General features: G+C 38.9%; 2 protein-coding genes and 2 non-coding genes across 4 annotated transcripts; 2 read left to right on the top strand and 2 right to left on the bottom strand.

The window, feature by feature from the left end:
* Positions 1-67391: 67391 nt before the first annotated feature.
* On the bottom strand, positions 67392-123646 carry LOC148564791 (uncharacterized). Its single transcript, XM_088487091.1, has 2 exons — positions 123436-123646; positions 67392-67768 (listed from the first exon to the last, which is right to left on the bottom strand). Exons 1-2 carry the CDS (start codon positions 123644-123646, stop codon positions 67392-67394), a joined length of 588 nt encoding a protein of 195 aa, XP_088343217.1.
* On the top strand, positions 76290-76397 carry LOC148564793 (small nucleolar RNA R71). Its single transcript, XR_015885084.1, has one exon. It is a non-coding gene; the product is annotated as a small nucleolar RNA R71 (small nucleolar RNA).
* LOC148564792 (small nucleolar RNA R71) lies at positions 102064-102171 on the top strand. Its single transcript, XR_015884792.1, has one exon. It is a non-coding gene; the product is annotated as a small nucleolar RNA R71 (small nucleolar RNA).
* A 1747-nt stretch (positions 123647-125393) lies between the features above and the next one.
* LOC148564790 (uncharacterized) lies at positions 125394-125993 on the bottom strand. Its single transcript, XM_088487090.1, has one exon. The coding sequence runs from the start codon at positions 125991-125993 to the stop codon at positions 125394-125396; it is 600 nt and encodes a 199-aa protein (XP_088343216.1).
* Between the last annotated feature and the right edge of the window lie 18186 nt (positions 125994-144179).

Below are 144179 nucleotides of genomic sequence, written 5' to 3'. Positions count from 1 at the left end.
CTTTAAAGCTTGAATTTCATCAAATTTCATCAAAATTTCACCAAAATTTCAACAAGATCACTCATATAAATCATCAATTTCAAGCACAGCCAAACCATATCATAATCACACAACTCAAACACAATCAATCAAGATTAAATTCGTCAATCCCTACCTGGTTTTGCTGCTCCTAATTCGGTTAAACTTTCAGGTGGTCCTTAAGCACTTTTTCCTCCTAAATCACATCAAGAACAACTTTAAATCCAAAAACTCTCAACTGACCAAATCTCACTCAGTATGTTAGGAAGAGATATCTCACCTTAGAATTGCTGGAAATTCACGTTTCTTGGCCCTTAAGTCAAGTTAAGCATGATTCCTAAGGAAGAACATCAAGAAAACACATGTTTTGCATGGTTTTCCTTGAAAACCAAATTGAAATGGGAAAGGAACAGCCATCTTACCTTATTTCCATCCTTGATAAGTTACATGGTTATGTAGAGGAAGAAGAGAGGATCATTTTGGTGAAATCGGAGTTTTGATTTGAGTTTTAGTTCAGAAGAAATCAAGCTTTGAAGATTAAGTGTTCATGAAAGTTTCTCTCTTTTCTCTCTTGTTATTTTCGGCCGAAATAATGAAATGAGACAGCCTTGGAGGTCTTGGGGGTGTAAGGTGAGTTGTGATTGGTTGGCTTGGAGGTGGATTAAAATAATATTAAAATATCTCTGGTGTACAACTACTAAAACTAGGTGTATCGGAACCTTGGTAAAAACATCTCTAAAAATTATTTTCTGAGCTACTAGAATAAATGACACTAGTAACATATTTATTATGAGAATAGTACATGTATAATGAGGCCTTAGCATTGCTAAATTCATCAGAGAGTGTTGGTGCTAAGCTGCACCAGTAAACCGTAAACTCGGTTAAACCGATTTTCTGTTTTTAACTAAAACTGACTAGGTAACCTTATAATATTATTCAAGAAGCTTCTAATACTAATATAATGATAATATCATCCTATTATCTCTCTTCTCTCATAAATCGAGTCCAGTTCATCAAACTGAGACTATTTACAAAAAACCAAATCAAAACTTCTAACCGATACGGTTCAAAAACCAGGTTCTTCGTGACCGCGTTATCGAGCTTGTCTCGGAAAAGGTTCTAACTTAAAGATGACATAATGACAATGAGGATTGAGATACTTGATGATATATCAAAGGTTTTCCCTTTACTGATCTTCCGGAGAAATCCGTACTTTCAGAAAAGATTTCGCGTTCTCGAAAACCGGGGTTGTTACATTCTACCCTCCTAAAAGAAAATTTTGCCCTCAAAATTTCAGTTACCTGAGAATAGATGCGAGTAATCAGCTCTCATCTTATCTTCCAATTCCCAAGTGTGCTCTTCTTCTCCTTTTGGTTCCCATGCTACTTTGACTAAGCGAACAGTCTTTCCTCTTAGCTGCTTATCACTTCTTTCTACGATCTGAACTGGTGATGCTTGATATGTCAAATCATTTTATAACTGTACTGTTTCTGGTTGTGAAACGTGACTATCATCGGGAACATATTTCTTAAGTTGTGAGACATAAAAAAAAACATCATGAAGGTTTGATAAATAAGGAGGAAGGGCTATTTGATAAGCTACTAGACCGACTCTTTTAAGTATTTGGAAAGGTTCCATGTATCGTGGGTTAAACTTCTTAGTCTTAAGGGCTCTACCTATTCCAGTAATTGAAGTTACTTTTAGAAAGACATGATCTCCCTCACTAAACTCTAAGGGTCTACGTCTATTATCGGCATAGCTCTTTTGACGGCTCTGTGCGGTCTGGATCTTCTGGCGAATCTCCTTTATCTTCTCAGTAGTTTCTTGCACTAAGTCTGGACCTAAGACACTAACTTCTCCGTCATCATTCCAACACAATGGTGTCTGACATCTCCTTCAGTAGAGAGCTTCATATGGTGCCATCTGTAACACCCTAACTACCAAAGCTCACGCTTCCGGCTGCGCGACTCTGATAGCTTAGACATTACGACGACACTTATACTATTTAATACTAAAATATGAGCCTGTTTAAAACTTTAAACCGTAATACCGCTCCAAAAAAATACTTTCGTTCGATAACGTACATCCATAGATACCATACAACTTACAAAGGCTCATAAAGAGTACATCCATATATATATACATAAAAATATATATAAATAATATTACAAACAATAATCAATACAATTCCTATCCCTCTTACAGATTATATCAAGATAAAGGCGAGGGTACAATAAACCATAACTAAAACAATACAGAGTATCACAACAACAATTAAATAAGCTCTTCGTAACTTCTGCGCCCATATCCTGAAAAGGGAAAAATGTAGGGGGGTGAGAACATCATCCTCGAAAGGGTTCTCAGTAGAGGGTTTTTGGGAATTACTGTAATAGGATACATGAAGATAAACCGTACCAGTGATTAATAACCATCTTATGCCTCTTTTCAAAAACAACGGTTTACAATAAAAGTAAAGTTGGAAATCTTTTCTGAAAGAGGAACCATTCTATTCTCAAAACATCAAAGCCTTTCAAAAAGGTTTATCTATACTGTACCAAAATAGATTTTCATATTTTATTCTAAACCAGAAACACGAAACCAAAATCAACCATCGGTTCATCTCATTCCAACCACGGCCCTAGGCCCAAACAATCCAACCATCAACCAATCACCACAATCCAACAGAGTCCCAGTAGCAAAAACAAATAGGAAGATGCAAGCTCCAGCAAATAGTTATTGCAAGTAGAACAATTAGCAATTAATCACATAGGCAAACCAAGTATAATATGCACACCCAAACAATGTCACATAAATGCATATGATGCATGCCTGTCCCTAGTGGCTGATGATATCATCTGTCGGTTATATAGCCAACCCGACACGTCCTGGTAGCTAACCATGGACAGAAACACCCCTCTCGGAGCAAGTAGGTTTGAGCTACAACCCCATTGCTACTACCCGCTCAACCCAGAGCCAGTGGAACAACCACTACTGCGGCTACTACCCAGGCGGGTGTTTAAAAGCTCAACATGGAGCGAGTGGAATCACCACTACTACCGCTACTACCCAGGCGTCACAATCTCTGACCTGGAGCTAGTGGGACGAACCACAACCCTTGCTACTGCCCAGGCATTTCAAGCATATATTCATTCAGTCCCAACCATGGACCAACATCCATCTCAGCCATCCGGCTTAAATTCATAATTCATAGTCAGCCATACCGCCCATAACTCATTCGGCAATCAGCCATAAATTAATATCATACACATCCATTCCGGCTCACGGCTTAATCAAGAACCAGCCAATATTCATAATCATACACAGCCATTCCGGCTCACAACAAAACAACACTTCCACCATTCAACGTCATCAAATTCATAAAACCGGCATTTAAACCATAAATCACTTTTCTCAAGCCAGTTCACTTTGAAATCAAATTTCAACTCTTTTTAGCCTTGGCTTTAAAGATCTTATTTCTCAAATTATCTCAGGCTCATAAGCCAAATTTACTCAAAGCGAGTTCCCTTTTTAAAACAAAGCCACTCTCGGCATTCTATTTCCAAAACTTCCAAAACCATGGAAAGTTAAAGATTCATTTTGGGAACACTCAAAATCACCCATCCAACAATGAGATTTTATAACAAAAGTTCCTCGGTAGAGTCCCAAGTCTTTAGGGAAGGTCAACTTATATCAATTCCTTAAAATTCATTGAAACTCTTAAAATCATAGATTCTCGGTTCAAGTAAATAAAACTGAATTTACTATAAAACCGGCCATTCAAAATCACAAGTTCCAACCCGGTCCAAAAATCAACTCATTTGAAACGGAACCGGTTCATTTGAATCAAATCACCTTCAGGTTTCTTTTTGGAATCCATTTTTCTAACTCTTCCAAAAAGCCTCAAACTTAATTACTCAATCAAAAGTCTAGATTCTTTTAAAATCACTAAAAGCTCATTTTTATATTGAAATCAATATTAGAGCATCATTCTTTCCTTCAGTGATTCAAACTGTACAAATAGTTCATTTCTAACTAAGCCGAACTCAACGCATAAAGTTCATTAAACAAATTAAGCTTGAAAACATAAATATTCAAATAATATAATTCCTCAAATCCAACCCTTTTTAAACATCTTTTCAAACAAGACTAGGATTTTGTAGAAATTTCGGTAGCACCTCCCCTAAAACTTGGACTTTTGCCACCCGGTTTGGGTCCCAACTAAACCGTTTCTCATTCCTTTTCAACAGCACAAAACCAGAAATCAATTCAAAAGCAAGCTAAATCCAACAGTCGCCTCAATGGCATATCTCAAGAAAACCATTTCAAAATCAACTCAATATCAACCGATTTAACTCATTCCCAAAGCTTTAAAGAATCGGTTCAGCAATAAATCATTTATCAAAACTAAATCAATTACAGCAACCCAGGCTGAATTTCAAGAGTATTCTATCTTTCACATCGTCAAAATAATTGACTCAATTCAAACCAATCCTCAACGGATTAAACTCATATTTCAAATCTTTAAAGAATCAACTTTAAAACATTACATTTCACAAAGCCGCACAACAATTCAGCCAAGCAAACATTCATAAGCTTTCGAAATAATCAAATAATACATAAGGCCGATACAATCACCAAATACACATTTTCTCACATCAGTATCCATATGTCATAATTCCAATACATAAAGTATAGGTTTGGAAAGCACCCCTACCTCAAAACGCAATTCCATAACCCAAACGCCTCATCAAGTCCTTTTCGCCTCAACCCGAACTGACGGCAACCAAAACCTCAGCTCCCAGCCACTTCGCAATAACCATAGCAACACTAATCGCAACATATAGTAATCAGGACTCGACCTCACGTTACCAAAACTCATATTCATTAACCAACACAACCGAATACTAACGCAAGGCTTTTCGAAACATAATTCCTTACCAGAATAACAACACGAAGCAACCGCGATTTCGAACCGGCGGCAGCAACAGCTCCGGCGGCGGCCAGAAACTCCGGTGGATCAACTAGAAAAACTGCACAGCATCAAAACCATCTCAAAAACCAAAAAGGCAGAAACCTCAAATAAAATCCTTACCGTAAGAGTTTTTCGACGACGGCAGCGGGATTTTTGGGCGGCAGGAGCGGCGGCTTGAACAACATCTAGGAGCTGGCAGCAGCGGCGATAGCTCCCTGCCTGCTCTTCCGGTTGCACTTCCTTTTCCTCAGATCGGACCGGTGGCAGACCTCCCCCCACTCAATGGCGTTTCTCTCCCTCGATTGGCCTTCTTCCACCCATGAGCTCCTCCCTCAACAGACCAGAGAAGCAGAAACGAAGCTCCATCAATGGTGGCTTGGACCACAAGGACCCAGGCAGCGGCGACGGCAACCTCCAAAACGGCGGTCATGGCCTAGCAGCGGCGGAGAAAGTCCACTCCTTCGTAGCTCTCTCTCTCTCACCTCAGTCCTGACTCGCAGCAAGGTGGCTTCTCGGACGGCAGTAGCGGATCTTCCCTGAACGGCAGTGGCGGCGCGACAGCCCCAAGCAATGCGGCAAGGGATGGCGTCGCTCTTCCTTCTCCTCTGGCTTCGTGCTCGCCGACAGTAGCACAAGTGGCGGCGACAAAACCCTAGTGGTGGCGGCGGCTCAGCAGGGACTGCGGCGAGGCGACGCTCATCCTCGCGACGACGTCCTCCATTAACGGCGATGGTGAGGACCTCAACGGTGGTGACGAAGCGGCTCCGACGGTGCATGAACCTTCTCCCTCTCGCCCTCCACTTCTCCCTCACTCGGACCTCTGTCCTTCGCGCGGTTCTGGCAGCGAGGCGCGGCGGGGCACGCAGCGGGCCGAGAACGGTGTGACCGCGGCGAGCCTTGGCTGTGGCGTCGTCCCTTCCTTCTCTTCCCCTGACGCGGCTTTTTCTTCCCCCTTCCCCCTTCCGTTCCTTCCTTCCATGTTTTTGTGAATGAGGGTGAAAGGGAAGCAACTGGGGTGCGGCTGGTGGGTTAGGGATTAGGGTTTCATTTTGAAAAATTAGGGTTAAGGGCATTATGGTAATTTCAAATAAAATTGGGAATAATATAATAATTGGGAATAATTTCTAATCCAACAATAATAATGTATAGAAATAGTACTTGCTCATATTTCACATTTTATTCCCAATAAAATGTCCAAATCCAATAATTAGAAATAATATAATTAAACCATTTATTTTCCAAAGTAACAGTATTAATATTTTATTTAATCCGAGTCATATAAAAATCCTTATTATTTCATAACTATCAACTTTATACTTTGAATATAGAAAATAATCCAATAATTATAAAATTGGATAATAATCATAACTTATCTCAAATCCAATAAATCAAAACTTGCCATAATTATCTTTAATAAAATAATCTCTGAAATTAAGGCTATAAATAACTGTAGTATTTGAGACTTGATCATAATAAGACTTTTCAAAGATTCTGGGTCTTACATTCTTCCCACCTTATAAAAATTTTTGCCCTCGAAAATTGATACAAAATAAAAAAAATTCCATAACAGTTCACCCTTGAACACATTTAAGGAAGAAGCAAAAATATCTCAAAATACAATCATATATACGATTTCCAAATACTTTGATTGTCATAAGCATAAGGATGTAAAGGTAGGAGTGTGATTGCAAAGCAAACGTTACAAGGTAGGCTCAATGCAAAAGATAACATGGGTCAATCATGTGATAGAAGGGCAAGGCATCAAAGGCTATCAAACAGGATGGAGTTAAAACGACGTGCTCAACCTCCGCATACTAATCTCATATCAACCTCAAAGTTTCAACTTTCCAACTCCATCAAGCACTTTACAAACCCCAAATTTGATCACAAGCCTGACAACCACAAACCCGTTCGCAAGGAACAAAACGCCCACAACTCATATGTTGCACACTTACTGCTTCAACTTCCGTATACACATCACGTCTTAAAGAACTAACGTATCGCGTTACTACGTCTACAAGTCGCACGTGATATCAAAACAATTCTCGAGTCTACTCAGAAGGATACAAGATTTAGGAATGAGAGATAAATGTCAACAATAATACTCATAGATTTGAGAGAGTGTATCCAATTTCCAGATAAACAAAGACGCTCAAGCAATGAAGTTTGCTAGAAATAAATCAATTGACAACTTCAAAGATAACCCTTGGATAAAAGAAATTCAATAGGTCCAATAAGAAGAATCAGCACATTAATTTGAACCAAATTCAAATTGGGTCGAAGAAGTATGAGGTTTACAGAAGAGAATATTTCAGACCCAAGACAAAGCTCACAGAACTCAAGAGCACAATTAAAGGTACTTCCGAATACATTGTTCATAAAGGAACCAAAACTTGCGGAAAAACCACTTCGTAGTCTAAAAGAAAGGTTAAGTAATAACATCCTCCAAGAGAGTAACAAAAGCATAATCGTGGCTTTACTCCAATACAATTTCAGGTTGAAGTAAATCATGTAGAGTTTTAAAAACAAAATGCACACAAGTTTTGCTAGGAGCTAAAATATTTCCTCAAATATTTTAGAAAGATAATTAGGTGCACAACTTAACCAAAAGTAATTCATAAAACTCGAAAGAGAAATCAAATGCTTGTTCAAAAATTCCCAAAGCCCATATTCAAACAAGCTTGTATAACATTTATAGCGGGGACAAAAGAGGAAGTTAAACTCTCTTTAGAAAAGAAATTCCGAGGTAAAATTTTTGCTTACAATCTAGTAAGGAGACAAGTGGTGCGTTACAAACGAACAGGTTTCCATTAAATAAGGAAACTTTTCAAAACCTCATTTAAAATAGCGCTTGTCAACTTTGAATTAACTTCGTCAAAATTGAACAATGGTTTCAATCTCAATCAAGCAACAGAAAATAAATTCCGTTAAAAACTTCTTACAAGAGAATTCAATACTTCTTTAAAAGATTCAAAGCAAGACTCCAAAAGTGTTCTTGAAATCACCTTCTCAGAAAGATATTCAAAAAAATTAGGAGGTACTTAAAAAAGGAATCAAGCCATACTAGAAAGGATCTTAAATTAAAGTAGTTCAAACAAGAGCCACTAGACATGAAACATCAAACAAGTTTTAAATTGATCCCAAAGAATACAAAAGTCATAGAAAAAGACAACTCAATCATTTGTAATTTCTCAATGATAAATCTTTGACTAAAAACTCTTGTAGAGATAATGGGAGAATAAACAATGCACTAACTTGAAACGAATCAAACTGACTCATATACGAATGAGTTTCACAAAAAGAAAAAACCAAGATCAATGGCAATATTCACAAGATGTAAAAGATCAGTCAAAAACAAGGTCAAACATGACATTCATGGAGATGGAAGATTTAATAGAGAATTTAGTCCGTTCATAGGAAGAAAGCTATGAGTCCAACATTTTCAAAAGAACAACAATGGCATAAGCCATGTAGTATGCTAAATCAAACTCAAATCAAAATGAATTGAGTAAAGTTTATCAAACGAAATTCAACCGAGACAAAAGTGGTAAATCCTTTCTTTTCAAAATTTTGAAAAATATCCAAATACATAATCAAATGAAGATGTGCACTGGAGCTATAGTAGAATTACTAGAAAGTCAATTTACCTTTAAAATAAGTGCAGTTTCGTAAACCAGTAAAAGTACATGCGAGGTATTAGAGATAAATAGTTATTAAACTGTATAAGAAATCTTCAAAGATTCATATATAGATAAGTACATATCTAATCAACAGCAACTTTATAAAAATCTCAAAATTGGCTTTAATTCACTGTCAAATAAGAGGAACACTGAATTAACAATTTCTCTAAGAATGAACTCGGAACCCGGAGCTAAAATGCACAGTGCAGTAGGACAAGTTCAAAGTCATCTCAAAGGATACATGAATTAAGAAGAACTCAAACAGAGAAAGATAGATACAACAGGGAGTTCAACCAAGCATATGCACTTAAGATCAAACAAGAATGCATATGAACAGAGGAATAGAGTTGAAAAGTCAAACTATTTTTCAAAGGATTAGCAAACAAGAACTTCAAATTAGGACATGAAAGAACAGGTCGACTCGAATAGAATTCAAGACACACAACTGAATATCCTCGAGAAATAGTATTTAACGCTCCCAAAACCCGCGATTCACTTTACTCAAAACTCGTATTTCATCTATGATAACCCATGAGTGCTTTCATATACATAATTCACTAGTATTAAGCTGGCCAAACTTAATACCAAGAATTATGCAATGCAAGACTAACAGCGTTAAATCAATAGATCGTCATGTGCATAAAGCTCTAATTCTCGTCGTTCGACAAGACCTAATATATGACAAACACTCAGAGTATGCAATTGAAGCATAGTCAGTCCATTCCTCAGGCTCTACAGGAAGAACTGCTCTGATACCATAATGTAACACCCTAACTACCAAAGCTCACGCTTCCGGTTGTGCGACTCTGATAGCTCAGACATTACGACGACACTTATACTATTTAATACTAAAATATGAGCCTGTTTAAAACTTTAAACCGCAATACCGCTCCAAAAAAATACTTTCGTTCGATAATGTACATCCATAGATACCATACAACTTACAAAGGCTCATAAAGAGTACATCCATATATATACATAAAAATATATATAAATAATATTACAAACAATAATCAATACAATTCCTATCCCTCTTACAGATTATATCAAGATAAAGGCGAGGGTACAATAAACCATAAATAAAATAATACAGAGTATCACAACAACAATTAAATAAGCTCTTCGTAACTTCTGCACCCATATCCTGAAAGGGGAAAAATGTAAGGGGGTGAGAAAATCATCCTCGAAAGGGTTCTCAGTAGAGGGTTTTTGGGAATTACTGCAATAGGATACATGAAGATAAACCGTACCAGTGATTAATAACCGTCTTATGCCTCTTTTCAAAAACAACGGTTTACAATAAAAGTAAAGTCGAAAATCTTTTCTGAAAGAGGAACCATTCTATTCTCAAAACATCAAAGCCTTTCAAAAAGGTTTATCTATACTGTATCGAAATAGCTTTTCATATTTTATTCCAAACCAGAAACACGAAACCAAAATCAACCATCGGTTCATCTCATTCCAACCACGGCCCTAGGCCCAAACAATCCAACCATCAACCAATCACCACAATCCAACAGAGTCCCAGTAGCAAACACAAATAGGAAGATGCAAGCTCAAGCAAACAGTTATTGCAAGTAGAACAATTAGCAATTAATCACATAAGCAAACCAAGTATAATATGCACACCCAAACAATGTCGCATAAATGCATATGATGCATGCCTGTCCCTAGTGGCTGATGATATCATCTGTCGGTTATATAGCCAACCCGACACGTCCTGGTAGCTAACCATGGACAGAAACACCCCTCGCGGAGCAAGTAGGTTTGAGCTACAACCCCATTGCTACTACCCGCTCAACCCAGAGCTAGTGGAACAACCACTACTGCGGCTACTACCCAGGCGGGTGTTTAAAAGCTCAACCTGGAGCGAGTGGAATCACCACTACTACCGCTACTACCCAGGCGTCACAATCTCTGACCTGGAGCAAGTGGGACGAACCACAACCCTTGCTACTGCCCAGTCATTTCAAGCATATATTCATTCAGTCCCAACCATGGATCAACATCCATCTCAGCCATCCGGCTTAAATTCATAATTCATAGTCAGCCATACGGCCCATAACTCATTCGGCAATCAGCCATAAATTAATATCATACATAGCCATTCCGGCTAACGGCTTAATCAAGAACCAGCCAATATTCATAATCATACACAGCCATTCTGGCTCACAACAAAACAACACTTCCACCATTCAACATCATCAAATTCATAAAACCGGCATTTAAACCATAAATCACTTTTCTCAAGCCAGTTCACTTTGAAATCAAATTTCAACTCTTTTTAGCCTTGGCTTTAAAGATCTTATTTCTCAAATCATCTCAGGCTCATAAGCCAAATTTACTCAAAGCGAGTTTCCTTTTTAAAACAAAGCCACTCTCGGCATTCTATTTCCAAAACTTCCAAAACCATGGAAAGTTAAAGATTCATTTTGGGAACATTCAAAATCACCCATCCAACAATGAGATTTTATAACAAAAGTTCCTCGGCATAGTCCCAAGTCTTTAGGGAAGGTCAACTTATATCAATTCCTTAAAATTCATTGAAACTCTTAAAATCATAGATTCTCGGTTCAAGTAAATAAAACTGAATTTACTATAAAACCGGCCATTCAAAATCACAAGTTCCAACCCGGTCCAAAAATCAACTCATTTGAAACGGAACCGGTTCATTTGAATCAAATCACCTTCAGGTTTCTTTTTGGAATCCATTTTTCTAACTCTTCCAAAATGCCTCAAACTTAATTACTCAATCAAAAGTCTAGATTCTTTTAAAATCACTAAAAGCTCATTTTTATATTGAAATCAATATTAGAGCATCATTCTTTCCTTCAGTGATTCAAACTGTACAAATAGTTCATTTCTAACTAAGCCGAACTCAACGCATGAAGTTCATTAAACAAATTAAGCTTGAAAACATAAATATTCAAATAATATAATTCCTCAAATCCAACCCTTTTTAAACATCTTTTCAAACAAGACAAGGATTTTGTAGAAATTTCGGCAGCACCTCCCCTAAAACTTGGACTTTTGCCACCCGGTTCGGGTCCTAACTAAACCGTTTCTCATTCCTTTTCAACAGCACAAAACCAGAAATCAATTCAAAAGCAAGCTAAATCAAACAGTCGCCTCAGTGGCATATCTCAATAAAACCATTTCAAAATCAACTCAATATCAACCGATTTAACTCATTCCCAAAGCTTTAAAGAATCGGTTCAGTAATAAATCATTTATCAAAACTAAATCAATTAAAGCAACCCAGACTGAATTTCAAGAGTATTCTATCTTTCACATCGTCAAAATAATTGACTCAATTCAAACAAATCCTCAACGGATTAAACTCATATTTCAAATCTTTAAAGAATCAACTTTAAAACATTACATTTCACAAAGCCGCACAACAATTCAGCCAAGCAAACATTCATAAGCTTTCAAAACAATCAAATAATACATAAGGCCGATACAATCACCAAATACACATTTTCTCACATCAGTATCCATATGTCATAATTCCAATACATAAAGTATAGTTTTGGAAAGCGCCCCTACCTCAAAACGCAATTCCATAACCCAAACGCCTCATCAAGTCCTTTTCGCCTCAACCCGAACTGACGGCAACCAAAACCTCAGCTCCCAGCCACTTCGTAATAACCATAGCAACACTAATCGCAACATATAGTAATCAGGACTCGACCTCACGTTACCAAAACTCATATTCATTAACCAACACAACCGAATACTAACGCAAGGCTTTTCAAAACATAATTTCGTACCGGAATAATAACACGAAGCAGCCGCGATTTCGAACCGGCGGCAGCAACAGCTACGGCGGCGGCCAGAAACTCCGGTAGATCAACTAGAAAAACCGCACAGCATCAAAACCATCTCAAAAACCAAAAAGGCAGACACCTCAAATAAAACCCTTACCGTAAGAGTTTTTTGGCGACGGCAGCGAGATTTTTGGGCGGCAGGAGCGGCGGCTTGATCAGCATCCAGGAGCTGGCAGCAGCGGCGATAGCTCCCTGCTTGCTCTTCCGGTTGCACTTCCTCTTCCTCAGATCGGACCAGTGGCAGACCTCCCCCCACTCAATGGCGTTTCTCTCCCTCGATTGGCCTTCTTCCACCCATGAGCTCCTCCCTCAACAGACCAGAGAAGCAGAAACGAAGCTCCATCAATGGTGGCTTGGACCACAGGGACCCAGGCAGCGGCGATGGCAACCTCTAAACGGCGGTCATGGGCTAGCAGCGGAGGAGAAAGTCCACTCCTTCGCAGCTCTCTCTCTCTCTCTCTCACCTCAGCCCTAACTCGCAGCAAGGTGGCTTCTCGGACGGCAGCAGCGGATCTTCCCTGGATGGCAGTGGCGGTGCGACAGCCCCGAGCAATGCGGCAAGGGACGCGTCGCTCTTCCTTCTCCTCTGGCTTCGTGCTCGCCGACAGTGGCACAAGTGGGTGCGATAAAACCCTAGTGGTGGCGGCGGCTCAGCAGGGACTGCGGCGAGGCGACGCTCATCCTCGCGACGATGTCCTCCATTAACGGCGATGGTGAGGACCTCAATGGTGGTGACGAAGCGGCTCTGACGGCGCACGAACCTTCTCCCTCTCGCCCTCCACTTCTCCCTCACTCGGACCTCTGTCCTTCGCGCGGTTCTGGCGGCGAGGCACGGCGGGGCACGCAACGGGCCGAGAACAGTGTGACAGCGGCGAGCCTTGGCTGTGGCGTCGTCCCTTCCTTCTCTTCCCCTGTCGCGGCTTTTTCTTCCCCCTTCCCCCTTCCGTTCCTTCCTTCCATGTTTATGTGAATGAGGGTGAAGGGGAAGCAACTGGGGTGCGGCTGGTGGGTTAGAGATTAGGGTTTCATTTTGAAAAATTAGGGTTAAGGGCATTATGGTAATTTCAAATAAAATTGGGAATAATATAATAATTGGGAATAATTTCTAATCCAACAATAATAATGTATAGAAATACTACTTGCTCATATTTCACATTTTATTCCCAATAAAATGTCCAAATCCAATAATTAGAAATAATATAATTAAACCATTTATTTTCCAAAGTAACAGTATTAATATTTTATTTAATCCGAGTCATATAAAAATCCTTATTATTTTATAACTATCAACTTTATAATTTGAATATAGAAAATAATCCAATAATTATAAAATTGGATAATAATCATAACTTATCTCAAATCCAATAAATCAAAACTTGCCATAATTATCTTTACTAAAATAATCTCTGAAATTAAGGCTATAAATAACTGTAGGATTTGAGACTTGATCATAATAAGACTCGCATATTAAGATCCTTTTGGTCCAAGATATACTTTAAACATTTGTGGTCAGAGAAAACTTCTAGTTGAGTGCCATACAAATAGTGTCTCCAGATCTTCAGAGCAAACACTACTGCAGCCAACTCCAAGTCATGCGTTGGATAATTTCGTTCATGAGGTCTCAGTTGCCGGGAAGCATAAGCCACCACATTTTTGTCTTGGATCAGCACACATCCAAGTCCTTTATGAGAGGCGTCACAGTATACTTCAAAAGGTTTCTGCGGGTCGGGTAGTACTAATACAGGTGCAGTTGTTAACTTCTCCTTAAGCATCTTGAAACTTCTATCACGCTCAGCCGTCCAAACGAACGGAACTTCCTTTTGTGTAAGGTAAGTCAGAGGTAAGGCTATCTGTGAAAACCCTTTAATAAACCTCCGATAATATCCAGCAAGTCCAAGAAAACTCCGAACTTCTGTAATGGTCGTAGGTGGTTCCCATTGCACTACTGCTTCAATTTTTGAAGGATCCACTGCAATTCCTCCCTGTAATATAACATGTCCCAAAAATGCCACCTTCTCTGCCCAGAACTCGCACTTTGATAGTTTAGCATATAACTTCCGAGTCCTTAGTATCTGCAATACAGTCCTTAGATGCTCTTCATGCTCTCTTTCTGTCTTCGAATAGATGAGAATATCGTCTATGAAGACTACTATAAACTGATCAAGGTACGGATGGAAAATACGATTCATGTAATCCATGAAAATCGCAGGAGCATTAGTTAGTCCAAACGACATAACCGTATACTCATAGTGACCATATCGAGTTCTAAATGCAGTCTTCAGTATATCTGACTCTTTCACTCGAATCTAGTGATAGCCCGATCGCAAATCAATCTTTGAAAACACAGTTGCACCTTTTAACTGATCCATCAAATCATCTATTCATGGAAGTGGGTACTTGTTCTTGATAGTGACTTTATTTATCTGTCGGTAATCTACACAAAGTCACATTCCACCATCCTTCTTCTTTACTAGCAACACCGGAGCTCCTCAAGGTAATGCGCTGGGACGAATAAATTTTTTTCCAAGTAGCTCATCCAATTGCTTCTTCAACTCTGCAAGTTCCAGTGGTGACATCCGGTACGGTGCTATGGAAATCGGTCCGGTTCCAGGTACAAGTTCAATGCTGAATTCTATTTCTCGCTGAGGAGGAAACTCAGGTATGTCATCCAGGAAAATATCAGGAAATTCCTTTACCACTTGGATTCGTTCTAAGCTTAGTTCACTACCATTCGAGCTAGCCACTAACAGAACGTACCCCTCACAATCACTCCCGTCTAATGCAACTCTTACAGAATTCCGATAGAATGTATGAGACAGAAATGGTTTAATATCTAAACTATCAGACGGAATAACAGCAGTTCTTTCATAGCAATCAAGGAAAACATGATACTTAGATAACCAATCTAACCCTAGAATAACTTCTAAACCACATAGAGGTAAACATATTAGATCATGTATAAAAGTTCTGTTCCTAATAGTGAATGGTACTTGCAGGCACACTAAACTGGTCAAAGCATTTTGGGATGCAGGTGTATGGACAATCAGATCAAAGTTCAACTCAGAGAAATCTAGTCCCAACTCACGAGCAACAGTTTATGAAACAAAGGAATGCGATGCACCCGAGTCATACAGTACAGTTAGAAATCGATCTTTGACAATACACTGACCTTGGATCAGGGCGTCTGATTGCATAGCATCATCAGCAGTCATGGCGAACACTCGACCTTGTTGCTGGGTTCGTACTAGATTCCGAAAAAACTTTCTTGGGTACATCCTAGCTGTGTGTCCAGATTCCTCACAAGTAAAATAAGCGTTCGTTCCTTACAGCATCCAAATATAACATAACCATAACCATGGAGATCATAATAGCTATGAGGATAGCTGTGCCTCGCATCGATTCGTCATTCGGAACTCGATTAAACTATGTCTATTCGCAGTCATTAAGGTCCTATTCGCACCAAACAATCAACATTAAGGTGATCAGTCTTAATATTTCAAGCAAGGCACGAACATTCCCAAAATGAGCACTCATAGACATTCATGCCAAATGTATCTTAAAGATACCCTAATGGCGTGAGACACACAAGCAGAATATGCAATGAAGCATAGTCAGTCCACTCCCCAGGCTCTATTGGGAACAAACTGTTCTGATACCAAATTGTAACGACCCAATTTTCAGTACGCCTAGGACATACCAGAAACTGAGTGCTACCAATTTGTCATCCTATATATTATCTATTATTTATTATATGAGCCTGATTTGTTGTTAAAAGCGTAGTTAATTAGCGAGGTACTTTTTTTTTTGAAAACATTTGGATTAATAGACGAAATCATTCATAATCAACTCAAGCTGATAACAGATAAAATAGTTATAACCAACCACACATAAATACATAACAAGTAGCTAGCAACATTCAGTTATCCAGCCTTTATTAGAGTATAGACCTTTAGTTAGAACACCCCTTGATATAGCTAGATAATAACTATATACATATACATACATACAACATCCCAGGTCCTGACCTGTTCAAGAGGTCCCTAAGCTGGTACCTAGGCTAGCCTAGACTCTATACTCACCTAGTCCCTCTAAACTACTAAAGCGAGAGAAAGTACGTTCTAAGTCTTCACAACTCAAGTCAGGTAGAACGTCATCAAAACATAGAACATCATCTGCTACTCCTCTGCACGATCAGACTTTTCCACAGGACGTCTCTCTGGTACCTCATGAAGTATCCACAAAATAGGAATCTCGTACACAGGATTTAGGTTAAAGTGCGCATACGAAGGGGTGCAGACGTTGGCTGGTCTCACAGTATTTACATATAATCAGAGAACCATATTCACCCTAGACTCAGAAGACTATCTAGAGCAGAATCCTCTTCTTGCGAACGGTCATCAGCGAACTATGGTAAGGTACTCTTACTTCCATTTGAAGGGGGAAGAGAGAGAGAAGGGGTAAGAACTGGGGAGTTCTTAGTAGGGTCGGGGTTATTAGTTACGTTCATTAATTCTATGTTGTTTGGCAGACTATTAGAAGAATACAAGGAAGCAGTAATTAGAAAACACAGATAAGTAGAGAAGATAGAGAAAACAGATAGCAGAACACAAACAGAAGAATACAAAAAAATATTACTAGCGCAGAGAATGGAATACAAACAAGAAAAGCATACATTCATACCACAAACATAACAAAGGAAATGCGCAACCAAGTATGATGCATGTCTAGCCCTAGTGCAGGTAATGAGCTCATCTGTCGGTTACTAACCCGCTCCCGACGTTATCCAGCAAGCTCTGTCTGGATAAGGCTTTCCTATTGGCTATACCCCTGTGTACAGGAAATAACCCCTCTGCCACCACAGGGTCCACTGCACGCAGGAAATAACACATCTACCACTGCAGGGATGTACGCCGACACACCTTCTGTATACAGGAAATAACCCCTCTGCCACTACAAAAATGGAACAGGTGGTCACGGTACTTCTATAGCAGGAAATAACCCCTCTGCCTTACAGAAATAAAATATGGATCTGTACCGTAGGAAAGCATTCTCAGTGATCACACCATTATCTATCTGACTGCCTCACTGCAGTAGATGATCATACAAGTATATCTGGAGTTGCCTTAACGCAACAAATGAATAAACACATCTCTTGGGTTGCCTCAAGCAATAAATAAATATCTCTTGGGTTGCCTCAAGCAACAAATCATCACATAATCATTCTCATTATCATCATTCATCATCATTCTCATTATTCATCATCATTTTCACATTTTTATGCAGTACCTCTTTCTTTCTCTGTTCAATCATACTGTACAAACTTTACATATTTCACTTTTACAACATCTTAATTCAAACCATTTCTCTTTATCACATTACTCTTTTCTCTTTGTCTTTTTACTTTGCTCTGATTACTCTTTTCTCTGTATCCCTTTATTCTGCTCTGGTTACTCTATTCTCTGTGTTTCTTTACTCTGCTCTGATTTCTCTGTTTAACGTATGTATTTAAAGCTTATGTAAATTTCGGTATGAATATTTAGTCTGTCCCAAGTATAGGTTCATTAAGTCTATACTGAAACAGTTTAACTTTTCATATAATACCTAACCCTATTCGCAATTCCAGGACTAACTATGTTTCCTTAGTTCGTTCACTAGTCTCTGTCTGTTTTTCTGTCATTAAAACTTTATAGACTTTTTCTTCGATTTTTATCTTTTCTTCAACTTTTTATTGAGAAAAAGATAAATAAAAGATAAAAAGTTGAAGAAAAGATAAAAATCGAAGAAAAAGTATGTAAAATTTTAATGACAGAAAAACAGACAGAGACTAGTGAACGAACTAGGGCAACATAGTTAGTCCTGAAATTGCGAATAGGGTTAGGTATTATATGAAAAGTTAAACTGTTTCAGTATAGACTTAATGAAGCTATACTTGGGACAGACTAACTATTCATACCGAAATTTACATAAGCTTTAAATATGTACGTTAAACAGAGAAATCAGAGTAGAGTAAAGAAACACAGAGAACAGAGTAACCAGAGCAGAATAAAGGGATACAGAGAAAAGAGTAATCGGAGCAAAGTAAAAATACAAAGAGAAAAGAGTAATGTGATAAAGAAAATAGTTTGAATTAAGATGTTGTAAAAGTGAAAGATGTAAAGTTTGTAGAGTATGATTGAACAGAGAAAGAAAGAGGTACTGCATAAGAATGTGAAAATGATGATGAATAATGAGAATGATGATGAATGATGATAATGAGAATGATTATGTGATGATTTGTTGCTTGAGGCAACCCAAGAGATATTTATTTGTTGCTTGAGGCAACCCAAGAGATGTGTTTATTCATTTGTTGCGTTAAGGCAACTCCAGATATACTTGTATGATCATCTGCTGCAGTAAGGCAGTCAGATATATAATGGTGTAATCACTGAGAACGCTTTCCTACGGTACAGATCCATATTTTATTTCTGTAAGGCAGAGTGGTTATTTCCTGCTACAGATGTACCGTGACCACCTGTTCTATTTCTGTAGTGGCAGAGGGGTTATTTCATGTATACAGAAAGTGTGTCGGCGTACATCCTTGCAGTGGCAGATGTGCTATTTACTGCGTGTAGTGGACCCTGTGGTGGCAGAGGGGTTATTTCCTCTACACAGGGGTATAGCCAATAGGAAAGCCTTATCCAGACAGAGGTTGCTGGATAACGTCGGGAGCCGGTTAGTAACCGACAGATGAGCTCATTACCTGCACTAGGGCTAGACATGCATCATACTTGGTTGTGCATTTCCTTTGTTATGTTTGTGGTATGAATGTATGCTTTCCTTGTTTGTATTCCATTCTTTGCGCTTGTGATATTTTCTTGTATTCTTCTGTTTGTGTTCTGCTATCTGCTTTCTCTATCTTCTTTACTTATCTGTATTTTCTAATTACTGCTTCCTTGTATTCTGCTAATAGTCTGCTAAACAACATAGAATTAATGAACGTAACTAATAACCCCGACCCTACTAAGAACTCCCCAGTTCTTACCCCTTCTCTCTCCCTTCCCCCTTCAGATGGAAGTAAGAGTACCTTACCATAGTTCGCTGATGACCGTTCGCAAGAAGAGGATTCTGCTCTAGATAGTCTTCTGAGTCTAGGGTGAATATCGTTCTCTGATTATATGTAAATACTGTGAGACCAGCCAACGTCTGCACCCCTTCATATGCGCACTTTAACCTAAATCCTGTGCACGAGATTCCTATTTTGTGGATACTTCATGAGGTACCAGAGAGACGTCCTGTGGAAAAGTCTGATCGTGCAGAGGAGTAGCAGATGATGTTCTATCTATTGATGATGTTCCACCTGACTTGAGTTGTGAAGACTTAGAACGTACTTTCCCTCGCTTTAGTAGTTTAGAGGGACTAGGTGAGTATAGAGTCTAGGCTAGCCTAGGTGCCAGCTTAGGGACCTCTTGAATAGGTCAGGACATGGGATGTTGTATGTATGTATATGTATATAGTTATTGTCTAGCTATACCTAGGGGTGTTCTAACTAAAGGTCTATACTCTAATAAAGGCTGGATAACTGAATGTTGCTAGCTACTTGTGATGTATTTATGTGTGGTTGCTTATAACTATTTTATCTGTTATCAGCTGTGAGTTGATTATGTATGATTCCGTGTATTAATCCAAATGTTTTCAAAAAAAAAATTACCTCGCTAACTAACTACGCTTTTAACAACGAATCAGGCTCATATAATAAATAATAGATAATATATAGTATGACAAATTGGTAGCACTCAGTTTCTGGTATGTCCTAGGCGTACTGAAAATTGGGTCGTTACAAATTTGGTATCAGAGCAGTTCGTTCCCAGTAGAGCCTGGGGAGTGGACTGACTATGCTTCATTGCATACTCTGCTTATCTGGCTCACGCCATTAGGGTATCTTTAAGATACATTTTGGCATGAATGTCTATGAGTACTCATTTTGGGAATGTTCGTGCCTTACTTGAAATATTAAGACTGATCACCTTAATGTTGATTGTTTGGTGCGGATAGGACCTTAATGACTGTGAATAGACATAGTTTAATCGAGTTCCGAATGACGAATCGATGCGAGGCACAACTATCCTCAAAGCTGTTATGATCTCCATGGTTATGGTTATGTTATATTTGGATGCTGTAAGGAACGAACGCTTATTTTACTTGTGAGGAATCTGGACACACAGCTAGGATGTACCCAAGGAAGTTTTTTTGGAATCTAGTGCGAACCCAGGAATAAGGTCGAGTGTTTGCCATGACTGCTGATGATGCTATGCAATCAGACGCCCTGATCCAAGGTTAGTGTATTGTCAAAGATCGATTTCTAACTGTACTGTATGACCCGGGTGCATCGCATTCCTTTGTTTCTTTAACTGTTGCTCGTGAGTTGGGACTAGATTTCTCTGAGTTGAACTTTGATCTGATTGTCCATACACCTGCATCCCAAAATGCTTTGACCAGTTTAGTGTGCCTGCAAGTACCATTTACTATTAGGAACAGAACTTTTATACATGATCTAATATGTTTGCCTCTATGTGGTTTAGAACTTATTCTAGGGTTAGATTGGTTATCTAAGTATCATGTTTTCCTTGATTACTATGAAAGAACTGCTATTATTCCGTCTGATAGTTTAGATATTAAACCATTTCTGTCTCATACTTTATATCGGAATTCTGTAAGAGTTGCATTAGACGGGAGTGATTGTGAGAGGTCCGTTCTGTTAGCGGCTAGCTCGAATGATAGTGAACTAAGCTTAGAACGAATCCAAGTGGTGAAGGAATTTCCTGATATTTTTCCGGACGACATACCTGAGTTTCCTCCTCAGCAAGAAATAGAATTCAACATTGAACTTGTACCTGGAATCGGACCGATTTCCATAGCACCGTACCGGATGTCACCACTGGAACTTGCAGAGTTGAAGAAGCAGTTGGATGAGCTACTCGGAAAAAAAAAATTATTCGTCCTAGCGCATCACCTTGGGGAGCTCCGGTGTTGCTAGTAATGAAGAAAGATGGTGGAATGTGACTTTGTGTAGATTACCGACAGTTAAATAAAGTCACTATCAAGAACAAGTACCCACTTCCACGAATAGATGATTTGATGGATCAGTTAAAAGGTGCAACTGTGTTTTCGAAGATTGATTTGCGATCGGGCTATTACTAGATTCGAGTGAAAGAGTCAAATATACCGAAGACTGCATTTAGAACTCGATATGGTCACTATGAGTATACGGTTATGTCATTTGGACTAACTAATGCTCCTGCGATTTTCATGGATTACATGAATCGTATTTTCCGTTCGTACCTTGATCAGTTCATAGTAGTCTTCATAGACGATATTCTCATCTATTCGAAGACAGAAAGAGAGCATGAAGAGCATCTAAGGACTGTATTGCAGATACTAAGGACTCGGAAGTTATATGATAAACTATCAAAGTGCGAGTTTTGGACAGAGAAGGTGGCATTTTTGGGACATGTTATATCACAGGGAGGAATTGCAGTGGATCCTTCAAAAATTGAAGCAGTAGTGTAATGGGAACCACCTACGACCGTTACAGAAGTTCGGAGTTTTCTCGGACTTGCTGGATATTTCCGGAGGTTTATTAAAGGGTTTTCACAGATAGCCTTACCTCTGACTTACCTTACATGAAAGGAAGTTCCGTTCGTTTGGACGGCTGAGTGTGATAGAAGTTTCAAGATGCTTAAGGAGAAGTTAACAACTGCACCTGTATTAGTACTACCCGACCCGCAGAAACCTTTTGAAGTATACTGTGACGCCTCTCATAAAGGACTTGGATGTGTGCTGATCCAAGACAAAAATGTGGTGGCTTATGCTTCCCAGCAGCTGAGACCTCATGAACGAAATTATCCGACGCATGACTTGGAGTTGGCTGCAGTAGTGTTTGCTCTGAAGATCTAGAGACACTATTTGTATGGCGCTCAACTAGAAGTTTTCTCTGACCACCAAAGTTTAAAGTATATCTTTGACCAGAAGGATCTTAATATGCGACAGCGAAGGTGGATGGAGTTCCTGAAAGACTATGATTTTAAGTTAAGTTATCACCCAGGAAAAGCGAACGTGGTGGCAGACGCTTTGAGCAGGAAGAATTTGAATATCTCTTGGATGACGATAAAGGAAGAAAAGTTACTCGCGGAATTTGAGGACCTTAAGTTGGCTATGACTGATACGTCAAGTGGAGTCCGTTTGACCCAGTTGCAGATAACACCAAATTTTAAGATTATGATTCAGCAAGCACAAGCACAGGATTCAGAAATGATGACGATGCTGAGATGGATGAAAGTAGAGGAACCAGAAGCTGTAAGACTATATCATAGCAGCCTCTGGAGATATAAGAACAGAATTTATGTGCCTAGCTCTGGAGATTTGCAGCAAAGGATTCTTGCAGAAGCTCATCAAAGTATATTTTCTATGCATCCTGGAGTAACAAAGATGTATCAAGGATTTGAAACAAATGTTCTGGTAGTCGGGCTTGAAGAAAGAGGTAGCTGATTATGTCTCAAAATGTTTAACCTGCCAGAAGGTGAAGGTGGAACACCAGAAACCATCAGGAACCCTGCAACCCTTGGAAATACCATAATGGAAATAGGAGCATATCACTATGGATTTTGTCACGGGATTGCCAAGGACCTTAACAGGACACGATGCTATTTGGGTGATTGTGGACAGGTTAACAGAATCAACACATTTTCTTCCGATTCGAGTTGACTATACTTTAGAAAGGCTAGCACGGCTATATATTCAAGAAATTGTACAATTGCATAAGATACCTTCGTCAATTGTTTCAGATCGAGATCCGAGGTTTACTTCCAGATTCTGGGGAGCTTTCCAGAAAGCTTTAGGAACAGAATTGCATATGAGTACAGCATACCATCCTCAGATAGACGGACAATCAGAGTGAACAATCCAGACATTGGAAGACATGTTAAGATCTTGTGTGATGGATAACCAGGGCAGTTGGGATAGGTATTTGCCATTGGTCGAGTTTGTCTACAACAACAGTTACCAACAAAGTATCGGGATGGCACCATATGAAGCTCTCTACAGAAGGAGATGTCAGACACCATTGTGTTGGAATGATGACGGAGAAGCTAGTGTCTTAGGTCCAGACTTAGTGCAAGAAACTACTGAGAAGATAAAGGGGATTCGCCAGAAGATCTAGACTGCACAGAGCCGTCATAAGAGCTATGCCGATAATAGACGTAGACCCTTAGAGTTTAGTGAGGGAGATCATGTCTTTCTAGAAGTAACTTCGATTACTGGAATAGGTAGAGCCCTTAAGACTAAGAAGCTTAACCCACGATACATAGAACCTTTCCAAATACTTAAAAGAGTCGGTCTAGTAGCTTATCAAATAGCCCTTCCTCCTTATTTATCAAACCTTCATGATGTTTTTTTTTATGTCTCGCAACTTAAGAAATATGTTCCCGATGATAGTCACGTTTCACAACCAGAAATAGTACAGTTATAAAATGATTTGACATATCAAGCATCACCAGTTCAGATCGTAGAAAGAAGTGATAAGCAGCTAAGAGGCAAGACTATTCGCTTAGTCAAAGTAGCATGGGAACCAAGAGGAGAAGAAGAGCACACTTGAGAATTGGAAGATAAGATGAGAGCTGATTACTCGCATCTATTCTCAGGTAACTGAAAATTTGAGGGCAAAATTTTCTTTTAGGAGGGTAGAATGTAACAACCCCGGTTTTCGAGAACACGAAATCTTTTCTGAAAGTACGGATTTCTCCGGAAGATCAGTAAGGGGAAAACCTTTGATATATCATCAAGTATCTCAATCCTCATTGTCATTATGTCATCTTTAAGTTAGAACCTTTTCCGAGACAAGCTCGATAACGCGGTCACGAAGAACCTGATTTTTGAACCGTAACGGTTAGAAGTTTTGATTTGGTTTTTTTGTAAATAGTCTCAGTTTGACGAACTGGACTTGATTTATGAGAGAAGAGAGATAATAGGATGATATTATCATTATATTAGTATTAGAAGCTTCTTGAATAATATTATAAGGTTACCTGGTCAGTTTTAGTTAAAAACAGAAAATCGGTTTAACCGGGTTTACAGTTTACTGGTGCAGCTTAGCACCAACACTCTCTGATAAATTTAGCAATACTAAGGCCTCATTATACATGTACTATTCTCATAATAAATATGTTACTAGTATCATTTATGCTAGTAGCTCAGAAAATAATTTTTAGAGATGTTTTTACGAGTGTTCTGATACACCTAGTTTTAGTAGTTGTACACCAGAGATATTTTAATATTATTTTAATCCACCTCCAAGCCAACCAATCACAACTCACCTTACACCCCCAAGACCTCCAAGGCTGTCTCATTTCATCATTTTGGCCGAAAATAACAAGAGAGAAAAGAGAGAAACTTTCATGAACACTTAATCTTCAAAGCTTGATTTCTTCTGAACTAAAACTCAAATCAAAACTCCGATTTTACCAAAATGATCCTCTCTTCTTCCTCTACATAACCATATAACTTATCAAGGATGGAAATAAGGTGAGATGGTTTTGTGACTTGCAGAATTAAATTGCATTGAAGTAAAGAGAACAAGAAATAAATTGCTGAAACTTAAAGAACAAGAAATTAAATGGCAGAAACTTAAAGTGCAAGAAATGTAAATTACAGAATCTTAAAGTGCAAGGAATGTAAATTACTTGAAATGTAAAGGGGATTGGGATGTGGATTTGCAGGAATTAAACAAGGAAAAACTAAATTGCATCAAACAGAAGAGGGAAAGGGAATTGGGATTGAACCGGATCTTGAAGCAGTAAAGTGAATGAACAGAAAAAGCAATAAACAGGGAATTGAAATGAGAAATTCAGATCTCAGGACCCAGAGACTAGAAAACCAAGTCTAGATCTCAATGCCTTCCTAGATCCAACAAGAACAATAGCAAGGAAATTGTAAATTGCAAAGAAAAGAGATGAAGAACAATGAACCGGAAATGGAATTTAATTAACAGTAAAGAAACAGAGAGATCCAAGATTGAGATTGAAACAGAATTTCTTCAATTCTCCAATCCAAGATCCAAGACAAATGTAAAATAAAATTGAAAGCAATGAAAACAAGAAATTAAAGTTCACTCAAGTTCAAAAGCTCTCTGAAACTATTATGAAAATTCTAAAAAGAAAGCTCCCCGAAGAACTTGAATTCTATCCTATTTATACACTTTCCAAAATGATCTTCAAGCCTTGAGTTGGGCCTTTGTTCTTGGTGGAATTGGGTTGAAAGAGGCCTTGGTTGATTGCTCTTGAAGTTTGAAGAAGAACCAAAGTGAACCAATTGAACCGGTTTTGAAGTTAGCAAAAGTTGGACCAAAAGTTTGGCTCCAACTTTTCATATCAGTTGGCACATTTTTCTGGTATGAACGTTGGTGCCAACGTTAGGGGTCTAACTTTGACCCTAACGTTGGCCTCCCTTATGCACATTTATGGGGCCAACTTTGTCCTCTTGTCATGTTGCCAATTTTATGCCCAATATAGACTATCATATATGGTTGGAAAGCTCTGAATGTGAGCTTTCTAACCCACTTGGAATCACTTCAATTGGACATCTACAACTCAAGTTATGATCATTTGAAGAGGGCATGGCCGCTGGCTTTGGTGTGCAGCGTTTGAGGTAACGTTAGCCCTCAAACGTTGGCGAAAACGCCAGTTCTGGAGGCTCAAATGTATTGTCCACCCCATACTATTATACATTGTTGGAAAGCCCTGGATGTCTACTTTCCAATGCCGTTGGGAGCACATTATTTGGAGCTCTACAGCTCGAGTTATACTCCTTTGAAGGTGCAGAGGTCAGTTGGCCTCACTGCAGGTTGCCACCATGTTCGTTTATGCACATTGCGGGGCAGTTTTCTCCCTCAATTTTAGTGTCCACCATGCAGTGCCATATATGCTTGGAAAGCTCTTGATTCCTACTTTCCAATGCTTCTTGAATCACCTCATGTGGAGCTCTGTAGCTCAAGTTATTCTTGTCGGAAGTATACCCCTTGTATGCCTTGTGGTGTGTGGCGCCAACGTTAGCCTCCAAGTTAGGGGGCTAACGTTGGCGCAAACGTTGGTCCCTCTCCCTTGTGTTTTCATGTGCCAACGTTAGCCTCCAAGTTAGGGGGCTAACGTTGGCGCAAACGTTGGATGGCCAGGGAGGAATTCATGTGCCAACGTTAGCCTCCAAGTTAGGGGGCTAACGTTGGCGCAAACGTGGGATGGCCAGGGAGGAAATTTCAAGTTCCAACGTTAGCCTCCAAGTTAGGGGGCTAACGTTGGGGCTAACTTCTTGCTTCCTGGTTCAATTTCACTTATTCCATTGTCCTCTCTTCACTCCTAGCCATTCCTCTTTGCTTCAACCTTTCTCCAAGCTTTCTTCACCTATCATTAATCAACCAAACTCATCAAAGCTATGCTCAAAATCATGAGATATTCATTCTTTCATAATATGCAACAAATATAGCATAAAACCTCATGAAATGGCATAAATGCATATATGGTTGGTTCAATCAAGGGAAACATGAAAATCTACTCAATTAGCTTGCTTGTAGCTCAAGAAAGTGCATAATTCTAATGAAAACAAAAGAAAAAGACTAGTTAAAATAGGCTAGTTAAAAAAAAACTACCTCAGGTTGGGCTGCCTCCCAACAAGCGCTCTTTTAATGTCACTAGCTTGACATCCTTCATTCTTTGATCATGGGGGCTGAAAATCATAGTGCCTCAACTTTTCTCCTCTTACTGTGGACCTCCTTCCGGTCTCCTCTTTGATGATCTCTAGGTGTTCAAGTGAAAGAACCCGGTTTACAGTGTAGTATTCGGATGATTGTGGGGACACCTTCATTGGTTGGGTGTTTAACACTACTTTATCCCTTGGTGAAAAGCCTTCAGTAGGGATCTTCTTGTTTCTCCACCTTCTTGGCCTCTTCTTCTTTTCTTTCTCAAAAGATGCCCCCTGCCTTGGTGGTTCCTTATCTGAGATGTTGAATTTCTCATCTGGAGGTTTTGGATCTAGTTCCTCCTTGATTTCTTTGGTCTGTTACACCATCTCTACTTTTTTTAAGCATGGATTCGGAAGTCTTGGAGCTAACTCATTGACTACCTCCTTCAAACTTTGATCTCTGGCCTTATCCTCCATACACTCTTCTTCTTGAGTGGGCTCATGTGGGGTTTTAAAAACATGGAATGCTAGGTGCTCGTCATGTACTCTCAGCAACAATTCCCCTTTTTCAACATCTATCAGTGCTCTGCCCGTAGCAAGAAAAGGCCTCCCTAGGATGATGGGGGTGTTAGGATCCTCCTCCATATCTAGGATGACAAAATCAACTGGGAGAAAGAATTTTCCCACTTTTACCAACACATTCTCCACAACTCCCAGTGCTTGCTTAATGGATTTGTCAGCCATTTGGAGAACTATTCGTGTGGACTTCAGCTCAGAAATTTGAAGTTTCCTCATTAGAGACAAAGGCATCAAGTTTATACCTGAACCGAGGTCACAAAATGACTTCTCAATTGTTATGTTTCCTATGGTGCAAGGTATGTAAAAACTCCCAGGATCATTTTTCTTTGAGCTTTTTGCATTCTTGGTCTTTCTCTCCTCTTCACTTTTCTCTTCTGTCTCTTCTTGTGGAACTTCTCTGTTGTGTTCTTCTTGATTTATGGCTTCCTTCTCCTTAGTCTTTTCACTTCCTACTATGATTGCTTTGCACTCCTCCCACTTTGTAGCTTTTCCTTTGTCCTTTGGATTGGAGATTGTATCACTTGGGAGAACATTGGTTGGCCGTTCAGCTTGTTTGGCCAATTGTCCCACTTGTCGTTCAAGGTTCTTCATGGTAGCTTCATTTCTCTCTTGCATTTTGACCAAGCTCTGAGTGGACTGAGCAATTGCTTGTATGGCTGCCTCAAGACTTGAAATTCTACTTTCATGATGGTCATTTGGTGGTATGATGGGGGTGGAATGTGGTTGCTGGAAGTTATTTGTAGGAGTAGTGTGGTAGTTTTGGGGGTTAGATGTTGGTGTAGAAATGCTATTTTGATGAGTTTGTGGATTGTGGTGGGGTGGTTGATATGTATTCTGTGGTTTCTTGTATTGATTATTATTAGCGTTTTGCTGGTCGTGGTTTGAGTAAGTTGTGTTTCTTGAGTTGTTTTGGTTTGAGTTTTTCTGCCACGGTTGCTGGCTGTGGGTGTGGTTATCTCCCCATCTTAGATTTGGATGGTTCTTCCAGGATAGATTGTAGGTGTCACCATAAACCTCATTTTGGCATGAGCCTTGGTTGTGCACATATTGAGGTTGTTCCTGCTGCTGATTTTCTTGGTTTTCTTCATTTTATCCCCATGTGGTTGATGGTTGGCTTGTATTCACTGCTGCAACTTGTAAACTATCAATCTTTTTAGCCATATGCTCAAATTGTTCTTGAATCTGCTGCTGCATTATCTTGTTTTGAGCTAGGAGGGTGTCAACCCCTTCCATTTCTAACACTCCTTTCCTTAGTGATGGTTGGTGTTGTCTCTGATGGCCAAAGAAATATTGGTTGTTAGCCACCATGTCAATGAGGTTCTGAGCTTCTTCAGCTGTCTTCATGAGTTGCATTGAGCCTCCTGCTGAATAGTCAAGTGCCTCTTGAGCTTTCATTGTCAGTCCTTCATAGAAATTTTGGAGTTTATCCCATTCATTAAACATCTCAGGAGGGCACTTCCTGATTAGAGCTTTATATCGTTCCCATGCCTCATACAAGGATTCAGCATCCATTTGTGTGAATGTTTGCACTTCAGTCTTCAATCTAATAACTCTTTGAGGTGGGTAAAACTTGGCAAGAAACTTGGTTACTAGATCATCCCAGTTGTTGATGCTATCTCTTGGAAATGACTCCAACCATTGAGTGGCTTTGTCTTTGAGGGAAAATGGAAATAGCAGCAATTTGTAACTGTCAGGATGCACACCATTGGTCTTCACTGTGTTACATATCCTCAAGAAGGTGGATAGGTGCTGGTTTGGATCTTCCAAGGGGCCTCCTCCATAGGAACAGTTGTTCTGCACCAAGGTGATGAGTTGGGGCTTCAATTCAAAGTTATTTGCATCGACATTTGGGTTAAGGATGCTACTCCCACAATGCCTTGGATTAGCAAGTGTATATGAAGCCAAGACTCTCCTCTGGGGTTGACCATTGTTGTTGGCCATTCTCACTGGTGGATTTGTTGGATCTGTTGAGTGTTCCTCCAATTCATGATATTCTTCATCTGATTCTTCCTCTCCAGCAACATTTTTTTCTCTTGCTTCTCTTCTTAGCCTTCGGAGAGTTCTCTGGTCAGTTTCAGATAAAACAGGAATGGATCTCCCTGTACCTGACATACAAGCAGAACATAAGAAACGCACAGAATCAGTGGCACTTCAATCTATTGCTAGAATGAAGTTCCAGTTAGCTTAAGCAAAAATTCAAACAGTTAGTGGGTTAGTCAAAATTAGAGAAAAATAAAGAAAAAGTGCTTGATCTAGACCACCACCTCACTTAATCATTGTCAATCTAATCAATCCCCGGCAACGGCGCCAAAAACTTGATGAGATATTTTGGTGAAAAATAAATTTCTTCCAAAACATCACAATCTAACCGGCAAGTGCACCGGGTCGCATCAAGTAATAAAAACTCACGGGAGTGAGGTCGATCCCACAGGGATTGAAGGATTGAGCAATTTTAGTTTAGTGGTTGATTTAGTCAAGCGAATCAAGATTTGGTTGATGGTTTTGTGACTTGCAGAATTAAATTGCATTGAAGTAAAGAGAACAAGAAATAAATTGCTGAAACTTAAAGAACAAGAAATTAAATGGCAGAAACTTAAAGTGCAAGAAATGTAAATTGCAGAATCTTAAAGTGCAAGGAATGTAAATTACTTGAAATGTAAAGGGGATTGGGATGTGGATTTGCAGGAATTAAACAAGGAAAAACTAAATTGCATCAAACAGAAGAGGGAAAGGGAATTGGGATTGAACCGGATCTTGAAGCAGTAAAGTGAATGAACAGAAAAAGCAATAAACAGGGAATTGAAATGAGAAATTCAGATCTCAGGACCCAGAGACTAGAAAACCAAGTCTAGATCTCAATGCCTTCCTAGATCCAACAAGAACAATAGCAAGGAAATTGTAAATTGCAAAGAAAAGAGATGAAGAACAATGAACCGGAAATGGAATTTAATTAACAGTAAAGAAACAGAGAGATCCAAGATTGAGATTGAAACAGAATTTCTTCAATTCTCCAATCCAAGATCCAAGACAAATGTAAAATAAAATTGAAAGCAATGAAAACAAGAAATTAAAGTTCACTCAAGTTCAAAAGCTCTCTGAAACTATTATGAAAATTCTAAAAAGAAAGCTCCCCGAAGAACTTGAATTCTATCCTATTTATACACTTTCCAAAATGATCTTCAAGCCTTGAGTTGGGCCTTTGTTCTTGGTGGAATTGGGTTGAAAGAGGCCTTGGTTGATTGCTCTTGAAGTTTGAACAAGAACCAAAGTGAACCAATTGAACCGGTTTTGAAGTTAGCAAAAGTTGGACCAAAAGTTTGAGCCAAAGTTAGGGGCTAACTTTGGCTCCAACTTTTCATATCAGTTGGCACATTTTTCTGGTATGAACGTTGGTGCCAACGTTAGGGGTCTAACTTTGACCCTAACGTTGGCCTCCCTTATGCACATTTATGGGGCCAACTTTGTCCTCTTGTCATGTTGCCAATTTTATGCCCAATATAGACTATCATACATGGTTGGAAAGCTCTGAATGTCTTCTTTCTAACCCACTTGGAATCACTTCAATTGGACATCTACAACTCAAATTATGATCATTTGAAGAGGGCATGGTCGCTGGCTTTGGTGTGCAGCGTTTGAGGTAACGTTAGCCCTCAAACGTTGGCGAAAACGCCAGTTCTGGAGGCTCAAATGTATTGCCCACCCCATACTATTATACATTGCTGGAAAGCCCTGGATGTCTACTTTCCAATGCCGTTGGGAGCACATTATTTGGAGCTCTACAGCTCGAGTTATACTCCTTTGAAGGTGCAGAGGTCAGTTGGCCTCACTGCAGGTTGCCACCATGTTCGTTTATGCACATTGCGGGGCAGTTTTCTCCCTCAATTTTAGTGTCCACCATGCAGTGCCATATATGCTTGGAAAGCTCTTGATTCTTACTTTCCAATGCTTCTTGAATCACCTCATTTGGAGCTCTGTAGCTCAAGTTATTCTTGTTGGAAGTATACCCCTTGTATGCCTTGTGGTGTGTGGCGCCAACGTTAGCCTCCAAGTTAGGGGGCTAACGTTGGCGCAAACGTTGGTCCCTCTCCCTTGTGTTTTCATGTGCCAACGTTAGCCTCCAAGTTAGGGGGCTAACGTTGGCGCAAACGTTGGATGGCCAGGGAGGAATTCATGTGCCAACGTTAGCCTCCAAGTTAGGGGGCTAACGTTGGCGCAAACGTGAGATGGCCAGGGAGGAAATTTCAAGTTCCAACGTTAGCCTCCAAGTTAGGGGGTTAACGTTGGGGCTAACTTCTTGCTTCCTGGTTCAATTTCACTTATTCCATTGTCCTCTCTTCACTCCTAGCCATTCCTCTTTGCTTCAACCTTTCTCCAAGCTTTCTTCACCTATCATTAATCAACCAAACTCATCAAAGCTATGCTCAAAATCATGAGATATTCATTCTTTCATAATATGCAACAAATATAGCATAAAACCTCATGAAATGGCATAAATTCATATATGGTTGGTTCAATCAAGGGAAACATGAAAATCTACTCAATTAGCTTGCTTGTAGCTCAAGAAAGTGCATAATTCTAATGAAAACAAAAGAAAAAGACTAGTTAAAATAGGCTAGGATGACTTGTCATCACAACACCAAACTTAAAGCTTGCTTGTCCCCAAGCAAGAAATGAATTATTGAGAAGAAAGAATGAAATGGAAGAGGAAGTTCATGCTAGCAGAGTATTATTGATAGTTCATGGGGTTTTGTGTGGATATGCAAATACTCATTTCTTATTGACTCCTAGGCCTAGAAAGTCTCCTTCAAGCTTCAAGTGACATACTGCTATGACTTCTCATTATTCCTTTATCCTTGGCTATTACTTTGTTCATAAGCTTTATTTGAGTGTCATGTGTAGCAAGTTCATTTTCTTTTCTTTATACTTGACACATTATTCACCATAGACACTTGGCTCACATTCCTTCTTAAAACATTGATGCCCAGCACCTCTTTGGGCTACTAAATGCCTTGTAGTTAGGTTGCTCTTGATAGTGGACTTTCAGCTGATGATCCCGGGTTAGTTAACCCAAGTCACCAAGTGTTGATGCACTCCTAAGAGCTTACTAATCCAAGCAGATCCTAGTACAAAGACATCACAGGCATATATTTTAAAGTTCAAGCTATTGGTGTCCAGCTTTGTTTCTTTTTGTTTTTCTTTTGTTTTGCCACTTTTTGGCTATCTTTTTCTTCTTTCCTTCTTTTTGTTTTTCTTTCTAACCAAGGAATTTAATTCAATTGAGATTCCTAGACAGTAGGCCACTCTTTACTTAGAAGGAGATATCCTAGCTCTTTATTCACTAAAAGTGAGCCATTATACAATCACACACATACCACCATTTACTTTTATTCCACTTCTATCTAACAGAGAACATCTTGCTTCACATTCAAACTGTTCTTTTATTGAATTGAAAGATGCAGGGGACAACACATGCTTCTTGTCAAGTGAAAGTGCACACACAAGCACACACATAAGCTAGTTTACTAATTTTAAAAGAAACAAACATAAATGATGCACAGACTACTACACTAACAGTTACTGTTAAAATGGGCATATTCACACTTCCAATTTAGAGCAATTCAATGCTAATGGAGTTAAGTGACAATACAACCTCTTGGTGGCTTCTTCTTCTTTCTCTCAGCTAATGGTGTGTAGTCCTCCCAAGAGAGTGATTGACTTTCTGCAGTGTTAATGGAAGTTGCTTGTTTCTCAAGCCCTTAGATGACTGGTTAGTGTGCAAGACTTTCTTGTAGGCGTTTGAACTTACTTTGGTGTGTGAACACCAAACTTAGTCTCTTGCCATGTTTCTTATGCATAACCATATGTGAAAGCCTAAGTCTTTGCTAAAGGTAATAAAACTAAAAACTAGAAACAGACAATGATTAAATGATTCATCTGATTGCTTGGAGCTAGCAACCCTTTATGCAGAAGGTGAGAATGTGTTTGTAAATGAGATTTCGGTAGAACACCAAACTTAGAATCCTTCATTCTCCCTTAAATTGTTTTGGTGTGCAACACTAAACTTAGCTTCTTACAATACAGGTGAATCTACTTAACCTTTTTATTGAACTAGCTATATAAAAAAAAACTACCTCAGGTTGGGCTGCCTCCCAACAAGCGCTCTTTTAATGTCACTAGCTTGACATCCTTCATTCTTTGATCATGGGGGCTGAAAATCATAGTGCCTCAACTTTTCTCCTCTTACTGTGGACCTCCTTCCGGTCTCCTCTTTGACGATCTCTAGGTGTTCAAGTGAAAGAACCCGGTTTACAGTGTAGTATTCGGATGATTGTGGGGACACCTTCATTGGTTGGGTGTTTAACACTACTTTATCCCTTGGTGAAAAGCCTTCAGTAGGGATCTTCTTGTTTCTCCACCCTCTTGGCCTCTTCTTCTTTTCTTTCTCAAAAGATGCCCCCTGCCTTGGTGGTTCCTTATCTGAGATGTTGAATTTCTCATCTGGAGGTTTTGGATCTAGTTCCTCCTTGATTTCTTTGGTCTGTTGCACCATCTCTACTTTTTTTAAGCATGGATTCGGAAGTCTTGGAGCTAACTCATTGACTACCTCCTTCAAACTTTGATCTCTGGCCTTATCCTCCATACACTCTTCTTCTTGAGTGGGCTCATGTGGGGTTTTAAAAACATGGAATGCTAGGTGCTCGTCATGTACTCTCAGTAACAATTCCCCTTTTTCAACATCTATCAGTGCTCTGCCCGTAGCAAGAAAAGGCCTCCCTAGGATGATGGGGGTGTTAGGATCCTCCTCCATATCTAGGATGACAAAATCAACTGGGAGAAAGAATTTTCCCACTTTTACCAACACATTCTCCACAACTCCCAGTGCTTGCTTAATGGATTTGTCAGCCATTTGGAGAACTATTCGTGTGGACTTCAGCTCAGAAATTTGAAGTTTCCTCATTAGAGACAAAGGCATCAAGTTTATACCTGCACCGAGGTCACAAAATGACTTCTCAATTGTTATGTTTCCTATGGTGCAAGGTATGTAAAAACTCCCAGGATCATCTTTCTTTGAGCTTTTTGCATTCTTGGTCTTTCTCTCCTCTTCACTTTTCTCTTCTCTCTCTTCTTGTGGAACTTCTCTGTTGTGTTCTTCTTGATTGATGGCTTCCTTCTCCTTAGTCTTTTCACTTCCTACTATGATTGCTTTGCACTCCTCCCACTTTGTAGCTTTTCCTTTGTCCTTTGGATTGGAGATTGTATCACTTGGGAGAACATTGGTTGGCCGTTCAGCTTGTTTGGCCAATTGTCCCACTTGTCGTTCAAGGTTCTTCATGGTAGCTTCATTTCTCTCTTGCATTTTGACCAAGCTCTGAGTGGACTGAGCAATTGCTTGTATGGCTGCCTCAAGACTTGAAATTCTACTTTCATGATGGTCTATTGGTGGTATGATGGGGGTGGAATGTGGTTGCTGGAAGTTATTTGTAGGAGTAGTGTGGTAGTTTTGGGGGTTAGATGTTGGTGCGGAAATGCTATTTTGATGAGTTTGTGGATTGTGGTGGGGTGGTTGATATGTATTCTGTGGTTTCTTGTATTGATTATTATTAGCGTTTTGCTGGTCGTGGTTTGAGTAAGTTGTGTTTCTTGAGTTGTTTTGGTTTGAGTTTTTCTGCCACGGTTGCTGGCTGTGGGTGTGGTTATCTCCCCATCTGAGATTTGGATGGTTCTTCCAGGATGGATTGTAGGTGTCACCATAAACCTCATTTTGGCATGAGCCTTGGTTGTGCACATATTGAGGTTGTTCCTGCTGCTGATTTTATTGGTTTTCTTCATTTTGTCCCCATGTGGTTGATGGTTGGCTTGTATTCACTGCTGCAACTTGTAAACTATCAATCTTTTTAGCCATCTGCTCAAATTGTTCTTGAATCTGCTGCTGCATTATCTTGTTTTGAGCTAGGAGGGTGTCAACCCCTTCCATTTCTAACACTCCTTTCCTTAGTGAAGGTTGGTGTTGTCTCTGATGGCCAAAGAAATATTGGTTGTTAGCCACCATGTCAATGAGGTTCTGAGCTTCTTCAGCTGTCTTCATGAGTTGCATTGAGCCTCCTGCTGAATAGTCAAGTGCCTCTTGAGCTTTCATTGTCAGTCCTTCATAGAAATTTTGGAGTTTATCCCATTCATTAAACATCTCAGGAGGGCACTTCCTGATTAGAGCTTTATATCGTTCCCATGCCTCATACAAGGATTCAGCATCCATTTGTGTGAATGTTTGTACTTCAGTCTTCAATCTAATAACTCTTTGAGGTGGGTAAAACTTGGCAAGAAACTTGGTTACTAGATCATCCCAGTTGTTGATGCTATCTCTTGGAAATGACTCCAACCATTGAGTGGCTTTGTCTTTGAGGGAAAATGGAAATAGCAGCAATTTGTAACTGTCAGGATGTACACCATTGGTCTTCACTGTGTTACATATCCTCAGGAAGGTGGATAGGTGCTGGTTTGGATCTTCCAAGGGGCCTCCTCCATAGGAACAGTTGTTCTGCACCAAGGTGATGAGTTGGGGCTTCAATTCAAAGTTATTTGCATCGACATTTGGGTTAAGGATGCTACTCCCACAATGCCTTGGATTAGCAAGTGTATATGAAGCCAAGACTCTCCTCTGGGGTTGACCATTGTTGTTGGCCATTCTCACTGGTGGATTTGTTGGATCTGTTGAGTGTTCCTCCAATTCATGATATTCTTCATCTGATTCTTCCTCTCCAGCAACATTTTTTTCTCTTGCTTCTCTTCTTAGCCTTCGGAGAGTTCTCTGGTCAGTTTCAGATAAAACAGGAATGGATCTCCCTGTACCTGACATACAAGCAGAACATAAGAAACGCACAGAATCAGTGGCACTTCAATCTATTGCTAGAATGAAGTTCCAGTTAGCTTAAGCAAAAATTCAAACAGTTAGTGGGTTAGTCAAAATTAGAGAAAAATAAAGAAAAAGTGCTTGATCTAGACCACCACCTCACTTAATCATTGTCAATCTAATCAATCCCCGGCAACGGCGCCAAAAACTTGATGAGATATTTTGGTGAAAAATAAATTTCTTCCAAAACATCACAATCTAACCGGCAAGTGCACCGGGTCGCATCAAGTAATAAAAACTCACGGGAGTGAGGTCGATCCCACAGGGATTGAAGGATTGAGCAATTTTAGTTTAGTGGTTGATTTAGTCAAGCGAATCAAGATTTGGTTGATGGTTTTGTGACTTGCAGAATTAAATTGCATTGAAGTAAAGAGAACAAGAAATAAATTGCTGAAACTTAAAGAACAAGAAATTAAATGGCAGAAACTTAAAGTGCAAGAAATGTAAATTGCAGAATCTTAAAGTGCAAGGAATGTAAATTACTTGAAATGTAAAGGGGATTGGGATGTGGATTTGCAGGAATTAAACAAGGAAAAACTAAATTGCATCAAACAGAAGAGGGAAAGGGAATTGGGATTGAACCGGATCTTGAAGCAGTAAAGTGAATGAACAGAAAAAGCAATAAACAGGGAATTGAAATGAGAAATTCAGATCTCAGGACCCAGAGACTAGAAAACCAAGTCTAGATCTCAATGCCTTCCTAGATCCAACAAGAACAATAGCAAGGAAATTGTAAATTGCAAAGAAAAGAGATGAAGAACAATGAACCGGACATGGAATTTAATTAACAGTAAAGAAACAGAGAGATCCAAGATTGAGATTGAAACAGAATTTCTTCAATTCTCCAATCCAAGATCCAAGACAAATGTAAAATAAAATTGAAAGCAATGAAAACAAGAAATTAAAGTTCACTCAAGTTCAAAAGCTCTCTGAAACTATTATTAAAATTCTAAAAAGAAAGCTCCCCGAAGAACTTGAATTCTATCCTATTTATACACTTTCCAAAATGATCTTCAAGCCTTGAGTTGGGCCTTTGTTCTTGGTGGAATTGGGTTGAAAGAGGCCTTGGTTGATTGCTCTTGAAGTTTGAAGAAGAACCAAAGTGAACCAATTGAACCGATTTTGAAGTTAGCAAAAGTTGGACCAAAAGTTTGAGCCAAAGTTAGGGGCCTAACTTTGGCTCCAACTTTTCATATCAGTTGGCACATTTTTCTGGTATGAACGTTGGTGCCAACGTTAGGGGTCTAACTTTGACCCTAACGTTGGCCTCCCTTATGCACATTTATGGGGCCAACTTTGTCCTCTTGTCATGTTGCCAATTTTATGCCCAATATAGACTATCATATATGGTTGGAAAGCTCTGAATGTCAGCTTTCTAACCCACTTGGAATCACTTCAATTGGACATCTACAACTCATATTATGATCATTTGAAGAGGGCATGGTCGCTGGCTTTGGTGTGCAGCGTTTGAGGTAACGTTAGCCCTCAAACGTTGGCGAAAACGCCAGTTCTGGAGGCTCAAATGTATTGCCCACCCCATACTATTATACATTGTTGGAAAGCCCTGGATGTCTACTTTCCAATGCCGTTGAGAGCACATTATTTGGAGCTCTACAGCTCGAGTTATACTTCTTTGAAGGTGCAGAGGTCAGTTGTCCTCACTGCAGGTTGCCACCATGTTCGTTTATGCACATTGCGGGGCAGTTTTCTCCCTCAATTTTAGTGTCCACCATGCAGTGCCATATATGCTTGGAAAGCTCTTGATTCCTACTTTCCAATGCTTCTTGAATCACCTCATTTGGAGCTCTGTAGCTCAAGTTATTCTTGTTGGAAGTATACCCCTTGTATGCCTTGTGGTGTGTGGCGCCAACGTTAGCCTCCAAGTTAGGGGGCTAACGTTGGTGCAAACGTTGGTCCCTCTCCCTTGTGTTTTCATGTGCCAACGTTAGCTTCCAAGTTAGGGGGCTAACGTTGGCGCAAACGTTGGATGGCCAGGGAGGAATTCATGTGCCAACGTTAGCCTCCAAGTTAGGGGGCTAACGTTGGCGCAAACGTGGGATGGCCAGGGAGGAAATTTCAAGTTCCAACGTTAGCCTCCAAGTTAGGGGGCTAACGTTGGGGCTAACTTCTTGCTTCCTGGTTCAATTTCACTTATTCCATTGTCCTCTCTTCACTCCTAGCCATTCCTCTTTGCTTCAACCTTTCTCCAAGCTTTCTTCACCTATCATTAATCAACCAAACTCATCAAAGCTATGCTCAAAATCATGAGATATTCATTCTTTCATAATATGCAACAAATATAGCATAAAACCTCATGAAATGGCATAAATTCATATATGGTTGGTTCAATCAAGGGAAACATGAAAATCTACTCAATTAGCTTGCTTGTAGCTCAAGAAAGTGCATAATTCTAATGAAAACAAAAGAAAAAGACTAGTTAAAATAGGCTAGTTAAAAAAAAACTACCTCAGGTTGGGCTGCCTCCCAACAAGCGCTCTTTTAATGTCACTAGCTTGACATCCTTCATTCTTTGATCATGGGGGCTGAAAATCATAGTGCCTCGAAGAAAAAGTCTGTAAAGTTTTAATGACAGAAAAACAGACAGAGACTAGTGAACGAACTAGGGCAACATAGTTAGTCCTGGAATTGCGAATAGGGTTAGGTATTATATGAAAAGTTAAACTATTTCAGTATAGACTTAATGAACCTATACTTGGGACAGACTAACTATTCATACCGAAATTTACATATGCTTTAAATACGTACGTTAAATAGAGAAATCAGAGCAGAGTAAAGAAACACAGAGAACAGAGTAACCAGAGCAGAATAAAGGGATACAGAGAAAAGAGTAATCAGAGCAAAGTAAAAAGACCAAGAGAAAAGAGTAATGTGATAAAGAGAAATAGTTTGAATTAAGATGTTGTAAAAGTGAAAGATGTAAAGTTTGTACAGTATGATTGAACAGAGAAAGAAAGAGGTACTGCATAAGAATGTGAAAATGATGATGAATAATGAGAATGATGATGAATGATGATAATGAGAATGATTATGTGATGATTTGTTGCTTGAGGCAACCCAAGAGATATTTATTTGTTGCTTGAGGCAACCCAAGAGATGTGTTTATTCATTTGTTGCGTTAAGGCAACTCCAGATATACTTGTATGATCATCTGCTGCAGTGAGGCAGTCATTTAGATAATGGTGTGATCACTGAGAATGCTTTCCTACGGTACAGATCCATATTTTATTTCTGTAAGGCAGAGGGGTTATTTCCTGCTACAGAAGTACCGTGACCACCTGTTCCGTTTCTGTAGTGGCAGAGGGGTTATTTCCTGTATATAGAAGGTGTGTCGTCGTATATCCCTGCAGTGGAAGATGTGTTATTTCCTACGTGCAGTGGACCCTGTGGTGGCAGAGGGGTTATTACCTGTACACAGGGGTATAGCCAATAGGAAAGCCTTATCAAGACAGATGTTGCTGGATAACGTCGGGAGCGGGTTAGTAACCGACAGATGAGCTCATTACCTGCACTAAGGCTAGACATGCATCATACTTGGTTGCGCATTTCCTTTGTTATGTTTGTGGTATGAATGTATGCTTTCCTTGTTTGTATTCCATTCTCTGCGCTTGTGATATTTTCTTGTATTCTTCTGTTTGTGTTCTGCTATCTGTTTTCTCTATCTTCTCTACTTATCTGTGTTTTCTAATTACTGCTTCCTTGTATTCTGATAATAGTCTGCTAAACAACATAGAATTAATGAACGTAACTAATAACCCCGACCCTACTAAGAACTCCCCAGTTCTTACCCCTTCTCTCTCCCTTCCCCCTTCAGATGGAAGTAAGAGTACCTTACCATAGTTTGCTGATGACCGTTCGCAAGAAGAGGATTCTGCTCTAGATAGTCTTCTGAGTCTAGGGTGAATATCGTTCTCTGATTATATGTAAATACTGTGAGACCATCCAACGTCTGCACCCCTTCATATGCGCACTTTAACCTAAATCCTGTGTACGAGATTCCTATTTTGTGGATACTTCAGGAGGTACCAGAGAGACGTCCTGTGGAAAAGTCTGATCGTGCAGAGGAGTAGCAGATGATGTTCTATCTTTTGATGACGTTCCACCTGACTTGAGTTGTGAAGACTTAGAACGTACTTTCCCTCGCTTTAGTAGTTTAGAGGGACTAGGTGATTATAGAGTCTAGGCTAGCCTAGGTGCCAGCTTAGGGACCTCTTGAACAGGTCAGGACCTGGGATGTTGTATGTATGTATATGTATATAGTTATTATCTAGCTATACCTAGGGGTGTTCTAACTAAAGGTCTATACTCTAATAAAGGTTGGATAACTGAATGTTGCTAGCTACTTGTGATGTATTTATGTGTGGTTGCTTATAACTGTTTTATCTGTTATCAGCTGTGAGTTGATTATGAATGATTCCGTCTATTAATCCAAATGTTTTCAAAAAAAAAAGTACCTCGCTAACTAACTACGCTTTTAACAACGAATCAGGCTCATATAATAAATAATAGATAATATATAGGATGACAAATTGGTAGCACTCAGTTTCTGGTATGTCCTAGGCGTACTGAAAATTGGGTCGTTACACTTCACCCTCTCCCAGATTAATCTAGTCCGTTCGGATGTTTGGTCTAGACCTGAGGAGATTAATGACCACGACCCATGGCTTAATAACTTATAGCCTTACCATTGAAGGAATCATTCATCATTGAAGTAGTGAGTATAACGTGTTAATCCAGAAGAAGAAGTACCTCGGAAGCCTTAACTGATTTCTCATTACTATTTCTACATCAAGTTGGTATTACTTTCGTTCTTATTTTGTTTTATGCGTTTCTACAACAACCACTCTTTTCTATTTGCCTGACTAAGATCTGTAAGATAACCATTGCTTGCTCAATCCGACAATCCTCGTGGGATCGACCCTCATTCCCCTGAGGTATTACTTGGACGACCCGCTGCACTTGCCGATTAAGTGGTGGGAAATTCAAATTTTCCGCATCAAGTTTTTGGCGCCATTGCCGTGAATCGTTCGAGATTGACAAACTATCGGTTGTCTTGCTCCTTAGATCAGGTGCTTTTTACTATTTTTATTTTAATAGTGTTTCCTTTTTTTCAAAAACTTTTTCTTTTGTTTGAGTCTTGTGTCAATTCTTAAGTTTGGTGTCCGTTTGATTTTCGTTGATTTTTCTTTTCTTAGTTTGAAAAATTGTTATTGTTTTTCTTACTTTGTGTTCGAAATTTTCTTGGTATTTTTCTTTGTTTGATTTCAAAATTTTTAAGTTTTGTGTCTTTTTGTATTTTTCCTTTTATTTTTTGAAATTAGTGTCCTTGATTTAATAAATTTTTAAGTTTGGTGTATTGTTAGTTGTCTTTTTTATTTCTGTTTAAATCTCTTGTTTATCTTTTATTTCAAATCTTTATCATATCTTTTTCTTTAATTTCAAAATTTTGTTATCTTATCTTTCCTTTAAATTCAAATTTTAAAAGTTTAGTATCTTGCTAGTTTTTCTTTCTTTCAAAAATTAAATTTCAGAATCTTTATTTGACTTTCTCTTTTTAAATTTTCAAAAGTTTTCAAATCAAATCTCTTGTCTTAAATTTCAAATCTTATCTTATCTTATTTGACTTTTTTTTTCCAAATTTAAATTTCAAAATCTTTCACTGAATCTTTCATTTTAAATTTTAAATAATTTCAAAATCAAATCCTTTATTTTATTTTCAAATCTTGTTGGTTAGTTTATTGTTGTTTTGTTTTAATTCTAAAAGTTTGGTGTTCTCTTTTACTTTCTTTTTGAATTTCAAAAATCTTTAAACCCCTCTCTTTCTAAATATTTTTTTATTTTTTTCTTTCGAAATTTCTAATTACTTTATTTTATTTTATTTTTTTATTTTCAAATTTTTTAGTAAAAAAAAATATTTAATTTTAATTCTTGTTTCTTTTCTTCTTGCTAGTATCTTACTAGGAGATCTTTATACTCTAACATAGAGACTCCCACCTTTTCTTTATTTCTTGTTTGTACATGAACACCAAAATCACTATGGATCCAACTGGGCTTGCACAATCTAGAAAAACATTGGGGTCTTATACAGCTCCCACCCCTAACTTCTATGAAAGGAGTATTAATGGACCTCCTATTGATCCAGATGACTTTAAGGTCAACTTCGATTTGATCATGTTGATGCAGCAACATTGCCAGTTTCATGGATTTTCGTAGGAAGATCCAAACAAATTTATCTCTGACTTCTTGTAGTTATGTGACACTGTAGAGACCAATGGAATGGAGCCTAAAGTCTCCAGGCTAATACTCTTTCTATTTGCTCTGAATGATCAAGCAAGGCGATGGTGGAATTATGAACCCCGAGGAAGTGTGAACACTTGGGATAAGACTATTAACAAATTCCTGAATAGGTTCTCCTCCTCGTAGGGATAGACTAAGCTAATGACAGACGTTCAGACCTTCAGGAAGAAAGAGGGAGAATCTCTTGGTGCACGAAATTGTGATCATCAACAATGGCGCCAAAGACTTGGAGCTCTCAAACGTGAATCACACTTTGTCACAATTCCGCACAACTAACCAGCAAGTGCACTGGGTCGTCCAAGTAATACCTTATGTGAGTAAGGGTCGATCCCACGGAAACTGTCGGCTTGAAGCAAGCTATGGTCACCTTGTAAATCTCAGTCAGGCGAATTCAGATGGTGATGGAGAATTGATAATTAAAAGATAAATAAAACATAAAATAAAGATAGAGATACTTATGTAATTCTTTGGTTGGAATTTCAGATAAGCGTATGAAGATGCTTTGTTTCCCCTGAACCTCTGCTTTCCTATTGCCTTCTTCCAATCATTTATACTCCTTTCCATGGCAAGCTTTATGTTGGGCATCACCGTTGTCAATGGCTACTTCCCGTCCTCTCAGTGAAAACGTTCCAAATGCACTGTCACTGCACGGCTAATCATCTGTCGGTTCTCGATCATGCTGGAATAGGATCCATTGATCCTTTTGCGTCTGTCACACGCCCAACAATCGCGAGTTTGAAGCTCGTCACAGTCATCCCTTCCCAGATCCTACTCAGAATACCACAGACAAGGTTTAGACGTTCTGGATCTCAGGAATCGCTGCCAATAATTCTAGCCTATACCACGAAGGTTCCAATCTTAGATTAAAAACCCAAGAGATACGCATTCAAGCCATTGCTAGTAGAACAGAGGTGGTTCTCAGGCACATGTTCATAGGTGAGAATGATGATGAGTGTCATGGATCATCACATTCATCAAGTTGAAGAACGAATGAATATCTTGGAGAAGAAATAGACTTGAGTTGAATAGAAAAACAATAGTACTTTGTATTAATTCATGAAGAACAGCAGAGCTCCACACCTTAATCTATGATGTGTAGAAACTCCACCGTTGAAAATACATAAGAACAAAATGTCTAGGCATAGCCGAATGGCCAGCCTCCCAAATGTGAAAAGGTCTATGAAAGTGTGAGTAAAAGATCTCTCAAAATACAATAGCAAAAGGTCCAATTTATAGAAAACTAGTAGCCTAGGGTTTACAGAAATAAGTAATTAATGTAGAAATCTTCTTCCGGGCCCACCTGGTGTGTGCTTGGGCTGAGCATTGAAGATTCCATGTGTAGAGATTTTTCTTGAAGTTAAACACCAGCTTTTGTGCCAGTTTGGGCGTTTAACTCCAGCTTTTGTGCCAGTTTTGGAGTTAAACGCCAGAATTCTTGAGCTGACTTGGAACGCCGGTTTGGGCCATTAAATCTCGAGCAACATATGGACTATTATATATTGCTGGAAAGCCCAGGATGTCTACTTTCCAACGCAATTAGGAGCGTGCCAATTGGGCTTCTGTAGCTCCAGAAAATCCACTTTGAGTGCAGGGAGGTCAGAATCCAACAGCATCTGTGGTCCTTTTTCAGCCTCTGAATCAGATTTTTGCTCAGATCCCTCAATTTTAGCCAGAAAATACCTAAAATCACAAAAAACACACAAACTCATAGTAAAGTCCAGAAGAGTGATTTTTATTTAAAAATTAATAAAAATATAATAAAAACTAATTAAAATATACTAAAAACATACTAAAAATAATGCCAAAAAGCGTATAAATTATCCGCTCATCATCTCTCTATAATGCTTGGGAGAGGTACAAGCAGATGATCAGGAAATGTCCCCCTGACATGTTTGCATGTTAGCGCAGGATAAAGATCTTCTATGAAGGTCTCTCTGAAATGGCCAAGAGGTTCTGGGATCACTTTACAGGTGACTCTCTGCACCCTTGGAAAATGACATTCAAAGAGGTAGATGAGTTCATTGAGATGGTTGTCAATAACCAACACTTATACTCATCTGAGAAGACTCCAGTTTGGATAGAAGCTCAAGAAGTGGAGACTACAGCTGCAATAATTGCTGAGAACAAACTTATGTTGGAACAAATATACAGTAGCATGCAGAATCAAGTTACTGAGGTTCATAGTGCTCCTCCAGATACTCCTTGTGATATGAGTAGTAACTTTCCTCAAGAGAAAATGACAGAAGATGAACAAGCAGCAACCCAGGGCACCATGAAGGGTGTTGAATGCCTGTAGAGGGATGGCACTAGTGTCCAACACCCAGGAGGGGGTAACCCTGGCGTTCAATGCCCAACAAGGGTCATCAAGGGCGTTGAACGCCCAGAAAGGGGAGGGGATACAAATGCCAATTCAGAGGACATCCTCCCTAGACATCCTATCAATCCCTTTTCAGTTACTCTGGACACTCATCCTGCATCACACAAGACCTCAGAGTACAAAGACAAACTACCATATCCATAGAAACTTCAGAGACATCCTAACACTCTTCCTAATGACATAGAGATGAATCCAAGAGAAGAGTGTAAGGCCCCTATCAGGACCAAAGGGCTGAGTCTAAGGTGGTACACACTGTTAAGGGACTAAATCAAGAAAAAGCTCAACAAGATATTGAAAGGACACTGTCACATGCCCCATTGGTGGCACAAGTGCCTGAAATACCACACCTTAAGAAGCCCCAAAAAGAAACCAAGGATGAGAACCCCTCACATTTCTTGGAAGTCTCTAAAGCACTACAAATCAGTACTCCTGTTACTGAGGTTGTAAGGAGATTACCCCGTGAAAAGAATGCTTTAAGGGGAGAGGTAATACAGGTACTTACTGAGAAGTACAGTGCACTAATTCAGAATGAGCTACCAAGGAAGATGCCAGACCTAGGAAGCTTTCAGATTCTATGTACTATTGGAAAGATCACTGTTGGGAAAGCCCTGTATGATCTTGGCGTAAGTTTAAATCTGATATCTCCACCTATGATGAAGAAACTGGGAACCCAAGAGGCACAAGCAACAAGGATTACCCTACAATTAGATGACCATTCCCTGAGGCAGACACATGGGCTAGTGGAGAACCCACTAGACAAGGTTAGAGAGCTATTACCCCCAACAGTCTTTGTGATACTTGACAAGGGAGAAGAAATAGATGACTGCATCATTCTAGGAAAACCATTCTTAGCCACTGCAAGAGCCCTGATAGATACTGAGAGAGAGAAGAAATTGCATTGAGGTTGCATGAGAACTTCATGGTTATCAATGTTTTTAGACCTCCAAGACCCTCTGACAAGGGAGGTACCTACATGCAGAGTACAATATTGAAGCCTCCTTCCTTGGTAAAAATTCATACAGTTTCCCCAGACATTAAACCTAAGTTTGGTGTTGGGCAGTCATTCCCCACCAAGGAGGAATGTACCAAGAGGAAGATGCATAGGGGATGGAGAAACAATCCAACCCCTACCCTAACAAGCAAGGAGAACAACTCTGATAACAATACTAGAAAGCTTGCTAGGATGAATTCACATCCGAGGTCACTAATCTTCTCATCTTCTATATAGAGTCATTTCTTCTAACTAACTAGAAGAAAAAGAAGAAAGTCAACAATCAAGTGTCAAGCTACTAATAGTAAAGAAGCTCTTGTTCGGAGGCAACCCAACCATGAGTAGTGTACTATTATTTTTATTTCTTTTGTTTAGTTCCATCTACTTCTTTTTTAGTTGATTTCTATAGTTTTCCTTGTTTTTTTTATACATTTAAGATCATGAGCAGTACTTAGAATAGAGACAGAGACATTTAGATATGGGAACAGAACACCTTAGGGAGAACCCCTTACTAGTGTTGAACGCCAGCCAAGGAGGAAGTTGGGTATTCAATGCGCATGAGGAAGAGCTTGCTGGCATTGAATGCCAGAATTGGATGGAAATGGGCGTTCAACGCCCATGGAAGATACAATCCTGGCATTGAACTCCAGAGAAGGGGTACTCTGGGCGTCCAACGCCCATTAAGGGGCAGGCAGCTCGAGCTTTACAGGCTTCTCAGCCAGTGGTCCCACACAAATCCCACCAACCCCAACCACTTCAAATTCAAACCTTTTCCACCAATTTCCCCCTCCTATATGACCAACAAGGGACCTTATTTATTTTGCTTAGGGACAAGCAAACTTTTTATATTTGGGGTTGCAGAGTAAGCTCTGGGATTATGCTAAAGGAAGGTGGATCATCTTTATCAGCAACCACTATAACTAACGTGGTTAAGTTTCATTATCCCTTCCTCTATCTTATTGTCTATTTTCTACTCCTAGTGCATGATCATATTTAGTTCTTTCCTAGTTTTATTTAAGTTTCTTTATTTTGGTTATAAGATATCCTATGTATCCACTACCATGCTTGAAAGAAAATTTTTATTTGAAAAACAAATAGTGAGATGGATGAATATTTAAGTTATCATGAGTTACTCCACTTGTTTTAATGTGGTGGCCTTGCATTTACTTTTTGAATGTATAACTGAACAGTGCATAATCGATATTGGAATTGAGAATGTTGGCTCTTCAAAGAATAATGAGTCTAGAGAAGTATTATTGACTCTCTGAAAAATCAAAAAAATCTTGACTCTTGAAGCAAGAAAAAGTAGCAGAAAAAGAAAAAGAAAATAAAAGAGAGAATGATCATAAAAGAAAAATCAAAAGAGCAAGGATCCAAGGCTTTGAGCATCAATTGTTAGGAGGGCTAAAAATGAGCCTAAAAAGCTCAATTAAGTTGCTATCCCTAACTAAATGCTTGTGGTGTGAAGGTGTCTAGTGAAAAACTTGAGATTGAGCAGTTAAAGTCGTGATCCAAGGCAAAAGAGTACGCTTAAGAACTCTGGGCACTACTGACTGGGAATTTAAGCAAAGCCAAATTCGAATCCAAAGGGTTCCCCCAGTTAAGTGCCTGTGGCATTTATGTATCCGGTGGTAATATAGGAAAACAAAACGCTTAGAGTCACGGCTAGGCTCAAAAAGGTGGAAAGCACCAAAAGAAAAAGATGTGTTTAAGAATTAAGAAGAGCAAAACTAAGAGAATCAATAATATCATCCAGATTCTAGTTCTAAGAGATGTTAATACTTCTGAACTTCAAATGAAAGTAAGATGCTAAAACTGTTCAGAAGTAAAGAGCTATTAGCCTCGCTCATCATTTGGAACTGAGCTTCATTGAAAAAACTTTAAAAATTATTGTACCTCTCTCTTCTTTTTAGTCCTACTTTGTTTTTGGTTGCTTGAGGACAAGCAACAGTTTAAGTTTGGTGTTCTGATGAGCGGATATTTTATACGCTTTTTGATATTTTTTTCATAGTGTTTTCAGTATGTTTTGTTAAGTTTTATTAGGTTTAATTGAAAAATTCACTTTTTGAATGCTATTTTGAGCTTTTGTATTTTTCCTATGATTTTAGGTGAATTTTGGGTGAATCTGGAAAGTTTTGGCAAAGTCTAATTCAGAGGCAAAGAAAGGTGTGTAGATGCTGTCAGATTCTGACCTCCATGTATTCAAATGAGCATTTCTAGAGCTACAGAGGTCTAATTGATGCGCTTTTCAACTGCTTTGGAAAGCTAACTTCCAGAGCTTTCTAGTAATATATAATGATCTATACTTTTCTTTGGATCGGATGGCCCAAAACGGGCATTGAATGCCCAACTTACACCCTTTCTGGCATTCAATCCCCCAAAAGGAGCAGGAACCAAAGTTGAACGCCCAGAACTCAATTCAGATGCCAGGCAACAGCCCAAACACTCACCAAGTGGGCCCTAAAGTGGACTTTATCACTTCTTAGCTTATTTTATTTCCCCTTTTGTAATTTTTAATTAAAAACAATATATTTTAGGTTTAGTCTTAGAGTTTTTATTATAAATAAATGACTTCCTTCTTCTTGACTTCTATGCCTCCCAGGAGGGAGATGCACATACACATATTCTGTATTCTTTGTAAAGCATGAGCAATTAAACCTTCTAGGTTAACGTTAGGAGCTCTGCTGATTCCTATGACTTAATACAATTACTTTTCTATTCCAATGAATGTGTGATTCTCTTCTATGAAGTATTGTCGTTCTTCATCCTTATGAATCTCGATTCAACATGAGTTCTTATGAGTCCTGACCCAGATAGTATTGAGATACAACTTGAGGATGCATCACGGGTTCCAACATAATTCTCTAGACTAATTGGGGTATATGTCATATAACCTTGTTAGTCAGGGGCAATTGAGGTTCTTGTGGCTCTAAGGGCTAGAATCATAAGAGCAGCAGTCTCTGATCTGGAAGATCCGACCTTGTCTGTGGTGTTTTGAGTAGGATCAACAAAGGGATTGACTTGCGCACGCTTCACCCTCTCCCAGATTGATCTAGTCCGTTCGGATGTTTGGTCTGGACCTGAGGAGATTAATGACCACGACCCATGGCTTAATCAATTAAAACCTTTCCATTGAAGGAATCATTCATCACTGAAGTAGTGAGTATAATGTGTTAATCCAAAAGAAGAAGCACCTCCGAAGCCTTATGATGAGCGGATATTTTATACGCTTTTTGACATCATTTTCATATAGTTTTTAGTACTTTTTGTTTAGTTTTTATTATGAATTTATAGGTTTTAGTGTTAAATTCATATTTTTGGATTCTACTATGAGTTTTTGTATTTTTGTACAATTTCAGGTATTTTCTGGCTGAAATTGAGGAGCAGGAGCAGAAGGCTGATTCAGAGACAGAGAAAGCACTGCAGATGCTGCCCGGATTTGACCTCCTTGCATTCGGAAGAGATTTTATGGAGTTACACAGGTTCAAATGGAGCGTTCTCAACAGCTTTGGAAAGCTGACTTCCAGAGCTTTCCAGCAATATATAACAGTTCTTGCTTTGCTTTGGATTAGAAGGCCCAAAACTGGCGTCCAACGCCAGCTTCCTACCCCTTTCCAGGCGTCCAGTGCCTAAAAGCAGAAACCGGTGTCCAGACACCCAATGAGAACCCCCTAGCTGGCGTTCCGCGCCCAAGAGATCTCATAGCACATAGATCTCATCAAAGCTCAGCCCAAACACTCACCAAGTGGGCCCCAGAAGTGGATTTTAGCACTAAATAGAGTGTTTTACCCTTACTAGTCATCTGTTTAGTATTTAAAGTATATTTTACTTAATCTATGGACATCACACACATCATTCAGCCCTATTTTCGTTTTTTCTTTGTATTTTTAATTTCAGTATGAGTTTCTAAACCTCCTAGGTTGAGGGGAGGAGCCCTGCTGAGTCCGATGAATTAATAAAAGTATTACTGTTTCTTCTTCGATCTGTGTTTGATTTACTTCTAAGATGTATATCCGATCTTCATCGTGGTGAATAGGATGATCTGACAAGTTAGCTCTGTTCATCACATTAAGACGAACGTGCCTGACAAACACCCATGTCTATTTGGGTTCGTGTGAATACGTGGCCGGAAAGCACGAGCCAACAGCTACGTTTATACATCTCTCAGACGGTTAATCCACGACTTTGTTGGGGACTTCTCAAGACACCAGTTCAGCCAATTTCTGGGGAGATTAGGGTCTCCGTGGTATAGGCTAGAATCCATAGAAGTAGCATTCTCTGATCCGGAAGATTCGACCTTGTCTGTGGCGTTTTGAGTAGGATCGCCAAGAGAATAACTGCTAGAGCTTCAACCTCCGTCAGATTGAATGAGAACAGGCAATGGCGTTTGATATGTAGCAGAGGAGATCAATGACCACGGGCAATGGCTTTGATCACATATAGCCTGCCATAGAAGAAGATCATTCACAAGCAAAGATGACAGTAATACCAAAGTTATTTCAGAAAGGCAAAGCAACTCCAATCCTTAACTCTATTCCTCTCACTGATTTAATCCAATTGGTTTTACACCTTTCATGTCAACTCTATTCTTATTATTTAACTAATAATCCTAATACAATTCCGTATCCAACAACCAAGTCTTCTGATCTGCCTGACTAAGACTTGTGAGAAAACCATAGCTTGCTTCAAACCGCAATCCTCGTGGGATCGACTCTGACTCGCTTAGGTATTACTTGGATGACCTAGTGCACTTGTTGGTACAATAGTACGAAGGTGTGGGGAATCGTGCTACCATGTTTTTGGCGCCGTTGCCGGGAATTGTTGAGTTTGGACAAACTGACGGATTGTCTTGCTCCCTAGATCAGGTAATTTTTTTTTTTGTTAAGTCCTTGATTTTAACTTTCTTCTTCTTCAAATTTTTGAAAATTTCAAACCCTTTTTAAAAATATTTTTATTTTCTTTGTTTAATCTTTGTTCCTTTTGAGTCTTCCTTTCTAAAAATTTTTCAAAAATATTTTCCTTTTGGCATTAATCTTAATCTTTCTATTTAAGTCTTTTTGTTTATGTTCTTGGTAAATTTTCATTTCTGAGTCTTTATTTTTATTCCTTATAGCAATTTCGATTTTTTGGTATCTTCCTTTCAAAAGTTTTCAAAAATAATTTTTCTTTGTTTAATCTTGTGTCAAGTCTTTAAGTTTGGTGTTTTCTTATTACTTTTCTTTTAATTTTCGGAAATTGTGTTTTGGTTTTCTAAAAATTTTAAGTTTGTTGTTCTTTTTATATTCTTGAGTTCTTTGAGTCTTTGAATTTTGTTCTTTGTGTTCTTGTTAGTCTTCAAGGTGTTCTTTGTGTTCTTGTTAGTCTTCAAGGTGTTCTTGTGTTTTATTGGTGTCCCGTTGTGTTTTTCCTCCAAATTTTTGAAAATTGGGTGCACTAGATCTAAAAATTTTAAGTCTTGTGTCTTTTACCTGTTTTTCTCTCCCCTCATTAATTCAAAGATCAAAAAAATAAAATATCTTTTCTTATTTTTAATTATTTTTTCGAAAATTTTACCCAAAAAATTCAGATTTTAATTTTAAAATTTTCTATCTTATCTTATCTTATCTTAATTTTAAAATTCAAAAATCAAATCTTTTCAAAATAAAAAATCATATCTTTTTCAAAATATTACCTTATCTTATTTCAAATTACAAAATTCAATTTCAAAATCCAAAATTTAAATTTTAAATTTCAATTTTTAAAGTTAAACCTTTTCAAAAATCAAATCTTTTTTTCAAATCTCTATCTTATCATGTTGACTTTTTCAAAAATTCAAAATTTAAGATTTCAAAATTTTAAATTTAAAATTTCAAGTTTCAAACTTCAATTTTAATTTTTAAAATTTTAAAATTTAATTTTCAAATTTCAATTTTAATTTCAAATCTTATCTTATCTCTTATCTTATTTTAAATTCAAATCATTCTTAATTAATCATTTATCTTCTCTCTCCTCTTTTTCAAAATTCTCTAACTAACGCTTCCTTCTCTAATTTTCAAAAATTCTCTTCCTCTTCTCTCTCTTCTATTTTCAAAATTTAATAATTAAATTTTAAATTCTTTTTAATTAATTAATTTTAATTTCAGACTAAATAAGTAAATAAAATAAAAACAAAAATATTTTAATTCTTATTCATCTCTTCTATTCTTATTTCTTCTCATATCCCTATTTCTTCTTCCTCTTCTTCTACCTTCCTTTATTATGAACCCAAGTGGGAATGAAGAATTCAGGAGAACTCTGGTATCTTACACAAATCCCACTGGTGACTTCGATGAAAGAAGTATTAGCATACCTCACATCAGAGCTGGTAGCTTTGAACTCAACCCTCAACTTATTACTCTAGTGCAGCAAAACTGCCAGTATTCTGGGCTTCCTCAGGAAGAACCTACATAATTCCTGATAAATTTCTTAAAGATTTTTGACACAGTACACAGTAAGGGAGTAGACCAAGATGTCTACAGATTATTGCTTTTTCCTTTTGCAGTAAACGACCAAGCAAAAAGGTGGTTGGATAACCAGCCTAAAGCTAGTTTAAAAACATGGAAACAGTCAGTGGACAAGTTTTTAAACCAATACTTTCCTCCAAGAAAGATGAATCAACTGAGATTGGAGATCCAAGGCTTCAAACAAGGAGATGGTGGATCTCTTTATGATGCCTAGGAGAGGTATAGGACGATGCTAAGAAAATGTCCCACTGAAATGTTTTCAGAATGGGTACAGTTAGACATCTTCTACTATGGGCTCTCAGACATGGCTAGAATGTCCTTGGACCACTCTGCTGGTGGTTCCATGCATATGAGAAAGACCATTGGAGAAGCTCGAGAGCTTATTAAGGTAGTTGCCATTAATCAGCACCTATAAAAGGAGAGGTTAAGACAGTAGTTGTTGAACCTAACCCTCCAGAGCAGGATAACCCATTAACTCAGCAACTGCAAGCCCTTGCCCAGTAAATGCTGGAACTGCAAGAGGCTCTGCGAGAAACTCAGGCTTCTAACAGAAATGTAGATGCCGAGTTGAGTCAAACAAAGCAGCAGTTATTTAAGCGGATAACAGATGAATGCCAGGATATCCAACTGAGGAGTGGGAAAACCTTAAGCACCCAACCTCAGTACAATAAAGATAAAAAACCCATTGAGGATACCCAGGTCTTTGCACAAAATGACTCTGGGCTTTTAAACGCCTAGAGAGACATCCCTCTTGGCATCAAACGCCAGGAAAGGATAGAGACTGGGAGTTCAAACGCCCAGAGAAGTATCCCTCCTGGAGTTGAACACGAAGAAAGGGCAGAGACTGGGCATTCAAACACCCAGGGGGCAGCAGCATGGATGTTGAATGCCCAGCAAGGGAGGTCAGCCATTTACTGATAACAACCCTCCTAAGCAAGCTAGTAATCCCCATTCCAGCATACGAGGCATTCGACCTTCATCAACCAAGGTTGATGATTATAAGGCTAAGATGCCATTCCACAGAAACTCTGTCAAGAAGAAAGGGATAAATAGTTTACCCACTTTGTGGAGTATCTCAGAACATTAGAGATAAAGATCCCTTTTGCAGAGACTCTTGAACAGATACCTTCTTATGCAAAGTTCATGAAGGACATTCTAAGTCATAAGAAGGATTGGAGAGAGACACAAACAGTCCTTCTCATTGTGAAATGCAGTGCAATCATTCAGAACAGCATACCAGAGAAGCTTAAAGACCCTAGAAGCTTTATGATACCATGCACCCTAGGTGATGCTTGTACAAGGACAGCTCTATGTGACCTTGGAGCAAGCATCAACCTAATACCTACTTCACTAATAAAGAAACTTAGTTTGACTGATGAAGTCAAACCAACCCGCATGTGCCTTTAACTTGCTGATGGTTCTATTAGGATACCATCAGGATTAGTTGAAGACATGATTGTCAGGGTTGGACCCTTTGCCTTTTCCACTGATTTTGTGGTATTGGACATGGAGGGGCACAAGAGTGTATCCCTTATCCCAAGAAGACCTTTCCTAGTTATAGGACGGACCCTCATTGATGTTGAAAAAGAGGAAGTAACCCTAAGAGTTATTGAGGAAAAGTTCATACTGAATACTATCAAGGCTATGCAGCATCTAGACATTCCTGAGGAATGCACGAGCATTAACCTCATTGAGTCCCTGGTGGAAGAGGTCAACATGGCTGAAAGCTTCAATGAAGGGCTAAATGATATCTTTGATGATACTCAGCCTGATTCAGAGGAACTTATGGAAACCTCTGAGGAAAAAGAGAAGCCTCCTAAGCTTGAGCTTAAGCCATTACCCTCCTCCCTGAAATATGCATTTCTGAGAGAGAGAGATTCCTATCCTGTGATCATAAGCTCTACACTAGAGCCACAGGAAGAAGAAGCACTAATCCAAGTGCTTAAAACACATAGGACCGCCCTTGGACGGACTATAAGTGACCTTAAGGGCATTAACCCAGCCCGATGCATGTATAAGATCTTGCTGGAGGATAATGCCTAACCAGTAGTACAACCACAGAGGCGATTGAATCCAGCTACGAAGGTAATAGTGCAAAAGGAAGTCACTAAGCTCTACGAGGCTGGGATTATTTATCCCATTTCTAACAACCCATGGTTGAGCCCTGTCCAGGTTGTTCCTAAGAAGGGAGAAATGACAGTGGTTCACAATGAAAAGAATGAGCTTATTCTAAAAAGGACAGTCACAAGGTGGCGTATGTGAATTGATTACAGAAGACTCAATGACGCCATCAGGAAAGATCACTTTCCTTTACCCTTCATTAACCAAATGCTAGAAAGACTAGCAGGTCATGCTTTTTATTATTTCCTGGATGGTTATTCTGGGTATAATCAAATAGCAATAGATCCACCAGACCAAGAGAAGACAACATTAACATGTCCATCTAGCGTGTTCACCTATAGACGAATGCCATTTGGCCTGCGCAATGCGCCTGCCACCTTTCAGAGATGCATGCTATCTATATTCTCTGATATGGTAGATAAATTCCTTGAAGTATTCATCAATGAATTCTCTGTTTATGGAGACTCGTTTGACTCCTGTCTTGATCATCTGACCCTGGTCCTGAAAAGATGCCAAGAAACAAACATAGTTCTAAATTGGGAGAAATGCCACTTCATGGTAACTGAAGGCATTTTTCTTGGGCATCGGATCTCAAATAAGGGGATAGAGGTGGGTCAAGCTAAAGTGGAAGTGATAGAATGCTTGCCTCCACCTACTAGTGTCAAGGCAATCAGAAGGTTCCTAGGACATGCAAAATTCTACAGGCAGTTCATAAAAGATTTTTCTAAAATTGCCAAACCCCTGTGTAATCTCTTGTCCACTGATGTTCCATTCGTCTTTGACCAAGAATGCCTGCATGTCTTTGAAACTATAAAAGCCAAGCTTGTCACTACTTCTATCATCTCTGCACCCAACTGGGACTTGCCACTTGAGCTAATATGTAATGCAAGTGATCATGGAATTAGTGCAGTCCTAGGTCAGAGACATGACAAGCTTCTGCATGTTATTTACTATGCTAGTCGCGTATTAAATGATGCGCAGAAAAACTACACTACTACAGAAAAGGATCTACTTTGCAGTGGTTTATGCCATTGACAAGTTCAGATCCTACCTAGCAGGATCTAAGGTCATTATTTATACTGACCATGCTGCTCTAAAGTATCTACTCACTAAGCAGGATTCTAAACCTAGACTTATAAGATGGGTATTACTCCTGTAAGAGTTTGATATAGAAACTAGAGATAGAAAAGGGACAAAAAATCAGATAGTTAATCGCTTATCCCGGATTGAGCCAGTAGTAGGGACTTCTTCTCACTCCACTGACATATCCAAATCCTTTTCAGATGAGCAACTCTATGCCATCCAGACAAAACCTTGGTTTGCAAACATTGCAAACTACAAGGCTATACGGTTCATTCCTAAGGAGTTTACCAGGCAGCAAGCCCGGAAACTCATGCATGATGTAAAATATTACCTATGGGATGAGCCATATCTCTTTAAGAGATGCTCGGATGGAATAATCTGACACTATGTGTCTAAAGAAGAGGCACAGAGAATCCTATGGCATTGCCATGGCTTTGACTATGGAGGACACTTTGGAGGTGAGCGGACAGCCACTAAGGTACTCCAAAGTGGCTTTTATTGGCCTATTCTCTTCAAAGATTCTAGAGAGTTCTTTCATAACTGTGATAGTTGCCAGAGGGCTGGCAATCTCCCTCATGGTCACAGCATGCCTCAACAAGGAATCTTAGAGATTGAGCTGTTTGATGTATGGGGCATAGATTTTATGGGACCCTTCCTGCCTTCATACTCAAACATCTACATCCTTGTGGTAGTAGATTACGTGTCTAAATGGGTTGAAGCAATAACAACACCTACCAATGACACCAGAGTAGTAATGAAGTTCCTCCAAAAGAATATCTTCAGCAGATTTAGTGTCCCTAGGACACTAATTAGTGATGGAGGAACTCATTTCTACAACAGACAGCTGGATTCTATCTTAAGCCGATACGGAGTTCACCATAAAGTAGCAACAACGTATCATCCCCAAACGAATGGGCAAGCTGAAGTCTCAAATAGAGAACTAAAGCGAATCCTTGAGGGGACAGTAAGTGCCTCTAGAAAGGATTGGGTTAGAAAGCTTGATGATACCATATGGGCATACAGAACAACTTTCAAAACTCCCATTGAAACTTCACTATATCAGTTAGTATATGGAAAGTCCTGTCATTTGCCAGTGGAACTAGAACACAAAGCCTATTGGGCTACTAGATTCCTCAACCTTGAGGCTAAAGCAGCAGGGGAGAAACGGCAATGCAGAAAGAGGTGGCATGACAGGAAGTTATCTTCCAGAGTCTTTAAACCAGGACAGAAAGTCCTACTCTATAATTCAAGACTCAAACTATTTCCTGGGAAACTTAAATCCCGTTGGATGGGACCATTTGTGATTACCAAGGTATCACCTTACGAACACATAGAGCTTCAAGGTAAAGAAACCAGGTTCACTGTCAATAGACAGAGGGTTAAGCATTACCTTGAAGGAGATATAGAGCCAGTAGGCTCAACACTGCTACTAAGTTAAGTGCAGTGACGTCAAGCTAGTGACGATAAAAGAGCGCTTGTTGGGAGGCAACCAAACTTTACTCAACTATATTTATTTTGTTTTTTTTCTTTCATTCAAGAAACAGAATTCACAGTAGTGAAAACTGAACACTCCAAAAAGAGCATCAAAGTTGAATGCCAACTAGGGTATCCCTGTTGGGCGTTGAAACGCCAATGCAGAGAAGCAAAGAATTTGAATTCCCTAGCCTCTCAGGACCAGTAGGTCCCACGGAAGCTCCACCTACCCCACCTTCTTCTTCCCTATTAATCATATTCGCTCGAGGACAAGCAAAACTCTTAAGTTTGGTATTGCAAAAGCTTTGCTTTGTGACTTCTACCACTCTTAAGTATAGAAGAAGATGATGGAGCAAAGTAGAGAGCATGCACATGAGCCTGTGTAGCCGCCTCAACAAAGACAAAAGAGTGACATAGAAGAGACCAAGCATCACATTGGATCCTCAAGGAGGAGCATTAGCCACCATCATTCAGGTGGATTCGTTCTCTTTTGCACCCCTTTCCTGTTTATTTTTCTATTTTCTATCTGTTTATTTATCTCTTCTCTTGTTCTAGTTGCATGATCATTTGCATTTGATGTCTTAAAAGATGTAAAATCTTCCATATATCTCTCACTTTGCTTAAAAGAAAATTTTTATTTGAAAAGAATTGAGAGATGCATGAATTTCAAGTTTTAAATAAGATCAGTTTAAATATGTTGATGTGGTTTCATTGCTTTTGTTTTCTGAATGTATGAGTAAACAATGCATATTTGAAGTTGAAATTTTAGAATGTTGGCTCTTGAAAGAATAAGGAAAAAGGAAAAGTATTATTGATAATCTGAAAAATCCAAAAATTGATTCTTGAAGCAAGAAAAGGCAACAAAAAAAGAAAAAGCATGTTGCAAAAGAAAAAAAAATTATATGCATGCAAGAAAGAAAAAAATGGCAAAAAAGAGAAAGAAAAAAATAAAAAGCAGAAAAATCCATTACTGCCCAAAAATGCAGAAAAAGGAGGGCAGATTGAAAAAGCCAATAACCCTTTAAACCAAAAGGCAAGGGTAAAAAGGGCCCAAGGCTTTGAGCATCAGTGGTTAGGAAGGCCCAAAGGAATAAAATCCTGGCCTAAGCGGCTAAACCAAGTTGTCCCTAACTATGTGCTTGTGGCGTGAAGGTGTCAAGTGAATAGCTTGAGACTGAGTAGATAAAGTCATGGTCCAAAGCAAAAAGAGTATGCTTAAGAACTTTGGACACCTCTATCTAGGGATTCTAGCAAAGCTGAGTCACACTCTGAAAAGGTTCACCCAGGTAAAGTGTCTGTGACATGAATGTATCCGTTGGTAATACTGGAAAACAGAGTGGTTAGGGTCACGGCCAAGACTCAAAAAGCTATGTTCAAGAATCAAAATAAGCTTAACTAGGAGATCAATGATATCATCTGGATTCTAAGTTCCTAAAGATGCCAACATTTCTGAGTTTCAATAGATAGTGAGATGCCAAAACTATTCAGAAGCAAAAAACTACTAAGTCCCGCTCATCTGATTTTAACTAAGCTTCATTTGAAACTTAGAAATTTATTGTATCATAATTTTCTTTCTCATCCTAGTATGTTTTTAGTTGCTTGTGGACATGTAACGGTTTAAGTTTGGTGTTGTGATGAGCGGATATTTTGTACGCTTTTTGACATCATTTTCATATAGTTTTTAGTAGTTTTTGTTTAGTTTTTATTATGAATTTATAGGTTTTAGTGTTAAATTCATATTTTTGGATTCTACTATGAGTTTTTATGTTTTTGTACAATTTCAGGTATTTTCTAGCTGAAATTGAGGAGCTGAAGCAGACGTTTAATTCAGAGATAGAGAAAGCACTACAGATGTTGTCTGGATCTGAGCTCCCAGCATTCGGAAAGAATTTTATCGAGCTACAGAGTTCAAATGGAGCGTTCTCAATGGCTATGGAAAGATGACTTCGAGATCTTTCCTTCAATATATAATAGTCCATACTTTGCTTTGGATTAGAAAGCACAAAACTGGCATCCAATGCCAGCTTCCTGCCCCCCTTCCAGGCGTCCAACGCCCAAAAGCAGAAACCAGCATCCAAACGCCCAATCAGGACCCCCTAGCTGGTGTTCCATGCCAAAGAGACCTCATAGAACGTGAATCTCATCAAAGCTCAGCCCAAACACTCACCATGTGGGCCCCATAAGTGGATTTTAGCACTAAATTGACTGTTTTACCCTTACTAGTCATCTGTTTAGTATTTAAAGTGTATTTTACTTAATCTACAGACATCACGCACATCATTCAGCCCTATTTTCATTTTTCCTTTGTATTTTTACTTTCAGTATGTGTTTCTAAACCTCCTAGGTTGAGGGGAGGAGCCCTGCTGAGTCCTATGAATTAATAAAAGTATTACTATTTCTTCTTCGATCCGTGTTTGATTTACTTCTAAGATGTATATCCGATCTTCATCGTGGTGAATAGGATAATTTGACAAATTAGCTCTATTCATCACATTAAGACGAACGTGCCTGACAAACACCCGCGTCTACTTAGGTTCGTGCGAATACATGGCCGGAAAGCACGAGCCAACAGCTATGTTTATACATCTCTCAGACGGTTAATCCACGACTTCGTTGGGGACTTCTCGAGACACCAGTTCAGCTGATTTTTGGGGAGATTAGGGTCTCTGTGGTATAGGCTAGAATGCATAGAAGCAACATTCTCTGATCCGGAAGATTCGACCTTGTCTGTGGCATTTTGAGTAGGATTGCCAAGAAAATGAACTGCTAGAGCTTCACCCTCTGTTAGATTGAATGACCATAGGTAACGGCGTTTGATCTGTAGCAGAGGAGATCAATGACCACGGGCAATGGCTTTGATCACATACAGGCTGCCATAGAAGAAGATCATTCATAAGCAAAGAAGACAGTAATACTAGAGTTATTTCAGAAAGGCAAAGCAACTCCAATCCTTAATTCTATTCCTCTCACTGATTTAATCCAATTGGTTTTACCCCTTTCATGTGAACTCTACTCCTATTATTTAACCTATAATCCTAATACAATTCGGTATCCAACAACCAAGTCTTCTGATCCGCCTGACTAAGACCTGCAAGATAACCATAGCTTGCTTCAAACCACAATCCTCGTGGGATCTACCTTGACTCGCTCAGGTTTTACTTGGACGACCCAGTGCACTTGCTGGTAAAATAGTACGAAGGTGTGAGGAATCGTGCTACCACCTTAACTGATTTTTCATTACTGTTTCTACATCAAGTTGGTATTACTTTCGTTCTTATTTTGTTTTATGCGTTTCAACAACAACCACTCTTTTCTATTCACCTGACTAAAATCTGCAAGATAACCATTGCTTGCTCAATTCGACAATCCTTATGGGATCGACCCTCACTCACCTGAGGTATTACTTGGACAACCCGGTGCACTTGCCTATTAAGCTATGGGAAATTCAAATTTCTCGCACCAAAGGCTAAAACCTTAAAAGTCGTAATTGGGAAGTGTTCCGAGGGTTACCTGAAACTGTAGATCGATCTCGGTCGAGATCTGGGGTGGTGGCTGGAACTGACATGTCCGACTTGTTGTACTTAGTGGTTCTGCTGATCCTGGATCGCCGGAGGGAGGTGGTACCTGCAAGAGACTCCGATGCTTAAGTTAGCATGGGCTTTAAGCAGGTTTTTAGTAGAATTAGAGAATGAGTTATACCTGTGTGCTCCAGTGTATTTATAGTAGTGTGGAGTGACCTTTCTAGATAAGATGAGTTAGTTATCTTATCTTATCTTTAAGTGAAGTCATCTTATCTCCAAGGGGACCGCCTTTATCTTCCTAGGCCTTAGGTGCCTTTAGATTTGGGTTGTGTCCCTTCATTTGGGCCTGCGTGGGCTTCTTATGTCGATTTGGCCGAACTCTTTTTAAAGAAGAGGTCGGAGGTCCTGACCTGAAGAGGTCGGTTGCTTTATCTTCAATCAGTCCGGTTCGGATAGCTTGACCCATGGTATGAACAGTGCCCCTTGCTTGAGCTCGACTTTTCCCTTAGAGTCATGTCCTTTAGACTTCGATCCTTTTGAGGAAATCGAGCTCGAGCATTTCGCCTTGGGTCAATCTCTATATAACTCCTGCTAGACTTCCTTTGAATGCAGAGCGTTTTTCTTTTTTTCCTTTGTAAATTACCGCGCGCGTTGCGCTTCCTAGGGAACATGCGAGGGTTAAATGCTCATTAACTCCTCTTTTGCCATTTCCTTCTTTCCCTCTTTTCATTTCATTTTGAATTTTAAAGCCTCATCTTTCAGTTTCTTCTTCTTCTCCATTCTCTTTACTCTTTACTTTTCATCGCTTCACTGAACTGCTTTGTCCCCTCTGCTTCTCTTGCGCTTCGTAGTTTTCTCTACCTTCTGTAGCTCGAGAGTGTTCGATCATTGCCCTTTTTTCCTCTTTCTTTACAGGTGGTATCTCTTCCTCCATTTTTCCATTTTGATGACTTGTCTTGGTATTTCATGTCTGCGAAAAATTTGGCCAAATCCGCTTTGAAAAGCTTGATCCTTTTTGCTAAAGGTTGTATTTTTTTATTAATGCTGTGATTTCCTTGACTTGCCCCTAACTCATTGCTTGCTGTAGCACTTTGTCTTCGAATTTTTGCGTCTCCAAGCCTTCTATTTTCCTTGCCTTGAAGCAACTATTTGGTGTGGACTTGCGTCGTTTCTTCGTTATTACATTCTCCTCTGCGGGTTAGTGTTTTCTTTCTTTTTCTCTTTTTGCTTTCGACAACCGTGCATGCTTTTGATGTAAGGCTTTGACTTTGTATTTATTTATTACTTTGAAAAACTTTGATTCTTTTGCGAAAAGATTGCGTCCTTTTGTGTCTTATTCCACAGCTTGTGATTTTTCCTTGTTGCTCTCTTTTTGAGAAGAATGTGTGCCTTCTAGTGATCTTGCTTAAGGTTTTCGTTGCTGTTCTTATTTCTTTTCATCGTTGTCTGGCTTTTTTTTGTTCTAGCTTAACAAACTTTTGATGATAAACTGTCAGTAGGAAAATTTGTAACTTTGATGTTTTTTGTTGGTGATGATGACTTTCGCGTTTTGGAGTGTTGATTCTTGTTTGCGAGATGTTTAGTGCATAGACCGTCAATTTCCTTTTTTCCTGGTTGTTACCTTGTTATTGCCTCCAAAGGGTGCCCTTAGACTTTGGTGTGAGTCCTGGGGTTTCCCTTTTACTCCCGTAACTAAATTCTTGATGTTCATATGTTATTGTCCGAGTTGTTTCCTTATTTATTCGAGTTGTCTGGTAGTAACCCATTTTTTCTTTTTCTTACTGTAGGAATAGTTGACCTATGTCTTCTCGCAAAAATATTGTTGAGATGTCTACTAAGATCCCAGACGGCATGTCAGATTGGCTGGATTCCATTGTTCTGATGTGTGTTACAGTTGCTGACTCTGAGTATTGTGTGCGGCATAGGAGGCACCATAGGATTTGTAGTGATAGGGATCAAGAGAAAAACTATGAGTTAGTGTCACCTAACCCTGAGGAGAGGGTTAGCTTTCCCCTTTTAACTCAAGGAGAACGTCCCTTCTTCTAAGCTTACGACTATTTCTTTAGTCAATTGAGTATTACCATTCCTTTCACACTCTTTGAGACCGAGTTGTTGTGGTCCTGCAATGTAGCTCCTTCCCAGCTCCACCCTAACTCTTGGGGCTTTATTAAAATCTTCTAGTTGTAGTGCCAGGAACTAGATATCCGAACTACCCAAACTCTCTTCCTTTATCTTTTTGTGCTGACGAAGCCTGGGTTAGCGAAGAAGAAAGCCTCCTGGGTTTTTTTTCGAGCTACTCAAGGCAAAAGGGTTTTTTCTATGTATGACGAGTCCTTTAGGGACTTTAAAAACTATTATTTTAAGGTCTGAGCTATTGAGGGAGCTCGGCCCTTCTTTTTGGATGAAAATTATGAGCCTACCTTCCCTTTGTGCTGGCAGAAGAATATAATAGTAGCTAGGTATTCCTGGGAGAGTCTTGATAAGGTTGAGCAGGCCTTTGTGAATGTGTTAGAGGAAATTTGGGGAGAGCCTCCCCATCTTGACACGAAGAAGTTTTTAGGAGATCCTTCCTTTTTTCGAACTGAATTGGGTAGTCGCCGACTTTATTTGTAGTTTTTCTTTTGTTTGTTTTTTTGTTTGCCAATCTATCCCTTTCTTAATTGGAACTTGATTTTTCCTGTTTTCCTATTTCAGAAATGGTGAAGTCTGTGGATTCCATGAAGGCCTATCGTCGGGCTAAGAAGGCGACAGCTGCCTCCAAAATCTCGGCCAAGACTTTGGAGGGAGAGTCTTCTCAGGTTCCTCCAAAGAAACCAACATCGAGTGCTTCTTGGCTGAGGAAGATTATTCCAACCCCTCAGGTCCGAATTATTCCTTCTGACCCAGTTCAACAATCTACTGGTGCTGCCTCTTCTCCTACTGCTGGCCCTCCTCCTAAAAAACCAAAAACTGTTGAACCTTATGACTTGGATGCTCCAGATTTCGATGCTGTAGGGTTTGTTGATAATCAGATTGCCCCCTTTGGTCGACTTCCAATGGATGATGTGTCCATCCTACATCACTTGAAATTTATTACCAATAACAGTATTCGGATGGCCCATATGGGAGCGACTTTGTTTTGTATTGTCCAAGGTTCCACGGTTCACGCAACTAAGGCTTTCCTGGAGGATGCCAAGTTCAAGTTTGATAGGGTTAAGGAGTTGGACTTGGAGAAGGAGAAGTCGCAGGCTATCAAGGCTGAGGCAGCTGCAAATTTGGCGAAGGAGACGACTAAAAAGCACAAGGAGAGTTATACTCGTACTTATGCCAAGGTGTTGGAGCTGAGGGGGAGGCTTGAGACTGCCCACATGGATTATGCCGATCTCCAGAGTCATCTGGTAGATAATGTGACGGGTGCGTATGAAAATCTAATGGCACAGGTCCGAGTTCTTGCTCCTGAACTCGACCTGACTCTCTTCAGCCTGGACAACGTGGTAGAGGAGAGCAAGATAGTACCTGCTCCAGATGATGAAGATGATGGGCCTCCTCTTGCACCGCCAGCCAAAGCTTCTGCAGCCACGACTTCTTCAAATCCCTCTGCTGAGGTCGACCATTCCCAACTTGATCCTGACTGCCAAATTCTCAATCGTGCTGATGGAACTGTGGGTGCTACTCCAATGAATATTGTTCCCCCTCCTTCAGCAACTGATGCTACCACTGGGGAAACTTTGAACCCCTTATGATATCTCTATTTTTTCTGTACAGCCCGATTCGGGGGCTTTTGAACTCTCTTTTTTTTTGTATCTTTGTTTATGGTTTTGGTTCTCTTGACTGTTAGTTGCTTCTATGCAACTTATTACGTAGAAAAACAAAATATTTTGAACTCTTGAGGCCTTCTTTCAGGTCGCCTTCTGAGTCTTTTAATGATGGTTGTGTTTCTTTTGATACGTTGATCGTTCTTTTATAGCCTTTGCAAATTTTGTAGATCTTCATAGAGTGTTGGTGCTCTACTGTCCGACCTCTTTTTGATTAAATCTTTTATCTGTCTTCTGGTTGGGCGAGATGACCCTTGGGGCTAACTTATTCAACAACTTTTTAGTGTTCTGGCAGAACCTTTTTATTTAGTCTTTGAACAATTTTGATAGCCCTGTTGTGGAGTCATGGCTTTTTGGGCAGAGCTGTGTCCCTTTTAGCGCACGTTTTTCGTTGGTCCGACTTCTCTTTGTCGATTCTTCTTAAGTTATTTTTAGTAATCCATTTTAATCAGACCTCGTCAGGCCTCTTTTTATAGATTACCTTTTATAACTTTGTCGCTTTGGCTTGATCCGGCTTCTTCTTGTCGGATCTTCTTAAGTTATTTTTTGTAGTCCATTTTTAATCAGACCTTGTCAGGCCTCTTTCTATGGATTACTTTTTATAACTTTGTCGCTTTGACTGTTTTGGTCTGACTTCTTTTCGTTAGATTTTCTTAAGTTATTTTTAGTAGTCCATTTTTAATCAGACCTCGTCAGGCCTCTTTTTATTTACTTTTTATAACTTCTTGCATTGATTTGTTTTGATCGCTTTCACCTTGCCAATCTTGTCGTGATCAAGCGGTGAATTTGGTTTTCACATTGTCAACCTTGTCATGATCGGGCAGTGAATTTGGTTTTCACCTTGCTGACCTTGTCATGATCGGGCAGTGAATTTGGTTTTCACCTTGCTGACCTTGTCATGATCGGGTAGTGAATTTTTGCGCTCAGATCAATGCGTCTTGGTAGGAAACTTTTTAGGGAATCTGAAAAACTTTATTCAAGTAGAAAATAGGCACATAGACAAGAATTTATACATATGAGTGCTTACCCTTCTAAATCGGGAAATTTTGTAGATCTTGGCTTGGCGCCTCATTAAAAAACCTTTTCAGGAAAAAGAGTGCTCCTTAACCTAAGATCTTTATTACTTTCTAACTATAGTACCTTCTTAGGTTACAGGCATGCCATGACCTTGGTAGTTCTCATCCCTCGAGGTCGGATACCTTGTAGTATCCTTTTCCCAGTACCTTTATAACTCGGTAAGGTCCTTTCCAGTTAGCTGCTAGCTTCCCTTCTCCTGATCAACCTGCTCCGATGTCATTTTGGATTAGGATGTGGTCGTTGTTGGCAAAGCTTCGCTGGATTACCCTCTGATTATACCTTGAAGTCATTCAACGCTTTAGCGCTTCCTCTCTTATCCAAGCTCTTTCTCGGACCTCAAGTAGTAGGTCAAGCTCTTCTCTTTGGTTTTGGGAGTTGGCTTCTTCATTGTAGAGGATTATTCTGGGGGATCTTTCCTCTATCTCCACTGGGATCATTGCCTCCATTCCGTAGGCAAGTCGGAAGTGTGATTCTCCTGTGGTGGAGTGCAGAGTTATCCGATATGCCCATAGGACTTGTGGGAGCTCTTCGGCCCAAGCTCCCTTTGCGTCCTGTAGTCTCTATTTTAACCCAGCTAGTATGACTTTGTTGGCAGCTTATGCCTGTCCGTTAGCTTGTGAATGTTCTATGGATGTAAATTGGTGCTTTATTTTCAAGTCAGCTACCAAGTTCATGAAAACTGTATCAGTAAATTGAGTACCATTATCTGTGGTGATGGAGTAAGGGACTCCAAACCTTGTAATAATATTCCTATATAGAAATTTTCGACTTCTTTGAGCAGTGGCATTGGCTAGGGGCTCTGCCTCAATCTATTTTGTGAAATAGTCCACCCCTACAATAAGGAATTTGACTTGTCCCGATCCTTGGGGAAAGGGTCCGAGGAGGTCTAGCCCCCATTTTGCGAATGGCTAGGGTGACGTTACACTAATGAACTCTTCTGGTGGGGCGACGTAGAAGTTAGCATGCTTCTGACATGGTGGGCATGTCTTGACGAATTTTGTTGCTTCTTTGTGTAAGGTTGGCCAAAAAAATCCAGCTCGAAGTATCTTTTTGGAAAGAGCTTGCGCCCCCAAGTGGTTGCCACATATGGCACTGTGTACTTCTTCCAGGACTTCCCTTGTGTTGGAGGTTGGTACGCATTTTAGGAGGGGTGTTGAGATCCCTCTTCTCTATAAGACGTTTCCTACTATGGTGTAGTGCTGTGCTTTTTATATCAACCTCTTTGCCTCCTTCTTATCTGTGGGGATTGCCTCTGTCTTGAGGTAGTTGATTATGGGGGTCATCCACCCCTGATCCTGGCCTAATATGGTTAGGACCTTTCCTTCTTCTAAGATTGATGGGCTTCGCAATATTTTCCTGGATGAGGCTTCTATTATTGCCCCCTAGTTTGGTGCTGGCTAGTTTTGAGAGTGCATCAGCTCGAGCATTCTGTTCCTGAGGTATATGTTGGATCTCATATTCCCCGAGTTATCTGAGCTGTTCTCTAGTCTTGTCCAGATATTTTTTCATGGTGGGGTCCTTGGCCTGGTAATTCCCTTCTATTTGCGAGGTAACTAGTTGTGAATCACTGAAGATGGTGAGCTTTTGAACTCCTACCTCCTTAGCGAGCCTCAAACCAGCCAATAATGCTTCGTATTCGGCTTGATTATTGGAAGCAGGGAAGTCAAATTTTAATGAGAGTTCGACTTGGATTCCCTGATCGTTTTCTATTATCACGCCCGTGCCACTCCCAGTTTTGTTCGAAGAGCCGTCCATGTAGAGTTTCCACTTTGTGGGATTTCCCGGGGTATCCGTATACTCAGCAATGAAGTCAGCCAGATACTGTGACTTGATGGCTGTCTGAGCTTCATATAGAATATCGAATTCAGACAACTTGACTGCCCACTGTAATATTCTTCCAGCTAAGTCTATCTTCTGTATGATGCTTTTTATGGGCTGGTTGGTCCGAACCTTGATAGTGTGCGCTTGAAAGTACGGGCGAAGTCGGCGAGAAGTAAGTATAAGTGCGTAGACAAACTTTTCTATCTTTTGATAGTTCAGTTCGGCCCCTTGTAAGGCTTTGCTGATGAAGTAGATGAGTTGTTGCCCATTTTTGTCTTCTCTGACAAGTGCGGAGGCTATTGCCCGATTTCCTACTGCGAGGTATAATATGAGCGCTTCTCCTTCCCTTGGTCGGGTAAGAATTAGTGGTTGCCCCAAGAATTTTTTGAAATCTTGGAAAGCTTGCTCGCATTTTGTTGTCCATTCAAACCTCTTTCCCTTCCTTAATGTGGCGTAAAAGGGGAGAGATCTGATGGCCGACCCAGCTAGAAACCTGGACAGGGCTGCGAGTCTTCCGTTGAGCTGTTGTACTTCTTTAACGCAGGTCAGAGTTTTCATGTTGAGTATGGCCTGACATTTATCTGGGTTCGCCTCAATTCCTCTTTGTGTGAGCATCAAGCCCAAGAATTTGCCAGCTTCTACCATAAAGGTGCATTTTGCGGGATTAAGTCGCATTGCATGCTTTCTGATGGTGTCGAACAGTTTGGCAAGGTCGGGCAACAAGGATTCCTCATTTTGTGTTTTTACTAGCATATCATCTACGTAAACCTCCATCGACTTCCCAATGTGGTCTGCAAAGACTTAGTTCATCAATCTTTGGTATGTGGCCCCTGCGTTCTTGAGTCTGAAGGGCATGACTATGTAGCAATAATTTGATTTTGGGGGCAAGAATGATGTCTTCTCTTGGTCAGGTTGATACATTGGAATCTGGTTGTACCCTGAGTAGGCGTTCAAAAAGGAGAGGTACGATATCCTGACGAAGTGTCAACTAGTGAGTCGATGTTTGGGAGTGGGTAGGGATCTTTTGGGCAGGCTTTGTTGAGGTTGGTGTAATCGGTACACATCTGCCACTTTCCATTTGAGTTTTTGACCAACACCACATTGGCTAGCCATAATGGATATTTTACCTCCCTTATGAACCCTGCCTCTAACAAGGCCTGTACCTGCTCCTCTACAGCTTGTGACCTTTCCGGGCCGAGCTTCCTACGCTTTTGCTATACTGGCCAAGACCCTAGGTAAACGGCTACTTTGTGGCACATTAGTTCGGGATCGATACCAGGCATGTCAACGGCCTTCCATGCAATGAGGTCGAAGTTGTCTTTTAGGAGCTTTATTAGTAGTTCCTTTAAGTCTTCTCTCAGATTCGCCCCTATATTTATTGTTTTGCTTGTATCGTCTCCAATTTGAACTTCTTGAGTCACACCTACTGGCTGAGGGCGGAGTTCTTTGCGAGCTAGGATTCCTCTGAGTTCTATAGTGTGGACTTCCTCCCCTTTGGGTTGCCTTTAAGGTTTAGACTTTCATTATAACAGAGATGTACAGTTTTTTGGTATCCTTTTATCGTGGCGATCCCTTCTGAAGTTGGAAACTTCATGCATAGATGAGGAGTCAAGACCACCGCGGCGAGCTGGTTCAGTGTTGTCCGACCTATTAGGGCGTTGTAAGCTGAGCTCACGTCGACTACAATGTAGTCTATGTTAAGTGTCCTTGACCTGGTTCCCTTTCCAAAGGTTGTGTGTAGTGAGATATACCCGAGTGGTTGGATCGGGTGTCTCCTACTGATGAGCGAATAATTTATACGCTTTTTGGCATTGTTTTTAGTATGTTTTTAGTATATTTTAGTTAGTTTTTATTATGTTTTTATTAGTTTTTAAATAAAAATCACATTTCTGGACTTTACTATGCATTTGTGTATTTTTCTGTGATTTCAGGTATGTTCTGGCTGAAATTGAGGGACCTGAGCAAAAATCTGATTTAGAGGCTGAAAAAGGACTGCAGATGCTGTTGGATTCTGACCTCCCTGCACTCGAAGTGGATTTTCTCGAGCTACAGAAGCCCAATTGGCGGGCTCTCAATTGCGTTGGAAAGTAGACATCCTGTGCTTTCCAGCAATATATAATAGTCCATACTTTGCTTGAGATTTGATGGCCCAAATAGGCGTTCCAAGTCAGCTTAAGAATTCTGGCGTTAAAACGCCAGAACTGGCACAAAAGCGGGAGTTAAACGCCCAAACTGGCACAAATGCTGGCGTTTAATTCCAAGAAAAGTCTCTACACATGGAAGCTTCAATGCTCAGCCCAAGCACACACCAAGTGGGCCTAGAAGAAGATTTCTGCATTAATTACTTATTTCTGTAAACCCTAGGCTACTAGTTCTCTGTAAATAGCACCTTTAACTATTGTATTTTCATCTTTGAATCATGTTTTTATGATTGAACCCTCTTTGGGAGGCTGGCGATTCGGCCATGCCTAGACCTTGTTCTTATGTATTTTCAACGGTGGAGTTTCTACACACCATAGATTAAGGTGTGGAGCTCTGCTGTTCTTCATGAATTAATACAATTACTATTGTTTTTCTATTCAATTCACGCCTACTTCTTCTCTAAGATATTCATTCATTCTTCAACTTGATGAATGTGATGATCCGTGACACTCATCATCATTCTCACCTATGAACATGTGCCTGACAACCACCTCATCATCATTATTTCATGTAGAACAGAAGTGTTTGTCAGGCACGCGTTCATAAGGGAGAAGGATGATGAGCGTCACACATAATCATCACCTTCATCACGTTCTTGAGTGTGAATGGATATCTTAGAAGAGAAATAAGAAGAATTGAATAAAAAACAGTAGTACTTTGCATTAATCTTTGAGGGACAGCAGAGCTCCACACCTTAATCTATGGAGTGTAGAAACTCTACCGTATGAAAATACATAAGTGAAGGTCCAGGCATGGCCGAGATGGCCAGCCCCCTAAACGAGATCAATAGTCTCCTAAGATGAACAATGGATTAAAACTGAGACCAAAGATGCCTAATACAATAGTAAGAGGTCCTATTTATAATAAACTAGCTACTAGGGTTTACATGAGTAAGTATTTGATGTATAAATCCACTTCCGGGGCCCACTTGGTGTGTGTTTGGGCTGAGCTTAAGTGTTCCACGTGCAGAGGCCATTTGTGGAGTTGAACGCCAGTTTCTGTGCCAGTTTGGGCGTTCAACTCTGGTTTTGGATCCTTTTCTGGCGCTGGACGCCAGATTTGGGCAGAAGGCTGGCGTTGAACGCCAGTTTACGTCATCTATTCTTGGCCAAAGTATGGACTATTATATATTGCTGGAAAGCCCTGGATGTCTACTTTCCAACGCAATTGGAGGCGCGCCATTTCGAGTTCTGTAGCTCCAGAAAATCCACTTTGAGTGCAGAGAGGTCAAAATCCAACAGCATCAGCAGTCCTTTTTCAACCTCTGAATCTGATTTTTGCTCAAGTCCCTCAATTTCAGCCAGAAAATACCTGAAATCACAGAAAAACACACAAACTCATAGTAAAGTCCAGAAATGTGAATTTAACGTAAAAACTAATGAAAACATCCCTAAAAGTAACTAGATCCTACTAAAAACATACTAAAAACAATATCAAAAAGCGTATAAATTATCCGCTCATCACAACACCAAACTTAAATTGTTGCTTGTCCCCAAGCAACTGAAAATCAAGTAGGATAAAAAGAATAGAATATACTATAAATTCCAAACTATCAATGAAACATAGCTCCAATCATATGAGCGGGACTTATAGCTTTTTGCCTCTTGAATAGTTTTGGCATCTCACTTTATCCATTGAGGTTCAGAATGATTGGCATCTATAGGAACTTCAGATTTCGAATAGTGTTATTGACTCTCCTAGTTCAGTATGATGATTCTTGAACACAGCTTCTTTATGAGTCTTGGCCGTGGCCCTAAGCACTTTGTTTTCCAGTATTACCACCGGATACATAGATGCCACAGACACATAATTGGGTGAACCTTTTCAGATTGTGACTCAGCTTTGCTAAAGTCCCCAATTAGAGGTGTCCAGGGTTCTTAAGCACACTCTTCTTTTGCTTTGGACCTTGACTTTAACCGCTCAGTCTCAAGTTTTCACTTGATACCTACACGCCACAAGCACATGGTTAGGGACAGCTTGGTTTAGCCGCTTAGACCAGGATTTTATTCCTTTAGGCCCTCCTATCCACTGATGCTCAAAGCCTTGGGATCCTTTTTATTTGCCCTTGCCTTTTGGTTTTAAGGGTTATTGGCTTTTTCTGCTTGCTTTTTCTTTTTCTTTCTATTTTTTTTTCGCCTATTTTTTTTTTCTCTGCAAGCTTTGTTCTTTGCTGCTTTTTCTTGCTTCAAGAATCATTTTTATGATTTTTCAGATTATCAAATAACATGTCTCCTAGTCATCATTCTTTCAAGAGCCAACATATTTAACATTCTTAAACAACAACTTCAAAAGACATATGCACTGTTCAAGCATACATTCAGAAAACAAGAAGCTTTGTCACCACATCAATATAATTAAACTAAGTTCAAGGATAAATTCGAAACTCATGTACTTCTTGTTCTTTTGAATTAAAACATTTTTTCATTTAAGAGAGGTGATGGATTCATAGGACATTCATATCTTTAAGACAAAGTTACTAACTACTAATGATCATGTAATGAAGGCACAAACATAGATAAGCACATAACATAGAAAACGAAAAACAGAGAAAGCAAAAACAAGGAATGAATCCACCTTAGTGATGGTGGCGTTTCCTTCTTGAGGAACCAATGATGTCCTTGAGCTCTTCTATGTCTCTTCCTTGTCTTTGTTGCTCCTCCCTCATTGCTTTTTGATCTTCTCTTATTTCATGAAGCATGATGGAGTGCTCTTGATGTTTCACCCTTAGTTGTCCCATATTGGAACTCAATTCTTCTAGGGAGGTGTTGATGTGCTCCCAATAGTTTTGTGGAGGAAAGTGCATTTGAGGCATTTCCGGAATCTCATGGTGATGAGCTTTATACGCCTCTTGAGCTCCATGAGTGGGCTCTCTTGCTTGCTCCATCTTTTTCTTAGTGATGGGCTTTTCCTCTTTAATGAGGATATCTCCCTCTATGTCAATTCCAGCTGAATTGCATAGGTGGCAAATGAGGTGAGGAAAGGCTAACCTTGCCATCGTGGAGGACTTGTCAGCCACCTTGTAGAGTTCTTGAGGTATAATCTCATGAACTTCCACCTCTTCTCCAATCATGATGCTATGGATCATGATGGCCCGGTCTATGGTAACTTCAGACCGGTTGCTAGTGGGAATGATTGAGCATTGAATAAACTCCAACCATCCTCTAGCTATAGGCTTGAGGTCCAATCTTCTTAGTTGAACCGGCTTGCCTTTGGAGTCAATCTTCCATTGAGCTCCTTCTACACATATGTCCATAAGGACTTGGTCCAACCTTTGATCAAAGTTGACTCTCCTTGTGTAGGGGCGTGCGTTCTCTTCCATGTATGGCAAGTTGAACGCCAACCTCACATTTTCCGGACTAAAATCTAAGTATTTCCCCCGAACCATTGTAACATAGTTCTTTGGATCCGGGTTCTTACTTTGATCATGGTTCTTGGTGATCCATGCATTGGCATAGAACTCTTGAACCATTAGGATGCCGACTTGTTGGATGGGATTTGTTAGAACTTCCCAACCTCTTCTTTGAATTTCATGTCGGATCTCCGGATACTCATTTCTTTTGAGTTTAAAAGGGACCTCAGGGATCACCTTCTTCTTGGCCACAACATCATAGAAGTGGTCTTGATGGGCTTTGGAGATGAACCTTTCCATCTCCCATGACTCGGATGTGGAAGCTCTTGTCTTCCCTTTCCCTCTTCTAGAGGATTCTCCGGTCTTGGGTGCCATCAATGGTAATGGAAAAACAAAAAAGCTATGCTTTTACCACACCAAACTTAGAATATTGCTCGCCCTCGAGCAATAAACAAAAGAATAGAAGAAGAAGAAGAAGAAATATGGAGAGGGAGAGGGAGATGTGGTTTCGGCCAAGAGGAGTGTAGAGGGGTGTGTTGTGTGAATTTGAAGAAGAATGGAGGTCTTTATATAGGGAAGGGAGGGGGGGTTAAGGTTCAGCCATATGGGTGGGTTTGGGTGGGAAATTGGTTTTGAATTTTGAAGGTAGGTAGAGTTTATGAGGTAGGTTTATGGGGAAGAGGAGATGGATGTGAGTGGTGAAGGTTTAGTGAGGAAGAGGGATTGAGGTGATTGGTGAGGGGTTTTTAGGGAAGAGTGTTTGTGGGGTTGTGTGAAAGAGAGTGGTGAGAAGAAGTGAGTGGAGGTAGGTGGGGATCCTGTGGGGTCCACAGATCCTGAGTGGATCCTGTGGGGTCCACAGATCCTGAGGTGTTCAAGGATTTACATCCCTGCACCCATTAGGCATGTAAAAATTCCTTTGTACCCAACTCTGGGCGTTCAGCGCCAGGTTGGTGGCCATTTTGGGCGTTCAACGCCCATTTGTGTGCCATTTCTGGCGTTGAACGCCAGAACCATGCCTGTTCTGGCGTTCAGCGCCCAGAAGCTGCCCATTTTGGGCGTTCAGCGCCAGAACCATGCTCTGTTCTGGCGCTGAACGCCAGACAGATGCTCCTCCAGGGTGTGATTTTTCTTCTGCTGTTTTTGATTCCGTTTTCAATTTTTCTATTTATTTTGTGACTCCACATGATCATGAACCTAAGAAAACATGAAAAACAATAAAAATAAGAATTAGATAAACATTGGGTTGCCTCCCAACAAGCGCTTCTTTAATGTCAATAGCTTGACAGTGGGCTCTCATGGAGCCTCACAGATGTGCAAAGCTTTGTTGAGACTCTCCAACACCAAACTTAGAGTTTGGATATGGGAGTTCAACACCAAACTTAGAGTTTGGTTGTGGCCTCCCAACACCAAACTTAGAGTTTGACTGTGGGGGCTCTGGTTGACTCTGCTTTGAGAGAAGCTTTTCAAGCTTCCTCTCCATGGTTGCAGAGGGAGATCCTTGAGTTTTGAATACAAGGGAGTTCTCATTCCATTGAAGGACTATTTCACCTCTGTCAACATCAATCACAGCTCTTGTTGTGGCCAGGAAAGGTCTTCCTAGGATGATGGATTCATCCTCTTCCTTTCCAGTATCCAGGACTATGAAATCAGTAGGTATGTAAAGGCCCTCAACCTTTACTAATACATCTTCTACTTGTCCATAAGCCTGTCTTCTTGAGCTGTCTGCCATCTCTTAATGAGATTTTAGCAGCTTGCACCCCATAGATTCCCAGTTTCTCTATTACAGAGAGGGGCATGAGGTTTATTCCTGAACCAAGGTCACACAGAGCCTTAAAGATCATGGTGCCTATGGTACAGGGTATTATGAACTTTCTAGGATCCTGTCTCTTCTGAGGCAATGTCAGTTGATCCAGATCACTTAGTTCATTGACGAACAAGGGAGGTTCAACTTCCTAAGTATCAATGCCAAACAATTTGGCATTCAGCTTCATGATTGCACCAAGAAACTTGGCAGTTTGCTCTTCAGTGACATCCTCATTCTCTTCAGAAGAGGAATACTCATCAGAGCTCATGAAGGGCATAAGGAGGGTCAATGGAATCTCTATGGTCTCTAGATGGGCCCCAGAGTCCTTTGGTTCCTCAGAGGGAAGCTCCTTATTGACCACTGGACGTCCCAGGAGGTCTTCCTCCTTGGGATTCACGTCCTCTCCTCTCCTCACAGGTTCGGCCATGGCGCTTATGTCAATGGCCTTACACTCTCCTTTTGGATTCTCTTCTGTATTGCTTGGGAGAGTACTAGGAGGGATTTCAGTGATCCTTTTACTCAGCTGGCCCACTTGTGCTTCCAGATTTCTAATGGAAGACCTTGTTTCATTCATGAAACTTACAGTGGCCTTAGATAGATCAGAGACTAGATTTGCTAAATTAGAAGCATTTTGTTCAGAGTTCTCTGTCTGTTGCTGAGTTGATGATGGAAAAGGCTTGCTATTGCTAAACCTGTTTCTTCCACCATTATTAAAGCCTTGTTGAGGCTTTTGATCCTTCCATGAGAAATTTGGATGATTTCTCCATGTTGAGTTATAGGTGTTTCCATAAGGTTCACCTAAGTAATTTACCTCTGCTATTGCAGGGTTCTCAGGATCATAAGCTTCTTCTTCAGAAGAAGCCTCTTGAGTACTGTTGGATGCAGCTTGCATTCCATGCAGACTCTGAGAGATCATATTGACTTGCTGAGTCAATATTTTATTCTGAGCCAATATGGCATTCAGAGTATCAACCTCAAGAACTCCCTTCTTCATAGGCGTCCCATTGCTCACAGGATTCCTTTCAGAAGTGTATATGAACTGGTTATTAGCAACCATGTCAATGAGTTCTTGAGCTTCTGCAGGTGTTTTCTTTAGGTGAATGGATCCACCTGCAGAAGTGTCCAGTGACATCTTTGATAGCTCAGATAACCCATCATAGAATATATCCAGGATGGTCCATTCTGAAAGCATGTCAGAAGGACACTTTTTGGTCAACTGTTTGTATCTTTCCCAAGCTTCATAGAGAGATTCACCTTCTTTCTGTCTGAAGGTTTGAACATCAGCTCTAAGCTTGCTCAGCTTTTGAGGAGGAAAGTACTTGGCTAAGAAAGCCGTGACCAGCTTATCCCAAGAGTTCAGGCTGTCTTTGGGTTGAGAATCCAACCATAATATAGCTCTGTCTCTTACAGCAAAAGGGAAAAGCATGAGCCTGTAGACTTCAGGATCTACTCCATTAGTCTTAACAGTATCACATATCTGCAAGAATTCAGTTAAGAACTAAAAAGGATCTTCAGCTGGAAGTCCATGAAACTTGCAGTTCTGCTGCATTAGAGAAACTAATTGAGGTTTCAGCTCAAAGTTGTTTGCTCCAATGGCAGGAATGGAGATGCTTCTTCCATGTAAATTGGAATTAGGTGCAGTAAAGTCACCAAGCATCTTCCTTACATTATTATTATTTTCGGCTGCCATCTCCTCTGCCTGTTCGAAAATTTCTGAAAGGTTATCTCTGAATTGTTGTATTTTAGCTTCTCTTAATTTTCTCTTCAGAGTCCTTTCAGGTTCTGGATCTGCTTCCACAAGAATGTTCTTATCCTTGCTCCTGCTCATATGACAAAGAAGAAGGCACAGAAAAATAATAATAATAATAATAGAGATCCTTTATACCACAGTATAGGGATCCCTTTGTGAGTGGAAGAAAAGAGGGGGAGACAAAGAATGTGATGTAAAGGAAGAAACACAACTGTACGGATGGAAGAGATGTGAGATGAGATGTTAGGATATGAATGAATAAATAGAATGAGATGGGGGAGGGATAATTTTCGAAAATTATTTTGAAAAAGAGTTAGTGATTTTTGAAAAATGGTTTTTGAAAAAATGTTAGTAATTTTCGAAAATTAAGTTTTAAAAATTAAAAATAAAAATAATTAGTTAATAAAAAAGAAATTTTTGAAAAAGAGGGAAGATATTTTCGAAAATTAGAGAGAGAGAGTTAGTTAGGTAGTTTTGAAAAAGTTAAGAAACAAACAAAAAGTTAGTTAGTTAGTTGAAACAAATTTTGAAAAAATAGGAAGTTAGGAGGTTAGGAAAGATATTTTGAAAAGATATTTTTGAAAAAGATAAGATGAGAAGATATTTTTGAAAAGATATAATTGAAATTAGTTTTTGAAAAAGATTTGATTTTTAAAATCACAATTAATGACTTGATTCATAAGAAATCACAAGATATGATTCTAGAACTTAAAGTTTGAATCTTTCTTAACAAGCAAGTAGCAAACTTCAAATTTTTGAATCAAAACATTAATTGATTATGTTATTTTCGAAAATTTGGTATAAAAATAAGAAAAAGATTTTTGAAAAATATTTTTGGAATTTTCGAAAATAACTAAGAATTTTGAAAAAGATTTGATTTTTGAAAAAGATTTTGAAAAAGATAAGATTTTCAAATTGAAAATTTGATTTGACTCATGAGAAACAATTTGATTTTAAAAATTTTTGAAAAAGTCAATCCAAATTTTCGAATTTGATGAGAGAAAAAGGGAAAGATATTTTTTTTGATTTTTGAAATTTTTATGAAAAACATGAAAAATATGCAATGCATGAAATTTTTAGATCAAAACAATGAATGCATGCAAGAATGCTATGAATGTCAAGATGAACACCAAGAACACTTTGAATGTCATGGTGAACATCAAGAACATATTTTTGAAAAATTTTTAATGCAAAGAAAACATGCAAGACACCAAACTTAGAATTCTTTAATGCTTACGCACTAAGAATTCAAGAATGCATATGATAAACATGAAAAGACACAAAACAAAAAATCATCAAGATCAAACAAGAAGACTTACCAAGAACAACTTGAAGATCATGAAGAACACCATGAATGCATAAAATTTTCGAAAAAATGTAAGATGCATATGCAATTGACACCAAACTTATAACATGACTCAAGACTCAAACAAGAAACAGAAAATATTTTTGGTTTTTATGATTTTCTAATTTTTTTGGATTTTTTTCGAAAATTATATGAAAAAGAAAAAATAAGGATTCCAAAATTTTTAATATGAATTCCAGGAATCTTGCATTCTTAGTCTAAAGCTTCAGTCCAGGAATTAGACATGGCTCACTAGCGAGCCAAGCTTTCAATGAAAGCTCCAGTCCAAAACACTAGACATGGCCAATGGCCAGCCAAGCTTCAGCATTTAACACCAGAGTATATTGATCTTGATAACAAATTGCTGCTCATCATTTACCAAGTATGTAACTTACCTCTGATAGTTTGGAAGCCTCAGTCCAAAAGAATTTAGACATGGCTTTACAGCCAGCCAGGCTTCACATGCTTCATGAAACACTAGAATTCATTCTTAAAAATCTTGAATAAAATTTTTGAAAACATTTTTATAATTTTTTTTTTCGAGAACATATGAGAGATTTTTGAAAATATTTTTGAGAGATTTTTTTTTTGAAAATAAAATAAAAATAAAATTACCTAATCTGAGCAACAAGATGAACCGTCAGTTGTCCAAACACAAACAATCCCCGGCAACGGCGCCAAAAACTTGGTGCACGAAATTGTGATGTCCAGGCTCAAACAATTGATGCCAAGGCATCTTAGGCTAGTTTCACTAGCCTTTTTCTTTTATTTTTAGTTGTTTTATGCATTTTCTTGAGCCTTAAGTAATCATTTGGGCCAAATAGTCATGCTTGTCTTAAATCATTCAACATGAAGATTTTGATGCAAATTCCATGAGTTTTTAGTTATATTACTTGAATGCTATGAATGGAAGATTTCTCATGAAATTTTGCAAGACTTTGATGCAATTGTTTGGATGATTTCAGGGAAGAAGAGGCTAAGCAAAGAAGCAACAAAATCAATAAAGGAAGCTTGAATATCAAATGTGGAGTTTAAGTTCCAGTTTAAGCCTAAACTGGAGTTTAAACGCCAGAATCATGAAGGCTAAGAAATGCTAGAATTGAAGTTTAACCTCCAGTTTAACCTTAAACTGGAGGTTAAACGCCAGAATGAAAAGTCTCACCAAAGAAGCATTCCACGTTTAACCTCCAGTTTGACCTCAAACTAGAGGTTAAACGCCAGAATGATAATGCCACTCAGGAAGGAGTTCCACGTTTAACCTCCAGTTTAACCTTAAACTGGAGGTTAAACGCCAGAATGGGAAAAGCACCAGGGAGCCATTTCCACGTTTAAGCTCCAGTTTGACCTCAAACTGGAGCTTAAACGTGTTCGACCAAGTTTTCCCCTCCAGGGTTGCTCTCTCCATTTCCACGTTTAAGCTCCAGTTTGACCTCAAACTGGAGCTTAAACGTGTTCGACCTCCAGGGCTACCTTTTCCATTTCCACGTTTAAGCTTCAGTTTAACCTTAAACTGAAGCTTAAACGTGTTATATGGAACAGCTTGACCATGCCTTCTTCAAACATAAATAACTTGAGCTACAAAACTCCAAATGAGGTGATTCAAAATGCATTGGAAAGAAGACATCTAGAGCTTTCCAAGCATATATGGCATGCATGGTGGATACTAAAAATTGAGGGAGAAAACATCCCCGTAATGTGCATAGAAGAGCATAGTACCAACATGCAATCAGGCCAGCTGACCTCTTCACCTTCCATGGAGTATAACGCGAGTTGTAGAGATCCAATTGAGATGCTTCTAGTTGCGTTAGAAAGCTGACATCCATAGCTTTCCAACGAGGTATAATAGTCTATATTTGGCATCAAATTGGCGAGGTTGACAAGAGAACAAAGTGACGACTCAAGAAAGGGGGTGCAACATTTGAGTGTAGTTTAATGGATCATTATCCTTTTTGGATCAATTATGTCACTCAGCCCTTCAAGCAAGCAAGGCCCATCAACAACACCAAATCAAGGCCACAAGAATCATCTAGAATAGTTTATTTTCATTTGATTGTAATTTGCTTTAAATTTCATTTTCATTTTGTAATTTAGGGAGCCTATTTAAAGGCCTTAGTTTCGACATTTGAGAAGACACGGGGATTGAAGGGGAATCCAGCCCCTGAGGGGGAGAGAACTGGAAATCATTTTCTTTTAGTTTTGTAATTGAATTCAGAGCTATGACTCACTAAACCCCTTTCATTGGGTTAGGGAGCTCTATTGTAATTCAATGAATCAATAATAGTTTTATCTTCTTCTTCAATCTTTTCTCTTGAATTTTGTTAGAAAGCTTCTCGATCTAATTCCATTGGGTAGTTGTCTTGGGAAAGAAACTACCCATAATTGGAATCCTTCGGAACCTTGGGAAAGGAATGGAGGATTCATGCTAGAGAAGCTTTCTCACAGTGAATTGGATTGGGGTTTGGATGGATATTGTGACATGTAATCCTACCAAATTATGGTTCATGAAACTGTGTGGTATAATCAGTGATCGCGCCTCATCTCTTCTTATGAACATTTAAACCAAGGGATTGGGAATTTGTTCGTTTTTAGAGAGAATTGGTGAGCCAAGGGATTGGGATCCAATCATATAAGATTGCCAAGCAAAATTCAATGAATGCATTGGTTGAGGAAGGAATAAAAATGTTTTGATTCGGAGATCTCAATATCTCCTAACACCCAATGAATTCCCCATTTCTGATTTCCACTTTCTCTTTACATTCTGCAACTCAATTCATGCAATCACCCCCATTCCCTTTTAATTTCAGCAATTTACATTCTGCTCTTTAATTCATGCAAATTTAAGATTCTGCCATTTCAATTTCTTGTCATTTACTTTTCCCGCCAACTTTACATTCCGCAATTCTCATCTAAATCTTGATTCCGCTCAACTAGAACATACTTCTAATCCGAATTGCTCACTCAACCAATCCTTGTGGGATTCGACCTCACTCTATTGTGAGTTTTTACTTGACGATAACCGGTGCACTTGCCGGAAGGAATTTTGCCGATCGTGCAATTTCCTAAATTGTAGCATAACAAGTTTATGCGCATCAAGTTTATGGCGCCGTTGCCGGGGATTGATTTTCGATTGACAATTTTCCAATTGGAAGTTAACTAGATTGAGCAATTTTTCTTTTCTTTTGTTAATAGTTTTTGTTTCAGTTTATTACTGCTAATTTCTGCAAATTTTGATTTGTTTTCCTTGCTTATTCACTTGTTAGCATACTAACCACTAGCTGTTTGTGATATTGCCTCACTATGGGATTTCCACTATCTTTGGATGAGTATTGTTTGAGACTGAGCACATTGCAAAAAAGAAAGGAGTATCCATCATCTTTTGGTCAATCAAAATTCATGAGAAACTCTCCACCACCACAGAATGATTCATGTTATTATGCTCATGGTGGGTGGGAGTATCAGGAACAGGAAACGGGGTACTTCCCAGAGCCACAAAATGGTCCATGTTTTGGTGAATTTGATCACTACTCAAGTTGTGGCTGGGAAGATCAAAACCAAAGAGATTTCACTTATTCACACCCCATTCATCAAGCGCCATCACCTCTGAATTATCCAACCTCACCTCCTAGTTTTACATATCCAAATTCTTCATCACTTGAGCATTTCTCAGCACAAAATTCCTTCTCAAATTCATACAATTCATTCCACTACACACAAGAGTCATACCACTACCAACACTCCAACCAAAGACTCTATCAGCCCACATAAAACACATACTCCCAGCCACCATATCACAGCCAAGATAATCAACCCCACCAACCTAATCCGAGCCAACAATTTCAAGATCAATTAAACAGGATAGAAGGAATGATTGCAACCATGTGCAGAGATGTGGCCGATTTGAAAGGCTTTAAGGAAGAAGTGATATCCAACTTACAAAATCAAGGTGCTGCCATTCAAAAGCTAGAAGCACAAATTGGATATCTATCAAAGCAAATCCCTACCCACAATTCTTCTAGTGATACCATGGCAAACCCAAGGGAGGAATCAGAAGAACAAGAAAGGGAGAAAGTCAATCAAGGGAGATCACACTCCAATGAAACAGAGAGTTGCAAAGAGGAAGGGTTCATTGAACCACAAATTCAGGAAGCTTTTGATGAACAGGATACTCCAACTGTCCAACAACAACCAAGTTCTGAGATCAAGGATGTGAAGGCAGTAGAAAAAAGCACCAAAATGAGGATTGTGACCGAGAAACAAAGGACCATATCCATGAAGAAGAGAAGGTCGAAGAACAATCCAACTCCTGAGCCAACAAGCAAGTTCACTCAAGCCAATCACAAGGGAAAGCTTGCTGGAAAGAAGCATTCACAACAAGGGGCACTAACTAGCTCCTTTATCCACTTGAAGTCATTCCTCTTAACAAACTGGAGGAAGAGGAAGAAAGTCAGGAACAGCATGTCAAGCTAATGACGTTAAAGAAGCGCTTGTTGGGAGGCAACCCAACCAAAGGTAGTTTTTCTTTTCTAGTTATTTCAATAAAAGAGTTAAGTAGATTTATCTGTATTGCAAGGAGCTAAGTTTGGTGTTGCACACCAAAACAATTCAAGGGTGAATGTGAGATTCTAAGTTTGGTGTTCCACCAAAAACTTCATTAAAAGCACATTTCTACCTCAGCATGACTAGTCACTAGCTCCAACCAATCAGGGAAACTACTTAAACAATAGTTTAATTTCTAGTTCATAGTTTCTTTTTCTAGTTCATAGTTATTTTCTTAATAAAAGCACATGAGGTTTTCTGCATATGATCCAAATTGCTGCATATGGCAAGGAACTAAGTTTGGTGTTCACACACCAATCTAAGTTCAGAGGCCTACAAACATCCATGCATGCTAACCAATTCTCAAAGTGCTTGGGGAACAAGCAACTTCTAATAGCTTTGCAGGAAGACAATCAATCTCATGGAAGGAATATACATCATCATCAAAGAGAACACCAAGGCTAGGAAGGATGATGAACAACAAAGAAGATGATAAAAGGTTGTATTGTCACTTAATTGCTTGTACTTTAAATTGCTGATATTGGAAGTTTGCATGCACCCCTGCTTTAAGTTTGAGTCATTGCAGTTTTTGTTTGTCTGTTTGTTTAATTTCCAAATAAGTGATAGTCTAAGTGTCTGGATAAACTTCACTTTCTTAAATGTATGCTTGCCATGCTTGTTCTAAAAAAATAAAAGAAAAGTTTGAACAAAAGTAACTCAATTCCATTTAGTAAGAAATCAAATAAGATTAAGTGGTGGTATGCATGTTTGATTGAATAGTCAGCTCACTAAGAAATAAAGTTAGAATTGTCACTTTTAGTGGAAATTAGGATGCTGTCTATGGATCTTGATGAATAAATGTCTTTGGCCATGAAAAAGAAAGAAGAAGAAGAAGAAAAAGCCACTGAAAAAGGGCAACCAAAAAGCAAAAAAAAATTGAGAAAATAAGCTAGGCACCAATGGTTTGAACTTCTGAGACAAATGCCTGTGGTGTTTATGTATTAAGGATATGCTTGGATGAATAGGTTCTGAGGAGTGTTTCAACACTTGGTAACTTGGGTTAACTAACCCGGGATTATCAACCAAAAGTCCATTATCAAGAGCAACCTAAATACAAAACATTTAGTCACACAAAGAGGTGCTGGGTACCAATGTCTCAAGAAGAAATGTGAACTAAAATGCCTGTAGTGGATATGTGTAGTGCACTGATAAGAAAAAGAAAATGCCAAAGGCTTGTGCAACACATGACACTGAGCAACAAGGAGCAAATAAGCTCAAAGAAAAAGAAAAACAAAGAAAAGAAACTTGCCAAGGATATGTGAATAACAAGAGGCCATAGCAGTGTTTTAGTGGAAACATAAAAAGTGACATTCTTACCTAAGAAACAATAAAGTGATGCTGCAACAACTTTCTGCATGAACACCCCATTAATCAATGTCAATTACTTACTGATATGGCTAATGAATTTACTTTCTGTTTCATTCTTTCTTCTCAATAATTCAGAACTTGCTTGGGGACAAGCAAGGATTAAGTTTGGTGTTGTGATGCCAAGGCATCTTAGGCTAGTTTCACTAGCCTTTTTCTTTTATTTTTAGTTGTTTTATGCATTTTCTTGAGCCTTAAGTAATCATTTGGGCCAAATAGTCATGCTTGTCTTAAATCATTCAACATGAAGATTTTGATGCAAATTCCATGAGTTTTTAGTTATATTACTTGAATGCTATGAATGGAAGATTTCTCATGAAATTTTGCAAGACTTTGATGCAATTGTTTGGATGATTTCAGGGAAGAAGAGGCTAAGCAAAGAAGCAACAAAATCAATAAAGGAAGCTTGAATATCAAATGTGGAGTTTAAGTTCCAGTTTAAGCCTAAACTGGAGTTTAAACGCCAGAATCATGAAGGCTAAGAAATGCTAGAATTGAAGTTTAACCTCCAGTTTAACCTTAAACTGGAGGTTAAACGCCAGAATGAAAAGTCTCACCAAAGAAGCATTCCACGTTTAACCTCCAGTTTGACCTCAAACTAGAGGTTAAACGCCAGAATGATAATGCCACTCAGGAAGGAGTTCCACGTTTAACCTCCAGTTTAACCTTAAACTGGAGGTTAAACGCCAGAATGGGAAAAGCACCAGGGAGCCATTTCCACGTTTAAGCTCCAGTTTGACCTCAAACTGGAGCTTAAACGTGTTCGACCAAGTTTTCCCCTCCAGGGTTGCTCTCTCCATTTCCACGTTTAAGCTCCAGTTTGACCTCAAACTGGAGCTTAAACGTGTTCGACCTCCAGGGCTACCTTTTCCATTTCCACGTTTAAGCTTCAGTTTAACCTTAAACTGAAGCTTAAACGTGTTATATGGAACAGCTTGACCATGCCTTCTTCAAACATAAATAACTTGAGCTACAAAACTCCAAATGAGGTGATTCAAAATGCATTGGAAAGAAGACATCTAGAGCTTTCCAAGCATATATGGCATGCATGGTGGATACTAAAAATTGAGGGAGAAAACATCCCCGTAATGTGCATAGAAGAGCATAGTACCAACATGCAATCAGGCCAGCTGACCTCTTCACCTTCCATGGAGTATAACGCGAGTTGTAGAGATCCAATTGAGATGCTTCCAGTTGCGTTAGAAAGCTGACATCCATAGCTTTCCAACGAGGTATAATAGTCTATATTTGGCATCAAATTGGCGAGGTTGACAAGAGAACAAAGTGACGACTCAAGAAAGGGGGTGCAACATTTGAGTGTAGTTTAATGGATCATTATCCTTTTTGGATCAATTATGTCACTCAGCCCTTCAAGCAAGCAAGGCCCATCAACAACACCAAATCAAGGCCACAAGAATCATCTAGAATAGTTTATTTTCATTTGATTGTAATTTGCTTTAAATTTCATTTTCATTTTGTAATTTAGGGAGCCTATTTAAAGGCCTTAGTTTCGACATTTGAGAAGACACGGGGATTGAAGGGGAATCCAGCCCCTGAGGGGGAGAGAACTGGAAATCATTTTCTTTTAGTTTTGTAATTGAATTCAGAGCTATGACTCACTAAACCCCTTTCATTGGGTTAGGGAGCTCTATTGTAATTCAATGAATCAATAATAGTTTTATCTTCTTCTTCAATCTTTTCTCTTGAATTTTGTTAGAAAGCTTCTCGATCTAATTCCATTGGGTAGTTGTCTTGGGAAAGAAACTACCCATAATTGGAATCCTTCGGAACCTTGGGAAAGGAATGGAGGATTCATGCTAGAGAAGCTTTCTCACAGTGAATTGGATTGGGGTTTGGATGGATATTGTGACATGTAATCCTACCAAATTATGGTTCATGAAACTGTGTGGTATAATCAGTGATCGCGCCTCATCTCTTCTTATGAACATTTAAACCAAGGGATTGGGAATTTGTTCGTTTTTAGAGAGAATTGGTGAGCCAAGGGATTGGGATCCAATCATATAAGATTGCCAAGCAAAATTCAATGAATGCATTGGTTGAGGAAGGAATAAAAATGTTTTGATTCGGAGATCTCAATATCTCCTAACACCCAATGAATTCCCCATTTCTGATTTCCACTTTCTCTTTACATTCTGCAACTCAATTCATGCAATCACCCCCATTCCCTTTTAATTTCAGCAATTTACATTCTGCTCTTTAATTCATGCAAATTTAAGATTCTGCCATTTCAATTTCTTGTCATTTACTTTTCCCGCCAACTTTACATTCCGCAATTCTCATCTAAATCTTGATTCCGCTCAACTAGAACATACTTCTAATCCGAATTGCTCACTCAACCAATCCTTGTGGGATTCGACCTCACTCTATTGTGAGTTTTTACTTGACGATAACCGGTGCACTTGCCGGAAGGAATTTTGCCGATCGTGCAATTTCCTAAATTGTAGCATAACAAGTTTATGCGCATCAAGTTTATGGCGCCGTTGCCGGGGATTGATTTTCGATTGACAATTTTCCAATTGGAAGTTAACTAGATTGAGCAATTTTTCTTTTCTTTTGTTAATAGTTTTTGTTTCAGTTTATTACTGCTAATTTCTGCAAATTTTGATTTGTTTTCCTTGCTTATTCACTTGTTAGCATACTAACCACTAGCTGTTTGTGATATTGCCTCACTATGGGATTTCCACTATCTTTGGATGAGTATTGTTTGAGACTGAGCACATTGCAAAAAAGAAAGGAGTATCCATCATCTTTTGGTCAATCAAAATTCATGAGAAACTCTCCACCACCACAGAATGATTCATGTTATTATGCTCATGGTGGGTGGGAGTATCAGGAACAGGAAACGGGGTACTTCCCAGAGCCACAAAATGGTCCATGTTTTGGTGAATTTGATCACTACTCAAGTTGTGGCTGGGAAGATCAAAACCAAAGAGATTTCACTTATTCACACCCCATTCATCAAGCGCCATCACCTCTGAATTATCCAACCTCACCTCCTAGTTTTACATATCCAAATTCTTCATCACTTGAGCATTTCTCAGCACAAAATTCCTTCTCAAATTCATACAATTCATTCCACTACACACAAGAGTCATACCACTACCAACACTCCAACCAAAGACTCTATCAGCCCACATAAAACACATACTCCCAGCCACCATATCACAGCCAAGATAATCAACCCCACCAACCTAATCCGAGCCAACAATTTCAAGATCAATTAAACAGGATAGAAGGAATGATTGCAACCATGTGCAGAGATGTGGCCGATTTGAAAGGCTTTAAGGAAGAAGTGATATCCAACTTACAAAATCAAGGTGCTGCCATTCAAAAGCTAGAAGCACAAATTGGATATCTATCAAAGCAAATCCCTACCCACAATTCTTCTAGTGATACCATGGCAAACCCAAGGGAGGAATCAGAAGAACAAGAAAGGGAGAAAGTCAATCAAGGGAGATCACACTCCAATGAAACAGAGAGTTGCAAAGAGGAAGGGTTCATTGAACCACAAATTCAGGAAGCTTTTGATGAACAGGATACTCCAACTGTCCAACAACAACCAAGTTCTGAGATCAAGGATGTGAAGGCAGTAGAAAAAAGCACCAAAATGAGGATTGTGACCGAGAAACAAAGGACCATATCCATGAAGAAGAGAAGGTCGAAGAACAATCCAACTCCTGAGCCAACAAGCAAGTTCACTCAAGCCAATCACAAGGGAAAGCTTGCTGGAAAGAAGCATTCACAACAAGGGGCACTAACTAGCTCCTTTATCCACTTGAAGTCATTCCTCTTAACAAACTGGAGGAAGAGGAAGAAAGTCAGGAACAGCATGTCAAGCTAATGACGTTAAAGAAGCGCTTGTTGGGAGGCAACCCAACCAAAGGTAGTTTTTCTTTTCTAGTTATTTCAATAAAAGAGTTAAGTAGATTTATCTGTATTGCAAGGAGCTAAGTTTGGTGTTGCACACCAAAACAATTCAAGGGTGAATGTGAGATTCTAAGTTTGGTGTTCCACCAAAAACTTCATTAAAAGCACATTTCTACCTCAGCATGACTAGTCACTAGCTCCAACCAATCAGGGAAACTACTTAAACAATAGTTTAATTTCTAGTTCATAGTTTCTTTTTCTAGTTCATAGTTATTTTCTTAATAAAAGCACATGAGGTTTTCTGCATATGATCCAAATTGCTGCATATGGCAAGGAACTAAGTTTGGTGTTCACACACCAATCTAAGTTCAGAGGCCTACAAACATCCATGCATGCTAACCAATTCTCAAAGTGCTTGGGGAACAAGCAACTTCTAATAGCTTTGCAGGAAGACAATCAATCTCATGGAAGGAATATACATCATCATCAAAGAGAACACCAAGGCTAGGAAGGATGATGAACAACAAAGAAGATGATAAAAGGTTGTATTGTCACTTAATTGCTTGTACTTTAAATTGCTGATATTGGAAGTTTGCATGCACCCCTGCTTTAAGTTTGAGTCATTGCAGTTTTTGTTTGTCTGTTTGTTTAATTTCCAAATAAGTGATAGTCTAAGTGTCTGGATAAACTTCACTTTCTTAAATGTATGCTTGCCATGCTTGTTCTAAAAAAATAAAAGAAAAGTTTGAACAAAAGTAACTCAATTCCATTTAGTAAGAAATCAAATAAGATTAAGTGGTGGTATGCATGTTTGATTGAATAGTCAGCTCACTAAGAAATAAAGTTAGAATTGTCACTTTTAGTGGAAATTAGGATGCTGTCTATGGATCTTGATGAATAAATGTCTTTGGCCATGAAAAAGAAAGAAGAAGAAGAAGAAAAAGCCACTGAAAAAGGGCAACCAAAAAGCAAAAAAAAATTGAGAAAATAAGCTAGGCACCAATGGTTTGAACTTCTGAGACAAATGCCTGTGGTGTTTATGTATTAAGGATATGCTTGGATGAATAGGTTCTGAGGAGTGTTTCAACACTTGGTAACTTGGGTTAACTAACCCGGGATTATCAACCAAAAGTCCATTATCAAGAGCAACCTAAATACAAAACATTTAGTCACACAAAGAGGTGCTGGGTACCAATGTCTCAAGAAGAAATGTGAACTAAAATGCCTGTAGTGGATATGTGTAGTGCACTGATAAGAAAAAGAAAATGCCAAAGGCTTGTGCAACACATGACACTGAGCAACAAGGAGCAAATAAGCTCAAAGAAAAAGAAAAACAAAGAAAAGAAACTTGCCAAGGATATGTGAATAACAAGAGGCCATAGCAGTGTTTTAGTGGAAACATAAAAAGTGACATTCTTACCTAAGAAACAATAAAGTGATGCTGCAACAACTTTCTGCATGAACACCCCATTAATCAATGTCAATTACTTACTGATATGGCTAATGAATTTACTTTCTGTTTCATTCTTTCTTCTCAATAATTCAGAACTTGCTTGGGGACAAGCAAGGATTAAGTTTGGTGTTGTGATGCCAAGGCATCTTAGGCTAGTTTCACTAGCCTTTTTCTTTTATTTTTAGTTGTTTTATGCATTTTCTTGAGCCTTAAGTAATCATTTGGGCCAAATAGTCATGCTTGTCTTAAATCATTCAACATGAAGATTTTGATGCAAATTCCATGAGTTTTTAGTTATATTACTTGAATGCTATGAATGGAAGATTTCTCATGAAATTTTGCAAGACTTTGATGCAATTGTTTGGATGATTTCAGGGAAGAAGAGGCTAAGCAAAGAAGCAACAAAATCAATAAAGGAAGCTTGAATATCAAATGTGGAGTTTAAGTTCCAGTTTAAGCCTAAACTGGAGTTTAAACGCCAGAATCATGAAGGCTAAGAAATGCTAGAATTGAAGTTTAACCTCCAGTTTAACCTTAAACTGGAGGTTAAACGCCAGAATGAAAAGTCTCACCAAAGAAGCATTCCACGTTTAACCTCCAGTTTGACCTCAAACTAGAGGTTAAACGCCAGAATGATAATGCCACTCAGGAAGGAGTTCCACGTTTAACCTCCAGTTTAACCTTAAACTGGAGGTTAAACGCCAGAATGGGAAAAGCACCAGGGAGCCATTTCCACGTTTAAGCTCCAGTTTGACCTCAAACTGGAGCTTAAACGTGTTCGACCAAGTTTTCCCCTCCAGGGTTGCTCTCTCCATTTCCACGTTTAAGCTCCAGTTTGACCTCAAACTGGAGCTTAAACGTGTTCGACCTCCAGGGCTACCTTTTCCATTTCCACGTTTAAGCTTCAGTTTAACCTTAAACTGAAGCTTAAACGTGTTATATGGAACAGCTTGACCATGCCTTCTTCAAACATAAATAACCTGAGCTACAAAACTCCAAATGAGGTGATTCAAAATGCATTGGAAAGAAGACATCTAGAGCTTTCCAAGCATATATGGCATGAATGGTGGATACTAAAAATGGAGGGAGAAAACAGCCCCGTAATGTGCATAGAAGAGCATAGTACCAACATGCAATCAGGCCAGCTGACCTCTTCACCTTCCATGGAGTATAACTCGAGTTGTAGAGATCCAATTGAGGTGCTTCCAGTTGCGTTAGAAAGCTGACATCTATAGCTTTCCAACGAGGTATAATAGTCTATATTTGGCATCAAATTGGCGAGGTTGACAAGAGAACAAAGTGACGACTCAAGAAAGGGGGTGCAACATTTGAGTGTAGTTTAATGGATCATTATCCTTTTTGGATCAATTATGTCACTCAGCCCTTCAAGCAAGCAAGGCCCATCAACAACACCAAATCAAGGCCACAAGAATCATCTAGAATAGTTTATTTTCATTTGATTGTAATTTGCTTTAAATTTCATTTTCATTTTGTAATTTAGGGAGCCTATTTAAAGGCCTTAGTTTCGACATTTGAGAAGACACGGGGATTGAAGGGGAATCCAGCCCCTGAGGGGGAGAGAACTGGAAATCATTTTCTTTTAGTTTTGTAATTGAATTCAGAGCTATGACTCACTAAACCCCTTTCATTGGGTTAGGGAGCTCTATTGTAATTCAATGAATCAATAATAGTTTTATCTTCTTCTTCAATCTTTTCTCTTGAATTTTGTTAGAAAGCTTCTCGATCTAATTCCATTGGGTAGTTGTCTTGGGAAAGAAACTACCCATAATTGGAATCCTTCGGAACCTTGGGAAAGGAATGGAGGATTCATGCTAGAGAAGCTTTCTCACAGTGAATTGGATTGGAGTTTGGATGGATATTGTGACATGTAATCCTACCAAATTATGGTTCATGAAACTGTGTGGTATAATCAGTGATCGCGCCTCATCTCTTCTTATGAACATTTAAACCAAGGGATTGGGAATTTGTTCGTTTTTAGAGAGAATTGGTGAGCCAAGGGATTGGGATCCAATCATATAAGATTGCCAAGCAAAATTCAATGAATGCATTGGTTGAGGAAGGAATAAAAATGTTTTGATTCGGAGATCTCAATATCTCCTAACACCCAATGAATTCCCCATTTCTGATTTTCACTTTCTCTTTACATTCTGCAACTCAATTCATGCAATCACCCCCATTCCCTTTTAATTTCAGCAATTTACATTCTGCTCTTTAATTCATGCAAATTTAAGATTCTGCCATTTCAATTTCTTGTCATTTACTTTTCCCGCCAACTTTACATTCCGTAATTCTCATCTAAATCTTGATTCCGCTCAACTAGAACATACTTCTAATCCGAATTGCTCACTCAACCAATCCTTGTGGGATTCGACCTCACTCTATTGTGAGTTTTTACTTGACGATAACCGGTGCACTTGCCGGAAGGAATTTTGCCGATCGTGCAATTTCCTAAATCGTAGCATAACAAGTTTATGCGCATCAACAATCCCCGGCAACGTGAGCAACTTGGTGCTCTGATCTCAATACATAATTGTCACAACTTCGATACAACTAACCAGCAAGTGCACTGGGTCGTCCAAGTAATACCTTACGTGAGTAAGGGTCGAATCCCACGGAGATTGTTGGTATGAAGTAAGCTATGGTCACCTTGTAAATCTCAGTCAGGCAGATATAAAGTGATAATGGTGTTTTCGAATATTATATAATAAAATAGGGATAGAGATACTTATGTAAATCATTGGTAAGAATTTCAAATAAGCGAATGGAGATGCTTTTCGTTCCTCTGAACCTCTGCTTTCCTGCTATCTTCATCCAATCAGTCTTACTCCTTTCCATGGCTGGCTTTATGCAAGGGCATCACCGTTGTCAGTGGCTACATCCCCTCCTCTCAGTGAATAATATGCTCACGCACCCTGTCACGGCACGGCTATTCATCTGTCGGTTCCCGATCATGCTGGAATAGGATTCACCCTCCTTTTGCGTCTGTCACTAACGCCCAGCACTCGCGAGTTTGAAGCTCGTCATAGTCATTCAATCATTGAATCCTACTCAGAATACCACAGACAAGGTTTAGACCTTCCGGATTCTCTTGAATGCCGCCATCATTCTAACTTACACCACGAAGATTCTGGTTAGGAGATCAAAGAGATACTCATTCTAGCTTATTTCATGTAGAACAGAAGTGTTTGTCAGGCACGCGTTCATAAGGGAGAAGGATGATGAGCGTCACACATAATCATCACCTTCATCACGTTCTTGGGTGCGAATGGATATCTTAGAAGAGAAATAAGAAGAATTGAATAAAAAACAGTAGTACTTTGCATTAATCTTTGAGGGACAGCAGAGCTCCACACCTTAATCTATGGAGTGTAGAAACTCTACCGTATGAAAATACATAAGTGAAGGTCCAGGCATGGCCGAGATGGCCAGCCCCCTAAACGAGATCAATAGTCTCCTAAGATGAACAATGGATTAAAACTGAGACCAAAGATGCCTAATACAATAGTAAGAGGTCCTATTTATAATAAACTAGCTACTAGGGTTTACATGAGTAAGTATTTGATGTATAAATCCACTTCCGGGGCCCACTTGGTGTGTGTTTGGGCTGAGCTTAAGTGTTCCACGTGCAGAGGCCATTTGTGGAGTTGAACGCCAGTTTCTGTGCCAGTTTGGGCGTTCAACTCTGGTTTTGGATCCTTTTCTGGCGCTGGACGCCAGATTTGGGCAGAAGGCTGGCGTTGAACGCCAGTTTACGTCGTCTATTCTTGGCCAAAGTATGGACTATTATATATTGCTGGAAAGCCCTGGATGTCTACTTTCCAACGCAATTGGAAGCGCGCCATTCCGAGTTCTGTAGCTCCAGAAAATCCACTTTGAGTGTAGAGAGGTCAGAATCCAACAGCATCAGCAGTCCTTTTTCAACCTCTGAATCTGATTTTTGCTCAAGTCCCTCAATTTCAGCCAGAAAATACCTGAAATCACAGAAAAACACACAAACTCATAGTAAAGTCCAGAAATGTGAATTTAACATAAAAACTAATGAAAACATCCCTAAAAGTAACTAGATCCTACTAAAAACATACTAAAAACAATGTCAAAAAGCGTATAAATTATCCGCTCATCAGGAGGCAACCCATTTTTACTTATCTATGTTAAATTTCTATTGTTATTTTATGTTTTCTGTAGGTTGATGATCATGTGAAGTCACAAAAACAATTGAAAAGGCGAAAACAAACTGAAAAACAGAATGAAAAATAGCACACTCTGGAGGAGAAAGCTACTGGCGTTTAAACGCCAGTAAGGGCAGCAGAATGGGCATTAATCGCCTAGTCTGGCACCATTTTGGGCGTTTAACGCCAGAAAGGGGGTACAGAGCTGGTGTTTAACGCCAGAAAAGGGCAAGAAGCTGGCGTTAAATGACAGAAATGGGCAGCAACCTGGTGTTTAACGCTAGGATTGGCAGAAAATGGCATTTTGCACGCCACTTGGTGCAGGGATGAAAAATCCTTGACACCTCAGGATCTGTGGACCCCACAGGATCCCCACCTACCCCACCTCTCTCTCTCTCTTCTTCACCCATTCACCAATCACCTCAATACCTCTTCCCCAAAAACCCCACCTACCTCACCATTCAAATTCAAACCACTTTCCCTCCCAAACCCACCCTATATGGCCGAACCCTAACCCTCTTTCCATCCCTATATAAACCCATCTTCACTCCTTCATTTTCACACACAATATACCCTACTTCTCCCCCTTGGCCGAAACACCAACCCACCTCCATCTCCTCCATTTCTTCTTCTTCTACTCTCTTCTTTCTTCTTTTGCTCGAGGACGAGCAAATCTTCTAAGTTTGGTGTGGTAAAAGCATTGCTTTTTGTTTTTTCATAACCATTTATGGCACCAAAGGCCAGAAAAACCTCTAAAAAGAGGAAAGGGAAGGCAAAAGCTTCCACCTCCGAGTAATGGGAGATGGAGAGATTCACCTCAAGGGTGCATCAAGACCACTTCTATGAAGTTGTGGCCAAGACTCCTCATTGAAGAGGACAAGCCCATCACTAAGAAAAGGATGGAGCAAACAAGAAAGCCCACTCATGGACCTCAACAAGAGCATGAGGAAAATCCTCATCATGAAATTCCTGAGATGCCTCAAGGGATGCATTTTCCTCCACAAAACTGTTGGGAGCAAATCAACACCTCCCTAGGAGAATTAAGTTCCAATATGGGACAACTAAGGGTGGAGCACCAAGAGCATTCCATCCTCCTCCATGAAATTAGAGAAGATCAAAGAGTCATGAGAGAGGAGAAACAAAGGCAAGGAAGAGATATTGAGGATCTCAAGCACTCCATTAGATCTTCAAGAGGAAGAACAAGCCGCCATCACTAAGGTGGACCCGTTCTTTAATTTCCTTGTTCTTTATTTTCTGTTTTTCAAATTTTTATGCTTCATGTTTATTTATGTTTGTATTTTTATTACATGATCATTAGTGTCTAAGTGTCTATGCCTTAAAGCTATGAAAATGAATCCATCACCTTTATTAAATAAAGAGTGTTTTAATTGAAAAGGAAAAGAAGTGCATGAATTTCAAATTTTAAAACAGTTTAATTATCCTGATGTGGTAGCAATACTTTTGTCTTTCTGAATGAATGCTTGAATAGTGCATATTTTTGATATTGTTGATTCATGAATGTTAAAATTGTTGGCTCTTGAAAGAATGATGAAAAAGGAGAAATGTTATTTGATAATCTGAAAAATCATAAAATTGATTCTTGAAGCAAGAAAAAGCAGTGAAAAACTTGCAGAAATAAATATATGCGAAAAAAAAGAAAAAAAAGAAAAAAAGAAAGAAAAAACAAGCAGAAAAAGCCAATAGTCCTTAAAACCAAAAGGAGAGGGTATAATAAAAAGGATCCAAGGCTTTGAGCATCAGTGGATACGAGGGCCCACATGAATAAAATCCTGGCCTAAGCGGCTAAACCAAGCTGTCCCTAACCATGTGCTTGTGGCGTGAAGGTGTCAAGTGAAAACTTGAGACTGAGCGGTTAAAGTCGTGGTCCAAAAGCAAAAAGAGTGTGCTTAAGTGCTGGTGCACGAAATTGTGATCATCAATGGCACCAACAACGTGGTACGCACAATTGTAATCTCAATTCTTTGTCACAACTCTGCACAACTAACCAGCAAGTGCACTGGGTCGTCCAAGTAATAAACCTTACGTGAGTAAGGGTCGTTCCCACGGAGACTGTCGGCTTGAACCAAGCTATGGTCACCTTGTAAATCTCAGTCAGGCGGATTCAAATGGATATGGAGAATTGATAATTAAAATATGAATAAAACACAAAATAAGATAGAGATACTTATGTAATTCATTGGTAGGAATTTCAGATAAGCGTATGGAGATGCTTTGTTCCTTCTGAACCTCTGCTTTCCTATTGCCTTCATCCAATCATTCATACTTCTTTCCATGGCAAGCTTTATGTTGGGCATCACCGTTGTCAATGGCTACTTCCCGTCCTCTCAGTGAAAATGTTCCAAATACGCTGTCACCGCACGGCTAATCATCTGTCGGTTCTCGATCATGTTGGAATAGGATCCATTGATCCTTTTGTGTCTGTCACACGCCCAACAATTGCGAGTTTGAAGCTCGTCACAGTCATCCCTTCCTAGATCCTACTCGGAATACCACAAACAACGTTTAGACTTTCTGGATCTCAAGAATGACCGCCAATAGTTCTAGCCTATACCACGAAGGTTCCAATCTTGGATTAGAAACCCAAGAGATATGCATTCAAGCCATTGCTTGTAGAACAGAGGTGGTTGTCAGGCACAGGTTCATAGGTGAGAATGATGATGAGTGTCACGGATCATCACATTCATCAAGTTGAAGAACGAATGAATATCTTAGAGAAGAAGTAGGCGTGAATTGAATAGAAAAACAGTAGTACTTGTTTTAATTCATGAAGAACAGCAGAGCTCCACACCTTAATCTATGGTGTGTAGAAACTCCACCGTTGAAAATACATAAGAACAAGGTTCAGGCATGGCCGTGAGGCCAGCCTCCCAAAACGTGATCAAGTGTATGAAAATACAATAGCAAAAGGTCCTATTTATAGAAAACTAGTGGCCTAGGGTTATAGAAATAGGTAATTAATGCAGAAATCTTCTTCCGGGCCTACTTGGTATGTGCTTGGGCTGAGCATTGAAACTCCCATGTGTAGAGACTTTTCTTGGAGTTAAACGCCAGCTTTTGTGCCAGTTTGGGCGTTTAACTCCAGCTTTTGTGCCAGTTCTGGCGTTAAACGCCAGAATTCTTAAGCTGACTTCGAACGCCTGTTTGGGCCATCAAATCTCGGGAAAAGTATAGACTATTATATATTGCTGGAAAGCCCAGGATGTCTACTTTCCAACACAATTGAGAGCGCGCCAATTTGGCTTCTGTAGCTCCAGAAAATTTACTTTGAATGCAGGGAGGTCAGAATCCAACAGCATCTGCAGTCCTTTTTCAGCCTCTAAATCAGATTTTTGCTCAGGTCCCTCAATTTCAGCCAGAAAATACCTGAAATCACAGAAAAACACACAAACTCATAGTAAAGTCCAGAAGAGTGATTTTTATTTAAAAACTAATAAAAACATAATAAAAACTAACTAAAATATACTAAAAACATACTAAAAACAATGCCAAAAAGCATATAAATTATCCGCTCATCACAACACCAAACTTAAATTGTTGCTTGTCCCCAAGCAACTAAAAATCAAATAGGATAAAAAGAAGAGAATATACCATGAATTCCAAAAACATCTATGAAGATCAATATTAATTAGATGAGCGGGGCTATTAGCTTTTTGCTTCTGAACAGTTTTGGCATCTCACTTTATCCTTTGAAGTTCAGAATGATTGGCTTCTATAGGAACTCAGAATCCAGTTAGTGTTATTGATTCTCCTAGTTAAGTATGTTGATTCTTGAACACAGCTACCTTATGAGTCTTGGCTGTGACCCTAAGCATTTTGTTTTCCAGTATTACCACCGGATACATAAATGCCACAGACACATAACTGGGTGAACCTTTTCAGATTGTGACTCAGCTTTGCTAGAGTCCCCAATTAGAGGTGTCCAGAGCTCTTAAGCACACTTTTTTTGCTTTGGACCACAACTTTAACCGCTCAGTCTCAAGTTTTCACTTGACACCTTTACGCCACAAGCACATGGTTAGGGACAGCTTGGTTTAGCCGCTTAGGCCAGGATTTTATTCCTGTGGGCCCTCCTATCCACTGATGCTCAAAGCCTTGGATCCTTTTTATCACCCTTGCCTTTTGGTTTAAAAGGGTATTGGATTTTTCTGCTTGCTTTTCTTTTTTTTTCCCTTTCTTTTATTATTATTTTTTTTTCGCTTCCTTTTTTCTTCTTTTTTTTGCAAGCTTTTCACTGCTTTTTCTTGCTTCAAGAATCAATTTTATGATTTTTCAGATTATCAAATAACATTTTTCCTTTTTCTATCATTCTTTCAAGAGCCAACAATTTTAACATTCATAAACAATCAAATTCAAAAATATGCACTGTTCAAGTATTCATTCAAAAAACAAGAGTATTGCCACCACATCAAAATAATTAAACTGTTTTAAAATTCGAAATTCATGCACTTCTTTTTCTTTTCCAATTAAAAACATTTTTCATTTAAGAAAGGTGATGGATTCATTTTATTAGCTTTAAGGCATAGACACTTAAACACTAATGATCATGTAATAAAGACACAAACATAGATAAACATAAAGCATAAAAATTTGGAAAACAGAAAATAAAAAACAAGGGAATTAAAGAACGGGTCCACCTTAGTGATGGCGGCTAGTCTTTCCTCATGAAGATCTTATGGAGTGCTTGAGCTCCTCAATGTCTCTTCCTTGCCTTTGTTGCTCCTCTCTCATGATTCTTTGATCTTCTCTAATTTCACGGAGGAGGATGGAATGCACTTGGTACTCCACCGTTAGTTATCCCAGGTTGGAACTTAATTCTCCTAGGGAGGTGTTGATTTGCTCCCAATAGTTTTGTGGAGGAAAATGCATCCCTTGAGGCATCTCAAGGATTTCATGATGAGGAACTTCCTCATGCTCTTGTCCATGAGTGGGATCTCTTGTTTGCTCCATCCTTTTCTTAGTGATGGGCTTGTCCTCATCAATGAGAATGTCTCCCTCTATGTCAATTCCAACTGAATTGCAAAAGTGACAAATGAGATGAGGGAAGGCTAACCTTGCCAAAGTAGAGGACTTGTCCGCCACCTTGTAGAGTTCTTGGGATATAACCTCATGAACTTCCACTTCCTTTCTAATCATGATGCTATGAATCATGATAGCCCGGTCTATAGTAACTTCAGACCGGTTGCTAATGGGAATGATCGAACGTTGGATGAACTCCAACCATCCCCTAGCCATAGGCTTGAAGTCATGCCTTCTTAGTTGAACCGGCTTCCCTCTTGAATCTCTCTTCCATTGGGTGCCCTCTTCACAGATGTCCATGAGGACTTGGTCCAACCTTTGATCAAAGTTGACCCTTCTAGTGTATGGGTGTGCATCTCTTTGCATCATGGGCAAGTTGAATGCCATCCTTACAGTTTCCGGACTAAAATCTAAGTATTTCCCCCGAACCATTGTAAGCCAATTCTTAGGGTCCGGGTTCACACTTTGATCATGGTTCTTGGTGATCCATCCATTGGCATAGAACTCTTGAACCATTAAGATCCCGACTTGTTGAATGGGGTTGGTGAGAACTTTTCAACCTCTTCTTCGGATCTCATGTTGGATCTCCGGATATTCGCCCTTTTTGAGCTTAAAAAGGACCTCGGGGATCACCTTCTTCTTGGCCACAACTTCATAGAAGTGGTCTTGATGCACTCTTGAGAGGAATCTCTCCATATCTCATGACTCGGAGGTGGAAGCTTTTGCCTTCCATTTCCTCTTTCTAGAGATTTCTCCGGCCTTTGGTGCCATAAATGGTTATGGAAAAATAAAAAGCTTTAGCTTTTGCCACACCAAACTTAGAAGGTTTGCTCGTCCTCGAGCAAAAGAAGAAAGAAGAGAGTAAAAGAAGAAGAAATAGAGGAGATGGAGTGGGCTTTGTGTTTCGGCCAAGGGGGAGAAGTAGTGTTTAGGTTGTGTGAAAATGAAGGAGTGAAGATGGGTTTATATAGGAGTGGAGAGGGGGGGTATGGTTCGGCCATTATGGGTGGGTTTTGGAGGGAAAGTGGTTTGAATTTGAATGGTGAGGTAGGTGGGGTTTTATGAAGGATGGATGTGGATTGGTGAAGAGATTATGGAGAAGAGGGTAGGATTTGATAGGTGAAGGGTTTTTGGGAAAGAGGTATTGAGGTAATTGGTGAATGGGTGAAGAAGAGAGAGAGAAGTGGGGTAGGTGGGGATCCTGTAGGGTCCACAGATCCTGAGGTATCAATGATATCTCATCCCTGCACCAAGTGGCGTGCAAAAACGCCCCTTTCTGCCAATCCTGGCGTTAAACGCCAGGCTGCTACCCATTTATGGCGTTTAACGCCAGCTTCTTGCCCTTTTCTGGCGTTAAACGCCAGTCTGGTGCCCATTTCTGGCGTTAAACGCCCAGAATGGTGCCAAACTGGCCGTTTAACGCCCATGCTGCTACCCTTACTGGCGTTTAAACGCCAGTAAGTTTATCCTCCAGGGTGTTCTATTTTTAATACTGTTTTTCCTTCTGTTTTTGCTTTTTCAATTGTTTTTGTGACTTCATATGATCATCAACCTACAGAAAACATAAAATAACAAAAGAAAATAGAAATTTAACATAGATAATTAAAGATTGGGTTGCCTCCCAACAAGCGCTTCTTTAATGTCAATAGCTTGATAGTGGGCTCTCATGGAGCCTCACAGATGTTCAGAGAAATGTTGGAACCTCCCAACACCAAACTTAGAGTTTGAATGTGGGGGTTCAACACCAAACTTAAAGTTTGGTTGTGGCCTCCCAACACCAAACTTAGAGTTTGACTATGGGGGCTCTATTTGACTCTGTATTGAGAGAAGCTCTTCATGCTTCCTCTCCATGGTTACAGAGGGATATCCTTGAGCTTTAAACACAAGGGAGTCTTCATTCACTTGAATGATCAATTATTCTCTGTCAACATCAATCACAGCTTTTGCTGTGGCTAGGAAGGGTCTGCCAAGGATGATGGATTCATCCATACACTTCCCAGTCTCTAGGATTATGAAGTCAGCAGGGATGTAGTGGCCTTCAACCTTTACAAAGACATCCTATACAAGTCCATAAGCCTGTTTCTTTGAATTGTCTGCCATCTCTAGTGAGATTCTAGTAGCTTGTACCTCAATGATCCCTAGCTTCTCCATTACAGAGAGAGGCATAAGGTTTATACTTGACCGCAGGTCACACAGAGCCTTCTCAAAGGTCATGGTGCCTATGGTACAAGGGATTGAGAATTTTCCAGGGTATTGTCTCTTCAGAGGTAATTTTTGCCTAGTCAAGTCATGCAGTTCTTTGATGAGCAATAGTGGTTCATTCTCCCTAGTCTCATTACCAAATACCTTGGTGTTTAGCTTCATGATTTCTCCAAGGTACTTAGCAACTTGCTCTTCAGTAACATCTTCATCATCTTCAGAGGAAGAATACTCATTAGAGCTCATGAATGGCAGAAGTAAATTCAATGAAATCTCTATGGTCTCTGTGTGAGCCTCAGATTCCCATGGTTCCTCATCAGGGAACTTCATGGAGGCCAGTGGACGTCCATTGAGGTCTTCCTCAGTGGAGATCACTGCCTCTTCCTCCTCTCCAGGATCGGCCGTGTGGGTTGTGGTTATGGCTTTGCACTCTCTTTTTGGATTCTCTTCTGTATTGCTTGGGAGAGTACTAGGAAGGAGTTCAGTAATTTTCTTACTTAGCTGACCCACTTGTGCCTCCAAATTTCTAATGGAGGACCTTGTTTCAGTCCTTAAACTTTGAGTGGTTTTAATTGGATCAGAGACTATAGTTGCTAAGTCAGAGTGGCTCTGCTTACAATTCTCTGTCTATTACTGAGAAGATGATGGAAAAGGCTTGCTATTGCTAAACCTATTTCTTCCATCATTATTGTTTAAGCCTTGTTGAGGCTTCTGTTGGTCCTTCCATGAGGGATCATAGGTGTTTCCATAGGGTTCTCCCATGTAATTCACCTCTGCCATTGCAGGATTCTCAGGATCATAAGCTTCTTCTTCAGAAGATGCTTCTTTAGTACTGTTGGATGCAGCTTGCAATCCATTCAGACTCTGAGAAATCATATTGACTTGCTGAGTCAATATTTTGTTCTGAGCCAATATGGCATTCAGAGTATCAATTTCAAGAACTCCCTTCTTCTGAGGCATCCCATTGTTCACAGGATTCCTCTCAAAGGTGTACTGGTTATTTGCAACCATTTCAATGAGTTCTTAAGCTTCTGTAGGGGTTTTCAGATGAAGAGATCCTCCTGCAGAATGGTCCAATGACATTTTTGACAACTCAGACAGACCATCATAGAATATACATATGATGCTCCATTCTGGAAGCATGTCAGTAGGACACCTTTTGATCAATTGCTTATATCTTTTCCAAGCTTCATAGAGGGACTCACCTTCCTTCTGTATGAAGGTTTGGATTTCCACTCTAAGCTTGCTCATCTTTTGAGGTGGAAAGAATTTGGCCAGAAAGCACTGACCAGCTTTTCCCAAGAGTTCAGGCTTTCCTTAGGTTGTGAATCCAACCATGTTCTAGCTCTGTCTCTCATAGAAAAAGGGAAAAGCATAAGCCTGTAGACCTCGGGATCAACTTCATTGGTCTTGATAGTGTCACAGATTTGCAATAATTCAGATAAGAACAGATGGGGATCTTCCAATGGAATCCATGAAACTTGCAATTTTGTTGCATTAGAGAAACTAATTGAGGCTTAAGCTCAAAGTTGTTTGCTCCAATGGCAAGAATTGAGATGCTTCTTCCATAGAAATTGGATGTTGGTGTAGTGAAATCACCAAGCATCTTCCTTGCATTATTGTTGTTGGGTTCGACCATAGTTGTTTTCTCTGTTTTGAAAATTTCAGTTAGGTCCTCTTTAGAGTATTGTGCTTTAGCTTCTCTTAGTTTTCTCTTAAGAGTCCTTAAGGATCAACTTCAACAAGAATGCCTTTGTCCTTGTTCCTACTCATATGAAAGAGAATAGAACAAGAAAGTATGGACTGCTCTATGTCACAGTATAGAGATTCCTTCATGTGAGTAGAAGAAGAGAAGAATAGAAGAAGGAGAAGAGAAAAAATTCGAAAATTAATTAAAATAAAATAAAAATATTTTTGTTTTTATTTTAAATATTAATTAGAATTCAAAAATTAAAAAGAAAAATAAAATTAAATTAAAATTTAAAACAATTAGTTAATTAAAAAGAATTTTGAAAAAGGGGGAAGGAATTTTCGAAAATTAGAGAGAGAAAATTAGTTAGGTGGTTTTGAAAAAGATTTGATTGACATGATTGAAATTATTTTGAAAAAGATTTGAAAAGGAAATTAAAAAGATTTGATTTTTGAAAAAGATTTTGAAATTAGCAATCAAAAAGATATAAGTGAAAATTATTTTGAAAAAGATATGATTGAGAAGATATGATTGCAATTTATTTGAAAAAAGATATGATTCAAAAGATATGATTGAAGAAGAAATTAAAAAGATCTGATTTTGAAAATTAAAGTTGATTACTTGACTAATAAGAAACTAAAGGATATGATTTTAAAATTTAAAAATTGAACCTTTCTTAATAGGCAAGTAACAACTTGAAAAATTTTTTTTATCAAAACATTAAATGCTAGTAGTAATTTCGAAAATTATGAAGCAAAATAAGGAAAAGATTTTGAAAATCAATTTTTAAAATTTTCGAAAAGTATTAAAGGAAAAATGAAAAAGATTTTGAAAAATTTTAAGCAAGAATTCGAAAAAAGGAAATTGAAAAAGATTTGATTTTGAAAAAGATTTCAAAAGATAGGATTTTTAAATTGAAAATTTGACTTGACTCATAAGAAACAACTAAATTTTGAAAAATTTTTGAAGAAGTCAACTCAAATATTCGTAATTTATGAGTGAAATAAGGGAAAGATATTTTTTATTTTTGAATTTTTAATGATGAGAGAGAAAAACACAAAAATGACACAAGACATAAAAATTATGAATCAAAACAAAAAATGCATGCAAGAACACTTTGAATGTTAAGATGAACACCAAGAACACTTTGAAGATCAAGATGAACATCAAGAACTTATTTTTGAAAATTTTTTAAGAAAAGAAAAACATGCAAGACACCAAACTTAGAATTTTTCAATATTTAGACACTAATGATTCTAAAATGCATATGAAAAACAAGAAAAGACACAAAACATAAAAATGCAAAAATCAAATAAGAAAAATCATCAAGAACAACTTGAAGATCATGAAGAACACCATGCATGAATTTTTCGAAAATTTTTAAGAAAAATAAAAGAATGAAATTGACACCAAACTTAAAAATTGACACTAGACTCAAACAAGAAACATAAAAATTTTTGGTCTTTATGATTTTGTTAATTTTTTTGGTTTTTTCAAAAATTATTTTGGGAAAAACGAAAAAGAAGAAAATTTTTTTTTCGAAAATACGAAATAAAAAGCTTAAAAAAAATTACCTAATCTGAGCAACAAGATGAACCGTCAGTTGCCCAAACTCGAACAATCCCCGGCAACGGCGCCAAACACTTGGTGCACGAAATTGTGATCATCAATGGCGCCAACAACTTGGTACGCACAATTGTAATCTCAACTTTTTGTCACAACTCCGCACAACTAACCAGCAAGTGCACTGGGTTGTCCAAGTAATAAACCTTACGTGAGTAAGGGTCGATCCCACGGAGACTGTCGGCTTGAAGCAAGCTATGGTCACCTTGTAAATCTCAGTCAGGCGGATTCAAATGGTTATGAAGAATTGATAATTAAAATATGAATAAAACACAAAATAAGATAGAGATACTTATGTAATTCATTGGTAGGAATTTCAGATAAGCGTATGGAGATGCTTTGTTCCTTCTGAACCTCTGCTTTCCTATTGCCTTCATCCAATCATTCATACTTCTTTCCATGGCAAACTTTATGTTGGGCATCACCATTGTCAATGGCTACTTCCCGTCCTCTCAGTGAAAATGTTCCAAATGCGCTGTCACCGCACGGCTAATCATTTGTCGGTTCTCGATCATGTTGGAATAGGATCCATTGATCCTTTTGCGTCTGTCACACGCCCAACAATCGTGAGTTTGAAGCTTGTCACAGTCATCCCTTCCCAGATCCTACCCGGAATACCACAGACATGGTTTAGACTTTCCAGATCTCAAGAATGACCGCCAATAGTTCTAGCCTATACCACGAAGGTTCCAATCTTGGATTAGAAACCCAAGAGATACGCATTCAAGCCATTGCTAGTAGAACAGAGGTGGTTTTCAGGCACATGTTCATAGTTGAGAATGATGATGACTGTCACGGATCATCACATTCATCAAGTTGAAGAACGAATGAATATCTTAGAGAAGAAGTAGGCGTGAATTGAATAGAAACTCCACACCTTAATCTATGGTGTGTAGAAACTCCACCCTTGAAAATACATAAGAACAAGGTTCAGGCATGGCCGTGAGGCCAGCCTCCCAAAACGTGATCAAGTGTATGAAAAGTATGAAAATACAATAGCAAAATATCCTATTTATAGAAAACTAGTAGCCTAGGGTTACAAAAATAGGTAATTAATGCAGAAATCTTCTTCTGGGCCCACTTGGTGTGTTCTTGGGCTGAGCATTGAAGCTCCCATGTGTAGAGACTTTTCTTGGAGTTAAACGCCAGCTTTTGTGCCAGTTTGGGCGTTTAACTCCAGCTTTTGTGCCAGTTCTAGCATTAAACGCCAGAATTCTTGAGCTGACTTGGAACGCCTATTTGGGCCATCAAATCTCGGAGAAAGTATAAATTATTATATATTGCTGGAAAGCCCAGGATGTCTACTTTCTAACGCAATTGAGAACGCGCCAATTGGGTTTCTGTAGCTCCAGAAAATCCACTTTGAATGCAGGGAGGTCAGAATCCAACAGCATCTGCAGTCCTTTTTTAGCCTCTGAATCAGATTTTTGCTCAGGTCCCTCATTTTCAGCCAGAAAATACCTGAAATCACAGAAAAACACACAAACTCATAGTAAAGTCCAGAAGAGTGATTTTTATTTAAAAACTAATAAAAACATAATAAAAACTAACTAAAATATACTAAAAACATACTAAAAACAATGCCAAAAAGCGTATAAATTATCCGCTCATCAAGAGCTCTGGACACCTCTAATTGGGGACTCTAGCAAAGCTGAGTCACAATCTGAAAAGGTTCACCCAATTATGTGTCTGTGGCATTTATGTATCCGGTGGTAATACTGGAAAATAAAATGCTTTGGGTCACGACCAAGACTCATAAAGTAGCTGTGTTCAAGAATCAACATACTTAACTAGGAGAATCAATAACACTCTCTGAATTCTGAGTTCCTATAGAGGCCAATCATTCTGAACTTCAAGGGATAAATTGAGATGCCAAAACTGTTCAGAAGCAAAAAGCTAAAAGCCCCGCTCATCTAATTAAGACTGATCTTCATAGATATTTTTGGAATTCATTGTATATTCTCTTCTTTTTATCCTATTTGATATTTAGTTGCTTGGGGACAAGCAACAATTTAAGTTTGGTGTTGTGATGAGTGGATAATTTATACGCTTTTTGGCATTGTTTTTAGTATGTTTTTAGTATATTTTAGTTAGTTTTTATTATGTTTTTATTAGTTTTTAAATAAAAATCACATTTCTGGACTTACTATGAGTTTGTGTGTTTTTCTGTGATTTCAGGTATTTTTTGCCTGAAATTGAGGGACCTGAACAAAAATCTGATTCAGAGGCTGAAAAAGGACTGCAGATGCTGTTGGATTCTGACCTCCCTGCACTCGAAGTGGATTTTCTCGAGCTACAGAAGCCCAATTGGCGCACTCTTAATTGCGTTGGAAAGTAGACATCCGGGGCTTTCCAGCAATATATAATAGTCCATACTTTACCCGAGATTTGATGGCCCAAACAGGCGTTCTAAGTCAGCTTAAGAATTCTGGCGTCAAAACGCCAGAACTGGCACAAAAGCTGGAGTTAAACGCCCAAACTGGCACAAAAGCTAGCGTTTAACTCCAAGAAAAGTCTCTACACATAGAAACATCAATGCTCAGTCCAAGAACACACCAAGTGGGCCCGAAAGAAGATTTCTGCATTAATTACTTATTTTTGTAAACCCTAGGCTACTAGTTCTCTATAAATAGGACCTTTTACTATTGTATTTTCATCTTTGAATCATGTTTTTATGATTGAACCCTCTTTGGGAGGCTGGCCATTCGGCCACGCCTAGACCTTGTTCTTATGTATTTTCAACGGTGGAGTTTCTACACACCATAGATTAAGGTGTGGAGCTCTGCTGTTCTTCATGAATTAATACAATTACTATTGTTCTTCTATTCAATTCACGCCTACTTCTTCTCTAAGATATTCATTCGTTCTTCAACTTGATGAATGTGATGATCCGTGACACTCATCATCATTCTCACCTATGAACATGTGCCTGACAACCACCTCTGTTCTACTAGCAATGACTTGAATGCGTATCTCTTGGGTTTCTAATCTAAGATTAGAACCTTCGTGATATAGGCTATAATTATTGGCGGTCATTCTTGAGATCCAGAAAGTCTAAGCCTTGTCTGCGGTATTCCGAGTAGGATCTGGGAAGGGATGACTGTGAGGAGCTTCAAACTCGCGATTGTTGGGCGTGTGATGGACGCAAAAGGATCAATGGATCCTATTCCAACATGATCGAGAATCGACAGATGATTAGTCGTGTGGTGACAGTGCATTTGGAACATTTTCACTGAGAGGACGGGAAGTAGCCATTGACAACGGTGATGCCCAACATAAAGCTTGCCATGGAAGGGAGTATGAATGGTTGGAAGAAGGAAATAGGAAAGCAGAGGTTCAGAAGGAACAAAGCATCTTCATACGCTTATCTGAAATTCCTACCAATGAATTACATAAGTATCTCTATCTTTATTTTATGTTTTATTCATATTTTAATTATCAATCCTCCATAACCATTTGAATCTGCCTGACTGAGATTTACAAGATGACCATAGCTTGCTTCAAGCCGACAGTCTCCGTGGGATCGACCCTTACTCACGTAAGGTATTACTTGGACGACCAGTGCACTTGCTGGTGAGTTGTGCGGAATTGTGACAAAGTGTGATTCACGTTTGAGAGCTCCAAGTCTTTGGTGCCATTGTTGATGATCACAATTTCGTGCACCAGCTAGTCCGAACAAGCTATTTGGATATGCTATGAGCTCTTTTTCTTATAGGCCGAGTTTGTCGAAGGCGGTTTTGAATAAGATGTTCGTGGAACTTCCCTGGTCGATTAATGTTCTGTGGAGGTTAGCGTTAGCTAATATAATGGTGATGACCATGGGATCATCATGTCCCGGGATGATGCCTGTTGCATCTTCTTGGGTGAAAGTAATAGTGGGGAGGTCGGATGACCTCTCTCCTTCCCCTAAAAGATATACTTCTTTAAGGTGTCTTTTGCGAGATGATTTATAGATCCCTCCTCTTGCAAATCCTCCATTTATCATATGGACATGTCTCTCAGGAGTGTGAGGTGGTCATTCAGTCCGTCTGATCTAGTCGACCTTCTCTTGCCAATTTCTCTATGACATTCTTCAGGTCGAAGCATTCATTAGTGGGATGTCTGTAAATTCGGTGGTACTCACAGTACTCTGTTCGATTTCCCCCTCCTTTTTTGCTTTTGATTGGACGGGGTGGTGGGATCTTCTCAGTGTTGCATATTTCTCGGTAAACATCTACAAGAGACACCCAAAGGGGGGTGTAGTTGTGGTATTTTCTAGGCTTCTCATTGAGTTGATCTCCTTTTTTCTTGGATTTTTTATCCTTGTCCCCAAGTGGGTACGAGAATTCGGATTTTGAGGTTTCTCCTAATTGAGAGTTCTCCTCCATGTTAATGAACTTTTCTGCCCTTTCTTGTACTTCGTTCAGTGATGTTGGATGCTTTTTTGATATGGAGTGACTAAAAGGTCCTTCTCACAGGCCATTGATGAGACCCATGATGGCTGCTTCCGTTGGCAGACTTTGTATCTCCAGACATGCTTTATTGAAGCTTTCCATGTAGTTGCGAAGGCTTTCCCGATCTCCTTGCTTGATCCCTAACAGGCATGGGGCGTGTTTGGCTTTGTCCTTCTGGATGGAAAATCTGGCAAGGAATTTTTTGGCTAAGTCGTCAAAATTTGTGATGGATCTTGGAGGCAAACTGTCGAACCACTTAATTGCTGTCTTTGTCAGGGTGGTCGGGAAGGCTTTGCATCGAACGGCGTCCGAGGCATTAGTGAGATATATCCTGCTTCTAAAATTGTTGAGATGATGGCTGGGATCTGAGGTACCATCATATGACGTCATGTCGGGAGCATTAAAATCCTTTGGAACTTTAGCTTTCATGATCTCTTTGGTGAAGGGATCTTGATCCTTGTGGAAGTTATCTTCATGGTTGCAGTGAGCAGTTTTGTTTTTGAGATCTGTTTCGAGCTTTAGGAGCTTGTCCTCTAGCTCTCGTCGTCGCCTAGTTTCTCTCTGTAGGTTCCTCTCAGCTTCTCGTTGATGCTCGGTCTCTTTTTTGAGCTGTTTGAGGTGATCCTGCTATTCTCGGAGGACATCTAAAATTTCTGTATTTGGAGAATGCTTGCCTCTGTTCGGTTGAGGTGTATCCTTTGGTGTGATGTCTGCGTTATTATGCGGTGTTCTTTCTTCCAGACCAGAGTTATGATCGTTGTCAAGGTTGTCTGCCATGATGCTGGGATGACTTCCAGGTTCCCCAGCAACGGTGCCAATATTCCGAGGGTTACCTGAAACTGTAGGTCGATCTCGATCGAGATTTGCGGTGGTGGCTGGAACTGATGTGTCCGACTTATTGTACTTGGTGGTGCTGCTGATCCTGGATTGCCGGATGGGGGTGGTACCTGCAAGAGACTCCGATGCTTAAGTTAGCATGGGCTTTAAGCAGGTTTTTTGTAGTATCAGAGAATGAGTTATACCTGTGTGCTCCAGTGTATTTATAGTAGTGTGGAGTGACCTCTCTAGATAAGATGAGTTAGTTATCTTATTTTTAAGTGAAGTCATCTTATCTCCAAGGGGGACCGCCTTTATCTTCCTAGGCCTTAGGTGCCTTTAGATTTGGGTTGTGTCCCTTCATTTGGGCCTGCTTGAGCTTCTTATGTCGATTTGGCAGAACTCTTTTTAAAGAAGAGGTCGGGGGTCCTGACCTGAAGAGGTCGGTCACTTTATCTTCAATCAGTCCGGGTCGGATAGGCCGACCCATGGTATGAACAGGAAGGTAAAAATAATTAAACGCACATTAAAACACTAATCTTAAAGGTTTTAGCCCAAAAATGGGCCAAACGGGCCATATATGTGAACTGGGCCCAAGTTAGGCCCAAGCCCAACATATATAAATCCTAACTTAAAGCCATTCAGCTACCATAACCCTTATTTATTGTGATTGTTGTTGAAATGAAAAGAGAGAGAGATGAGAAGAGAGGAACCCTAGCTCCCTAATACTTCAAATCATCATAACTTTCTCTACGGAGCTCCAATTGACGAGCCGTTTGCGGCCACGCATTGCTCTACTCCTCCTCTTTAATTATATCTAGGTATTATGATGAGTTTCTCAATGACCTCTACTCAGTTTTCGTTTTCCTATTTGAATTCGAGTTTGATTGTGGGTTTTGAGTAATTTTCTGGCTTTGGTTGTTTCAGGGTGCGCTAGTATGAGCCATTGGTGAGTTCCATCAACTAATTTCGTGGTTTAAGATAAGGAACCCTCTTACCCTTGTAATTTATGAGATTTTGTGAGCCCTAAGTTGATGTATGTATGTAATATGTGTATTAGAGTATTGGGTACACTTTTGGAACTTGAATCTTGCTTGTGGAACTCTTGGTGAAGCTTGGAGCTAGTGGTTGTTGGAGAATTTGCAAGGAAAGGCCAAATTATTGTGATTACAAGAGGTATGGTTTAAGTTTCATTTAAGTACCGTGTGGTGTGATGAGAATTCCTAGATTAAATGTCCCTAGGATTAAGTTTGAATTGTATGTTTGGTTGGAATTAATGTGTACAGATGACATGCTGTAGAGGATAATGATTTGGGTATGTATTTTGTAATTTTGCATATTTGGGTGTTGACAAATTTGAGGAATTGATGATGATAATATGTGTTGAATTATGTATATACATATGTGTCGAATCGATGAATTGGGCCAGAGGCTGTGAACTTGGGTCGGAGGCCGGAAAGAGGTAAGGAAGGTAAGTGATGTGTGTATTGTGTGATGTCATATGTGATTGAATGGATATTGAATATTGATTGTGTGAATAAATGGAAGGATTGTTGAATAATAAGAATTTAGGAATTTAGAAGTGGAATGTGATGAAATTGGATTGGATTGTGTAGATGAGATTGGTTTGAACTTGGTTGAGTGTAAATTGGGGAATTTGGTTGGTTTATGGTCAGTTTGATAGATGAAAATGAATTTGGCTTGTGAAAAAAGAATTTTGTAAAAAAAATTATGAAGCTTTGAACATTGGAGTGAAAAATGATTTTTCACTTAACAGCTTTTTGCCCTTTCTCCAAATCTTGCGTACGTGAGGGCGCCACGCGACGCTGGCACTGGGCTCTATCTAGTGGCCTCGCATACGCGGAAGGAGGCATGCGTACGCAAGAGTGCCGAAATCGAAGCCTCGCGCACGCGGAAGGTGGTATGGGACGATAGCAAACGTTGCTGCCATCACCACTCACGTACGCGACATCCCCAATTTTCATTACATATGTACGCGAGCTACCTGCATGCATACGCGAGCTTCACAGATTTTTATAAAAGTCTATTTTTATGTATTTTAACCATTCTTTTGGCCTTCCAAACCCTTATAAGCACCGATAAAAATATAAAGCCGGTTCAAATATGGGTTGTGATGACAAGTCATCTTATGCTAGCTTTACAAGTATTTTTCATTTATTTCATTAGGATTTATGCACTTTCTTGCACAATAAGTGTTTGAGTGAGAATTTCATGCTTGTCTAGATTCAATCAAACATTAGTAATTTTATGCATTTTTGTTAGATTTCTTGCAAGATCTAGTTGATAGTATGAATGATGCAAGAGTTGATGATTATGCCAAGGCTTTGATGTATTTGTTTGGTTGATGGTAGGTGAAAAAATGAAGGAGAAGGAACAAAGAGGATTTGCAACCGTGACCTCTTTACACTCCAACAAGAACAACTCGAGCTACAAAAGTCCAAATGAGTTGATTCTAGTGGCATTGGAAATTAAACATCTAGAGCTTTCCAAGAATATATGGCACTGCATGGTGAACACTAAATCTGAGGGAGAAAATTTACTCCGAAAGTGCAAAGATGAACATAGTATCAACCTACAGCAGGCCAGCTGACCACTTCACCTTCCAAGGAAGATAACTTGAGCTGTAGAGCTTGAAATGATGCGCTCTTAAATGCATTGGAAAGTATACATCCAGAGCTTTCCAACGATATATAATAGTATGGGGTGAACATCAAGTTTGGGCCTTAGAATCTGGCGTTAAACTTTGGCCTCCAAACCACCAACGTTGACTAAAATGAACGTAGCGCTCACTAAATTGAGCGTTTTCGGCCTTCCGAACAGCGCGACCATGCCTTCTTCGAAGGGCCATAACATGAGCTACATATGTCCAATTGATGTACTTTCAGTTGCGTTAGAAAGCTGACATTCAGAGGTTTCCAACGATATATAGCAATTTATATTTGGCATGAAATTGAAGCACAAGTGATAGGCATCTTTAAGGCCCAAAAGCCAACCAAATATGCACTCACCAAGGCTCGAAGAGCGGGGGCGGCACCAAGGGAGCTGTGCATGCATCGAGGCAAGGGGGGTAGCACTAAAAAATTTGAGCATAGAGCTCCCTCTTGCTCACTTTTTCAAGCTTGGAACCAAGGAAAGCCAAGCATGCACAAAGCAAAACACAAGGAGTAGCGCTCAAAAACTCAAGTGCATCGCTCTCTTTTCTTCACTTTCTCGTGCCTCTAATCCAAGGAACCAAGGCACACAACCAAGCAAGCATCATGTAGCACTCAAAGAGTGAGCGGAGCGCTCACAAAGTGAACGCTATGGGCTAGGGAGGCACGCCAAATTTACAAGGCCAAGAGTGAATGCTACGCTCACAAAACCAAACGAAGCGCTCCCCTGGAAGGTTCCCACACACCAAACCAACTTGAACCAAAACCAAACTGGACCCATCCTTCTTCAAATCAGTTTCTCATTCAAGGCCAACTTTGAAAAGCCCACTCCAAGCTTTGAAGACTAAAATAGAAAGTGTATAAATAGGATTAAGTTTGATTTGTAAAGAACCTTTTCCTCATTTTTAGTTTTACCTTTAGTTCATCTTTTAGTTTGGACTTTTAATTTTCAATTGTTTTGAATTTGGGATTTGGGAATTTGGATCTAAGTTTTTCTTTCTGCATTTTCACTTCTTCTGCAACTTTTAATTTCTGTTCTTGGAATTTGAATTGAGATTGAAGAGCTTCATTGATTCTAAGTTTGAGAATCATCTTTTACCTCTCTTCTCAATTGTTCTAAGGATTGGATCTGAGTTTAGTTTTCTATTTTCAATTTCTTTCATCTGCAACTTCTACTTTTCTGTTTTGGATCGTGAATTGAGATTGAAGAGCTCCATTGATTCAAATTCTGAGAATCATCTCTTGCTTTTCTTCTCAATTGATATAAGGATTAGATTTTAATCTTCTCTGCTATTTTCATCTTTATTTTCTTCTACAATTTCTTTTCTGTTTGATCAAGGGAGTAATTGAGATCTAGATCTGATTGCTACTCTCATTACTCTTCTTTGATCTTCAATTTCTCTTTTAGAATTTCACAATTGATTTAAGCTTTCTTGTTACTTTGTTTCTTCAAGCAATTTTACATTTCTGTTCTTGCTACTAAGATCCAGATCTGAAGTCTTGCATCTCAAAGCTTTCTGATTTACTTTAATTTGCAATTTCTTGTTCAATTCCAAGTCCCAGCACCCAAATCCTATTACTCTTCAAGCAATTTACATTTCTCAGCAATTTAGATTCAGCAATTTACCTTTCTTGCACTTTAAGTTTCTGCAATTTACTTTTCTTGTAATTTAAGTTACAGCTCTTTTACTTTCTTGTTCTTTAAGTTAATTGCAATTTAACTCTTCTGCACTTTATTCTTCTGCTCAATTTACTTTCTGCACCTTTATTTACTTGCAATTTAGCTTCTGTCAATCAAAATCACTCAATTCATCAAATATTCGCTTAACTAAATTCATCACCTAACTAAAATTGCTCAATCCATCAATCCTTGTGGGATCGACCCCACTCTTGTGAGTAATTACTACTTGATGCGACCCGGTACACTTGCCGGTGAGTTTTATGTGAAATCTGATTTCCACCCATCAGGTAGAAGGATTAGAAGTAAGAATTTATGGGGGTGAGTTAGTAAATTGAATGGAAGAAACATATTAAAAGATAATGTATGACGGTTGATGATGTGATAAGTGAATGGGATGATGAATGGTTGATGAAGAATGAGTTAACTTGAGATTGAGTATGACTTTGAGATGAAATTTAATAATGAGAGTGATTATGATTATGAAAATGATATTGAATATGATTCTGATTGTGGTACACCTGCCGGGGTAGATGCAGTAGAGTGATTCTGCTTGCTCCGGGTTTGGTTTGAGATTCCTGGGGTAGATGCAATGGTTAGCTCCCACTTGATCCCAGTCAAGATTGATTTAAGATTTATGGAATTATCTGATTTTCGGACATCCTTGGGTACATGCAGTGGGTCGGCTCCACTTGCTCCAGATTGAGATCCGAGATTCTGTTGAGCCTGTGTCGTAAGTGTGGCTGGACACTTAGACCAATCCGGATGAGCTCTCCCCCATGGATATTTTACTTTGAATGATTATGATTTTGAGCTTGGGGATGCCCACTCGTAGGGACTGTCTAAGGGTTAGCTACCAGGACATGTCGGGATGGCTATGTAACCAATAGATAATATCATCAGCCATAGGGCAGGCATTCATCATTTGCATATGTTTGATATCTTTGGGTTTGCTTATTTGTTTTGGATTGCTATATTATATATGTTATGTTAACTGATTATATGCTACTTGTACCTTAATTGTGTATTACCAATCCTTTCTTGACAAGCTTGTTAATTTGAAACATGCTAGCTTGGCCTAATCTTTTATGCCATAGTAACTTTTCAGATTCTTTAGAATGAAAACAAGCTACATTTTGATCCTTTAGTTCATCAAGAGTGAGTCTATACAAATTATCACAACGCTTAGCAATAAACAATACATCATTGGTCTTTTCACTCACAACACAGCATTCCAATCTTTTGATAATCATCAAATAACCCAAATAACACAATTGACTTATGCTCAAAAGATTATGCTTCAAACCATTAACCAAGAATACATCATTAATGAAAGTAGAATGATTGTTACCTAATTTTCCAACAACAACTATTTTACCTTTTTTATCATATCCAAAGGTCACAAAACCTCTATTATACTTGTTGAGTTTCATGAAAAAAGTTGACTTTCCAATCATGTGCCTAGAGTATCCACTATCCAAGTACCACATATCATTCTTCTTCTGGATGCCAAGAAAATCTACATAAAATTTTAAGTAACCTTAGGTATCCAAATTAGTTTGGATCCTTTGAAGTTAATCCATCTTTGTTGTCCAGGTGCATTAAAGTCACAAACAACATTGTATGTTTGGTTTCCTACTCTTCTCTTGTCAATAAAGCATTGAGAGTGAGAGTGACCAAGTTTCATGCAATTAAAACAATGATTTCTAGGTGCATGTTGCATAAATTGATTGATGTTTTGATAATGAAAATGATTAAAAGAGTGAAATTTTTTGGTTCTTGAGAGAGGTGCATTTCTTTTGATAAATTTATTTTTAGTATTAGTACCCCTATTTGTAACGACCCAACTCCCAGTATGCCAAGGTCATACAAGAGGCTAAGTGTTACCAACTTGTTCTTCCTAATTATTAAGTATTACTTAATATATGAGCCTGTTCCTTGTTAGAACATTGCCAATTTTACGCGTAACTTTCTTTTTTATTCGCTGCGGATGATAATGTAAAAAAACAAGCATACATTGAGAGCAATAAAAGCAAGCATAGAGAAATATAGAAATATAGCAGATAATATACATCATATACACTATAACAAAGCATGTAGCGTTTACACAAGATCTAGTCAGTCTACATCCTCGCCATCCTATATAGCTAATATATACACGACACTCCCGGGGCCTGGCCCTTACAAAAAGCCGCTAAGCTGGCGCCCAGGCTAGCCTAACCACTATATAGCTCCTAGCTCTCGGGTGTACTAACACAAATGAGAGACTAACTAACAGATAATGTTAGACTAGAGTGACATCAAAAGAATTCCCCTACTGCTGTCAGACTATATCTACACGTGGTCGATCGAAAGATCATCATGAAGCTCATCCATCTCCTCATCCTGCTCTATCTCTATCTCAGGATCCTCCTCCTCCTCATCGTCCGCAGCTACAACTATACCCTCAGATCCACCAGAAACTCTGCTATCACTATGTACAAAACCATTCGCGAGTACAGGTCCGTTCGTGTAAATAGGAGCTGTCCCACCGTCCGGTAGTGCCGGCTCATCAGGCTGTGGAAAGTTGGGGATCGGCTCACGGGGAAAATCCCACTCTGGTGGTATCACAGGTACGTAGTCACCAGCTAACTCAGGCTCATCAGGATTGATAGGCTCAGGTACCGCCTCATTCAAAGGTTGAGCTAGTATAGGTGGTTCGGGTTCATCAGGAAAAGGATGTCCAAGTGCGTCAGGACGTAACCAGGATAAGGGAAAGTCGTAAGGAGCATCGGGGTCAAAATGCGGGCTAGACAGAGGATGTTGAAAAGCTCGATTAGGTAACGCATATCGTCTAATACGAGGCTCCAAACCCATAATGAAGTAACTGTGATGTTCCGGATCCTCGTAGACGTAAGGGTCCTCGATCTCATAGAAGACCACGCCCGTCTCCATCTGAGGGGGAGGAAGGGAGAGAAGGGGTAAGAACTGGGGAGTTCTTAGTAGGGTCAGGGTTGTTACTTACATTCATTTATTCGGTGTCGATTAGCAGACGAATAACAGAATATAGCAAAGCAGTAAACCGAAGATAAAGATAGCAAGAGAAAGTAGAGACAACAGAAAGTAGAACACAAACAAAAGAATTCTAGAAAATAAGACACAGAAATAGCATGCAAGCAGACAAACATAAAGAAATAGATCACACACAGAAAGAAATATAACAGAGAATGATGTGCAAACAAGAATGATGCATGTCTAGCCCTAGCGCAGGCCATGAGCTCATGTGTCGGTTAGCACCTGCATTCCCGACATTTATCCGGTCACGAGTTCACGATTTCCCGGATACGATCTTCCGTTCAAATAAATGCGCATATATTATTAGCAGCTCTATTGAGACAGCCTCTGCTTTTTACTTGCAGGAAATATACTTTTGGGAGCGGAAAATTGCTGTAGGTATCCTAGTTTCCCTACAGAAGCTCCTGTAAACGGAAAATTGCTGTAGGTATCCTAGTTTCCCTACAGAAGCTCTTGTGAACGGAAAATTGCTGTAAGTATCCTAGTTTTCCTACAGAAGCTCTTGGGTTGCTTTAAGCAACAGATAATAAACATTATCTCTTGGGTTGCATTAAGCAATGAATAAGCAAACAATATCTTTTTATTGCATTAATCCTCTCTTTTATCTCTTTGCTCTGTTCTGGTTTCTCTTTTTTCTGTATCCCTTTACTCTACTCTGATTACTCTGTTCTCTGTAACTCTTTGCTTTTCTCTGATTACTCTTTCCTCTGCATCTATAGTACTCTTTTTCTCTTTATCTCTTTACTTTACTCTGTTCTCTGTGTTTCTTTATTCTGTTCTGATTTTTCTGCTTAACGTATGTATGTAAAGCTTATGTAAATTTTGGTATGAATAGTTAGCCTGTCCCAAGTATAGGTTCATTAAGTCTATACTGAAATAGTTTAACTTTTCATATAATACCTAACCCTAGTCGCAACTCAAGTACTAACTAAGTTGCCCTAGTTCGTTCACTAGTCTCTGTCTATTTTTCTGTCATTAAAACTTTACAGACTTTTTCTTCAATTTTTATCTTTTCTTCAAATTTTTATATTTTATTTATCTTTGCCTCACTAATATGTTCTTATCACTCCCTAAGTGTTTTATGAAGGTAATTATGAGATTCTGCGCTTAAAGTTATCTTTTCCGCATTATTTTATTATTTTTATTAAAATATTATTTTTAATTAAATATTATTATTTATTATTTTATCATTAATTTTCGAAAATTAACTTACCTTTTACTTTTAACCTTTAAAATTTACTTTTTACCACCGGTAACTTTTAATATTTCTACTTTAACCACCCTAACTTTCAGAAATTACCAAATAACCCCTCAAACACCAAAATATTTACTTTCTTGACCTTTCTAAGATCTAAAAGGTGTTCTTCAATGTTCTTCACCACACTCAAAGTGTTCTTCATGTTCTTCATAAATTCTTCAGATTCTTTCCCTGTTTTCACTCGTTTTTCAGTCTTTTCAGCAACCGATTTTTCCCATAATTCAAAATAAATTAGTAGCCACTAAAACCCCATCTTTTCTACATGATTTTAACACAAATTAAACCCCAATTTAAGGTTTAGGGTTCATTTTTCCAGCAGCCATGAAGAACACAAATTCAAAGTTGAATATCATCAAATTTCATCAAATTTTCACCAAAATTTCAACAAGAATCACTCATATAAATGATGACATGTCATCATGTCATGTTTTTCTATGCTTTTTCATACAAGAAATTTATGATTAGTGCTTAAATATTGCATTCTTTGGTGCTTAAATGGTATATTTCTTTGATCTTTTGATTTGATAAACTTTGTAGGAAATAAGAAGAAAAAGAAGCAAAAAGAGCACAAAATAAGCTAAAAAGAAGAAAAGAGGAATTTTGGGCACACTTTGAAGTTGGAGCACACTTTGGAGGCTTAGGCCACGATTCTAAAAGCGTGGCCCATGACCAAATCAAGGAAGAGAAGCGTGGCCCAAAGGAAGAGAAGCGTGGCCCAAAGGAAAGAGAAGCGTGGCTCAAAACAAAGAGCAAGAGAGGACAAAAAGTTTAAGCCAAAGTTTGCCTCAAACTTTAGCTCAAACTTTTGGGAGAAAAGCTTGAGCCAACGTTTGCCTCAAACTTTTTGGCAAACGTTGGCATTACAAAACAAACACCCTGGAGGAAAAAGCTTGCGCCAACGTTTGCCTCAAGCTTTTTGGCAAACGTTGGCGCCACACCACAAGGCATACAAGGGGTATACTTCCAACAAGAATAACTTGAGCTACAGAGCTCCAAATGAGGTGATTCAAAAAGCAATGGAAAGTAGGAATCGAGAGCTTTCCAAGCATATATGGCACTGCATGGTGGACACTAAAATTGAGGGAGAAAACTGCCCCGCAATAAGCATAAATGAACATGGTGGCAACCTGCAGTGAGGCCAACTGACCTCTGCACCTTCGACGGAGTATAACTCCAGCTGTAGAGCTCCAAATGATGCGCTTCCAACGGCGTTGAAAAGTAGACATTCAGGGCTTTCCAACAATGTATAATAGTATGGGGTGGACAATATGTTTGAGCCTCCAGAATTGGCGTTTTTGACCACGTTTGAGGCAAACTTTACCTCAAACGCTGCACACCAAGGCCAGCGACCTTGTCCTCTTCAAATGAGCATAACGTGAGTTGTAGATGTCCAATTGAGGTGATTCCAATTGGGTTAGAAAGCTGACATTCAGAGCTTTCTAATCATATATAATATTCTATAGTGGGCATGAAATCTGCAACGTTGACAACCAGACAAAGTAGTACCCCAACATGCATGCAAGAAGGCCCAACGTTTGGCTAAAAGTTTGACCTCAAACTTTAGCCCAAACGTTGGTAGCAGCAAATAAGGGTAGCTGATGTAAAAAGTTTGAGTAAAAGTTTGCCTCAAACTTTTACTCAAACTTTTACTCAAGCTTTTATGATTCATGGCCCGGTTCACAATGGGTTTCTCTCCAACTCCAAGAGCAATCAACAGAGGCTTTTGTCAACCCAATTCCATCAAGAGCAAGGGCCCAATTGACAACACTCAAAGGCACAAGAGATAGTTAGAATAGAAATTTCATTTTAATTGTAATTTGTTTTGAATTTCATTTTTATTTTGTAAAAATGCCTATAAATAGGCATCTGTTTCATTTTATTAGGGGAGGCGAGCTCCACTAGGGAGCATTAGGAATATAGAACTCTCTCTCTTTAGTTTTCCTTTTTGTTTTGAATCTTGGGTTGAGAATTGAAGAAATTCTGTTTCAATCTCACCTTGAGAATTCTCTCTGTTTTCTTCTTCTACAAAATTTCAGTGAATTAAGGATTTGAATCAACACTCTGTTTACTGCTTTCATCTCTATTTCTTCTGCAAATTGTTCTTTATTGGATCAAGGAAGGACTTGAGATCTAGACTTGTTTTCTAGTCTCATTGAGCCCCTGAGATCTTCACTTGTCTTTCTAGATTTCACAATTGATTTAAATTTTCTTGCTGATTTACTTTACTGCTACAATTTCCTTCTCTGCAATTTTTACTTTCTACTGCATTGCTTCTAATTTACATTTCCTGCATATTTACATTCTACACTTTAACTTTGAGCTTGCTGCAAATCTGAATTTACATTTCTTGCCTTAGATCCATTGCTTTCTTTAATTTCCAACACCCAGCCCCCCTTTACTTTTCATGCAATTTACTTTTCTTGCAATTTAAGTTTCAGCTCTTTTACTTTCTTGATCTTTAAGTTTCAATGCAATTTACTTTCTGCACTTTATAATTCCTTGTCATTTACATTCTATTGCTTTAAGTTTCACCCAATCTCACTTAAATGTTAGCTTGACTAAACTAATCACCCACTAAAGTTGCTTGATCCATCAATCCCTGTGGGATCAACCTCACTCACGTGAGTTTTATTACTTGATGCGACCCGGTGCACTTGCCGGTTAGTTTTGGGTGTTTTGGAGAAATTCGTTTTTCCACAAAAATATCCCATCAATAAACAATCAATTTCAAGCATAACCAAACCATATCACAATCACACAATTCAAACACAATCAATCAAGATTAATTTTACCAAACCCTACCTTGATTTGCTGCTCCAAATCCGGTTACTCTTTGAAGTGTTCTTAAAGCACTTTTTCCTCCTAAAACACATCAAGAACAACTTTAAAACTCTAAACCATCAACTAAACGAACTTCAGCAGCATCTTAGGAAGGTTATCCTCACCTTAAATATGCAGGAAATCAAAGATCTTTGGCCCACAAGTCAAGCTAAGCAAGAGATCTAAGGAAGAACATCAAGAAAACACTTGTTTAAGCATGTTTCTTTGAAAACCGAATTGAAGAGGGAGGGAGACAGCCATCTAACCTTATTTCCAGCCTTGATAAGTTACATGGTTATGTAGAGAAAGAAGAGAGGATCATTTTGGTGAAATCAGAGTTTTGATTTGAGTTTTAGTTCAGAAGAAATCAAGCTTTGAAGATTAAGTGTTCATGAAAGTTTCTCTCTTTTCTCTCTTGTTATTTTCGTCCAAAATGAAGAAATGAGACATTCTTGGAGTGTCTTGGGGGTGTAGGATGAGTAGTGATTGGTTGGCTTGGAGGTGGATTAAAATAATATTAAAATATCTCAGGTGTATAACTACTAAAACTAGGTGTATTGGAACACTCGTAAAAACATCTCTAAAAAATATTTTCTGAGCTACTAGCATAAATGACACCAGTAACATATTTATTGTGAGAATAAAACATGTATAATGAGGCCTTAGCATTGCAAAAGTCATCAGAGAGTGCTGGTGCTAAGCTGCACCAGTAAACTGTAAACCCGGTTAAATCAATTTTCTGTTTTTAACTAAAACTGACCCGGTAACCTTATAATATCATTCAAGAAGCTTCTAATACTAATATAATGATAATATTATCCTATTATCTCTCTTCTCTCATGAATCGAGCCTGGTTCGTCAAATTGAGACTATTTACGAAAAACCGAATCAAAACTCCTAACCGATACTATTCAAAAACTTGGTTCTTCGTGACTGTGTTATCGAGCTTGCCTCAGAAAAGGTTCTAGCTTAAAGATAACATAATGACAATGAGGATTGAGATACTTGATGATATATCAAAGGTTTTCCCCTTACTGACCTTCTGGAGAAATCTGTACTTTTAGAAAAGATCTCGCGTACTCTAAAACCGGGGTTGTTACATTCTACCCTCCTAAAAGAAAATTTGCCCTCAAAATTTCAGTTACCTGAGAACAAACGTGGGTAATCAGCCTTCATTCTATCTTCCAGTTCCCAAGTGTGCTCTTCTTCCCCTCTTGGTCCCCATGCTACTTTGACTAAGCGAACAGTCTTGCCTCTTAGCTGCTTATCACTTCTTTCTACGATTTGAACTGGTGATGCTTGGTATGTCAAATCATTTCGTAACTGTACTATCTCTGGTTGTAAAATGTGACTCTCTTCGGGGATATATTTCTTAAGTTGTGAGATATGAAAAACATCATGAAGGTTTGATAGATATGGACGAAGGGCAACTTGATAAGCTACTAGACCGACTCTTTTAAGTATTTGGAATGGTCCTATGTATCGAGGGTTAAGCTTTTTACTCTTAAGCGCTCTACCTATTCCAGTAGTCAAGGTTACTTTAAAAAAAACATGGTCTCCCTCACTAAACTCTAAGGGTCTACGTCTATTATCGGCATAGCTCTTTTGACGGCTTTGTGCTGTCTGGATTTTCTGACAAATCCCCTTTATCTTCTCAGTAGTTTCTTGCACTATGTCTGGATCTAAGATACTAGCTTCTCCGTCGTCATTCCAACATAATGGTGTCTGACATCTTCTTCCGTAGAGAGCTTCATATGGTGCCATCCCAATACTTTGTTGGTAACTGTTGTTGTAGACGAACTCGACCAATAGCAAATATTTATCCCAACTGCCTTGGTTACCCATCATACAAGATCTTAGCATGTCTTCTAATGTCTGGATTGTCCACTCTGATTGTCCGTCTGTCTAAGGATGGTATGCTGTACTCATATGCAACTCTATTCCCAATGCTTTCTGAAAAGCTCCCCAGAATATGGAAGTAAACCTCGGATCTTGATCTGAAACAATTGATGAAGGTATCCCGTGCAATCGTAAGATTTCTTGAATATATATCCGTGCCGTCCTTTCTAAAGTATAGTCAACTCAAATCGGAAGGTAGTGCGCTGACTTTGTCAACCAGTCCACAATTACCCAGATGGCATCGTGTCCTGTTGAGGTCCTTGGCAATCCCTTGACAAAATCCATAGTGATCTGCTGCCATCTCCATTGTGGTATTTTCAAGGGTTGCAGGGTTCCTGACGGCTTCTGATGTTTCACCTTCACCTTCTGGCAGGTTAAACATTTTGAGACATAATCAGCTACCTCTTTCTTTAAGCCTGACCACCAGAACATTTGTTTCAAATCTTGATACATCTTTGTCACTCCAGAATGCATAGAAAATCTACTTTGATGAGCTTCTACAGGAATCCCTTGTCACAAATCTCCAGAGCTAGGTACACAAATTCTGTTCTTGTATCTCCAGAGACCGCTACGATCTTGTCTCACAACTTCTGGTTCTTCTGCTCCCATATGTTTTAGCATCGTCGTCATTTCTGAATTCTGAACACAGTCTTTGGTATATCTGGCTACTTGAATTTGGTGATGACCCAGTCGCAAATAAATCTTTGAGAACATAGTTGCAACTTTCAGCTGATCCATCGAATCATCAATCCATGGAAGTGGGTAGTTGTTCTTCATAGTGACGTTATTTAACTGTTGATAATCTATGCACAGTCTCATTCCACCGTCCTTTTTACTAATAATACCGGAGCTCCCCAAGGTGATGCACTAGGATAAATAAATTTCTTTCCATGTAGCTCATCCAACTGCTTCTTCAACTCTGGAAGTTCTAGTGGTGACATCCGGTACGGTGCTATAGAAATCGATCCGGTTCCAGGTACTAGTTCAATGCTGAATTCTATCTCTCGCTGAGGAGGAAACTCAGGTATGTCATCCGGGAAAACATCAGGAAATTCCTTCATCACTCAGATCTGTTCTAAGCTTAATTCACTGTCATTCAAGCTAGCTGCTAACAGAACGTACCCCTCACAATCACTCCCGTCTAATGTAACTTTTACAGAATTCAGATATAAAGTATGAGACAGAAATGGTTTAATATCTAAACTATCAGACAAAATAACAGCAGTTATTTCAAAATAATCAAGGAAAACATGATACTTAGATAACCAATCTAATCCTAGAATAACTTCCAAACCACATAGAGGCAAACAGATTAGATCATGTATAAAAGTTCTGTTCCTAATAGTGAATGGTACTTGCAGGCACACTAAACTAGTCAAAGCATTTTGGGATGCAGGTGTATGGACAATTAGATCAAAGTTCAACTCAGAGAAATCTAGTCCCAACTCACGAGCAACAGTTAAAGAAATAAAGGAATGTGATGCACTCGAATCATACAGTACAGTTAGAAACCGATTATTGACATAACACTGTCCTTGGATCAGGGGTCTGATTGCATAGCATCATCAGCAGTCATAGCAAACACTCGACCTTGTTGCTGGGTTCGCACTAGATTTCGAACAAACTTTCTTGGGTAGATCCTAGCTGTGTGTCTAGATTCCTCACGAGTAAAACAAGCATTCGTTCCTTACAGCATCCAAATCTAACATAGCCATAGCCATGGAGATCATAACAACTATGAGGATAGCTATGCCTCGCATCGATTCGTCGTTCAGAGCTCGATTAAACTATGCATATTTGCAGTCATTAAGGTCCTATCCGCACCAAACAATCAATATTAAGGTGATCAATCTTAATATTTCAAGTAAGGTACGAACATTCCCAAAATGAGCACTCATAGACATTCATGCCAAATGTATCTTGAAGATACCCTAACAGCATGAGACACACAACAGAGTATGCAATGAAGCATAGTCAGTCCATTCCCCAGGCTCTATTAGGAACGAACTGCTCTGATACCAAATTGTAACGACCCAACTCCCAGTATGCCATGGTCATACAAGAAGCTAAGTGTTACCAACTTGTTCTTCCTAATTATTAAGTATTACTTAATATATGAGCCTGTTCTTTGTTAGAACGTTGCCAATTTTACGCGTAACTTTTTTTTTTATTCGCTGCGGATGATAATGCAAAAAAACAAGCATACATTGAGAGCAATAAAAGCAAGCATAGAGAAATGTAGAAATATAGCAGATAATATACATCATGTACACTATAACAAAGCATGTAGTGTTTACACAAGATCTAGTCAGTCTACATCCTCGCCATCCTATATAGCTAATATATACACGACATTCCCAGGGCCTGGCCCTTACAAAAGGCCACTAAGCTGGCGCCCAGGCTAGCCTAACCACTATATAGCTCCTAGCTCTCGGGTGTACTAACACAAATGAGAGACTAACTAACAGATAATGTTAGACTAGAGTGTCATCAAAAGAATTCCCCTACTACTGTAAGACTATATCTACACGTGGTCGATCGGAAGATCGTCATGGGGCTCATCCATCTCCTCATCCTGCTCCACCTCTATCTCAGGATCCTCCTCCTCCTCATCGTCCGCAGCTACAACTATACCCTCAGATCCACCAGAAACTCTGCTATCACTATGTACAAAACTATTCGCGGGTACAGGTCCGTTCGCGTAAATAGGAGCTGTCCCACCGTCCGGTACTGTCGGCTTATCAGGCTGTGGAAAGTCGGGGATCGGCTCACGGGAAAAATCCCACTCTGATGGTATCACAGGTACGTAGTCACCAGCTAACTCAGGCTCATCAGGAATGATAGGCTCAGGTACCGCCTCATTCAAAGGTTGAGCTGGTATAGGGGGTTCGGGTTCATCAGGAAAAGGATGTCCAGGTGCGTCAGGACGTAACCAGAATAAGGGAAAATCGTAAGGAGCATCGGGGTCAAAATGCGGGCTAGACAGAGGATGTTGAAAATCTCGATTAGGTAACGCATATCGTCTAATACGAGGCTCCAAACCCATAATGAAGTAACTGTGATGTACCGGATCCTCGTAGACGTAAGGGTCCTCGATCTCATAGAAGACCACGCCCGTCTCCATCTGAGGGGAGGAAGGGAGAGAAGGGGTAAGAACTGGGGAGGTCTTAGCAGGGTCGGGGTTTTTAGTTACATTCATTTATTCGGTGTCGATTAGCAGACGAATAACAGAATATAGCAAAGCAGTAAACCGAAGATAAAGATAGCAAGAGAAAGTAGAGACAACAGAAAGCAGAACACAAACAAAAGAATACAAGAAAATAAAACACAGAAATAGCATGCAAGCAGACAAACATAAAGAAATAGATCACACACAGAAAGAAATGCAACAGAGAATGATGTGCAAACAAGAATGATGCATGTCTAGCCCTAGCGCAGGCCATGAGCTCATGTGTCGGTTAGCACCTGCATTCCCGACATTTATCCGGTCACAAGTTCACGATTTCCCAGATACGATCCTCCGTTCAAATAAATGCTCATGTATTATTAGCAGCTCTATTGAGACAGCCTCTGCTTTCTACTTGCAGGAAATATACTCTTGGGAGCGAAAAATTGTTGTAGGTATCCTAGTTTCCATACAGAAGCTCCTATAAACGGAAAATTGCTGTAGGTATCCTAGTTTCCCTACAGAAGCTCTTGTGAATGGAAAATTGCTGTAGGTATCCTAGTTTCCCTACAGAAGCTCTTGGGTTGCTTTAAGCAACAGATAATAAACATTATCTCTTGGGTTGCATTAAGCAACGAATAAGAAAACAATATCTTTTTATTGCATTACTCATCTCTTTTATCTCTTTGCTCTATTCTGGTTTCTCTTTTCTCTGTATCCCTTTACTCTGTTCTGATTACTCTGTTCTCTGTAACTCTTTACTTTTCTATGATTACTCTTTCCTCTGTATCTATAGTACTCTTTTTCTCTTTATCTCTTTACTTTACTCTGTTCTCTGTGTTTCTTTATTCTGTTCTGATTTTTCTGCTTAACGTATGTATGTAAAGCTTATATAAATTTCGGTATGAATAGTTAGCCTGTCCCAAGTATAGGTTCATTAAGTCTATACTGAAACAGTTTAACTTTTCATATAATACCTAACCCTAGTCGCAACTCAAGTACTAACTAAGTTGCCTTAGTTCATTCACTAGTCTCTGTCTGTTTTTCTGTCATTAAAACTTTACAGACTTTTTCTTCAATTTTTATCTTTTCTTCAAATTTTTATCTTTTATTTATCTTTGCCTCACTAATATGTTCCTACCACTCCCTAAGTGTTTTATGAAGGTAATTATGAGATTCTGCGCTTAAAGTTGTCTTTTCCGCATTTTTTTATTATTTTTATTAAAATATTATTTTTAATTAAATATTATTATTTATTATTTAATCATTAATTTTCGAAAATTAACTTACCTTTTACTTTTAACCTTTAAAATTTACTTTTTACCACCCGTAACTTTTAATATTTCTACTTTAACCACCTTAACTTTCAGAAATTACCAAATAACCCCTCAAACACCAAAATATTTACTTCCTTGACCATTCTAAAATCTAAAAGGTGTTCTTCAATGTTCTTCACCACACTCAAAGTGTTCTTCGTGTTCTTCATAAATTCTTCAGATTCTTTCCCTGTTTTCACTCGTTTTTCAGTCTTTTCAGTAACCGATTTTTACCATAATTCAAAATAAATTAGTAGCCACTAAAACCCCATCTTTTCTACATGATTTTAACACAAATTAAATCCCAATTTAAGGTTTAGGGTTCGTTTTTCCAGCAGCCATGAAGAACACAAATTCAAAGTTGAATATCATCAAATTTCATCAAATTTTCACCAAAATTTCAACAAGAATCACTCATATAAAAAATCAATTTCAAGCATAACCAAACCATATCATAATCACACAATTCAAACACAATCAATCAAGATTAATTTTACCAAACCCTACCTTGATTTGCTGCTCCAAATCCGGTTACTCTTTGAAGTGTTCTTAAAGCACTTTTTCCTCCTAAAACACATCAAGAACAACTTTAAAACTCTAAACCATCAACTAAACAAACTTCAGTAGCATCTTAGGAAGGTTATCATCACCTTAAATATGCAGGAAATCAAAGTTCTTTGGCCCACAAGTCAAGTTAAGCAAGAGATCTAAGGAAGAACATCAAGAAAACACTTGTTTAAGCATGTTTCCTTGAAAACCGAATTGAAGAGGGAGGGAGACAGCCATCTAACCTTATTTCCAGCATTGATAATTTAATGGTTATGTAGAGAAAGAAAAGAGGATCATTTTAGTGAAATCGGAGTTTTGATTTGAGTTTTAACAGAAGAAATCAAGCTTTGAAGATTAAGTGTTCATGAAAGTTTCTCTCTTTTCTCCCTTGTTATTTTCGTCCAAAATGAATAAATGAGACAGTCTTGGAGTGTCTTGGGGGTGTAGGGTGAGTTGTGATTGGTTAGCTTGGAGGTGGATTAAAATAATATTAAAATATCTCAGGTGTATAACTACTAAAACTAGGTGTATTGGAACACTCGTAAAAACATCTCTAAAAAATATTTTCTGAGCTACTAGCATAAATGACACTAGTAACATATTTATTGTGAGAATAAAACATGTATAATGAGGCCTTAGCATTGCAAAAGTCATCAGAGAGTGCTGGTGCTAAGCTGCACCAGTAAACTGTAAACCTGGTTAAACCAATTTTCAGTTTTTAACTAAAACTGACCAGGTAACCTTATAATATCATTCAAGAAGCTTCTAATACTAATATAATGATAATATTATCCTATTATCTCTCTTCTCTCATGAATCGAGTCTGGTTCATCAAATTGAGACAATTTACCAAAAACCGAATCAAAACTCCTAACCGATACTGTTCAAAAACTTGGTTCTTCGTGACTGTGTTATCGAGCTTGCCTCAGAAAAGGTTCTAGCTTAAAGATAACATAATGACAATGAGGATTGAGATACTTGATGATATATCAAAGGTTTTCCCCTTACTGACCTTCCGGAGAAATCTGTAGTTTCAGAAAAGATCTCGCGTACTCTAAAACCGGGGTTGTTACATTCTACCCTCCTAAAAGAAAATTTTGCCCTCAAAATTTCAGTTACCTGAGAACAAACGTGGGTAATCAGCCTTCATTCTATCTTCCAGTTCCCAAGTGTGCTCTTCTTCTCCTCTTGGTCCCCATGCTACTTTGACTAAGCGAACAGTCTTGCCTCTTAGCTGCTTATCACTTCTTTCTACGATTTGAACTGGTGATGCTTGGTATGTCAAATCATTTCGTAACTGTACTGTCTCTGGTTGTAAAATGTGACTCTCTTCGGGGATATATTTCTTAAGTTGTGAGATATGAAAAACATCATGAAGGTTTGATAGATATGGACGAAGGGCAACTTGATAAGCTACTAGATCGACTCTTTTAAGTATTTGGAAAGGTCCTATGTATCGAGGGTTAAGCTTTTTACTCTTAAGGGCTCTACCTATTCCAGTAGTCAAGGTTACTTTAAAAAAAACATGGCCTCCCTCACTAAACTCTAAGGGTCTACGTCTATTATCGGCATAGCTCTTTTGACGGCTTTGTGCTGTCTGGATTTTCTGACAAATTCCCTTTATCTTCTCAGTAGTTTCTTGCACTAAGTATGGATCTAAGATACTAGCTTCTCCATCGTCATTCCAACATAATGGTGTCTGACATCTTCTTCCGTAGAGAGCTTCATATGGTGCCATCCCGATACTTTGTTGGTAACTGTTGTTGTAGACGAACTAGACCAACAGCAAATATTTATCCCAACTGCCTTGGTTACCCATCATACAAGATCTTAGCATGTCTTCTAATATCTGGATTGTCCACTCTGATTGTCCATCTGTCTAAGGATGGTATGCTGTACTCATATGCAACTCTGTTCCTAACGCTTTCTGAAAAGCTCCCCAGAATCTGGAAGTAAACCTCGGATCTTGATCTGAAACAATTGACGAAGGTATCCCGTGCAATCGTAAGATTTCTTGAATATATATCCGTGCCGTCCTTTCTAAAGTATAGTCAACTCAAATCGGAAGGTAGTGCGCTGACTTTGTCAACCAATCCACAATTACCCAGATGGCATCGTGTCCTGTTGAGGTCCTTGGCAATCCCTTGACAAAATCCATAGTGATCTGCTACCATCTCCATTGTGGTATTTTCAAGGGTTGCAGGGTTCCTGACGGCTTCTGTTGTTTCACCTTCACCTTCTGGCAGGTTAAACATTTTGAGACATAATCAGCTACCTCTTTCTTTAAGCCCGACCACCAGAACATTTGTTTCAAATCTTGATACATCTTTGTCACTCCAGGATGCATAGATAATCTACTTTGATGAGCTTCTGCAGGAATCCCTTGTCGTAAATCTCTAGAGCTAGGCACACAAATTCTGTTCTTATATCTCCAGAGACCGCTACGATCTTGTCTCACAACTTCTGGCTCTTCTGCTCCCATATGTTTTAGCATTGTCATCATTTCTGAATTTTGAACACAGTCTTTGGTATATCTGGCTACTTGAATTTGGTGATGACCCAGTCGCAAATAAATCTTTGAGAACATAGTTGTAACTTTCAGCTGATCCATCGAATCATCAATCCATGGAAGTGGGTAGTTGTTCTTCATAGTGACGTTATTTAACTATTGATAATCTATGCACAGTCTCATTCCACCGTCCTTCTTTTTAAGAAAAATACCAGAGCTCTCCAAGGTGATGCACTAGGACAAATAAATTTCTTTCCATGTAGCCTATTCCTTAATATATGAGCCTATTCCTTGTTATAAGGAATATATGAGCCTAAACCTTGTTAGAACGTTGCCAATTTTTTGCGTAACTTTTTTTTTTATTCGTTGCGGATGATAATGTAAAAAAACAAGCATACATTGAGAGCAATAAAAGCAAGCATAGAGAAATATAGAAATATAGCAGATAATATACATCATGTACACTATAACAAAGCATGTAGCGTTTACACAAGATCTAATCAGTCTACATCCTCGCCATCCTATATAGCTGACATATACACGACACTCCCAGGGCCTGCCCTTACAAAAAGCCGCTAAGCTGGCGCCCAGGCTAGCCTAACCACTATATAGCTCCTAGCTCTCGGGTGTACTAACACAAATGAGAGACTAACTAACAGATAATGTTAGACTAGAGTGTCATCAAAAGAATTCCCCTACTGCTGTCAGACTATATCTACACATGGTCGATCGGAAGATAGTCATGAGGCTCATCTATCTCCTCATCCTGCTCTACCTCTATCTCAGGATCCTCCTTCTCCTTATCGTTCGCAGCTACAACTATACCCTCAGATCCACCAGAAACTCTGCTATCACTATATACAAAACCATTTGCGAGTACAGGCCTGTTCGCGTAAATAGGAGCTGTCCCACCGTCCGGTACTGCCGGCTCATCAGGCTGTGGAAAGTCGGGGATCGGCTCACGGGAAAAATCCCACTCTGGTGGTATCACAGGTACGTAGTCACCGGCTAACTCAGGCTCATCAAGAATGATAGGCTCAGGTACCGCCTCATTCAAAGGTTGAGCTGGTATAGGGGGTTTGGGTTCATCAGGAAAAGGATGTCCAGGTGCGTCAGGACGTAACCAGGATAAGGGAAAGTCGTAAGGAGCATCGGGGTCAAAATGCGGGCTAGACAGAGGATGTTGAAAAGCTCGATTAGGTAACGCATATCGTCTAATACGAGGCTCCAAACCCATAATGAAGAAACTATGATGTACCGGATCCTCGTAGACGTAAGGGTCCTCGATCTCATAGAAGACCACGCCCGTCTCCATCTGAGGGGGAGGAAGGGAAAGAAGGTGTAAGAACTGGGGAGTTCTTAGCAGGGTTGGGGTTTTTAGTTACATTCATTAATTCGGTGTCGATTAGCAGACGAATAACAGAATATAGCAAAGCAGTAAACCGAAGATAATGATAGCAAGAGAAAGTAGAGACAACAGTAAGCAGAACACAAATAAAAGAATACAAGAAAATAAAAACACAGAAATAGCATGCAAGCAGACAAACATAAAGAAATAGATCACACACAGAAAGAAATGCAACAGAGAATGATGTGCAAACAAGAATGATGCATGTCTAGCCCTAGCGCAGGCCATGAGCTCATGTGTCGGTTAGCACCTGCATTCTCGACATTTATCCGGTCACGAGTTCACGATTTCCCGGATACGATCTTCCGTTCAAATAAATGCGCATATATTATTAGCAGCTCTATTGAGACAGCCTCTGCTTTCTACTTGCAGGAAATATACTCTTGGGAGCGGAAAATTGCTATCGGTATCCTAGTTTTCCTACAGAAGCTCTTGTAAACGAAAAATTGCTATAGGTATCCTAGCTTTCCTACAGAAGCTCTTGTGAACGGAAAATTGCTGTAGGTATCCTAGTTTCCCTACAGAAGCTCTTGGGTTGCTTTAAGCAACAAATAATAAACATTATTTCTTGGGTTGCATTAAGCAACAAATAAGCAAACAATATCTTTTTATTGCATTACTCATCTTTTTTATCTCTTTGCTCTGTTCTGGTTTCTCTTTTTTCTGTATCCCTTTACTCTGTTCTGATTACTCTGTTCTCTGTAACTCTTTGCTTTTCTCTGATTACTCTTTCCTCTGTATCTATAGTACTCTTTTTCTCTTTATCTCTTTACTTTACTCTGTTCTCTGTGTTTCTTTATTCTGTTCTGATTTTTCTACTTAACGTATGTATGTAAGGCTTATGTATATTTCGGTATGAATAGTTAGCCTGTCCCAAGTATAGGTTCATTAAGTCTATACTGAAACAGTTTAACTTTTCATATAATACCTAACCCTAGTCACAACTCAAGTACTAACTAAGTTTCCCTAGTTCGTTCACTAGTCTCTGTCTGTTTTTCTGTCATTAAAACTTTACAGACTTTTTCTTCGATTTTTATCTTTTCTTCAAATTTTTATCTTTTATTTATCTTTGTCTCTCTAATATGTTCTTACCACTCCCTAAGTGTTTTATGAAGGTAATTATGAGATTCTGCGCTTAAAGTTATCTTTCTAAAGCTTTTACAGAAAAATGCCTTTTCTGTATTATTTTATTATTTTCATTAAAATATTATTTTTAATTAAATATTATTATTTAATATTTTATTATTATTTATTATTTTATCATTAATTTTCGAAAATTAACTTACCTTTTACTTTTAACCTTTAAAATTTACTTTTTACTACCCGTAACTTTTGATATTTCTACTTTAACCACCCTAACTTTTTGAAATTACCAAATAACCCCTCAAACACCTTTAATATTTACTTTAACCACCCTAACTCTTTTCTTTTCTTTCTTTCTTTTTTCTTCCTTCTTGATTTTCGGACAGTTGTATTTGAGATGTCCAGCCTACTTGTAATTGTGGCAAATTAGTTTGTTCATGTCCTTTGTAACGACCAAATTTTCAGTACGCCTAGGACATACCGGAAACTGAGTGCTACTAATTTGTCATCCTAGTTATTATCTATTATTTATTATATGAGCCTGATTCGTTGTTAAAAACGTAGTTAATTTGCGAGGTCCTTTTTTTTTTTGAAAACGTTTGGATTAAAAGACGGAATCATTCATAATCAATTCACAACTAATAGAAGATAAAATAGTTATAAACAACCACACATAAGTACATCATAAGCAGTTGGCAATATTCGGTGATCCAGCCTTTATTAGAGTATAGACTTTTAGTTAGATCACCCCTAGATATAGCTAGATAATAACTATATACATATATATATATATATACATATAACATCCCAGGCTCTGACCTGTTCAAGAAGTCCCTAAGTTGGTGCCCAGGCAAGCCTAGACTCTATACTCACCTAGTCCCTCTAAACTACTAAAGTGAGGGAAAGTACGTTCTAAGTCTTCAAAACTCAAGTCAGGTCGAACGTCATCAAAAGGTAGAAGGTCGTCTACTATACCTCTGTATGATCTTACGTTGCCATATGACGTCTCTCTAGTACCTCATCAAGTAACCACACAACAGGAGTCTCGTACACAGGATTTAGGTTAAAGTTCACGTACAAACGGGGTGCAGACATTGGCTGGTCTCATAATATATACATATATACAGAGAACGAGATTCACCTTAGACTCAGAAGACTACCTAGAGTGGAATCTTTTTTGCAATACGGTCATCAACGAACTACGATAAGGTACTCTTACTTCCATCTGAAGGGGGAAGAGAGAGAGAAAGGGTAAGAACTTGGGAGTTCTTAGTAGGGTCGGGGTTATTAATTAAGTTCATTAATTCCGTGTTGTTTAGCAGACGAATTGCAAAATACAGAAAAGTAGTAAACAGAAGTTACAGATAACTAGAGAAGTTAGAGAAAACAAATAGCATAACACAAACAGAAGAATACAAGAAAATAACACAAACACAGAGAATAGAATACAAACAAGGAAAGCATACATTCATACAACAATCATAACAGAAGAAATGCACAACCAAGTATGATGCATGTCTAGCCCTAGTGCAGGTAATGAGCTCATTTGTCGGTTACATACCTGCTCTTGACGTTACCCAGCAACCTTTGTCTGGATAAGGCTTTCCTGTTGGCAATACTCACTGCAAGCAACCTTTGTCTTGCAAGGTATCCACTGCAAGCAACCTTTGTCTTGTAGGGCGGCACTTATTAGCCGATATACGCCCAACACACTCACTGTAAGCAACCTCTGTCTTACAGGAGCGCAACACACTCACTATAAGCAACCTCTGTCTTACATGAGCACAACACAATCACCGTAAGCAACCTCTGTCTCATAGGAGCAACAACACACTTACTGTAAGCAACTTCTATCTTACAGGAGCACACTGATCTCGATACCTCTGTAAGTAACCTCTGTCTTATAGCAAAACATTATAGCAAGGTATCCCAGGAAAGCGTTCTCAGTGGTCGTACCACCATTTATCTAACTGCCTCTCTGCAGCAGATTCTTACATAATCATTCTCGTTATCATCATTCATTATCATTCTCATTATTCATCATCACTTTCACATTCTTATGCAGTACCTCTTCTTTCACTGTTCAATCATACTATACAAACTTTACAGCTGTTACTTTTACAACATCTTAACCCAAACCATTTTTCTTTATCAGATTACTCTTTTCTCTTTGTCTTTCTACTTTGATCAGATTACTCTTTTCTATTGATCACTTTACTCTACTCTGGTTACTCTATTCTCGGTATCTCTTTACTCTGCTCTGGTTACTCTTTTTTGATTTCTCTGCTTAACATATGTATTTAAAGCTTATGTAAATTTCTGTATGAATAGTTAGTCTGTCCCAAGTATAGGTTCATTAAGTCTATACTGAAACAGTTTAACTTTTCATATAATACCTAACCCTAGTCGCAACTCAAGGACTAACTATGTTGCCTTAGTTCATTCACTAGTCTCTGTCTGTTTTTCTGTCGTTAAAACTTTACAGACTTTTCTTTGTTTTTTATCTTTACTTTAAATCTTTATCTTTCTTTTATCTTTGCCTCACTAATATGTTATTACCACTCCCTAAGTGTTTTATGAAGGTAATTATGAGATTCTGCGCTTAAAGTTATCTTTCTAAAGCTTTTACAGAAAACTGCCTTTTCCGCATTATTTTATTATTTTTATTAAAATATTATTTTTAATTAAATATTATTATTTAATATTTTATTATTATTTATTATTTTATCATTACATTTTCGAAAATTATCCTACTTTAAATTTTAACCTTTAAAATTTACTTTTTACCACCCGTAACTTTTAATATTTTTACTTTAACCACCCTAACTTTTAGAAATTACTAAATAACCCCCCAAACACCAAAATAATTACTTCCTTGCCCTTTTATGGATCAAAAAGGTGTTCTTCATTGTTCTTTACCACACTCAAAGTGTTCTTCATGTTGTTCATAAATTTTTCAAATTCTTTCTCTGTTTTTACCCGTTTTTCAATCTTTTCAGCAACTGATTTTTACCATAATTCATAATAAATTCCCAGCCACAAAAATCCCATATTTTCTACATGATTTTAAAACAAATTGAACTCCAATTTAGGGCCTAGGGTTTCGTTTTCCAGATGCCATGAAGAACATGTGTTCAAAGTTGAATATCATCAAATTTCATCAAATTTCTACCAAAATTTCAACAAGAATCACTCATATAAACCATCAATTTCAAGCACATCCAAACCATATCATAATCACACAACTCAAACACAATCAATCAAGATTAAATTCATCAAACCCTACCTGGTTTTGCTGCTCCTAATTCGGTTATACTTTCAGGTGGTCCTTAAGCACTTTTTCCTCCTAAATCACATCAAAAACAACTTTAAATCCAAAAACCCTCAACTAACCAAATCTCACTCAGCATGTTAGGAAGTGATTTATAAGCTTAGACTTGCTGGAAATTCACCTTTATTGGCCCTGAAGTTAAGTTAAGCATGATTCATATGGAAGAACATCAAGAAAACACATGTTTAAGCATGTTTCCTTGAAAACCGAATTGAAGAGGGAGGGAGACAGCCATCTCACCTTATTTCCAGCCTTGACATGTTATATGATTATGTAGAGGAAGAAGAGAAGATCATTTTGTCGGAATTTTGATTTGAGTTTTAGTTTAGAAGAAATCAAGCTTTGAAGATTAAGTGTTCATGAAATTTTCTCTCTTTTCTCTCTTGTTATTTTCGGCCAAAATGAAGAAATGAGACAGCCTTGGAGTGTCTTGGGGGTGTAGGGTGAGTTGTGATTGGTTGGCTTGGAGGTGGGTTAAAATAATATTAAAATATCTCAAATGTATAACTACTAAAACTAGATGTATCGGAACACTTGTAAAAACATCTCTAAAAATTATTTTCTGAGCTACTAGCATAAATGACACTAGTAACATATTAAATATGAGAATAAAAGATGTATAATGAGGCCTTAGCATTGCTAAAGTCATCAGAGAGTGCTGGTGCTAAGCTGCACGAGTAAATTGTGAACCCGGTTAAACCGATTTCCTGTTTTTAACTAAAACAGACCAAGTAACCTTATAATATCTTTCAAGAAACTTATAATACTAATATAATGATAATATTATACTATTATCTTTCTTCTCTTATGAATCAAGTCCGGTTCGTCAAACTGAGCCTATTTACGGAAACTAGAATCAAAACTCCTAACCGATACGGTTCAAAACTAGGTTTTTCGCGATTGCGTTGGAGGGCTTGTCTCAACTAAGGTCCCGAGTTAAAGATAACATAATGATAATGAAGATTGAGATGCTTGATGATATAGCAGAGGTTCTTCCCTTACCGATCTTCCGGAGAAATCAGTATTTTCAGAAAAGATCTCGCGTACTCAAAAATCGGGGTTGTTACATTCTACCCTCCTAAAAGAAAATTTTGCCCTCAAAATTTCAGCCACGTGCAAGAATCCTTCTTCAAGCGGTCTATTTCCTTCAAGCCATCCTAACGAAGAGATAGTTCCGTTCCTTACAACATCCAAATCTCACACAGCCATAGCCATGAAGATCATAACAGCTATGAAGATAGTTGTGGCTCACGTCGATTCATCGTTCGGAGCTCGATTAAACCATGTCTATCATAGTCATTGAGGTCTTATCTGCACCAAACAATCAACATTAAGGTGATCAGTCTTAATATCTCAAGTTAAGCACGAACATTCCCAAAATGAGTGCTCATAGACATTCATGCCAAATGTATCTTGAGGATACCCTAACAGCATGAAACACACAAGCAGAGTATGCAATGAAGCATAGTCAATCCACTCCCTAGGCTCTACTGGGAATGAACTGCTCTGATACCAAATTGTAACGACCCAATTTTCAGTACACCTAGGACATACCGGAAACTGAGTGCTACTAATTTGTCATCCTAGTTATTATCTATTATTTATTACATGAGCCTGATTCGTTGTTAAAAACGTAGTTAATTTGTGAGGTACTTTTTTTTTTTTGAAAACGTTTGGATTAAAAGACGGAATCATTCATAATCAATTCACAACTGATAGAAGATAAAATAGTTATAAACAACCACACATAAATACATCACAAGCAGTTGACAATAATCGGTGATCCAGCCTTTATTAGAGTATAGACTTTTAGTTAGAACACCCCTAGATATAGCTAGATAATAACTATATACATATATATACATACAACATCCCAGGCCCTGACCTATTCAAGAAGTCCCTAAGCTGGCACCCAGGCTAGCCTAGACTCTATACTCTCCTAGTCCATCTAAACTACTAAAGTGAGCAAAAGTACGTTCTAAGTCTTCAAAACTTAAGTCAGGTCGAATGTCATCAAAAGGTGGAAGGTCATCTACTACTCCTCTGTACGATCTTACGTTGCCATATGACGTCTCTCTGGTACCTCATCAAGTAACCACACAACAGGAGTCTCGTACACAGGATTTAGGTTAAAGTTCACATACAAACGGGGTGCAGACATTGGCTGGTCCCATAATATATACATATAAACAGAGAACGAGATTCACCTTAGACTCAGAAGACTACCTAGAGCGGAATCTTTTTTGCGAAACGGTCATCAACGAACTACGATAAGGTACTCTTACTTCCATCTGAAGCAGGAAGGGAGAGAGAAAGGGTAAGAACTGTGGAGTTCTTAGTAGGGTCGGGGTTATTAGTTAAGTTCATTAATTCCGTGTTGTTTAGCAGACGAATAGCAAAATATAGAAAAGCAGTAAATAGAAGTTACAGATAAATAGAGAAGATAGAGAAAACAAATAGCATAACACAAACAGAAGAATACAAGAAAATAACACAAACACAGAGAATAGAATACAAACAAGGAAAGCATACATTCATACAACAATCATAACAGAAGAAATGCAAAACCAAGTATGATGCATGTCTAGCTCTAGTGCAGGTAATGAGCTCATTTGTCGGTTACATACCCGCTCCCGATGTTACCCAGTAACCTTTGTCTGGATAAGGCTTTCCTGTTGGCAATACCCACTGCAAGCAACCTTTGTCTTGCAGGGCGGCACTTATTAGCTGATATATGCCCAACACACTCACTGTAAGCAACCTCTGTCTTATAGGAGCGCAATACACTCACTATAAGCAACATCTGTCTTACATGAGTACAACACAATCACTCTAAGCAACCTCTGTCTCATAGGAGCAACAGCACACTTACTGTAAGCAACCTCTGTCTTACAGGAGCACACTGATCTCGATACCTCTGTAAGTAACCTCTGTCTTACAGCAAAACATTATAGCAACGTATCCCAGGAAAGCGTTCTCAGTGGTCGTACCACCATTTATCTGACTGCCTCTCTGCAGCAGATTCTTACATAATCATTCTCATTATCATCATTCATTATCATTCTCATTATTCATCATCACTTTCACATTCTTATGCAGTACCTCTTCTTTCACTTTTCAATCATACTATACAAACTTTACAGCTTTTACTTTTACAACATCTTAACTCAAACCATTTCTCTTTATCAGATTACACTTTTCTCTTTGTCTTTCTACTCTGATCTGATTACTCTTTTCTCTTGATCACTTTACTCTACTCTGGTTACTCTATTCTCGGTATCTCTTTACTCTACGCTGGTTACTCTTTTTCTAATTTCTCTGCTTAACATATGTATTTAAAGCTTATGTAAATTTCGGTATGAATAGTTAGTCTGTCCCAAGTATAGGTTCGTTAAGTCTATACTGAAACAGTTTAACTTTTCATATAATACCTAACCCTAGTCGCAACTCAAGGAATAACTATGTTACCTTAGTTCATTCGCTAGTCTCTGTCTGTTTTTCTGTCTTAAAACTTTACAAACTTTTCTTTGTTTTTTATCTTTTCTTTAACTCTTTATCTTTCTTTTATGTTTGCCTCACTAATATGTTATTACCACTCCCTAAGTGTTTTATGAAGGTAATTATGAGATTCTACGCTTAAAGTTGTCTTTCTAAAGCTTTTACAGAAAACTGCCTTTTCTGCATTATTTTATTATTTTTATTAAAATATTATTTTTAATTAAATATTGTTATTTAATATTTTATTATTATTTATTATTTTATCATTACATTTTCGAAAATTACCCTACTTTAACTTTTAACCTTTAAAATTTACTTTTTACCACCCGTAACTTTTAATATTTCTACTTTAACCACCCTAACTTTCAAAAATTACTAAATAACCCCCCAAACACCAAAATAATTACTTCCTTGCCCTTTTATGCATCAAAAAGGTGTTCTTCATTGTTTTCACCACACTCAAAGTGTTCTTCATGTTCTTCATAAATTTTTCAGATTCTTTCTCTGTTTTTACCCGTTTTTCAATCTTTTCAGCAACCGATTTTTACCATAATTCATAATAAATTACCAGCCACTAAAACCCCATATTTTCTACATGATTTTAAAACAAATTCAACCCCATTTTAAGCCCTAGGGTTTCATTTTCCAGCAGCCATGAAGAACATATGTTCAAAGTTGAATATCATCAAATTTCATCAAATTTCTACCAAAATTTCAACAAGAATCACTCATATAAACCATCAATTTCAAGCACATCCAAACCATATCATAATCACACAACTCAAACACAATCAATGAAGCTTAAATTCGTCAAACCCTACCTGGTTTTGCTGCTCCTAATTCGGTTATACTTCAGGTGGTCCTTAATCACTTTTTCCTCCTAAATCACATCAAGAACAACTTTAAATCCAAAAACCCTCAACTAACCAAATCTCATTCAGCATGTTAGGAAGTGATTTCTACCCTTACACTTGCTGGAAATTCACCTTTATTGGCCCTCAAGTCAAGTTAAGCATGATTCCTAAGGAAGAACATCAAGAAAACACATGTTTAAGCATGTTTCCTTGAAAACCGAATTGAAGAGGGAGGGAGACAGCCATATCACCTTATTTCCAGCCTTGACATGTTCTATGATTATGTAGAGGAAGAAGAGAGGATCATTTTGGTGAAATCGGAATTTTGATTTGAGTTTTAATTCAGAAGAAATCAAGCTTTGAAGATTAAGTGTTTGTGAAAGTTTCTCTATTTTCTCCCTTGTTTTTTTCGGCCAAAATGAAGAAATGAGACAGCCTTGGAGTGTCTTGGGGGTGTAGGGTGAGTTGTGATTGGTTGGCTTGGAGGTGGGTTAAAATAATATTAAAATATCTAAGGTGTATAACTACTAAAACTAGATGTATCAGAACACTTGTAAAAACATCTCTAAAAGTTATTTTCTGAGCTACTAGTATAAATGACACTAGTAACATATTAAATATGAGTATAAAAGATGTATAATGAGGCCTTAGCATTGCTAAAGTCATCAGAGAGTGCTGGTGCTAAGCTGCACGAGTAAATTGTGAACCCGGTTAAACCGATTTCCTGTTTTTAACTAAAACAGACCAAGTAACCTTATAATATCTTTCAAGAAACTTCTAACACTAATATAATGATAATATTATACTATTATGTTTCTTCTCTGATGAATCAAGTCCGGTTCGTCAAACTGAGCCTATTTACCGAAACTAGAATCAAAACTCCTAACCGATACGGTTCAAAACTAGGTTTTTCACGATTACGTTGGCGAGCTTGTCTCAACTAAGGTCCTGAGTTAAAGATAACATAATGATAATGAAGATTGAGATGCTTGATGATATAGCAGAGGTTCATCCCTTACCGATCTTCCAGAGAAATCAGTATTTTCAGAAAAGATCTCGCGTACTCAAAAATTGGGGTTGTTACATCCTTCTTGTACTTCTTTGAGCTTGACCCCTTATACTTGCCTTTGTTCCTCATTAGCCTTCTAAGTCTCCTAGCAAAAAACACAAGTTCATCATCTGAAAAACTATCACTAGATTCACTCTCTTTTGATTCAACTTTTGACTTAAGGGCTATTCCCTTTTTTTTTGAAGTCTTGGCTTGTGTGTGTGGTTTCATAACCAAGAAGTTTGCCTCTCAGCTCATCATAGATTATGGGACTTAGGTTATTACTCTCTGCTAGGACAGTTGCTTTTGTTTCCCATTCTTTTGTGAGGCTTCGAAGGACTTTTCTTACTAGTGTTTGTTCTGTGTGTGTTAAACCCATAGCATCAAGGCTGTTTATTATGATTGAGAATCTCTCAAATATTTCATCAATACTTTCTCCATCCTTCATGTTGAACATCTCATACTCTTTTCGCAGCATATCAATCCTTGTTTCTTTAACTTGTTTGGTGCCTGATAACAAGTCATTTTGTTCATGTTTTACTAGAATTTTTCATTAGTTTTTATTTGGTTTTCATGCATTTCTTAGGCAATAAGTAAGTGTTTGGATGAGAAATTCATGTTTGTCTTAATTCAATTAAACATTGTTTAATTGGTGCATTTTTATAAGATTTATACAAGAATTGTTTGATAATATGAATGATGCAAGATTTGATGATTATGCCAAGGCATTGATGTATCTGTTTGGTTGATGATAGGCAAGAAAGAAGCAGAGAAGTGGAAAAGAGCACCTTAGCGCTCTGTTTGTTTCAAAGAGCGCTGCGTTCCTCACCAAGAAAGTTTTGCTAGCAACGCATACGCATGGGTGACGCGTACGCGTCGAAATGGTGATTTTGGAAGACCACGCGAACGCGTGGATATGATGAGTGTTCTCCACCAACGAACGCTACATTCGTCACCAACGAGCGCCTGCGACACTTTCAAATTTTGGATTGAAAATTTACCACCGACGCGTACGCGTGCCTGACGTGTACGCGTGGGTGTGATTTTTGTGAAGAACTATGCAAATGCGTGGATGAAGCATCAGCGCAGAAGTGATATTTCGCGATCCACGTGTACGCATGGGTAGCGTTCTTTGCGCGAACGCTACGCTCGTTTGGAGAGCGCTGCCAAGGGACGCGGAAGCGTGTAGCACGCGTACGCGTCGATGTATTAAAATGCAAGGGATGCGCACGTGTATAGGACGCGTACGCGTGGGTGAACGAACACTCTGTTTTCCCAAAGAGCCTCTACGTTCTCCTCGAGCATAATTGAAGTACAAATTAAAAGACCCACTCTAGCTTGCTTCAACAGAGGCCAAGGGCCCAGGTCTAAGTACACTAAAACCTATTTTGGGAATGAAAAGAAGAGTATAAATAGAAGAAGGTTTTAAGAAAAGGAGAGGCTTGGGTTGTTGTAGGAGTAGGAGTAAGAGTAGGAGGCTCTGGTAGAAAACTCTCTTGGAGGATTAGAGACTCCAGAGAGTGTAAGATAGAATTTTTAGTTTCTTTTCTACAGTTTTACATTTCAGCTTGTATTGAACTTCATTTACTTTTTGAAATTTTAATTTCCTGCACTTCTATTCTTCTGCAACTTTACATTTCCGCTCATAATTCAGTCTTATTTACTTTCATGCAATTTAAATTCATGCAAGTGTCTTAGAGCGATGACCTATTGAAGCCCAATTCATTAGGGGGAAGAGCTCTATTGTGATTCACATGAATTAACTGAAATTCTTCTTCCTCTCAATTCACTTGGGTAGCTAAGAGATAACTTTTGTTTTGAGTTGATCCATTCACTCCGAAAGGTGGTTTGGATCCATTGAATTTCCATGTGAACCTCAGAAGGGGAATCATGGAAATTAGAATTGAAGCCCTATCTCTCACAAATCTCTTGATCAACACTATTCGGGAGGAATTGAGATCTTGAGAATTTGTGTGGCTTATGGATGAGAGACATGTACTTAACATCTTCTCATGACAATTAGATCAAGGAATTGGCAAGAGTGATTGTGATTAGAGAGATTGGATTACCAAGGAATTAGGATCCAATCAATTTCAATCTGCCATAGATCTACTCATATGATTGAGAAGGAAGTTGAGACCCATTCGATTCATTGTGGATTATGATATCTCCAATCCCTGATGAGTCTTTGTTTCTGTTAATTGTCCTTGAGTTCATTTCAATTGCTTGATTTACTACGCTCTTTAATTTTCCTGCACCCAAATTCCTTTATAATTGATGCAATTCACTTTTTCTGCAATTTAAGTTTCTTACTATTTAAGATTCTGGCAATTTACTTTCTGCAATTTACAATTCTTGCAATTTACTCTCTGTTAATCCAATTTCACCCAATTCATCCACTGTTAGCTTGACTAAACTAATCACCTCACTAAAGTTGCTTGATCCATCAATTCTCATGGGATCGATCTCACTCACGTGAGTTTTTCTACTTGATGTGACTAGGTATACTTGCCGGTGAGTTTGTGTGGAATCAATTTTCCCTCACTAA

The sequence above is a fragment of the Arachis ipaensis genome, chromosome B5 (genome assembly GCF_059453495.1).
Source record: "Arachis ipaensis isolate K30076 ecotype BB chromosome B5, ASM5945349v1, whole genome shotgun sequence".
In the NCBI taxonomy this organism is placed as follows: Eukaryota; Viridiplantae; Streptophyta; class Magnoliopsida; order Fabales; family Fabaceae; genus Arachis; species Arachis ipaensis.
This window is presented reverse-complemented; position numbering and strand designations above follow the sequence as displayed.

Coding starts and splice junctions, on each gene's coding strand:
- LOC148564791 (XM_088487091.1), bottom strand. CDS start 123,646: ATGAAGAACAACTACCCACTTCCATGGATTGATGATTCGATGGATCAG. Junction 67,769..123,435: donor TGTGAGACAAGATCGTAGCG/GTCTCTGGAGAT, acceptor TTCTATATGAAG/CTCAGACAGCCATCAAGTCA.
- LOC148564790 (XM_088487090.1), bottom strand. CDS start 125,993: ATGGAGACGGGCGTGGTCTTCTATGAGATCGAGGACCCTTACGTCTAC.